Source organism: Ambystoma mexicanum, chromosome 6p, assembly GCF_040938575.1.
Source record: "Ambystoma mexicanum isolate Mex_15411 chromosome 6p, UKY_AmexF1_1, whole genome shotgun sequence".
Taxonomy (NCBI): domain Eukaryota; kingdom Metazoa; phylum Chordata; class Amphibia; order Caudata; family Ambystomatidae; genus Ambystoma; species Ambystoma mexicanum.
Genome location: NC_090935.1, coordinates 1368937172 through 1369081350, shown reverse-complemented (window position 1 = coordinate 1369081350; position 144179 = coordinate 1368937172).

Sequence of the window (144179 nt, the reverse complement as noted above, 5' to 3'; positions counted from 1 at the left end):
CCTAGCCCATTCCCCCACCTCCTCCACCAGCTGTTCAGCCATCCCACTCCCTCCTTTTTGGATGCAGCCAGACTACCACTAGTTTCTTTTTTCCCCTTCCACCACTGCACACATCACAGTCCCCAGAATTGTAGAACACATGCATTAAACAACTCCTTTCATGCATAGCCTGTTCTTGCGGGGGTGAGTTGTCAGATTGCGTTGGGGTACCCGATGGCACCAATGGAGAGGGGTAGATTCAGGCAGCGTGGGCCAGCCCAGGTGCTCACATTCAGAACATGGGGTGCATCTGTGATTATTCTGTAACGGCGGGTGATGCCTGTGCAACACACACGCTAATTTGTCAGATTTCCGCAGCAGGTGTGTTCACTGGATTATCATACCGGTGCATGCTATCAAGCACGACCTGTTCTTTCAGGAGATATGCCCTGCAAGTTCAGAGAGTTGTGGGATTGCCAGCGGTACTAGGTGGCACCAACAAAGTGGGATTGATGTTGGCAGTCTATGCCAGGTACTCAAGTCCAGTTTACAGGATGTGAGATGCCTCTGTACGGCAGGTCACACCTGATACCATAACATGCCTCCACAGATTTCTGCAGCAGGTGTAGTCGCTCATTTGGTTATCTTACCAGTGCATGCAAAGCTGTGAATTGATGCGACTCACAGGTGATGGCTTGAGGGTCCCTCTTTTTGAGGTGAGGGGCGTGCCACTTTTATTTTAGGTGCCTGGGCCTTTTTCTTGCCACAGTCCGGCCCTGCTGCTCCTCAATGCTTTTTGCTGCCAAATGTTAAATCCACATTGATACCTTAATTTCTTCTTCAGTGTTGGGACACTATGATGATAGTGGCCGGATTCTATGCATTGTTTGCATTTGAACGTTGATGTAGATATTGGCTGATGGTATGAGCCATAGGGAATTCGCAGACAATTTAGGGTCAGTGGCAGTAGATCGCCCCTATGCAGATAGTAAATGCCTTAATTGCTTTTATATATGACAGCATCCATCAGCGGATAAGCCCCAGGGCTGTCTCTACTGCAATCAATGGGACTGAGAATGACTCAAGCCCCTACGATGATCAATGCTTGCTGTAAAGCACCCTATCGAGGAAATCCAAAATGAATCCCTTGTATAAAGCTTGAGGGACTTACAGTAGCACAGACTATGTATCTCACATAGTCATATAAAATAATACAAAAAGAGGACACTTAGCAAAAATGACATACGAAATGCAATGTGTAATGTCTAAAATTATACAAAGAGGAAGCGAGTGGTGGAAAATAAACAGAAAAACAATACTTTCTGAGCAGCTACTTGGAAAGGAAAATGAGAGAATTATGCAGTACCTACGTGGCCTGTAGGGCCCCTGGGTTGAGAACCACCTCGATTTTATATTTAGCCCAGACCCGGTTAGTAATTTAATTGTCCGGTTCTGGCCAAACCTCTGCCCGTCCACCTTGAAATAAACGGTCTTGTCATTTGGCTGGATTTTTAAGGAGACAGAGATGTTCACCAGGTTGGGAATTTCTCCCATGGCTGTCGGGGACGGCTCAGTGCGGCAGGAGATGTCAAGGAGAACCGCACGCGGAAGCAGCAGAGGATGTCAGTTGTGCAGCTGAGTGTTCTGAATGAGAGTGCCGTCAGAGCAGTGTCCGGTTCCCAATGGGACAGCGGCCTTCACAGCACAAAAACCTGAGCCAGCATTAACAACAAACAAGCCCTTCCACGTTCACTGCCGGAGAGTCTGCTAATCTAGTACTGATAATTGTGCAAAATGCGCAGGTTCAGTGAGGAAATCAGGTCCTTGGCAGTGAGTGCTGGTAATTCCAGAAGAAAATGATGTTTTGGATACAATTTCTATTTTAAACGGTGGTCTTATTCCATGCGCAGGGATTCCTGGCACTCTCTTGTTATTGGTCTACGCCTGTAATGGTTTACTGCATATTTTCCGAAAATGTGAATCTGTCTTAAGTTTCTGGGCGATCCCTTTACCCTTGCATTCCACCGTTGTATAATTTGTTATTTTGTTTTGGAGGAAACTGTCTTCCCTTGACTTCAGCTTCAAAGGGACGTGCAATGACATTGGGAGCGCAGGACCAGCGACTGGGGAGCCGGCATGGAAAAAGGAGGAGTGAGACACTGGCACCAGGCACTTGCATCCAGTGGCAGCAGGCCCTGCCATGGTCATGGTGTTGTAGTGGAAATGCAAGTTGAGCGTGGTAAAAAGGCGCAAACCTATCAGCTGCGGGAATAGCCCACTAAAAGGGGAGGGGGCTTTAGTGTTGACTGCATAGGGTTATGCTTTAAGCTGGGGAATGACCCTAATAATGATGTTTTAAATGATTAACCCACAGGTAATAAGGCTTGTATTACAGGTGATTATGAGGGAGGTAACATTTGATTTATTTATTGCAAATAGGCCTGGGTGCTTACTCTCGATAGAAAATAAATTCACATTTTATTAATTTGCTTAGCAGTGGTAGAAGCTGACAGCACATTACAAACTACACGTTCCCAGGCTATTGCTGAAATAAATAAACAGCTCTCGATCTATTTGAGGTCAGGAAGCAAAGTTCATGGGTGCAGGGGGAAGGAAGCAAATGCACAACCATTTTGTAATTTAGCATATTAGTTCTGGAAACTTGTCTACTGACAGTTTCAAAATACCCCATGGCGGTTCCAAATCGCCCCTCTGCACATCTCAGCCTGGCACGTGGCTCAAAGAGTTCCTAGGCTGCAACATAAAGTCCATAACTTGTTAACAGTTCTAGGGTCTTGTACTGTCATGATCGATGCACTCTCATGGGAAACTTGTGGAGATATCCGGCGGCAGATGAATAAAGTTCCCCATGTCATCTCAAATGTCTCAATGTTTTGGCACTGTGATGTGGGAACCATGGGTTGGACTGTGACATCACAGCGGGGGTCAAGGGTGGTGTCGTAAGATTTGCGTGACCATATCATTTCTGGATGAAGTATGTCCTGCTATAGGGGAATAACATGGCTTTGCCAATAAGCTTCATTTGGAGGATTGACCTAATGTTGCAGTGTGTGTTGATGCTAATTAGTTTGTACCAATATACAAGTTTTCATCTTGGAGCGTAATTTTAACAGCGCTTTTCATGCAATTCTGTTCCGCATTCTGTTTGAATTTCGCTTCCCCAGCTGTAACTGAGCCCAGCATAAATTGCATTGCTTCTGGCCTGGCATACACTCCTTTTTTAGACTACTTTTGTAATTTTTTTCTGGTGAGTTCCGAGGCAACCTGCTGTACATTTCTGATGCCCCATACGGGGAGATTCAGCTTTCCTGACCAGCTTTGGGGATTGCAGCCATACTCTCGCAGGAGTGCGAGCAGTGATCGAAGTGACGGGGAGCGGATGGGAGCGGTGCTCCTATACTTTTTTTTTTTCTCCATTACCGTTCCTATACTTTTATTTTAAAAAGAAACCGCTCCGGAGCGTTCCTTTTTAAAGTACAAGTATAGGAACGGTCGCAGCACTGCACTGTCTGATGCAGGCTGCAGACAGTAGGCTGATGGCAGAGACTTGGCCCATGCCTGCGCATTGAGGTGCAGTGCTGTTAATTTCTGCACGTGCCCCTCACTATGCGCAAGCGTGGGCGAGTGACCAGCAGTCTCTGTCGGAGTTGGACTGGGCCAGGCCTAGAATTTTGTTACCTGCAGGCTCTGCTGAAAGACAGGTAGTTAAAGGTGGAGGGGGATGCAGATGGAGGTGAGTGCAGTGGGTCGGGAGAGAGGGACGGTTTGTTCAGTGTCGTCCCTCTCTCGACCTCGAGCATATTTTATTTGGTGCAGGCGGGAGGTCAAGGCAGGCCAGGTGCTGGTTCGGGAGAGAAGGACGGTTCAGTGCCATCTCTCTCTCCCGACCCGAGCATATTGTAGTCTGCAGTGCAGGCTGTGGGCGGGAGGTCACGGGCCAGCTAGTCTGACGAGTGGGTCAGGAGAGAAGGACGACTCAGTGCCATCTCTCTCTTCCGACCCGATCATATTGTAGTATGCAGTGCAGGCTGCGGGCGGGAGGTCAGGGCCACTGGGCCAGGTCAGGTGTCCAGGGTTGGGAGAGGACGGTTCAGTGTGTACCTCTCTCCCGACCCGAGCATATTACACGCAGGTTACTAGCACACAGATAAGGGCCCAGCATGCAGTTCTAATCTCGGCTGTGTGGACAGTTTTTTTATTCAATAAAAACACATTTCATTTTCTCCCTTCACCTCCAACCCATTCTATTTTCCAAACGCCCCATACCATGCTGGGGGGAAATATCATGGACTGCGCAGGGGGTATAACCTTGCAGCTTTGGGTGTTTGCAAAAAAGCACGGAAAAAAAACATAAAAGGCACATGGCTTTAAAGAGAATAAAGGCCTGGTTTCTGTTCACTTCACAGCACATTGACACACCCAAACAGGAGCGCTATTTAAGAAATTGCCACGAAAAGGCCAAAGCATAAAGGGTAGAGCTGGAGACCTTATTTAATGTAGGAATATGCATACCCATGGGCCCAAGGAGACACCACATTGAAAACCAAGCTTTACAGATGAAATGCAAATAATGTTAATGCCCGCCAGCGAGGTTATCTGTATGTCTTTAAAACGGTGGGACATTTTTGGAAGTTTCACCAGGATCCAGTCACTGTTTTCGGCCACCCCTCAGCTATTGCCCAGACACACTGTTTATGACTCGGGGTGCCTCCGTGGTGAAGCAGCTTTGAACCCCCATCAAATGATGGGATTAATTGCAGTATAATGAGAGCCCTCCCACCTCCTTCAAGCGGTGGATGCGGTGCGGCCCTGTCCTCATTAGGGGCCCCCAGGGGAGGCAGAAGGCGATGTTCACGTTACTCAGAGTCATAGGAGAGCTTCATTTTAGAAGCTGGATAGGTTTGAAGCCAGTGGGGGGCAGGTTGCTATGTTGCATTTCAGTTTCTCAGCTTCTAGGTCTGACGGTGCTATGCTGCAGGCACTATGAGAGCGTGCAAGACACTGCCTCACCACAGCCAGCTGCCAGTGTCTGTGCCCTGAGGCTTTGCGGACACTGGGCAGTATTAGAAGTATTTGAACTTTGCAGAAATCGAACCTGTGTGTTGAAGGGTATTGTGTAGCACTTGCAGGGATGCCTGTGTGGTGGAGCAGCTTTTAGGAGTTCCTGTTGGTCCCAGAAATGTTATCTGCCCTGGAAATTGGGAACTATTGAGTTCAGAGCATAGCGCCCAGAAGCTGACTGTTTCCAAAGTTCTGCGGCAGTGAGACAGGTGTGCTATCTCACTGGTACTTCTATCTTTTGTTGCAGAATTGGCCCCTAGATGTGGTGAGATTGCGACACAAAAAGTGTACATTGAGTGTGCTGGGCAAGTGCCACCAGTGGCAAAGCTGGAGACAAAAGAACACGCATGAGAATAGACGTGCGTGGGACAGCAGGACACCACGGCTGTCAAGAACAGTTTAGGCTGTGGGTGGGCCTAGAACAGACAAGAGGGAAAACAGGCTCGGACTGTCCTAGGCATCAGGCATGTGGTCAAACCAAAAACACAAAATGTTGGCATGGACAGTTTTTTTTGGTCAAAGTGGGCCACTTTTTGGGCCAATGTGGGCCAGTTTAATGAGTTACTTAACTATGTGGATAGTAGTTTTGACCAGTGTTGCTGAATAAATATTCATTAAAATGCACAATTATCATCCAATTTTATTAAAAAAACTCCCCCTTGGCTACTATTCAAACAGTGTTACAAAAAAAATGAATTCCCATTTGCAACTGTGGGCCACTTTTTCATTGGTGCCCGGGACAATTTTATGGCCCAGTCCGACCCTGGGGGAAAATGAATACAATTGAGAGCGGATGGCTAAAGGTGGAGAGCACATGAACCCAGAGCATTCGCAGACTGAGGGCATCCATTGCTTTTCTTAACTATGCAAGCAGAGCCAGGCGCCTAGAAGCTATCCAGCAACCTGGCACTATAAAAATGCTTCTAAAATCGAACAAACATACAGGAGAATAATTTAACTGCATTGCACTGGGTAATACAAACAACCCCCACCCCGCCCCCTAATTTTTTACAATATAATGGGAGCCAATGTTAATTACACATGTTCAAAGTCCTCTGTAAATGGAAAGTGATTCTTACCTTATTCCGGTCCAATGCAGGTAGAATGAGAATCATTTTTAGGGGGTGGGTGGGGTTTCTGAGATAGTTTGCTCGTGTTGCCCCCGAGGACACTGATCCAAGGCCTCCCAAGTCAGAGCGCCAACACCATCTCCTGGGATGAACGGCCTCACCCTGGCAGGGTGCGGGCGGGAGGTCAGGGTCCAGCAAGACCTCCCATAATGTCTAATAGCTTGATGCTAAAAACTGAAGTTTGCTTTGATGTCCTTTGTTGAATATTCTTAAAACCATACATCCATGAGATTTGTCACAAACCTCTGTCGTGACGTGTTGTCACGACAGAGGTTTGTGACAAATCTCCAAACCTAAGTGATTGTATGACACAACGTATTTTATTGTGAGTGTTTCTTAAATCGCTGAAAATTAAGTGGGTAAATAGATATTTTTCCTTTTGCATCTTATTGTTTCCAATTTTGGATGTGGAAAATAAAAGGTAGACCGATATTATTTTGGCCCAACATGCTGCTATACAAATTTATATGTTGCTTTGCTGTGCAATTTGTGTATTTTGCAAGTAAACTCTATAGAACAGTATTATTGTAGGTCTTGATTGACACCCAAAACTTAAATATTTGTTCAAAGTGAAGTGTGGAAGAAGGTGGCTCTGCCCAAATTACACAGTGGGTTAAAACCCCTATTCACTGTTTAGCGTAAGTGTGTGATCCTGGGCATAAAATGTAATCTCACCCTGACTTCAACTGCAAAAATGTGAGTGCGTAAAAGTGATTACATTCACACCCTTACAATAGGACTTGATTTGACAGGTAGACATAGTCCCACCAGCCAATCAGCGCACTAGAGATTCTAGGGCCTCATTACCCGGACAGCGGTAAGGGTTAACGGTCACTGTTAATGGTACCGGTGACCGTTAACCCTTACCGCCTTACTACGAGGTCCCTTTGTGGGTTGGAGAATTTAACGCCTGCTTTTTGCAGGCGTTAAAAACCAACCCGCAAAGGGACCAGGGAGCTAATTATGGTACCGCAATTTGCGGTGCCGTAATTAGCACCTTCACCATTCCCATTATGCCCTATGGGGCTAAAATGGGAATGGGGAAGGGCAATGGGGGAAGGGGGGATTACCGCCCCACCAACCTTGGAATAGGGCGGTAATTCCCCTTTCCACCAAGACGGTGCCGGTATTTTACCGGCATGGACCAAGGTGCTAATAGCACCTTGGTCCACCGCCGTCCGTGTAATGAGGCCCTAACTGTGGTTGATTCAACATCACATTTTCTCCCCTGTTGCTCCCAGCCACTGAGTCTCTTGGTTCATCCAGAGAACTACCCCATGCTCTGCTTTGTCCTGCTAAGCTATGATATTGAGTCTTTCACTGCACACCGTCTGCCAGTCTCACACTTTCTAGGACCTTCAGGTTCTGCAAGAAGTGGGTTTTTCAGACTTAAAGAAGAGAGTTAACTGATTTTAGCATTGAAGCTGCACTAGATTAGTCTCCTTACAATGAGTAATGATGTTAGATGCCCCTACAAAAGTAAGTTTGCCACTCCTCTACCGTCTCTGAAGTTAGCGCATCTTCCAGTATTTGAAGGGTGCACCCCTATAGCACTCTCACACAACCTGTTCTAAAAGGACAGCAGCCTACAAAACAGAGTACTTGCCGAAATAATGAAAGAACATGTAATTGAAAATGGATGCATGTCGTAATGTGCTGATGTGAGTCTGATGAACGTGTATGCGGAATGCACTGCATGGTCCCCATTGCAGCAGGGCAGCCCATTACTTAAGAGCTACCCCCAACTGGAAGCTATTGGGCACCCTCTTTAATCTTGAACTTCTAGTTACTTTATTGGGGACGTGCGCAGTCAAAAGTAATTTACGTGTAAAACTTAGATATGGGATTTCAGCTGATGCTTATTTCATGTATTTATTTGTTTTTTTGTAATGCACTACATGCTTTGTGTTTCTCCAGAGTGGATTGCTGGGAGAAGAGAAAGTTTCTGGGGTTGATTCTTTGGGAGAAAATGTAGTGGGTGGGGGATGCAATCTTAATAAATAGGTCAAAGGAGAGTAATGTGGCGACTGCAGAGAATGTTATCTAGACAAAGGATAGACTCCCAATATGAACAGCACACACTATTATCCTTCTAAAGTTAACAAACATGTATCAGGAAAATGTGTTGGGAAATGCTCCTGTGCACTTTTGGTGACACTGCATCAAATTTACCCTAGAAATCTGTTTGTAAACTTTGTATTTTTTTACCCAATTATCTCTGAAAATGTGCTGCAAAAAAGCACTGTTTAACCCATTATTTAAAAAAAAATTATCATGGGCAAAACCCTCTGAACTCTTCTCATTTATTTAAGGCTCACTCGCTACACTTGGTTGCTACCACGTATTTTTGGCACATGTTTATTCCCAGTCCCACCCATTTATAAAGTTCAGCAGCCGTCACTGGAAACACCAATTTTTCTACAAAATCCATAGCTCCACTACTATTTTCCCCCCACTTCGACCTCTGAGTGCGAGACAGAGTGCACACCATTCTTTAGAGCACAAGACCGAGGAGGCCTAGCAGATGCCTTGTCCGAACACTCCCTGCTCTCGGAAGGGGTACTGGCCTTTAAAGGAAGATTGCGGGGTAGAGAAGACTTGAAAATCTACAAAAACGGATATGAGAGTGTACCCTGCATGAACGCGCAAGGAGACGGAGGGATTATTTTTATGGTGTATAGGACACACCTTCAAGTGGTGGAGGGTGATTGGCCGTAGTAGTGGTAGATTTTAGGTCTACTCACCCAATAGGGACTGAGTGGGCGGTTGTGTAGTAAGTTGCTGACCTAGTTAGACAAGAGTTGCACATAATGCAGACAATTGGTACAGTTGCGTAATTTTGTTATTTTTTTTTTACAGGAAAAGAGTATTGAAGATTGTGAAGAAAAAGAGAAAAAAGCATATGCCTGTGTGTTTTTTGTCAAAACAGTAGTAGTTAATTGTAGAGAAGTATAGGTCACGTGTTCTAAACTAACATGTAAATATTGAAGGAGCTGTTTAGAACGTGCAAGGGGTGTGGTTGAATGAGTGGAGTAGCAACCAAACTCCAGCCACTCTAACATAGTGCATAATTGTTAGGTGGTGGGCCTGTGGAGAAAGCCATATGGTGTACTAACCAAACTAATGAGACAGGCCTGTGGTGATGGCCATTGTGTGTGAGAGGTGTGAAAAGGCGGGGCCTGAGGAGAAGGGCAGAGTGAATGAAATAGGGTGGACGAGTCAAAAGGTAAGAATAAGAGTGAGTGAGCAAGTGTGAATGAGGATTTGGGAGGAGTGAAGGGGTTTTGAGATATAGAGCAGAGAATAAAATGGGCCAAGAAGAGTACTCCAAAAAGTTAGGAAAAGGGTGCAATAATGACACCATATTTTATGGATACCCCCCTTGATCACATGTGTAACAAGTTGCCCTAATATTGCAATCACATATTTAAATATCATTTTCAGTGGCTAAAGGCCACTGTAGGAAAGTATTATCAGAAATGGCCCGGGGAGGGAACATTTCAGAAGGATATAATAGACAGTGGCCCTCATTCCAACCCAGGCGTTAAGGGTTTAACGGCGCCGTTGGCGCCGTTAACCCTTAATGCCTGATTTCCACCTTAACGCCTGCTTTTAGCAGGCGTTAAGTACCAAGGCGCTAGGCGTCCTTGGCGCTAATTACGGCACCGTAATTTACGGTGCCGTAATTAGCGCCTTCCCCACTCCCATTATGCCCTATGGGGCAAAAATGGGAATGGGGAAGGGTAAATGGGGATTGGGGATTTACTGCCCCACTCACCTTGGAATGGGGCGGTAAATCCGCCATCCACCATGGTGTAAACAGAGTAGGGAACTTACCACCTGGGTTGGAATGAGGGCCAGTATGTATTCATACTTTTCAGCAACATACAAAGTCGCAAATCTTAATAGGAGACAGGATATTCTGGATCTTTGCAAATTGTAGGAAGAAAATAAAGTAGAAAAGAAGAAGGAAGAGGGGGAAGAAAAGAAAGTGAGCGGACCACCCCCTGCTTATGCATTATATCCATTATTAAAACAAGCCACAGGATACACAAACCCGAAGTGAGCTTCCCCAGATAGGGAGAAAACAAAGAAAGATAAAGCAGAGCCGGAACCCCATTTGGGGATTACGGAAGAGAAAGGGAGAAGGACATACTTGATTCAATGTTTAGAGAAGCAGAGAATGTAATGGAGAGAGAGATAGAAAAGAGAAGGAGCAGGGGAAGAGGGAAGACAAGCAGGGATGGACAACAGGACGCATACAATTCAAAATTAATGACTGGGGAGCGAACATGGAAGCAGATGAACCAGATACACGGCAATCGTACCACATCAGACTGGGAGGAGAGTATCTACAGCGACAGCAGGGATGACGAGTTTGACACATACGATCTACTGATTGGAAGTAGAGGGATGAAGAGAAAAGAAGGGGATGAAGAGGAAAGAGAGGAGGACACTGGGGACTAGGGAAATAGGCTTTGAAGCAGGAAAGTAAGGATGGCAGTAGTAAAAAGACCACAACAGGGGACTAGGCAACAAGCACGGACATAGTTGCCCTTCTACAGAAGGCAAAAGGGGAAGTGCATTGCGTACCCTGGCAGACAATGGATACGGACAATCTGGTGTACAGTTTACCTTCATTAATGGCAGGGGCAAGCAAGTGGATATATATGTATTCGAGAAGGAGACAGCAGGGATACCATTGGCCATGGGGGACATTAAGAGCTTATTGGCAGTATTGGTGGGGGAAAGGAGTGACAACATTTGGCAGCAAGCAAGATACGTGGGGTGAAGTTAAGCTCTAACATGCATGACAGGGCAGCTTTTACTAACTTCCGAGCACACATATGGAAGGCTCTGAGAGAGACTTACCTAGGCACATTAGATAATGCATCAATATTAGCATGAAAAATGAAGTTAGATGAGGACCCTGCAGAATACATACGATTGATACAAGAAATGTGGACCCAAGAGAATAAACAAAGTTGGGATGATAAAACACCTCTATTCTATTAGATTCTAGTGAGGTTGCTCCCCACAGACGTACAAGCTTCCCTAGAAAAGGTGGTTGGGATTGAAGCAAAGGGATGGCCTGAGATAAAAGCAACAATTGTACATCATTGCAAAAGGAAACAGGAAAGAGACAAGGAGGCAGTAGACAACGCAGTAAAAGCAGAAAAGAAACTTGCGCAGAAATAATTTGCAAAAATAAGCATGGAAGGTCAGTGCTGACAGGACCAGTGTGCATTCTATCTACCCAGAAAGGGTGGCTTCCAGTAACAACAGCAGTGCCACAAGGGGAATACACACAAGTATCATATAATCTGCAGTGGGGGATGCAGCAGATACTGCAGCTGCCCGGCTTCACACAACAGCCTGGAGACTCACATGCAGGGGGAATGAGCACATACATGGGACAATATCAGATGGGAAGTGGATACTACCCTAGGGGAAGGGGTTTTGGAGGACAGTGCTTTGCCTGTGGGAATTTTGGTCACTTTGCCAGAACATGCCCACTCATTCCACAAACAGGACAGCAGGAAGGTCTGCAGCCACAACAGCAATATACACAGACGTTAATACAACCGCAGCAGGCACAAATGGTGCTGCAGTACTAGATGCAAGCACAGACCATTCAAACACAGGTCATGCCTGTGCAGGGACAAGGACTGACCCTAGGGGGAGCAGAAGCACAGGGTACAGTCAGCGTATTACAGGCACCCGCACAGACATTTGCATAAAGGAAGGTGGCAATATTGGAGCAGAATGAGGTGTCTCATTACACAAGAGTGGCAGTGGTGGGAGGAAATCCATTTACATCCTCAAGCAATACATTTTCCCCATAGGGGTGCCTGCGGAAAGTACAAGTGTGTCCTGTCCTAGCAGTAACTGAAGACCCCGAAGAGGAGCCTGAGGAAGCAGTTCAAATAGGACGCTTGGACTTTTCCTTTTTAATAGACATGGAAGCTACTAGGTACTGTATAAAGGAAGGAGGATTTCCATTATCTAACAAGAAATTGGACACACAAGCATTTTCGGGGACCATCCAAGAGGTTACTCTGAAAAAGGATTTACCATTGACCATAGGGACGATGCACATAGTAGTGCCATTATATTATTTGCGTATTGGGGAGAGATTTGTTAAACAAATTGAACGCCACAATTTCATTCTCAGAGAAAATGAGAGTGTGCACCAAACCTGGGCTGTATCCAGCCAGGGTGGCAGTGTTGATACAAGCATACTACTGTAATAAAAATGTAGCCTCTGCACGGAGAAAAAGGTGCAAAGGTATCAATTGTGAGTAGCATTGTAAAAGGGGAGGGGGCTCTGTTTGTTCGTGAAACAAGTCAGCCCAAAATAAAAGTAACTTACATATAAAAGAAATAGAGGGGAACTGGTAAGTATAACCAAACCAAGAGGTAGGCCAGAACACAGTGAATAGGCCTTATGCCACGCCTTTGCAACAAACATGTTTGAGCTTTTATTAATCTGCAATGAAGCTGCAGTGGCTGGTAACACATCGTAGGTCCCATGATCCCAGGCTTTTATGGTAAGTAGCAAAACAATAGTTGTTATTTTTTCGAGGTCACAGATTAGAACCCATAGGTCCCGCAGACAGACATGGATAGCATAACCATTTTAATAATTCAAAGTGATTTGCAAAAATGATATTTAGTTGGAGTCAGAGGAATCACAGCAGTTTCAAATTGCCCCTTAGTACGTTTCATCTGGGAAGAAGGTCGAAAGAGTTCTTAATATGCAACATTTGTATAGCAGTAAGTCTGTGGTTCAAGGCTCTGACAGTGTCATGGTAGGGAGTACCTCTCACGAGAATTTAAATGAGATGACTGGGACAGATAAATAAAGTTCCGCTGGTCATCTCAAATGTTTCAATGAATTGTCATTATGATTTGGGAAGTGGGGTTTTAGATTGTGACGTCACATATTTTAACTGTGGGTGGTGTGGAAAGGTTTGTGGACCCAATTACAGAACATAATGTATGTTTTTCTATAAGGATATAATGTGCAGGCACCAATCAGCTAGGTGTGGGGAGATTTATTCATGTTGCAAGGTTACTAATGTTAATTACCTCGATTGTTATAAAAGTCTTCGATTTGAGGGTATTTCTTTGACATTGCCTTTTTATGCAGTTCTGTTCAACAATCTGTTAGAACATAGCTGTCCCATCTGCGTCTGGGCCCTGAATAAACCTTTGTTACTTCTTATCTGCGTGCACTTCTTTTTTTACTACTTTTATAATCTTTTATTGGTGAGTTCCAAGGTGACCCCGACACATATTTGGTGGCTCCCGCGAGATATCTCGGCCTTTCGACTGAGGCATGAGAATTCCAGTGATGCTCCCGGAGGAGTGTGGGACAGCATCCGTTGGCCAGTACTAAGAGCTCGAGCAAGAGGAGGTCCGCAGATGCCAAATTCCCAAAGGTCAGCCTGGTCCGGCGCTGCCTTCACTCTGACTGAAGTGCAGGCCTTCAAAGGGAGACTCTGAGGTTCAGAGAAGTGAAGAATCTCCTAGAAGGATATGTGAATGTACTTGTGCATGAAAAGTGCAAGGGGTGGGAGGGACTATTTTTTGGTGTATAGCGACGCACCCTCAGAGGGGTGGAGGGCGATTGACGGTAGTAGTCTTAGATTTTAAGTCTGCCAATCCGATAAGGAGCAGGTGGACAGTGGCACATCTGGTTAGAGCAGAGGGTTGCGTAGTAAGTGGTGGACCTTGTTAGACAAGAGTTGTGCGTAGTGCAGGCAATTGCTATAGTTTGGCCATTTTATTTTCTTTGGGGAAGAAATCTTTGGGGGACATGTACTCACGTGTTTTGGGAATAGCAGCAGTTTATCTTTTAGTGTTGTGGAAAGTGGTTTTAGTATTCCTTTTTTTAAAAAACATTTTTTATTAATTTTTACAACAGGCAATCAACAAAACAAACCCGACAGTGCCTGTCATATAACGGAATCGTACAAAAATGTCGCCCTCATTTGTGCGCCCCTGCAGTTACTGCGACTTTGGGGGCGCAGAAAATGAGGGCGACATTTACTGCACCCAAGCAGTGCAGGGGCTGTGGGGGTGTCCCCCGCTCTGCTTGGGTGCTGTAACAGGGTTCGGGGGTTGCAGGGGTGTCCCCCACTTACCATTTTGGTAAGCGTGGGACACTAAAAAAAAAAAAGAAAAGCACCCTGCGGCGTCAGCTCTAACCCACATTAGTGGGAGGAGCTGATGCCGCAGGGATAGCAGGGTGCAGGTGGCACACACAGAAGTGTGCTGTGTGTGCCGTCGTGAACGGTAAGTTTTGGTAGGAATGGAAAAATCAGGCCGGGGAGCGGGCACAGTGAACTATATAATCACTGCGCGGTGCCTTAACTGGCGTCGGCATTTCGGCCGTTGCAGTTATGGGTGGCGCATGTGATCACATAGATCCCATATAACTTCAAGCATGTGATACAATCTCGTGAAACATCTACTGCCTTCCCCTTACCCTCCCCCTTAACTGGAGCCTACTCCACTTCGCCCCCCTCCATCGTGTCCTCTAGGGGTTCCTCCCCCTCTGTATTCCGAGAGGAATCGTGTTCCCTTAGGCAAGCTTGGGTGGACCCCGACAGTGTGGCCACTAAGTGTCTCCAGGCCATCAGAGCTCCCGCTTCTTCACCCTCCCCCCTTTTGGCCACTTCATTCCATACCACTGTTTCCGCTTCTGCCCTTTTCTGGAGATCATGCCACCAGATCTCTACTTTTGGCCTATTGTTTGTTTTCCAACCCATGGCAATCCTACGCTTGGCAAGTATATAGGCCAAGTCCTTGAGCCTACTCAGGTGTTTCAGTTTGCGCAGTCTAGAAACCCCCCCCAGCATGCATGCCCACATAGATTCCACATCCAGCGTGATCCCCTTCTCGGTTAGGCGGTGGGTCACTTCTCCCCAGAATGTTCTAATTTCCGGGCATGCCCAGAACATGTGTATCATCCCCGCGTTCACTTCCCCACATTTGGGACATGTTTGTATTTCTGCACTCTTGAATCGGGCAATCCTTTGAGGGGCCATGTACGCTCTGTGGGTAACATAACTGGATCTGTTGCAGCCTTGCATTCCTAGACACTTTTTTGTGGTATCTCTGGACCCTCTCCCACAACCCCTCATTCATGGGTTCCCCAGCTTCCTCTTCCCAGTCCCGTCTCAGCTGGGTCACGTCCTTTCCCACCCTGGACATCAGCAGTTCATATATTCGAGAGACCTCCTGCCCCCCCCCCTCTCAGATATCATAGATTGTTTCTACGGCCGTGTCGGTTTGGTCTTCTAGCTCTATTTCGGACCATGGGTCTTTTACCTGCCGTACTAGTCTGGGAGTAGGTAATATGCTGCCCTAAGTGTAGACCCGTTTCTTCAACAAATGTGTTAAATTCCATTACCTTCCCATTATTCCATACATCTCCCAGTGTTGTAATGCCCGCCGTTTCCCAATGCGTATGAATCGTCTTTCTCAATTGCTCGTCCACTCCGGTTAGTGCCACTAGTGGCACCTGCAGAGAGTACGGGTCGTGTTCTCCATGGCCTGGCAAGCCTTACGCCATATCTTCCATCCCAGTTCTAACATCCTTGTGCACCCTTTTAGCTCTGGTTTTGGTAGCCATATCCATTCTTTTAAAAAGAACGTAACACATTCGGACCTCAATAGCCTGGACTCCGCTGTTGCGTCTTCTGTTAACCACTTGGCCACATATTGTAATTGGCTGGCCACCTCAAAGTTGTGTAATTGTATGTCCCCTTTATCATACATGTTCTGCAGTTTTCACAGGGCTATTCCAATCCTAATATTATGCCATATGAACCCTCTACATATGCTTTGAAGTTTGACAAAGCATTGCTTGGGTATCATGTACGGTATATTCCCAAAAAATGTATTAACTTCGGCAAAACTACCATCTTCAACAGTGCCACCCTCCCTAGCATGGCTAGAGGGAGCTTAGCCCAGAATCTCATGCTATTCTCAATGTTTGCCACTGCTTTCTCTGTGTTATGTTTATACTCGGCCTCCACCGTGTAATAGATGTCAATCCCCAGGTATCTAAAGGTTCTGGTCTCCCAGGGTATGTTATACTGGTACATTTTCCCGTGGGATCCCTTTATATCTCCCAAGGGGGAATATGCATGACTTCTTAGGGTTAACCGTGATGCCAGAAAGCAACGCGAATCGCTCCATTACTTCCAAGATATATTGCAGGTTCTCTTCCGGATATCTCAAGTGTAACAGCATGTTGTCGGCATACATTGATATTAAATGTGGCCCCACTTTCGTGTAGATTCCCACCTCCTCGTATTGTTGCCTCAGATATATCGCTAAGGGTTCTAATGCAAGGATAAACAGCATTGGAGACCAAGGGCATCCCTGTCTGGTGCCCCTACTGAGTTGCCACCTCTCTGAAATAATTGCTCCCGGCTTGACTCTGGCTATTGGTGCACTGTACAGTAGTTTCACCCACCTCAGGTACCCTGGCTCTATTCCGTATTCTTTAAGGGCTGCCATTAGCCAAGGCCATTTGACCGAGTCGAAGGCCTTCACCGCATCTAATGAGACAATTGCAACTTCTTACGAGTCCCCTTCCGTTTGGTCTATGACCCGGTGGAGTCTTCTGAGGTTGTCAGATATGCTTCTGTGCGGAACAAAGCCGATCTAGTCACTGTGTATACGTTTACTAATTACCTGTCTCAATCTATTTGCCAACACAGCCGTGAGTATCTTGCTGTCCTGCTTCAGCATGGATAGCAGTCTATACGACCCGCAGTCCATGCTCGGTTTGTAGGGTTTGAGAAGCGGGATAATAGTTTCCTCTCTCAGGGATTTCTGGCAGTATCCCTATTTTCAGTGCTTTGTTCAACATTGACAGTAGCGGGGTGGGAACTTCCATCTTATACACCTTATAGAACTCACTGGGAAGTCCGTCCATTTCTGGGGCCTTACTAGTAGGTAACAGTTTAATTACTGCTTCTAGTTCCTCTAATGTGTTTGGGGCCTCTAGGTTCTCCCTCTCTTCAGTACTCAATTTAGGTAATCCAATAGCTTCTAATGTTTCCATCATCTTGCTCCATTCACCCACTTCAATGTTCCCATACAGTTGTTGATAGAACTCGAGGAACCCCGTGTTCATGCCCTCTTCGGTATCGAGTATTTGTTCGTTCACCCCTTTTATTGCTCTGATCGTTGGTCTAGGTGTCTTATTTTTATATAACCATGCTAGCAACCTCCCAGGCTTGTCCCCACCAGCGTGCTGCCTCTCTACGTACTTTAGGTTACATAATCTCTACCAGTGCCCTACACACTTATGCCGCAGTTGGCTTATAGTTTCGGGATCCTCAAGGGAGTTATCTCCCCTCTGCATTATTGCCTCTAGTTTCGCTTCTGCCTTTGTAACTCCTGCGTTATGCCTCCCTGTAACCCTTTGGATTTGGCTATGGCTGCTCCCCTCACCACCACCTTAAATGCCTCCTATAGAGTGCCGGCTGATTCTACGCTTCCAGTGTTAGTTTCGAAGTATTCTACAATTTCCTCTCTCAGGTCCTCCCTGAACACTGCGTCTTTCATTGCTTCGGCTCTGAGCCGCCACGTTGGGATCCTAGCTCTAGGAGGCGAGTATTGCCAGGTTAAGATTAATGGTGAGTGATCTGAGAGGATCCTCGCTTTGTATTCCGACCGCACTAGCTCCCCTGTCAGCTCCGGAGTAGCAAACATGTAATCTAATTGTGCATACAAGTTTTGTGGGGCTGAATAATAAGAGTAGTGTCTTTCATGTGGATGGTGTAGCCTCCATATATCCTCCAGATGAAGGTCTCCCAACAGAGTCCTCAAAGTTTTGGCTGCAGGGGTAGGTTTGTCTAGCTTGCTGTCTGATCTATCCACCCTGGGGTCCAGCGTACAATTAAAGTCACCCCCCCCCATATCATCGCACCCCCAAGGTATGGACTGACTTTACTATATAAGGCCTTGAAATAGGCCACAGTGTCTTGGTTTGGGGCATATGTGTCAATGACACACAACTCTCTATTTTCTATCAATCCCCGTATAGCCACCATCCTCCCATCTGATTCCGCGGTGGACTGTAACAACTGAAAGGGGACATGTGGTGCTATCCAAGTAATCACTCCTCGGGCGAATGCAGAGTATGTTGCCCCTATAGTAGTCTCCTTCCATTTCCTACTTATCACATCCTGTTTTTCTTTTGTGAGGTGCATTTCTTGTAATAGGGCGATGTCAATCTTCTGCCTTTTTAGATACATCATGATCCTATTCCTCTTCAAGTAGCTATTAAGCCCCCTTTCATTCCAGGTTGCTATCTTAAGGTCTCCCATCCTTCATCCATACTCAGTCCCGCCTCTGTTCTCCTTTGTCTTCTGCCCCATGCACAGTAGCGCATGGATGTAAGCTTGTTCCCTGTCCCCAATTTCCCCACCCTCCCCCCAAACCCTCAAGAAACTACCCCAACCCCCCTCCCTAAACCCAACTGTTGCCCACCTCCCACCCCCCTTCCAACTTCCCCGAACTGTTGCCCAGCTCCATGCCTGGATCTCAGGCTACCCCCCATCTAGCCCTTCTCTCAGAGAAGGGCTAGATACTCGGTACTCCGCCAGGGGATACCTACCTAAAAGTATCCCAACTAAACTACCTCTGGGGGGAATTGGTAGTGTGTCTCCCGATATTACCTCCTGCTATTAGCTGACAGCACGTTGTAGTGTAAGCGCCATGTCCTGTACCAACAGTCCCATATACAATCTGCTATAATCTAGTCCCAGTGTCTACATTTCTGATGTACTTATCACTTTGTATAGTCTTCTGATGTATCCGTGTGGCGTTTGCAAGGCTCTTGCTCACATCTTTGTCTCACTCTCCTTCTGGTTTGCCGCTCCCATTGGACAATTCCTCGAGTCTAGCCATGTCGTCACATCCTCTGGTGAATCAAAAAACAGAGCTTTGACTTTAGGAGCACCTTCATTTTTGCCGGGTATAGCAGCATATATCTATATCCTGCCTCGCGCATCCTCCTCTTCACAGCCACATAATTCAACGCCTCTGTACCATGAGTGTATAGTCTGGGTATGCGGTGACAGTTGCTGATGCTCTGCTTATTGTTCCTCCCTTGCGGAAGTGTTCCAGGACCTTCTCCCTGTCTTTATAGTTCAGAATCTTTGCAATAATCGGCCGCGGTGGTGCTACCGGTGGCGGTTTTCTTGACAGGGCTCTATGTGCCCTTTACACTGCGAACCCTTGGCTTAGTGTTCCGCCCGTTATTTCCTGCAGCAACATATTTTTGATGTAGTTTGTCTGGTCCGTTCCCTCCTCCCCCTCCGGAAGCCTCACAATGCGTACGTTGTTTCTGCGAGCCCGCCCTTCCGCTTCTTCAGCTCTGATTTCGAGGTTTTGCATCTGTTGTTGAAACATGTGGGCGTCCATTGTGTTGGCCTTACATGAGCTTGTGTTGCCTTTCACTTCCTTTTGCAGGGTCCCTGTGCGCTCTGCCAGTGCACGTACATCTTGTCTCAGTAAATTAACATCAATACTCACTGCATCAATTTTAGATTCCAGCGCAGACCTTAGGTCCGAAATGCCTGTGTCCATCCTACTTCCCATTGCTACTTTCAGTTCCGCTATGGCGTCCAGTATCTTTTGGTTGTTGTGCGCCATCTTTCCAGCCTCCTGAGTGCTTTGCCCCTTCCCACTGGCCCCTTCTGTGGCCTGCAGCGATTTAGCATACTCCTCGATGGTAGATTGTTTGCCCCTGCCTTTGGGTAATTTGGACGCCATCTCCCTTATGTGCAGACTCTACCGTGGCTGTTGGGCTATTCTTGATGGATTAAGGCCTCTGGTTGTTTGGATCCCTCAGGCATCCCGTCTAGCAGAGCTCCACTCCCTGTGCGTTTTTCACATGCACTGGCCTTACTTTCCTGCAGATCGCGGTCATGCCAGCTCCATTTCCCTCTGTCTGTCTTTCCTATTCAGTATGTCTCAAGGTCTATTCACCACTCCTCAGTGGATGTGTACTCTTCTATTCATTCTGGCCCTCTTACTCCTCTGGCGTGCGCACTGCAATGTTAGTGTGTTGTGGTGAAATTCCATTTAAGTGCTTCTCTGGGCTCATACACTTGATCATTCAAGGGCAATATGCTCAGAACCCTTCTTTGTTTTGTGTCTGACCCAGGGACACCTACTGCTGATGGTTCCTTGGCTCTTTCTGGGTGCTTCAGGCTGCACTTAGGAGTCCCGCGCTCCAGCTTCTGCAACGTTGTTGCAGTATTGTCCCCACCCGGGTAGTTCCGTTCCGGTGTTCGGAATCCTTTCTGTGCTCGTCAGCACGGCCATGTTCTCTGCCTCAAGGGTATGGCTCCCCTTCCCAGGTCGCTTCCTCCTCACCTTAGGCTTTGTCTGCTGCCCCGTCTGGACTCTCAGTAGCGCCCCCGGAAGGTATTCTCTGCCGGTGCCTCACCAGCCGTCCTATTGTTCGCACCGCGCACACTTCTGGGGCACCGGCTGCTCGTGATCCGTTTTGCCTGGCCTCAGTGTCACTGTACAGTCCTGGGACTGCCACTGCTCCTCCTCTTGTGCCTGGTTCATTTTCAGGCGATCTGCTACTGCTTGTGGCGGCCCGACAGCACGATCACCAGCCCACAAAGTGTGTAATCCCCCGCAACTTCCTACAACCCTTCTTGAGTGCAACTGTAGTCGGGTCGCCCTTTGTTCTCTCGCGCCGGCCATCTTTCGTTTCTTCCTCGCTGGATACAAACTTGCCAGTGCCTCGCCACTAATAATGCCTTTGTTTTAGGATCCCAGCTTTCTACTGTGCATTCACCATCATTTCGCCAATCTGGCATGTCTTTTCAGCAAACAAACGCTTGTCGTGAGTATAGCTTCTACACCGGATCATTACAGATCAGCAGGAGCTCTTTCGGAGACACGTCCTACCCCATGGCTTCCTAGCCACTCCCCCCCTGCACAGACATCCTTACAGAATTATACATATAGGATTGACTGTACATCCATAGATTCATCTCTGTGAGGGATGATCAGTTTCCATGTATATGGTTTTACAGCGAGGGTGGGGGCCCAGCTGTTTCCTTGCTCAATTCACCATACAGTCACTGGTCATTTCCTACATATGTGTTCTTGGCTTACACATTCATCCGGGAGGCTGTGTTGGCTTGCAGGCAGTGTAGGTGTCTTTGATTAATATTACTAATTGCAGCAAGGTCCTCTAGTAGTTGTAGTCCACAGGAAGCAGGGAACCAGCTCTCCCCCGTTTTTCTAATGAGTCAGCCAGAGATCCTTGTTTTGAGTTTACCCCAAACCCTGGCACATTTCCCTTGTGAAATAAACTCTTTTGAACATTATCCTTTGGGTTCTGGGTTTGTCTGCTGATCCCATGGTCATGACAGGGTGTGCTTTCTATAGAAAAGAACTCAGCTACAGTAGGTAATATGTCTGTCTGATGTTTTCCACATGGCAGCAGGAGATCATGGTATGTATGGTAATGTTTATTTATAAAGCGCCTATACACAAGGCAAGTATTTCAAATCGCTCAAGGAGGATGGGAGCCCTTCAAATTCTGAGACAATAATAATTTGCACAGGCAGAGCAAGTGCCTATAATACGTTTAACAGTTTAGAAGAGCAAATAGGCCTGACAGCGATTCTGCAGTTTTACCAAGTGCACATTAAGGGGTGAAGAGAAGGGAGAACAGAAAGACGATCTTCAGGCACGGTGCACTCGGATCATGCAAGTGCACAGACGGTTACAGGGAGGTGGAGGCCCAAGTGTACCCAGTCGGTGGAGACTGGGGTAAGTACAGGGAGAGCCACTCTCATGGGTTATTTCTCAAGTGCAGTGAGGGTGGGGGGAGTGTAGAGCCCTGAGGCAAGTGCGAGAGAGGACTGGCGGGAGTGACCGGGATCTGTGAGACTCTGAGGTGCACCAAGTGGCCAGTCAGCAAGCTGTAAGGAAGAGGAGGGAGAGAGGGAAAGAGCAAAGAGCTAGGTTAGCTAGGAGCGCGAGAGAGAAAAAAGAGGAGAAGAGGATGGTATTGAGGAGTTTCCGGAACTTGGTTTAATGACATCACTGGCATGTTCATAATACAAGTTTACACCTTGATTTGTTGATATCAAAAGAAAACATTGATGGATTTCATGTTTATGGCAAAAAATTTAAGGAAAGCCATTTGTGGGTGTATACAAGGCCCCCATTGCTTGTCCCCACCCTTTGTACCCTATTCTCACCTGTCAGTTTGAGCAACATTTTGCTGATCTCTTCTTCCCAGGATGGCATCATGGGTTGGTGTATAATAAGAGGGCCGAGAGAATATAACAATCGGAAGGCAGCAAAGGCGAGCTTGCCTTCAAGTTCCAGGCTACAGGATATTACCTAAGGCAAGAGAAAGAGTTCGGCATAAGGTCTTGCATGCATCTGTTTCCAATTTCTCTATCGTAACAAATGGCAGAGCGGCATATACTCCGCCATGCTGACATCACGCGCTGCATAGGAATGTAGCACAGCAAGCTAAAGTCTCTAGTGGCATTGGAATTATTTCATGGCATTTATTTCCCAGACATCTCCGGTTCTCTATATGTCCATGTGTAGTAACTTCTCTAATGCTTCTGTTCCTATATAGGAGGTTCATGTCTTAAAACACCAGTCCTTCTTTAATGCAGCAGCATTGCAATCCTGGGGTGTTGCTCCACATGTTAACAGCTTCTGCATACCCCAGGCCCACTCACTGGCCCTACCAATAGTTGTGCACTGCAGAAAATGTATTAAGCATCTGTTAAAGGATAGAGAGATTGATATACAATCAATGTATTGTTTGTCGTGATCAGGCTCTTGTGCTGAATAGATGGGAATAGGCCCATACACCTGGGAATTAGATGACCTGTCGCACTGGACAGCAGTGGCACTTAAATGTTTACTAATAGATGGCACTTAAAATTGTGTATGGTCACTAAGGATAGTTTTGATACTGACTGATGTTTCTAGTAAGAATACAGAAGATAATAGCAATGTTTTTCTTGATAAAGCGCTTCCGTTTTCTGAAACTCATGTCAGCAAGAAATTAAATAGAGATTCTAAGAAGGTGCATCATTGGGCAACAGTGGAAGAGATGTGGTCCCTTCTTGGTGCCACAAGTAGGAGACACAAAGTGTGTTTGCTACGTTCCTGCAGGAATGTCTAGTGACAAAAAAGAAACTCAAGAATAATACACCCAGAGCTTCCTGCTTCTACCCTTGGATGATAACTTCACCCACAACTGACATAAATAAAGGACAACGCGTTGGGCCACAGGAACACCTTAGTAAATACTCAAGAATACCTCAAAGTTTTTATTCCATCCTCTACTTGTCACCAAACCTTTCCACAGAGTATAGATTCAATCATAGAGGGCATCAAACGATTCCCACAGCAACAAATATTCCTCTTCCTTGCCCCTATTTTTCAACGAAACCTTATCATATCTAGATAAAACCCTCAGATCCATCAACCAATCCTCTACGATAGGTTTCTTTCCAGTTTTCCAAATCCTGAGGATCAATCTAATCGCAATCATCACTGCTCTATGAATCCAAAAGTTATGTTTTCTAATTTGAACACTCCTTTCAACATGCGAGAGCAATATTATATTTGCTGCAGATCTAGGTAAACTCATTCCAAAAATGAAATCAATCCTATCTATCACCTCACTCCAAAATGACAGTACTCTCGGGCATTCCCACAATAGATGTAAAAGAGTACCCCTATCAGCCCTACAGCTCCAACACAAGGCATCCAATCTCAATTTTAACTTAATATTTTCACAGGTGTCCAATACAATCTTCCAACAATCTTCTGACGAATTAGTAGCAAGTTCATATCCTTTCCTATATTCACAGCCACTTTCAAAATACCTCTCCAATCAATATCAGAAATGACCCTATCGACATCATTCGACCAAGTCTCTCTCAATCCATCCCATGCTAACAGATGTTTCGCGTTCATGGGCATGAAATTCATGTAAGTTTGTACACCATACTCCTGACCATCCAATAATTTACTAATCTAGGCTTCTCCCCAAGTGAGCCACTCACCATAGCAATTCTCTGTTCAATCATTGGAACCAAACTCAAATATCTAGCTATTTCTCTCTGACCCAAATTAAATCTATCTACTAACTCCTCAAAACACAACACCCAAGTCCCATCCAAAACATCCCCCAATTTCAGAATACCTCTCCAGACCCAACTCTTCCAATTAAGACATCTATTATCATTCTTTATTGCTTCATTATGCCAAACCAAGGCATCTGCGCTGAAATCATAAGTCTGTCCATTCTCACCAAACCAAGAGCCCAAAACCTGTCTAGTAGCCCCAATTGGTTTCAAAACCAGTTTCTTGCTAGACAGCTTTTCCATACAGTAAAGATTATCCAAACGGAATGGTGCACACATCTCTCTCTCTATTCGTAACCAGAACAGCTCCTTAACATTCTCAGCTCTGAAGTAATAGGAACTCTTCTTAAGTAAAAAGGACCAGTAATATTTTATTAGATCTGGGTAGCCAAAACCACCTTCTTCCACTTTCTGCATCAGTATGAATTTTGGAACACAAGGTCTTTTCCCAACTCCCCACCAAAAGATTTGAAAGAGGGTCTCAATCTTCAATAATTGTTATTTATAAATCAACAATGGAATGGATTGAATTATATACTATATTTTGGGCAACAGAACCATCTTAATGGCATTTATTTTAGCCCATAGGGTTACGTTCAATCTTTCCCATTTCCTGATTTTTAAGGTTATCTTAGCTAACACCTGATCCAAATTGCATTGTATAATTTTACTCAAATCTCCAACAACACATATCCCCAAATAAGTGACTCCCCCGGTGACCAGCTACAATTCCATGTTTTTTTTATTCCATTATCACATGTTCTGGACAACGGAAAAATCTCAGTTTTCTCCCAATTAACTTTGTGGCCTGATAATTTACCAACCTCCTCAAACATTTCTCCTTCATGTCGTTTGTTCTCTTCTCTTCTTTCTTTTACTTTCCTTCTCCTTGTGATGTTTTGTATTGTCTCTGTGATGTTTGGTGTGTATTGGGTAGAACACTTGATGGGGTTCATTTGTTTAAGTTTTATATGGTTGATTTTATTATAGGATTTGGTTAAATGAATTGTTCATGACTTTCTTATGTAAGTACTGCAATGTTAATTTGAACCTATGTGGAACTGATGTATTTTATTGTAAACCTAATAAACAAAAGTTTGTAAAAAAAATGTCCCCGGAAAAAAACGAACCTTATTTGAACGAAAATTACTTTAGTTTTTTTCTCCCGCTGACATTTCTGGCAACCCGCTCCCCTCCTACCCTCTTACTTACCTGTTGGCGACACACCTTGTTGTGTGCCGCCGACTCCTCCATCCTTCAGCGATGCCGGTTCCCTACACTTACGTGTATGGGAACAGCGCCGCAGGGTCCTTTTGTTTGTAAGCTTTTTCCTATCGGGAGCCTTCCCCACCACCCCTGTTGCCTTTATAGCGAACAAAGCTTCAGGGGACAACCCTGCAACCCCTGCTGTCCTTGTTTGCTATAATGGTAACGGTATGGTAGAATTGTTCCAAATTGTCATATGTACGAAATGTTGGTACAGCTGAAATTCAAACAATTCTACCATTAATTTTTTTTATCGATCTTTCATACGGATACCCCCACTCCACCCACCTCCCTGACACGCTCAAATGAGGGAAGCAGGAAAAGAGCAAAGTATCAACCCATTAGTCAGAGAATGTCCCTTTTCCCAGGATTGGGGGTTTTAAATAGGATTTTTGAAATGCAAGGAGAGGTTAACTGTGTTGGATCTAGATAATCTGGCTCTTCCTGTGCAATGCCCATTACATGCGGTAGCAGTAAGGAAACACATTGATCATATTCTGATTTTGCTCACCTTTAGAATAACACGCAAATGCTTTCTCCAGCTAACCATTGTTTACAAAAGAAGCTGACAAAGGTTCTATTGTTAACAATATTCTCTTGTGCCCAAGCTTTTACAATGACGATGGTTATAATTCTTTATCTTTTCAATTTCAATAATTCTATTTTACACATTTGCACTTACAAATAACTAAAAATTAATTCTGTAAAATAACTTAGCAACAGGCGTGTGAACAAGACCGCTGATGATGGAAGATATTCTGTCATAAAAAGAAACGTGTGTAAAACTCTCTCCAACTCAACTGTTCTCTTTCCCAAGACTTCACTCACCGCCTTTCTCATCAGGCATATGGCACAGGAGAATAAGGTGTTAGAGACAAAGGTCGGGTGTGGTACCAGTGAGGAAGGGTTGCTACAGAGGGGTACATTATGTAATTGGGGAAGGTCGGCACAGTGGGGAAGGTTTAGCACAGAGGGGATTGTTATGTGGAGGGATGGTTTGGTAGAGTGCGGAAAGTTTGGTTACTGAGGAGGATTTGATAATAGCTAACATTGTGTGTCATAATGTGGAGGGAAAGATTTAGTACCAATGAGAAGCGTGGAGTAGGGAAAGTCCAATAATTAGGATGCATTTTGGTTCAAGGGTGAAGGCTTGTCATTAGGGGTAGTTTCGATGTAAGTGTCGGGAGTTTTGGTACAGAAGAAAACGTTAGGCAGAGAGACAAGAATTCTCATTAAAGCAAATTTGTCATTACAATTTATGGCGGAAATGGGAAAGCCCCCTATGACAAAGTCCCCAGGCTGACCTGGGTGGTGATGGTGGGGTCACCTTGCGGGATGGGGGCTGCCAGAAGCCACATGTTGATGGGTCAGGGTCCATCATAGGAAGAATCCCATGGGTACCTCCACCATGCCACATGCGGTAAGCAGGGGCTCATCACATTGCCACCGTAGATGGCCTTTAAGGGAATCGATTGACTGATGTCTATCAGAACCGGCTGAGCCTGCGCACTGGATCCCGCTTGTTTGGATACTTAAATCCAATCTAAAGTTTCATGGGAAAGAACAGAACATGATCCAGCAGAGAGAACATGAGAACTCCATTAGTCACCTCCCAAGGGCTCTACACGCAGCCAGTTAAGACTGGTTAGTCTAAGGGAGTCCAGTCCAAGGCAGGGCCAGGGTGTGGTAGGAAAAGAGGGAACTACGCAAAGGATGGGGCCAACGAACCCCAATTCCAACATTACAACCGCATGCCACCCCCAGAGTTGGGTCTTCAAACTAATCCCCACCCCAACCACTAAAGGAAACATAGTGTTAAAAATGATGGCAAGGCGCACACTCTAGTTCCCAGTCAAGTTTTCCTGCTGTACCAACAAATTGTCTTCTCCTCCAAACGTGTTCTTGGGAGAGCACAGGGCTGGCAGCTGGAGGAGAGGCCTCAGAGCCTGGGGAGAGCAGAGGGTTGGGGGCTGGAGGCGAGGCATCAGAGCCTGGGGGGGAAACGGGGGTGAGGGCTGGGGGTTAGAGGAGAGGCCGCAGAGCCTGGTGAGAGCAAAGGGTTGGGGGCTGGAGGAGAGGATTCAGAGCCTGGGGCGAAACGGGGGTGAGGGCTGGGGGCTAGAGGAGAGGCCGCAGAGCCTGGGGAGAGGAGAGGGTTGGGGGCTGGAGGAGAGGCCTCAGAGCCTGGGGAGCACAGGGGGCTGAGGGCTGGGGGCTGGAGGAGTGGCCTCAGAGCCTGGGGAGCACAGGGGGCTGAGGGCTGGGGGCTGGAGGAGAGGCTTCAGAGCCTGGGGAGAGCAGGGGGCTGAGGGCTGGAAGAGAACTTTCAGGGCTTGGGGAGAGCAGGGAAGTGGGGGCTGGAGGAGAGCCCCCAGAAGGCTAGATCAGAAGGAGAGAGGATGCTAGAAATAAATGCTGGGGAAGAAAGGATTATGAGTGGAATACGGCTGAGAAGGGAGATGTCAAAGCAGCAGAAAAGCAAAACACCAATGGCGAGGGGGATATAGGGCACTCTAAGACATACAGCAAGGAGCACACCTTGGAGAATTGGAGGGACGAACTTGTGGTGATGCATCCAGAAGGGTATGGAACTCCAGAGAAGACAGACCACAGAAGAAGAGTGTGGTAACCCCTTAACCATAGGACTGAGAACCAGGGAAAGAGACCCAGAGAAGACCAGAGAAGAATGGCGCAGGAACATTTTAAAGTGAGAATAAATTCATGCAAGTTATTGCGTTGAACCATCAGGACAGACACGACTCCAGAATTAGCGAGAAGTGAGTAAACTTTGTATTTGGAGACTTTTTAACTTGCCTGAGTGCAGCTTTCTTTTCAATTTGTCCTGAAGCATCCCCCATAGGCTAGAAAATGAGGGTCCCCACAACTTGGATCTATTTAGAAGCCTTCCTGTTTATTAGTTTGACACTCATGTGTACACAGCCCATAAAAAGCGTGTGTTAATCACATAATTTTGTCAGGCCGTTCACGGGTTAATCAATGTCAAGCACCTGACACTGCCTATGAGCCTGCACGGGACCAAATACACTGTTCCATGAGATGGGGCACACCCAGGAATGTCTATATTCACTGTGAAGCTCTTCCTGCATTAGAAGGTGAGAAACCCCATTTGCATATTGATGTCTAATCTCAGCCACCAAAACAGCCCAGCACCGAAATACTAGGCAACTCCTCTCTGCAAAGGAGAACCAACAACATCCAAAGGCATCTACGTCTACCTTGCTGGGCATCATCCGTGAGGTATGGCTGCTGTGCTTTGTCTCTCTTGGAACACTGCCTGGATTACCCTCCCGCCCCAAATCGTCTCGGGAGGATAGCTCAGGTGCAATGCATTCGCTTTGGAAACGAGTTCAATCCCTGGGTCCGCACTTAGAAATCTCTCGGTATTAAGCACATTATAAATAACCAATTATATTATATATATTATAATCTAGGGTAAAATGTATAACCAGACTAAGAACTTTTTATATTGACTGCTTCCCTTTTGCATGCCACTGTGTTGTATTTCACAACAGAGGAGATCTATTCCCTACATCATGTGTAATGTATGTAATGCCAATCTACCATACATACATGTCCCAATCTTGATGTGACTGCAATGCACAGATGTGAAGACGTAAACCCCATTAAAATTACATTTAACTTTTAAAAACACATTAGCTTAATATAGCTTTCATAATCTCCTTTGAGGAAACGGACTGCTCAATCCAGAAGAAAAGTAGTGTTTGGTCCATACTGGTCGCACGAACGTCGCTGAAAACATTCGACTTGCCCGCCTCTTGTTTATGGATTGTCAAGTCTCTCAGGCCGAGGCAGCCTGGATACAGGACGCTGCTGTAAACTGGTGTACAGACGCAACCAAGAAGCTGTGCCCAAAGAATCTGCAAGAATGGGCAAGCAAACAACAGGAATGGCCACTTCCGTCTACAGCACATTGATGCGCATGCGGTATTGTACGAAGCATTGTAACAAAGTGCTAATGCAACGAAAACGAAACCAAATATTTTGTCCAATGAACATTTGAAATCAGCTTCGGTACTGTTGCCATTTTAGAGTTGTTTTAGTTATAACATCACACCCCTTTTCCAGTACTTTTGTTTAATATATGACAGGGAGTATACTTTATACCAAACTAGCAAGTAACATTGTCTTCACTGCTAGTTTCCATTACACCCAGCTGGCACATGGCTGGTGAATTAGACTATGCCCAGTTAGAACATAACTGCCCATTTGCATTACACCAAAATAGCCTATCATTAGCAGAATATATTACACTCAGTTAACCCATAATTTCTCTTTAGTGACTGGCCTAAGTACCCTAGTATTCCCCACCATTCCTTCCCCAATAGCATGGGAGAGGCTTGCCCGAGGGCACCACCAACAAATGATATCCCTTTCAGGTACAGGTGAAAAGTTAACTCTAGTGTTTAGCCCATGCGAAATGCCGGAGCGTCAGGCTCGGAGCAGCCCAAACGGCAAAGAGAAGGAAAACAGAATGTGAATTACCCAGCAGGAGATTGTGAGACTCGCGCGACGGCAGAGACAACCCATGCCGGTAGGGACTCATGGTCTAGAAGCACTCATGGGGTAAGCAAATCTCCACCTCAAGCTTGACCACACACATGCATGGACACAAATTCCTGGATGATGCCAGCCTCAGAGGCTTAGTGCGCGGATCTGCAGACTGAGGTGGCAGCACCCACAATTCTGTCAAAGGATAACTTAAGAATTCAACAGACCAAGAACTTTTTCTGTGTAATTATCCCACAAACATGAGAACTATCCGGGTGGCGTTCCAAAGGCCCCAATCAAGTCTCTTTAAAAAAGTAGAAGTTTGGCAGATGCGTGCGAGTCTGGAGAGGGCAGAGGTACAACAAAGCAGCTCTGTGGCGGTAGAGAAGTACGGTAATATGGAGAAGAGACAAGGAAGACACTTGTAGACTGAGAGGTGCCGGTGAGGAAAAGCAAATGAAGGAAGAGGTGATAAAATAACAGGTGAGAGAGGAGATGAGATATCAGTATCAAGTGGTGAGATTACAGGTGGGGGAGGAGAAGTGACATCAGTGAAAGATGGTGAATCCACAGGAAGAGGAGGTGGAAGACAATGAGAAGGTGGAGAGAACTCAGGAGGAGGCAGCGAGGGAGCAGGAAGAGAAGTAGAGGAAACCCCAAGAGGAGATGGTGAGGGAGCAGGAGGAAAAGAGAAGAAAACACAGAAGGAGATGGTAAGAGAATAGGAGATGAAAGAAGACCTCAGGAGGAGGCGGCGAGGGAGCAGGAAGAGAAGTAGAGAAAACCCCAAGAGGAGATGGTGAGGGAGCAGGAGGAAAAGAGAAGAAAACACAGAAGGAGATGGTAAGAGAATAGGAGATGAAAGAAGACCTCAGGAGGAGGCGGCGAGGGAGCAGGAAGAGAAGTAGAGAAAACCCCAAGAGGAGATGGTGAGGGAGCAGGAGGAAAAGAGAAGAAAACACAGAAGGAGATGGTTAGAGAAAAAGAGATGAAAGAAGACCTCAGGAGGAGGCGGCGAGGGAGCAGGAAGAGAAGTAGAGAAAACCCCAAGAGGAGATGGTGAGGGAGCAGGAGGAAAAGAGAAGAAAACACAGAAGGAGATGGTAAGAGAATAGGAGATGAAAGAAGACCTCAGGAGGAGGTAGTGAGAGAGCAGGAGGGTTAGAAGAAATGGAGACATTTGGAAGCATTCGTAATAAAACAGGGAATGGAAAAGAGACCTCAGTTGGAGTTGTTGAGAAAGCGGGAAAAGCTAAAAAGATCCCAGGCAGATTTAGTGCAACGGCATGAGGAGGAAGAGAGAGGACTGCCAGGGAAGGTGGTGCATGAGAAGGAGGAGGAGATGAGGGGACTTGGAAGGAGCTTGTGACCAGGGATGGACTGGGAGCCAAAAGCAACACCTGATCTTTTTTTCAAAGTTTTCCCACATTACACCATGCAGGTAAACATAGCAAGCAGGCCCAACCCCTCTAAGGAATGATTGGGGGTTCTCCCCTCAAGGCAACATGGGAAAGGAATGGTCCAAATAGTGAATTGCAAAGCACCTTTGTCCATATTAAAAAGAAGTATAAGATAACAAACACCTAACCTATAACATCTATTGGTTAAGAGCAATTAAAGCCTTATAACAATTCTTTACTCCAAAAGGATAAGGAGATTGGGGTGAGAGGGATGCCCTATGGGGCAAAAATGGGAATGGGGACGGGCAATGAACGTAGGGGGAATTACTGCCCCGCCAACCTTGGAATAGGGCGGTAATTCCCCTTTCCTCCAAGGCGGTGCCGGTAATTTACCGGCATGGACCAAGGTGCTAATTGCACCTTGGTCCACCGCCTACCGTGTAATGAGGCCCAATGTCTTTGAATTGTTTTGTATTATGCGTGGGGAGACCTCCAACCCCACCAGTTCCTCCTACTTTATCCTATCCCCTTACCACACTCCATCTATGTTTTAAAATGTACCCACTTAGCCAACCAAATTTGAAGAAAAAAAATTAGAGGTTTTCACATTAGGTGAAAATGGATTCGGTGAAATTTACGGATACAGTTCAATTCTAGCTGTGCAAATGGTCTATTTTGCTCAAAGCGCAATATACAGGAGGGGCCTCTACAGAAGGCACATTATCCTCAGTGCTAATACTCACATGAAATATGCGAGGGCAGTAAGAACACAGGAAGCCCAGGCATAGCAGCCATTTTTCCTGTAACGTGGTAACATTCTCTTCACTTGTCTGTAAAAAGATGTCATAACAATAATTTCAGCAAATGCCTAATTCCTTTCCCAGCAAATTACCTCCAAAATCAAATCCTTCATGCACACGTTTTGTTGAGTATTTTCAACAATGTTATATCCACAGAATGGAGTCAAATTCAATTCATATCGTTGTGCTCCTTTTTATGATGATATAAGCCAATGTAGGGGTCACTCTGCCTACTAGCACAACAATGCCGACTGTGCATGGAGGACACAGTGAGAGTAGTGATGTATGCATAGCGGCAGCTCTGTAGACTCAATATGAACAGCTGGCCGATTACACTGGCAGTATAACCGTCCATATTGCTTGTTAGGCTAGAGTCATTCAGAGGATGCAAAGTAGATACGATGCCAACTTTGCCACACTTAATATTCAGATCAACGATTCAAACTGGCTATCCCCTAACTCCACCAACCTAGATAGCTGATTGAGATGTTTTCATGAGTATTTTCATGAGTCTCTGCACTTACGAGCTACCTCCCAGCTGCACTTACTAGTTACTTAGCACTATGCCGATTTACCCCCATGACACTTCTTCTATCCTCACCCCCGCCCTGCACTTGCACGATCTGAATAACACAAGGCCTAGTAAGATTGTTGTTTTGTCCTCCTTTTGTCCATCATGGTTGATGCAGGTGGGGTTGGGGCACTGATTTTGTTGGATCTGTCAGTGGCCTTTGATACGGTTGATCACCCCATCTTGTTTACCCACCTGTCCCATATTGGGATTAAGGGGCAGGTCCTCTTGTGGTTTTCTTCCTTTTTGTCTGATCGCATTCAGGTGCTCTCTCTTCCTCCTTTTTTGTCTTGCTCCTTTAATCTCACTTGTGGTGTGTCACAGGGCTCTGCCTTGTCACCCATTCTCTTAAATATATCCATCTGGCCTCTTATCTGTCTCATCCGCTCCCTCGACATCAGGTGCTATTCTTATGCCGACGACACCCAGTTCCTAATCCGTTTGGATTTAGCTCCTACTGAGGTGTCGTTGCGCTTCCATCAGTGCCTGACTGCTGTAGGTGAGTGGATGAGCAGGAATTGGCTGAAGCTGAATGGAGACAAGACAGAGGTGCTGGTGTTTGGTGCCCTCTCTGACCATTCACTTTGGGTGTCCTCGTTCTGGCCCTCTTCTCTTGGCTCTATGCCATTTCCTGTGACAAAGGTTAGGAACCTTGGTGTTATTCTCTCTGCTTCTCTTTTAATGCACGATCAGGTTTCCGCTGTGTGCAAGACAGGTCACTTCCATTTTAACATTTTGAAAAAGGTTCTACCGCTTTTTCCTGCTACTCTCCATCCTCCAGTTGTTGCAGCCATGGTGCTTAGCCATCTGGGCTACTGTAATTCGCTGTATCTTGCACAACCTAAGGGCCTAGTCTAGCGGCTTCAGTGCCTCCAAAATCTGGCAGCTCGTGTTGCCACTGGATCTCCCTATGGAGCTCATATTTTCACGGTGCTATGTGCTTTGCACTGGCTTCCGGTCAATCGAAGAATTGAGTTTAAGACATTGTGCATTGTTCATCGAGCACTCCACGGACTGGGTGCAGAATACCTTCAGTCTAAGTTTGTTCGTTACCATCCTGCTCGTATGCTTCGCTCCTACACAGCAGAGCTGCTGGTAGTTCCTTCTTACCGCCACAAACGCATTGGAGGCCGGGCTTTTTCAACTGCGGCAGCTCAAATGTGGAATAATCTTCCTCCTTCTATCAAGGCTATATCCAATCATTTAGCCTTTAGAAAATCCTTGAAGACCTTGTTATTTAAATTCTATGTGGCTGTGTTGGCTGTTTATCCTCATCTCCACCTCAGTGCCAAGATACCTCTGGTGACAGCACGCTTTAGAAATTCAAATAACATAACGTAACATAACATCCTTCCTTGACTTGTCACGCCTAGAAACACTTGTGTACAGGCGTGTTATAAATGACTTATATCATAGCATATCATATTATATAAGAATTATATGAGGTAACTGCTTTATGAATGACCTCCTTTTGCAAACATGATTCATTGCTAATGTCCCTGATTTGAACCACAAGATGCTTCCTTAGTTTGAAGGGATGTGTTGGGCTGCGGTAAAAAGTAAGGAGGGTTTGAGGGAAATGTGGCATGAGTGCAAGTGGAGGCAACTAGACACCAAGGGAGCATGGGTAACGTGGGCTAGAAGGAAACACATGTCAGCATATGGCAGGGGAAGCACTGGGCATGCATAGCAGCCACTAGAAAAAACAGAAGCCACGTGGCAAACTAGGGGAGGAGGGAAACGGTGCACACCAGTAGAACTAAGAAGAGGAATAGACTCTGGCCGTAATTGGCAGAAAGTAAACACTGAATATGTGTGGCATTCTGTGGGAGTGGAACAAACACGGTGCATACCTTCCATTAAGGGTGAAGGAGCAAACAATGGACATATGTAGCAGAGAAGTAAACACTAAACATATATACCAGTATGTGGAAAAGTGTAAATGCTGTTCATAGGCAGTAGTATGTGGGAGAGGCGTTAACACTGTACTTATGTGTCAGTTATAATTGGCTTTTTATAACGCGCTTAACACCAAAGAGGTTTCTAAGCGCAGATCTGGGATTTAAACCTGTCTTGCTCTGCGTCCGCTTTCTTCCGAGAGTAGTGCATTGCCCCTGAACTATCCTCCCGGCCCTTTTATTGAGACAGAGGTAAACACTGGTATTGATATTGACATTGATGTTTTATTTATATCACGCTTGTACACAAGTCTTTGCGAGTGCGACAAGGAAAGGAAGGGAACAGGGGAGAACAAAACAAACAATCTTACTAGGCCCAGTGGCATTGAGAATGTGCAAGTGCATGGGAGAGGGAGAGGGGAAAAGTGCATGGGAGGGGGAGAAGTGGAAAGTGCGGAGCACAGGAGAAAACAGATAAATAATAATACATAAATAAATAATAAAGGCAACAAACAGTGGTAGTGCAGCCAGCACGTGGCAAGTGCTGGGTGTAAGGCATCAGACAGGGTATGTCAGATAAGTGCCGGGAGAAAAAGGGGGGGGGACTGTATGGGTACAGATACAGACCACAGTGCAAGAGGTGGCCCGGAGGCATTGCGGGAGGGTGGAATGGTGAGCAGGTACCTGGGCCCGGAAGACAGAAGGTAGGCCAGGTGCACGGTGCCGAGAGAGAACGGATCAGCAGGGGACAGTGGGGGCGAAGGCAGAAGCAAAGAGGAAGGTCTTGAGGTGCTTCCGGAACCGGAGATGGTTCTCTTCAAGTTTCAGAGTGGCAGGGGGGCTGTTCCAGTGGGAGGCCTGAGCTGAAGACAGAGATCTACCCCCAGCTCTTTTCTTTGAAAACAACTGACCCTAAGGGAGTTAGAGGTAGAGGAGCGAAGAGCTCGAGAGGGGAGGTATTTGCGGAGAGATAGCTGAAGGTATTTTGGACGCAGGCCCCAGAAAGCTTTGTGAACAATGCAGAGGATTTTGAATTTAATCCTTGCATCAACTGGGAGCCAATGGAGAGATTTCAGAGCTAGAGAGCTATGCTTCCAGGGCTTGAGGCCAAGGACAAGTTTTGCAGTCCTGATCTGGATTAGTTGCAGAGGACGGAGAGTAGAGCCATTTAGATTTAGAAAGAGGCTGTTACAATAGTTCAACCTTGAGAGAACCAGAGCTTGGGAGACAGTGAGCATCTGGGGGAAGGAGGGGAAAGGCAGAGTACCTCTGAGGAGGTGCAGTAGGAAGTTTGACTTTTTAGAGACATCAGAGATGTGGGCAGAGAAGGAAAGTGTGGGGTCAAAGATGGCCCTGAGGTTCTTAGCCTTGCAGGTGGGGATAGGAGGAGGGTCAAGGGAGGCCGACCAGAGAGTGACGGGAAAGGCAGGTGAAGGTGTGCCGATGTGGAGGATCTCCGTCTTGCTGGCATTCAGACAAAGATCGTTGGCGGCACACCAATCTTGAATGGCATTTAGGCAATCAGAGATGAGAGAAGGAGAGAAGGTGGCCGAGGGCAGCCTGAAAATGAGTTGAAAGTCGTCAGCATAGCACTGGAAATTGGAGCAGAAAATGACAATGCAGTGGGCAAGAGTTGCCAGGTATTGGTTGAAAAGCCAGGGCGAGAGGTTAGACCCCTGGGGAACACCACACGTAGAGAGGGAGATAGATGATAGGAAGGACCCAAGTTGGACCTGGGAGGTTCGATCAGAGAGGAAAGAGGTCAGCCAGGCCAGAGCCTGATCGGCGATACCCAGGTTATCACGTAGACAGTTAATACCTACCAGGTGGGGAGGTGGCTAAAGAGCAGGGAAGCAGGGAGATCAGTCATATGAAGGTTGGGGGTATACAGGGCTAGGTGACCAGTAAGGTGGCAAGCGAGATGGAAAAAGATTTAGACAGTTAGATAGAACAGGGGCCAGGACATTGACCACATGAGGCCAGGGGAGTAAGGAGACTAGACATTCAGGTGTGCAAGCATGTGCTTGTCAAGGCAGGAGGAGGACCAACGCATTGCAATTTTAAGTTATGGTGACTGGATGTTCTAGAGATGGGTGATTAGACATGTGGGGTAACTGGTAGACGGAGACCCTGGCACAGAAGCATAAAGGAAAATATTAGAGCATTAAGTACTGCTATGGGAATGGGGACAGCCGATGGAGGAAATCCTTCTTGGACCCTGACCAATGGGATGGAACTATTTTTCAATGGCTACCCATATATACATTCAATGAAATTAGAATAGGTTTTCTTCTATTGTGGGTGTACCATTCCTATGCTTAATACTCACTAAAGAGTTACCCAGATTTAAAAAAGCAATGCTAATCACGAATTTAGATTTTAAAGGAGTTCTCACAGTGGAAGTAGTGGGGACTGCTGGAGACACATTGGTGCACAAGGTACTCTGTTATTATCCATCCTTGGCTATTTTCAATAAATCGATGATAAGCCATGGTACATATCAAATCCCCCACAGGGCCTGCTGTCACCTGCAGAAAGAGAACATGAAACTTTGATAAATGCAGAATAAAATCTATGCATTGTTGGCATTTCTGACCATTGCCAGGCAGAGGCTACACATCAAGGCTTACAATAATGAAAAGGGTTTTAAAATGTAATCAGACCCATGCTTTCTCATATTTTATACCCAAAACAATGTTGACGTGGAAAGGTCAGTCTGTCATCTTCAAACTATGAGTTTTCCTATTATAGACTGCAGCAAACAAGTTTTGTGAACCAAAATCTCATCTAGACTTGAGCCTCGTTACGTGTTTGGTGGTTTACCGCTGGAATACAGCCAAACTGTATTACTGTTTTTGGCCACTTGGTCTGGTGGAATTACCACCGGATTACAAGTGGCGGTGTTAGTCCCCATTTATGGAGTCCATAGTACTCCATGGGGATTTTGGTGGAATTACAGCTAGCGGCAATTCCGTCGGCTGTAATTCTGGCAAAATGGACGCATTTTGGTGGTAAGGTGGTGGAATGACCTCGAGCATTTTGCTGGAGATTTGTCTTCCACCCCACCTGCAAAACCATAGGGTGCAGTAATGCAGTGGTAACTCCATTACCGCCGCATTACCAGTGATTTTAGCTGCACCGCCCAACGTGTAATGAGGCCCAAATTGTCTTACTAACCACTAATGGCAATGATTTTAGAAACATGTTTAGCCCAACATAGGAACTTATAACCTTATTTCAAAACGGTAACACTCTGCTGACTAAAAATAAAATAAACCATAGTTTACCACCATAATGTTGGCTCCCATTAAGAAACTGCTAAAATGGCTTTTAATGATGCCTTGATTAAGGCCATTTTACAAGACACAAAACAGGACTAAGCATCTATTGTCATTTTCAACAATTTCCGATTGCTGTTGGTCATCATTTGGATCCTTTGAATATGTGGTCAATGGTGGTGCAGGTATATGGCTGCCGCCTTGACCACTTGTTTACAGGCTTGGATGGAAAAAGCAATGAGAACCCAAGAACTGTTCCAGGATTTCTGTGCCTTATTTCTGCTCTGACCAAGAAACGACCAAAATCCACTGAATCGGCCCCAAATGCGTATATGGAAAACTCCAGTGGATTCTAAGGCTCCTGTAAAAGGAGCCTGTACTTGCACGTCTCCACCTCCCAAATAACAAACCTGACATACTGCACCAATGGATGTCATGACAAGACATTAACTGATGCCATCTACCACCCAAAAGCCACCCAAAGGCGCACCGGAGGCCAGAACTCTCCTCAAGTGTAACACTGGTGGCACAACTCTAGAAAGCCACAACAACTAGGCAAAACCACACATCTGATGTGTTGGTATGTTTGGTTAAATTCACCAGTGCCACAGTATTCTAAAACTATTAGATGCTTGCAGACTTTGACGGTAGCACCGGCACCATCATAAATGGTGCCGGTGCTACCATCTTCCCCATTCCCATAGGACTCAAAGAGAATGGGGAGTAACTTTTTCCGATCCCTGGCTTCAAAGACTGTAATTCCCCAGTGATTCCCAATCGCCAGAAAAAATACACAACTCCCGTAGCAGCCTGCAGTTTTTACCGGCACGGCTACCGCCGGAGTTGTAATGAGGACCAATACATCTGCCATTATTGTTCACAGAGAGAGACACTTTTCCACAAGTATTGCTGTATTTATATTGACGCCTTACCGCTCTGATCTGTCTTTTCAGAACAATCATAGTTGTATTCAATATGCTGTGCTGAAGTCGTTTTACTTCCTCTCCTGAAAAAAGGTAGCTATTTCTTAAGTCACCTGTTAGATTGTACAACCTTATCTTCTCTTGTCGCAGTGATGCACCGTTGACAGTAACACCCGCATAATTACAAACAGTCATGCATGATTGCACTGTTCACATGTACCGATCAATACCGTTCTATAGTTGAGGACGGGCTTACTGTGCATTGCACACCTGGACTACAATGACTTAGGGTCTTGTTTTATCCTGTTTTGAGCATTCAATTCTTGGGGGTTCAGCCATGGTTCCACATTTTGCTGACGAGGATACTGAAGCAGGTTTAGAAGGAGCATGTGTCCTAACAACAAGTAACACTAAGAGACCATGGGCTGAGTGTTGTAGAAAATCCTGAATGTATACATGATGTACATCGGTGCCTATACTAAGGCGGCAGGGTTCCAGTCACAGTGGCCCTGCCACCCCTAAACATAATCTCCTATAGAATGAATACATTCTTGGGAGGATAGCTCAGGGACAATGTGCTCGCCTTGGAAGCAAGACGACACGGTGCAACACTGGTTAGATCCCCGGGTACGCGCTTAGAAACCTCTGGGTATTAAGCGCGTTATAAATAACCTATCATATCATACCTATCATAAATATCACACCGTCTTGTGCGTACTTACCATGGCAGCGATGGATGATATCTCTTAATATTGTAACTGCGGTGGAGCATTTGTGTTCTGCTTCAGCGCGACCACGATCTTCATGCAGTGGTTGGCTAGAGGGAAATAACAATATGAAGGAGACATCAAAATGGCGTGCCATTGGGGAAATGCCCATCTTTTTACAGCAAGACATTGCAGCACAAATACTCCAGCAATTCAAGCCAACAATACAGCAGTGCAACGTTTGCTTAAATGCCATCTCTATTCCTACCCATGGCTATGAGGTTCTGATGAACCAGGGACTTGTTTTTGTTGATGCTTCATCCGCATCGACCCTGAGGCAGACCTAGAGCAAAGAAAAACATCATTCAGAAATCGAAAAGACAGAATGCACTGACTAGAGTTCTCTGATGCAGGTTTGCATTTGACAGTTAGAATCATCGCCAATATTCACAAAGGTAGATGATCCAAAATGGCCATTCCAGTCACGGAAAATAACAAACCAGGCAACAAGGAAAATTGCCAGCTCACAAGTCTTCAAAACTATAGGTAGTCATTTTGCTGTTTTTAGTGTGCAAGTGGCTACCATTTCAGTACAAAGGCTACACCACTGTGCCACCAAAGTACACAAATATAGCTACCACCACCCTTTGGCACTGATACACTTTCTGGGTAAGTGAAATCCCAGCAAGAGAAAATGGGGAACTTTCATAGTACACACAATAATGTGTTGTAATCCTCAGTGAGACTTTGGAAAACAGTCTTGCTGTTGACAAAATTAAGCCAGGAAGCCAAAGAACAATGAAAAGGCTGAGTGACTACCTCAGTAAGCAAAGAGGAATTCAACAAGGGATTTCTGCCCTAACAGAAGTAAACGCAAATATTCACAACACTCTCAATGGGCAAACTCTAAAGATTTTATAGGAGGAAGACTAGGGGTCGTATGTTGACCGTGCACTAATTAATAACACTAATTAAAGATTACTGAAATACAAATGGTGCGAATTGGGTCTGCAGCTGGCTGTTCATTTATGTAGATTTTCCAGATAAAGATCTTCATTGCTACTATTATTTTAGTTCATGATTTTTTTCTGTATACATACTGATCACTGTACTTTGAGAATTTCTTTGTTCAGCGCACTGATTTCACCTTCAATCGCCAAACTCTAAAGATGGTTTCATTATGAATTTGGGTTGTCTATATTTTGACAAAGAACAAAAAACAATGAATGCACCAAAGTTCGAACATATTTCCCTGAAACCGAAATTTCAATTTGACAGCTTCACTCACACCTGGAATTGCCTGTACATTTGAACAATAAAATGTGAAATGCCTTTTTGTTTGATGCTTCTTTTCAGTATGTATTATTTCAACTGTGTTGGCTTCTGCAGCCCAGCTGTTACACTTGTCCATAGCTTCCTCTTACTCTGCTTACATATAATTAATTGTTTAGCACAGTTTAATTGGAGCGCACACCTTGCTGCCTCCATCTACACACTGACCGTGTGCTCACACTGCAATTTTAACATGGCGAACCCTCATACCGCTATTCGCTTCTGCCAACATCTTTACCCTGGGCTGCAGTATTTTTTTTTTTAACTTATTCTGAAGTTCTAATATCATTTAGAATTTTTTTAATTCTGACTGTTGTTTTTCTTACTTTAATTTTAAGCTTTTCATTTTCAAACTTTAGTTTTGACCTTTAGACCAGATGCGGAAGTCTTCACCACAGAAACATCCCATGACTCAAGCAAGTAACATGAACACGCTCATGTTTAACAGATCTGTAAAAAGAACTAACGTTTCCCTGTGCCGTTGTCAAGTTTCAGCTGACGATCCTTTACCCGGGAGAACAATTTCACCACCACGACGTGGCTTTTGTATTCCACACCTGGTGATTTACTGCTCGTCATTAAGGGCGGGAGTTGGTCAAGGCACTGCCCAGAACAGAGAGGAGAAGAGCAGAGGTAGGTCAATTTAGAGTGACTCTGCTAACATCTGATTAGGTGCAAAGACTTGATAATAAGGTGAACGCTCAGATCCTTGCATTTGTTGAGCTGCTGTGCTGGGAAGGTACAGCGCTTTCCTACACCTGCAAAGTACTGTCACATTGGCCAAAATAAGAAGTTATTTCTATGCCTTTTATGAGTATGTCAACGTCCAAAGTAAACTAATCATAAGTGTAGGCTCCCTTTGTTTGGGGTGCTTCTCGCTCTGCATACTGCAAGGGCTGCATAGTGCAGTGCACACTGTTCATTCAGCGAAGGACCAATGAGGGGTCGAGTCACAAAGAAGTTACTATGAGTAACTCTGAATTTCCCTGGAATTACTCTTAGGGCCTCTGAGGGAAGGGACTTGGCATTGTTGGGTCCTCTGGGCTAAATTCCTAATTGAAATCTGATTCCCAGGCCTCATGATGCCAAGCACGTTCTTGAGGGCGCAGTGACAGCCTCTTGTGAAAGTAAGAGTCCAGAGACAGGTGCAAGGAATATTTTTGCACTAGGAGAGGCCGGAGTTTGAAAAATACAATGGGCCTCATTATAAGTTTGGCGGTAGCCTTGCCTGTAAAACCGGCAGGCTGCTACCAAACTTGCGAAAAACTCTGGCACCCGCGAATGGCCAATTACCGGGTCCTTACGGTCCCATGGGGCTCAAAAGGGAACAGGGAGGTCTGATGCACCCACACCATTCAGAATGGTGCCGGTGCATCCGACATGCTCTGCTCGCGGGTGCCGTTACGGCCGTCAGGTCAGACCTGGCGGCCGTAACGGCACCCGCGAGCAGAACTCGTAGTTTGGCGTTCCTGGAACTACGGTATCAGCAAGCTTATCGGTACCGTGGTTCCCAGACCGGTAAACTTGTAATGACCCCCAATGTTTGCAGTTGTTTAAAACTTTGAGGCAATTGAGAAAGAGGAGGATTTTGTGAAATAAATGGAAATTCTTAGCTCCGAACAGAAAGTTATTTTTGTAGACTGAAGCAAATGGCGGGAACGCACCAACAAAAACCACTGAACAGATAGCCTGATGGTGCGAGAGTACAGTGGAGATTGAGAAAACGTGCCATGGCACTAGGGCGTAAATGACATGTTGGTAATGTATTCAAACATGTGCATATTGCACACATGGACTTTAAACTGACACATGGAGTACTATGGACTCCATATCATTACACACCTGCATCGCCAAACCTTCCCCTTAGGATACAGGACTACAAGCTCACCTGTGTGACGTAAAAAGGCTGTATCGCTGTATCGTACAATCACAAGAGTTTTTCAATCACACTGATTGCATGCTCTTCGAAAATGTTCCAGTGTAATAGATGACTGATTACACATACTGCTTTTCACATTATTCTCTTGGCCTGTACAGAGGGAATTTAATAGGTTTCTTATGAAAGAAAATCTTTCACATGAATTCCCATGCCAAATTTCACATTGTCCCTTTCTCGTTTTATATTATATATGTAGAGGGAATATTGTATTAGTCATATGCTTCTAGCTTTCACAGCCATCCATCCTCTCTTCTTCCTCCCTTTCAATCTGGGTTTCATCCCTGTCATTCTACAGAGAGCGCACTTATGGCGCCTTCAGTGTCTCTTCTCTCTTCACGCTATGCCAAGCAGTCCTCTCTTTTGGTACTCCTTGATCTGTCTGAGGATTTCAATGCCGTTGAACACGCTATTCTGCTCTCTCATCTTGCTCTACAGGGTTTTGTTTTGAACTGGTTTCAATCTTATCTCACTAACCACACCTTCTCTGTCTCCTGGACTGGTCTATCCTCCCATGTCCCCCCTCTTTTCTATGGTGTGCCCCAAGGGTCTGTTCTTGGTCCTCTCTGATTCTTTATCTACCCTTCCCCCATTGGTTCTACTATAACTTACTTTGGTTGTTCTTGCAATCTCTACGTAAACGATTTGCAGATCTTGCTGTCTTTCTCACACTCTATCCACTCTCCTCCCTCTCAACCTGTCTGCTATCTAGCCAATCTTGGATGTCTTCTCACTATCTACATCTTAACCATTCAAAAACAGAAGTTCTTTTCTTGCCTGCTTTCACCATTCCTCCACCTCTTCCTCCATCTTCTTTCTCTGTGTCCCTTCTTTTGCTCCCTATCTCTGCTTCAGCTTGTAATCTTGGAGTCATTTAGACTCCCCCCTCTTGTTTTCATCTGATATTTCTTCTATCTCCCACTCCTTCCGATTTCAACATTTCAATATCTGTAAAGCTTGCCCGGTTTTTAACTTTCCATGTTTCCAAAATACTAATTTTGTCCTTAGTCTTCTCCCACTTATTCTATTGTTCTTGCCTAATACTTGGACTCCGTCTACCGTCTTGTTGCACTCCACTTTTTATTTATTTATTTTTATTTATTTGAATTTATAAAGCGCCATGGGCCCAAGGGCATAATGGCGCTGTTACATGGATACTTGCTTGTGATACAGTTTATATTTACATTAATATGTGCATTAACATTTATCAGCATACAGTCATAGCGTAGGATGTTGGCCCTATCCAGTGATAATTTTGCATAGGTGGTTTAGTATACAGTACATCATGGATACTCAGTTAGTGCAGAGGATACAGATTGCATTTACAGTGGTATATGCATTACAACATTGCCCTGAAACCAGAGTGGTAGAAACATGTCTAGTGGTAGGGTGAAACATCTTTGTATCATTATTGGAAGAGTTGTGTTTTGAGAGCCTTCCGGAAGGAGAAGATTGAGGGTTCTTTTCTGAGAGCAGGTGGTAGGGCGTTCTGGGGGTCTAGTACTGCAAAGCTGGACCCACCAGCTTTTAGTCTTTTGTAGGTTGGGACAGAGAGTTGGTTGCAGTGTTGGGTCCATTTGAACTGTCTCTGTGGATGGCTTCTGACAGGTATGGCGGGGAAGTTTGGGATAAGCATGCGTGCATGATGGAGAGTGATTTGAAAAGGATGCACTCCCTTACGGGGATCTGCATTCTTTGCACTCTTTCTCTTTATGATTCTATTTCCCCTGCTTTGCATTCTCTTCAGTGGCTGACTTTCAAAACCTGACTTCTGTTTTCATTTCTCTGCTTCGTATTCAGATGTCTCTACAGTCTCGCTCCTCTCCATCTCTCCTCCTTGGTCTCTTTCCATTCTCCTCCTCATTCCCTTCACTCCCGGTTTCTTTCTCCTCTGGTTGATCCTCATCCTCTCTGTGTCTCCTCTAATTTCTGCTCTTTCTCCCTTCTCTCCCCCAAGACTGGAATGCCCTCCCTCTTTCTATTCAATCTCTGACTTCATTCATCAGATTTCACAGGGAAATTTAGAAAGACCTTATGTTCTTTTCAAGCTACAAGCTAAACATATACATCGGCAATGACATGATTTCATATTTAATGTTTTGATATCAATACCTTATCTCTGATTCTTTGTTTTCCAGCCAGAAACAAAAGATGACCACAAAGGCCTGATTGAGTGTGGAAGCAGCAGCATTTAGTCCATCCTAGTTTCTTGTCTTTCTGCAATATTTGTGCCTGGTAGTGCTGCACATGATTATCACTAGCACATATGAAAGAAAGAGTGCATACAATTGCTGGTTATGGTAACTATAACTACATTTGTAGAAATATTATTAAGTATATTGGAGACTTAATTCCAGATTTCTCCGAATTACCACAAGAAACAAGTGTTTACTTCACACACAGAACATGCATGCGCTTAGAGGGTTGGCAGAGTAGCTCATGTGCGCTCCACCAAATTCCCAATGAATGTAGACGTTGCTGTGCATGAATCCTGTGGATCCTTATCCCCAGATACACAGAATGAGGCATGCTGGTGACAGCAGAACGCCATCATCTGTGGTATTGATCATTAGCATTAAATAACATGGACTTGCCACTTCGCTCGATTCTATATTTTATGAGTTACAAATAGATTTGGTGCCACACTGGTCATGTGATGTATGAGTACCACTCCTGAATTTGCCAGCAAGAAACATAGGAGTATAGATTGGCCGCTCTCCACCCTGCCCTTTTACATGCACCTTTCTTAATTTAGTTTAAATGAAAGCAACCCATGGGGACACAGGGTGACATTTCCTCCACCCTCCGGACCAGACAACCCCAAACACAATACCAGAATGCTGGCAAATGCACACATGTGGAATTGCACTTTAACGATCTAACCTACATTGCACCTTTAAGGTAAAGATTCCTCGTTAGTGTTTCTTGGATTGTTCTCAATGTAATATACTTCCATCTTGGTTCGTAATAATGTGGCTTGCTTAAACCTCTCATCTCCATGGAATATGAACTTGCACTCCAGTGCTCCTGGCAATAAGCTCTAGCGCATTTTAATATGTGCCCTTCCAAACGTAGTATTCATGAGATTCAGGGATTTCATTGGACAAGAACCTGCCACTTCGATGCGCCTGATTTGCAACTCGTGTTACAACATATACCCTTAACCTTACTATTTCTAGGTGACAGGAGCAGGTGATGCTAGGCATACATTGTACTAGTGGACATGAGGCTGTATCTCCAGGACTCCACTTGGGATTCACATATGATGACCTGGAAGTGATTACAACCAACATTTGTTTATGGGGCCTAAAACCTCCACAAATGCAGCCGAAGATGCTGGTGGGGAGCTGAGCAGTCTTGGAAAGGTGCACAATTGTTAATGTAGTGACATATTTAAACATTAAAATAAAATGATCCCTGTCACCCATCCTGTGGGAAAAAACAAAAAATGTAAACTAAATACTGATCAGAGTTAATTTGTTTCAATAAAACTATTGGAAATGACAAGGTGGAAATATGAAAAGAGGCATGTACCATAGGTCCTTTTAAAATGTCCATTTGTACAAAGCTCTTACCCTGGTAGATTGCACTTTTTGTGGTGTCTTCAGAGGCGAGACGAATTATCGCCATCAATTCTCCCTAGACGATATAGTGGAAGTGCATCTGAGAATCTATAGAGGAAACAGAAAGTCCATCGTCTTTAGCCTGTTTGTCAATGCTGTGACCCAAGTTTGCATAAGGCATGAGATACATAGATTGACCACACACTGGCACTTACCACCATCTTTTGGGGATAGATCTGCGATTGTCAGTAAGACATTATTGTGCGGAAGCATCCCCGGCTGTAAACTGCTTAGAAGAAGCTCAGTTACAAAATCTGAGAATAGTTTCTCAAGAAAGATTATTATTTTTCAAATGTTTTCCTGGTAATGGTAGTCTTCATCCTGTTAAAAGCAAAAGAGAGGAAATAAACATATACCATAATTAGCAAATCTGCCAATGATTTGCAACACTATCGCCGCTAAGTGTTCATAGTGATAAACCTTCTGCCTCCAGGGCCCGAATGCATAAGACAGGACTGATGTCAACAGCACATGACAAGTTTAATGTTACCTCAATTATCACATTTTCACGGGTGTCAAAAGATGTGTATTTCGTATGAAAACATTAATTTTGAATATGTGTACAATTGTGTAAGATAAACCTGTGTGGTATGAATATCAATGCAAGTATGTGATACCCAATCTCTTTAGGTCCCAAGCACTGTCACAATGAGCACATGAACCTAGGCATACCTGTCTTTTAGTGCTGAGACACAGCCTAGGGTGAGTTTTGACATGAGCGACTGATGAACCGGGGTCTGTTTTCACAGCCTCAACCGAGGTGGAGGTAAGAGGCTCATGGTCACGCCTAATATAGGCAATCAAGACAGGTGGCACCCCAGCTAGATGGGACTTCTTAGATAATAACAACCATATTTTCTAAAAAAGCATTTTAATAAAAAGAGGTTAGGTGGGTACAGAATATACCTCATCTGGAAATCAATATTCCCTTCCATTGCAGAATGGCGGTTTACGATTGGCTAAGGTGATTACACTGTCAGGGAGTTAATATGAACTTTACAGCCGCGATTGGGCAACTGGGAGGGCTGACCGCTGAATCGCTCTTCAGTTACTTGAAAACCACAGCCAACAAGGTAAATAACGTGTATGCAACTCTCCTGATAAGGGGAGACTTAAATACCATCCAATATTGCTCATACCAGTTTCCTGAATTTTCTTTAATACATACAAATCATGTCAACTGGTTTGGAGGTAATCTAGTTTATCCACAAAAAAATGCTGGACATGGACAGTTAGCCACACCCAACCTGTCACTAGAATTCTTAGCCTGGTTTCATCCAAACCACAAAGGCCCCTTTTTACAAACGGACTATCAATTATTGGCTGCACATTTTGACACTGTATGTAATCTTGCATTGCAATATGCTGAACAGCATGGCATAGCGCGTGCCCAGCAGCCACAAGGACAGATAGACGCAGGAGGAGTGCAGCTACAGACATAGAGAATTATATTAGGGTCATGCCCTTCCAGAAATGAGGACATACCCAAGCGGGATTCAGAGAAACTAGGACAGCTGCAAGCCTCCTATCCCCAGGTTACACCACAGCAGAGGCATAGGGCACTAGCCATGTTCCTTCCCTCTGGCTACACACCGGCTTTAGCAAGATGTGAAAGCTGGATCTCAATTTAAAGCTGGCTCGATTTACAGCTGATAGGCACTCTGTCTATCACATCTTTAGCATCATTATTGGCAGACATTATGGGAACACAGGGCGCTGCTGCCACCATGAACTTAGGTTTGTCCATAGCATCCAATAATTATCAAATGGTTGAGAGCATTATTCTACCCTTCTTGAAAGGAGAGCCTGCAAGGTTAGACGTTCATGGAAAATCCAGCCAGTGTGTCACTTAGTCTTGGGAATGATTCAATGAGTGCGTGGACTCTGCATTCTGTGAAACTTGCAGGGCTGCAGTGTGTTTTTTCTCAACTTTCACGTCCTTCCCCTCAGTTTTAGAATTCTCCGGCGGCCCGATCCTGAAGCCCTAGATCCGGATTCCATTAATAACCAGGAAGAACAAGAACAGCATTAGCGAGCAAGAACACTTACCTGTGAAGTAACCGGTCTTGAATCCATCCTGCGCTTCGCTTACCTCGCCCATTTCCGGAGTTCGCCGCAAACTGCAAAGGTAAAGAAACAAGGACAGCATTAATAACAATTCTTACCTGGGCAAGCAGGGAGTCCTGGCAGTACCCTGCACTTTTCTTACCTCACCCATCTCTGGGTTTCACCACAACCTGCAAGGGAAAAGGGACAAGATCAGCATTAACAAAGCAGTTACCTGGGCAAGCAGCGCTTTGATCGCTCATCACTCCTGTACATCACCGCAACCTGTACAAAGAGAAGAGAACACAGGTTAGCAATTAACACCAATAAACAGCGCAGCACTCCGCGCATCAATAACTCACCATGGTCTTCGCCATCGGCGCGGCAACTCCGAGATCGCAACCATCCCTGTGAAAACAAAAAGAGACATTGTTAGGGAACAGCATAGTGGAGCAAGACGCTGAGAAGACAGAGAAAACAGAGGGAGAGAAAGAGACAGAATAAAGATGGAAAAGCCATTATAACTCACCTGGAAGACAGCAAGCAGAGTCGTAGTCACAGCCGGTCTGGAACCAAAACAAGGGCACACGGACCAGTGAAGCAACTAGGTCCACGGAACGTCCGCACCAAACACGCGCCCCTGCACAGAGACGCAGGACGGAGAGTTCAACGCACACAAACCTAAGGTGAACAATAACCCCAAGGGAGAGGATTTGGACCAGAGGGAGGTGGGGGTCCACCCATCACAGAACCAGTATCTTAACCCTCCATTCTCCTGTTATAGGTGCTACCCAACGTCTGGCACATAACCAAGCCGAGAGGGGTCCAGGATAGTGCTTAGACCTCCATCCACTATCGTGTGGCGCCCGCGTGGATACCAGGTGAGCGTAACAGAATGCAAAGACTCAATTAAAATATCCACCTGGGCGTGATGGAAATATCAGAGACTGACCAACTAGCCCAGTTACTTGGAGATTTACGGGCCGAGGTGCACTCCGCCCGGCAAGAAACCAACGCCCTTAGGAGGGAGTTGATTGTCACCAAGGACCGCACCGATGAATTAGCCAGACAATTGCTCCAAACACAGGCTGGGCAGGCTCCGTTGCCAGGAAGTATTACGTCGGTTCCAGCCACATCCGTCAATCCAGTGCAGGTGGTCCTCCCTGGGGCAGTTCCTTTGGCCCCACCGGAACATTTTACGGGGGACCCAAGAAAATATGCAATATTCTTGAACCAGTGCCGCCTCCATTTTCTTTGTAGACCCAGAGCCTTTCCTAACGATCAGTCGTGGGTTGCCTTCATTCTGTCATATCTGAGTGGCAGTGCTGCAGATTGGTCCATACCGTTAGTAAGCCAGGATGACCCACTCCTGCGGGATTTCAGGTGGATTCGACAGGAGATGGAGAAGCTGTTTGCCCGACATACCCAGGGCCAAGCTCTGGATAACGAACTTCTGTCCCTCGGCCAAGGCAGCCAAGATTTGTTAACATATATCGCTACTTTTAACAGACTTGTCGTTGAAACTGGGTGACCTGAGGAGAAGCGAACAACGTTATTCCATCGAGGATTACGGGGGGAATTGAAAGACGTCCTAGCTCAGATGGTAAACCCGCCAAAAGACTGTGCAGAGTTCATCAACCTAGTGGTGCAGCTAGACCACAGGCTGCAACATAGAAGGACAGATCGAGCCGGAACGGAGAATCGGACTGTGTATGTACGCTCAAAGGAGAACAGTCCGCGTTCATCAGAAAACACTTCGGAACCCATGCAAATTGGGGGGGGCACAGAGCCCATTAACCAAGGCCGAAAGAGACAAAAGGAGACAACAGCAATTATGCCTGTACTGCGGGAAATCAGGTCACTTCCTCAGAGAATGTCCCATGAAACCCCCTAGGAGAACAGTTGGAGCTACTGAGAAAGAAGGAGGAGAACAAGAGGCGGAAAACTTCCAGGCCTGGCAAGCGTAGAGGTCCATTTGTCGAGCGAAGGAAAAGAGCCACAGACCTCACACCTTGCCTTGCCTGTGATTTTGATCAGTCACCAACAACCGTCTCGGATGCATGCTGTGGAGGCATACATAGACAGCGGAGCCGTTGGTAACTACATAGACCAAGGCCTGGCAACAAGGATGGGGCTTCCCCTCTGTCAGAAAATGACAACTGAGAAGGTCACCACTGTCGACGGCACAGAGATAGCTTCTGGTCCTGCAACTCAACGCACAGCAGAATTGACCCTTATTTGCCAAGACGGACATCGGGAAGCCATTGCCTTCGACCTTATCAAGGCCCCTCAGTTCCTGGTGTTTCTAGGGATGCCGTGGTTGGTGGCTCACAATCCTAACATCGACTGGCCAGCCAAGAAATTAGCCTTCTCCAATGAGTGTGCTCATGCATGCTACCAAGTGGAAATGCCATCGTCTGACCCAAGGACACCGGTCCAAGATAAAGAGGCGTTGGTGCTAGGTGTAACAAGTACACTATCAAGCGAATACCCCAATTTCCAAGACGTTTTCCAAAAAGAACAGGCTAATACCTTACCCCCTCACAGGCCATATGACTGTCAGATCGACCTCGTACCTGGTGCACAAATCCTGTGTAGTCGAATTTATGCACTCACCGAACCTGAAAATCTCCACTTGAAATCCTATCTGGACCAATACCTGGTAAACAGTTTTATCCGCCCGTCCAAATCCCCAGCAGCCTTGCCCCTATTCTTCGTACCCAAGAAGGAGGGGAACTTGAGAACATGCACTGACTACCCCGCACTAAAGCAGGTAACAGTTAAAAACCGTTATCCTCTACCCCTTGTCCCAGAACTGCTGGACCAAGTCAAGGATGCCCAAATGTACACCAAATTGGACCTCAGGGGGCTATACCATTTTGTGCGTGTAAAGAAAGGAGATGAATGGAAGACCACCTTTCGTACTAAGTATGGGCTGTACGAATATCAGGTGATGCCCTTTGGGCTTTGCAATTCTCCCACCGAACCACCGAAGTAACCAGTCTTGAATCCATCCTGCGCTTCGCTTACCTCGCCCATCTCCGGAATTCGCCGCAAACTTCAAAGGTAAAGAAAGAAGGACAGCATTAATAACAATTCTTACCTGGGCAAGCAGCGAGTCCTGGCAGCACCCTGCGTTTCTCTTACCTCGCCCATTTCCAGGTTTCACCACAACCTGCAAGGGAGAAGGAACAAGATCAGCATTAACAAAGCACTTACCTAGGCAAGCAGCGCTTCGATCGCTCATCACTCCGGAACATCACAGCAACCTGTACAAAGAGAAGAGAACACCGTTAAGCACTTAACACCATTAAACAGCGCAGCACTCCGCGCATCCATAACTCACCGTGGTCTTCGCCATCGGCGCAGCAACTCCGAGATCACAACTATCCCTGTGAAAACAAAAAGGGACATTGTTAGGGAACAGCGTAGTGGAGCAAGACGCCGAAAAGGCAGAGAAAACAGAGGGAAAGAGACAGAATAAAGACAGAAAATACATCTCACCTACAACTACAAGTACAACTCACCTGGAAGACAGCAAGCAGAGTCGGAGTTACAGCCGGTCTGGACCGGACATAAGGGCACACGGACCAGTGAAGCAACTAGGTCCACGGAACGCCCGCACCAACCACGCGCCCCGGCGCAGAGTCGCAGGACAGAGATTTCAATGCACAAAAATTTAAGGTGAGCAATAACCCCAAGGGGGGGGTATGGACCAGAAGGAGGTGGGAGTCCACCCATCACAGAACCAGTATCTTAACCCTCCGTTCTCCTGTTATCGGCTCTACCCAGGTCTGGCACATAACCAAGCAGAGAGGGGTCCGGGATAGCGCTTAGACCTCCATCCAGTATCATGTGGCGCCCCCGTGGATATAAGCGAGCGTAACAGCATCAGGGAGTACAGTATTATGGGTGGTTCAAGCAAATTAATGCAATACAAGAAAAGCAGGAACCAGTGTGGGCACATATAGTGCTTGGAATTCCCATAACTCTTCCCTGACATAAGCTATATCCATAGGTAAGCTGTGCCACGGAATGCTTTTGCAGTATCACCTGAGTGAGGTGATACATTCTCTAGGTAATTTCATTAAAGAAGAGAATTGGACAACTGTCATGCAGTCAGCTGCTGTTCTGAGGCGCACACAGAGTGGACATGTCAGGAGATCAGCTACCTGCACCACCTCTGGCCTTAAAGTATCTTGTGTGGTGGGCCGAGCATCAATAACAGGTAAATCTTACACTTGGTCACAAGCAATAATGCAAATCCTGCAGACTGAAAGTGAAGCAGTGCGACTGGGATTTTATGCAATGCATCAGATTCTAATGATCTAGCGTTAGAGCAAGGCTTCTATGCGCTAAGGGATGTCATTACAGATGTAGTGGGGTTGGTCCAGAGTGACCCGTCTATGATAAGAAGCGACCAAGAAGCTACAGTAAGTCTTTCTTTGATAACAGATTTTCTGGACACTCTTAGCAGAGGAGTCCCAGATTGGAATGTTATTTCATGGCCAGAACAAATAAATGCACTTAACCTGTCCAAAGATGTAATACGCCAGGCAATGTCAGGCTCTACGTTCTTGTTGTTTAGTGTAATTACAAAATGTTTTGCAGCATCATCTGGCTGGGTACCAGGATTGACTAATTGGATTTTGCATGGTGTGTTAAATACATCACCTTCAATGTTATGCCAGGAACTGCATTCCTCAGGTAATGTGCACTTTGGTAATGACACTTGGATCAGGGAGGACTATGTAGTGCTTATTCACATGCATGTGTGCCATCTTCAAGTGGTGAAATAACACTGTACTCATTACGTGAATGCAAAGGGTCCACTTGCATGGTCTGCGTGCTTGCAGAGCCAGTGAATTCCTGTGACAGTAACACTAAATGCACACTTCATATTACACCAATTGCATTTTTTCACAGTCAAGTACACATCTTATCTAATGGCTCATATCTGGTGCAATTCAATGAGCTCTGTTGTCATGTTGCAATTGGGGTTCCAACCCTGTGGGTTTATTCTGAATCCACCCAGGCCATCACAATTCTAATCCCTACACTTGCCCAGTCTCAAGTTAAGACCCTTACAGTTTCCAAAATTTAGCTTGCATATAGCACGCCTGCAAAACATGCATCTAAAAGTGTGCAGAAGTGAAGAGTCTTATCTTGAAGCACACTCCGCAGTGGTCAAACAGATTGCATCTCCACTAGCCTCCGAAGATACAATGGAAGAGGCCAAACACTCTTTAATCGACAGCTCACAGTTAACTGGCATGAATACTGTTTTTTCTGTGGTTATAATGGCTGCCGCAAAATCTCTTCGAAAAGGGCTGACCACGCTGGACACATTCATTAAAACACTGACTTATTCGCCAGTTGGTTCATGGTGTGGACTGCTGCTAATACTTGGACTTTCTCTTTTATGCTGCTGCAGACACTGAATTATGAATGTTCATAACATGAAGTGCCTTGAAGCAACCATCATTTTGTCCATGCACAGAGACGTGTGTGGCATCTAGAGATTCTTCCATCAAGTGTTCTACTGTGATTTCCTTGAAACCCCTCCAAAAGCCATGGCTCGCCATGGGAGCATGTCAAGGAAGAGGAAGCCGCTCAAAATGACAAAAATGATGACTACGTCCAGATGTTTCCCGTGAGACCAACACACCAGCAGGTGAATAAATCTGACATGCAAATTGTGTTTCCTTCACCACTTTGCTTTCTAACACACATCAAAAGAAGATTACCAGCAAACCCTGAGTTCAGAAAGCCTGAAATTTTGCAGAATCCACCACTACATGCATCACAATCAGGGTCCACAGAACTGAAAATATACCACATTATACCTCAAGATACAAGTGTGCACACATGGCATACCTACATATTGGAAGACCTCCACTTGCAAATCACTGTGGGTAACAGAGGCACTCACATTTAGGTCTACTTCAAGGAGCACTAATTTAAACTGTGGTCATAAGGTCAAGATCACACGTTCTAAAGCGTATTGGGTCAGAAAGTCAGGAGCCAGTTTATGCTGGTTGTTAATTTCTAATGAGTTCTCAAAGATTCCCTTGTCTTGCCAGTAAGGAGTTTTAATTCACCTAAATACCTCACATTAAATACATGCATGCATTCATGTATTCTGAGCTATTTCGAGTAACAGAATATTGGACATATCCTGAATACCTCACTTTTAAAAACATGTATTAATTTATACTTGTGTTAGCCATAACCGCTAACTGCTATAACGTGTGATGCATTCATTTATTTGATTTTTCTAGCACCTACGATATGTTTCTAGGCGCTCATGTATTCACCAAGCAACTCATTAACTTTTGCATGCAGTAATCATTGCTCACCATTGACGTGTATGCTTTATTTTTTTCCACCAACATAGGCGGCCTGTTTTCCAAATATCGCTCCTAGAAGTTGTTAATGATATTTTCACAGTGCTACAAATCTGAGGGGGGTGACGTGAACTCAGACTAATTTAAGACAGCTTTTCATATCTCATACGGCCTTTAGTCATGAAAGATGTTCTTTACACAGACACAATACTTAAACATAAAATGTAATGATGCATACAAAGTGTGCACAAGTGTTCTTAGGTGCTGCAGATCAGCCAATGACCAGGAAATGGTGCATTTCCTGTGCTGGCAGATTGGCCGACCACAAAGCTGTCAGCTTGCAGCCTGTTTGACTTCACACAATTAGGTGCTATCTGAATAGCAGCCCTTTAACCTCACACGGTTAAAGGGATGGTCTAGTAAAAAATTTTATTTAAAAAATAGATAGGCAACATAAAAAAAAATACTAGCATTCTCCGTTTTAAAACTTCCTATGTAAAATTTTGAGCTATTCAAGCTCAAAATTCGCAAAAGCAAGCACATGGGCGCATCCATTTTGTGAAATGGAGGCCCTCCTGTGCTGGCTTTTGCTTTTGCGGCACTAATGAAGGAAAAGCCAGCCAGCTGTAGTAAACAAAAGCTACCGCTGGGTGGCTTTCCCTTCATTAGTGCTGTAGGCGGAGGACGGGGACCGGAGACCAGAGCAGGAAAGCTGCAGCTGAATCTCAGTAAGTGCTATTTATTTTTTTTAAAAAAATAAGCACTAGCTGCAGTTTTTTTTCTAGGTTTTCCGGGCTGGAGGAGCTTTTGAAGCGACCGCAAACATAAATACAATGTTATTGTGTTGGAAAACGCTGCAGTTTTTCTTTCCAAGTTTCTCAGGCTCCTCTGGCTCGGAGGAGCCTGAGAAACTTGGAAAGAAAAACCGCAGCGTTTTCCAACACAACCGCTTGTGTTTCTGCCTGCTGTGGCTATCACTTTGGGTCTCCGGTGCTCGGAGCACCGGAGACCCAAAGTGAAAGCCACAGCAGGCAGAAACATAACGTGGTTATGTTTACATGCCGCGTAGTGTTTCTATCTACAGCTGATTTCCCATTTGGGGCTCTCGGGCTCCCCGTGGGGAGCCCGAGAGACCCAAATGGGAAATGCTAAATGCTGCGTTGTCTGCCTAAATCTGCTTTCCCATTTGGGGCTCTCGGGCCCCAAATGGGAAAGCAGATTCAGGCAGAAACAAAACGGTTGTTTTCCGCAATGCCGCGTTGTTTCTGCCTGAATCTGCTTTCCCATTTGGGGCTCTCGGGGGGAGCCCGAGAACCCCAAATGGGATAGCAGATTCAGGCAGAAACAACGCGGTTGTGTTGGAAAACGCTGCAGTTTTCCTTTCCGAGTTTCTCAGGCTCCTCCGAGCCGGAGGAGCCTGAGAAACTCGGAAAGAAAAACCGCAGCGTTTTCCAACACAATAACGTTGTATTTATGTTTGCGGTCGCTTCAAAAGCGACCGCAAACATAAATACAATGTTTTTAAAGCTGCGGTTTTATTTCTAGGTTTTCCGGGCTCCTCCAGGCAGCTAGTGCTTTTTAAAAAAAAAAAAAAAATAGCACTTACCGAGATTCAGCTCCAGCTTTCCTGCTCTGGTCTCCAGTCCCCGTCCTCCGCCTACAGCACTAATGAAGGGAAAGCCACCCAGCGGTAGCCTTTGTTTACTACAGCTGGCTGGCTTTTCCTTCATTAGTGCCGCAAAAGCAAAAGCCAGCACAGGAGGGCCTCCATTTCACAAAATGGATGCGCCCATGTGCTTGCTTTTGCGAATTTTGAGCTTGAATAGCTCAAAAGTTTACATAGGAAGTTTTAAAACGGAGAATGCTAGTATTTTTTTTATCTTGCCTATCTATTTTTTAAATAAAATTTTTTACCAGGCCATCCCTTTAAGTGTTATCTGATAAATATGAACAGGAAATTGACAGACGTGAATAGAAGCATCTTTCACATTCGCAAAGTCAAAGCCCATAGGTTACAATGGAAAAAAATGGGTAACAATTAAGAAAGATATCCCTTGATAACAGACAGCCGGCTAAGATAGCCTGCAGAAGCATACAATGCTGTGATGCTGTAGATCTTCACAGATGCCATAGAGTACAGTGAAGGGAGTTACTAACGGGTTCAGAGATCACACTTTGAGATGCAAAAAATAATCTAACGTAGTTTCACATAGGAGTTCTACCTCGAACAAACAAAGTGACACGCTAGCTCTAGCCTGTTCAGTGTTCCAAACAGCGGATATGATGAACCCACACATGCAGGGCCCACATATTACTTGATAGATATATAGTCCAGCACAAGGAGGTAAAGGAGGAGAGAAAGGGAACACGGCAGACTTGCCGGTCCATTTCATGCCGCAAGGGATGGGGAGGAGTGCAGAGCAGCAGCAGCATACAGGCGAGACAGCCAGTCCCAGCTAAGCAGAACTCGTCAACACCAGAAGGAGCTGTTTCATCTGACTCACACTCTACTCCAAACGTGAGTGACAGGTGGAAGCTTGCTGTGTGCATGGTGACTGATGGCATATAGTATAGCTTAATGAGGGATATAGGTTACCCATGCTTTTAAACTAAAACCACCACTTGTTCTATTACTTACTCATTCAAACATGCTCTTTGCCTAAACTGCAATCTTGTTCATAGGTGTGATGTTATGTTATATTATATCTGCTTTTGCTTTAGCTTGTTTAATGAAAATAAGAATCCTCAGGAGATAGGGGATCATATTAAATGCATTAACATGATAACTCCTGTGTCAACTATATAATTCAGAGCAATGCTGCTGAGTGGTATCTCTTTGAGACTAAGAACTTTACAATTCCTGACTATAAATGCTTAATCATGTTGATGAGCACATGAACCTAGGCATACCTGTCTTTTAGCACAAAGACACAACCTTGAGTGAGTTTTGAGATAAGTGACTGATGACCAGGGGTCTGTTTTCACAGCCTCAACCGAGGTGGGGATAAGAGGCTCATGTACACGACAATCATAGGCAATCAAAACAGAGCTGTGCCTCTCTGAGCACAGTGAGAAAGGGGTCCATGCCTGCATTGTGATCACAGTTGTTTGGGCCAGACATTTTGACTGCAGCTGCATAGATTAGGTATTTTAATGACAGTCACCACTGGATTGTAGACGGTGCAGACCAGTTCCTGTACTACACCCCATTAGAAAGTTAGAGGACAGGATGATGGGACATATGGTCTGGAACTCTGCTAGACTGTGGGGGCCTGGGTGATAGGCTATGGGGGGCCTTTGGTCATCTATTCAAATGTGTTTTCTATGTTAATTATACATAGTTGGCTTATTTGTCTTCCACACCCAGAATCTTCTACATGAGAAAAGAGCACACAGTAATGTACTGCCTGTTGATAAACATGGGATTTAATTACTGTGTTTGCTAAGAATATGGGTCTTCCTGGGACTGTGCAATTACACTCATGTGGAGGAACGTCATATAAAGAAATCGGCTACTCTACCAATCCATCTCTGATGGTATATGTTTGGTGATGCAGAGCCCTACTCCTGTCCTTTGCAGGTTCTACACAATAAAGTGTTCACAAAATACAGTCGGGGAAAATGGGGGCTATAAAAGGCCTTTAAAAGGGAAAGTAACTTTAAAGAAAGAATAAGCTTCTTCTAAATGCACACATACAAGAATCAACCATTTTAAATTTTATATTGTCTTTGAGCTGCAACTAATGCCCTTGTCTGTGAGAAAATATTTTGAGAAACTAATAGTACTTAATAAGACATAGGGCCTCATTACGACTCAGGCGGTAAGGGGTTTACGGCGGCGTAAACAGCGCCGACCCTTAACGCCTGATTCCGAGGTCCCTTAGCGCCATGGAGGTTTTAACACCTGCATTTAGCAGGTGTTAAAATCCATGGCGCTAAGGGACCTTGATGTTAATTACGCCACCGTAATTTACGGTGGCGTAATTAACGCCTTCCCCACTCCCATTATGCCCTATAGGGCAAAAATGGGAATGGGGAAGGGTAAATGGGGATTGGGGACTTACCGCCCCGCCAACCTCGGAATGGGGCGGTAAGTCCGCCAACCACCATGGCGTAAACATAGTTTACGCCATGGTGGTAAAGGTACGACCCAGGCGGTAACTTACCGCCTGGGTCGTAATCAGTGACATTTCTGTTTGTTGAAGGGGGTGTGTATAATGCTTGTCTCACAATCTGATGAACAAAAGCTTTTGGACTACCATTAGGTATTATTACCTTTGTCTGACGAGTCAAGTACTTTTAGATTGCACTCGCAACCACATCAAAATCCTGTGCAGCAAATGAGTTGATTCTGCCAGCAATCACTTTGGGATCCTGAAATCTTACTAAATCATCCAACAACTTGTCACATATTGCTGAGTGAAATGTAAGAAACAAATAGGCATGGTCATGTCATTTTTCTTATTACTATACTGATTTTAAACATTCTTCTTTCAAATGAGCACAGCAGCTTCGGCCCATCCTACAACCTATGGTCTAGTTTGAAGGACAGTTTGAAAATGTGGGCACATTTACTCAACATACACATTGCAGAAGCCTCTATAGGAGCAGGTGGATATGTCGTCCCTAACTCCCGCCCCTCACCGCCGTCATATTGGAACAGCAGGCGAAGAGCCCTATGTGGGAGACCAGGGATTATCCCAATACCAAATAAATTGTATGAAAGACGATATGCATTTAAACAATCATATCCAATGTACCCTTGCACTGAAAGCGTTGAAGGATGTCTGCACACACCATTGGACATCACAGAGCTATGAGTAAAATCGGACAAGAGCAGAGTGGCATCATGAAGGAGAGACACAAAGATGCACTGAAACGATATGCAAATACTTACTGAATAAAAGTGTAACTGGAGTAGCAAGAGAAACATGTAATCGAATACAAAGAAATATGCACCAAAGAAATAAGTGAGCAGAGATGAAGTGAATGTTTATATGCCGAAATGCATGGTAGTTGAGACATATAGAAGCTTGCTGCAGAAGAAAACATAACATGGCTAAAACGGCCATGATGAAATAATGGACGTCGGACTTGTTTTGGAATCAATCAAGCTACCTCAGAGACATACCAGGGCTGCAGAGTCAGGAGACACTGGAAGAACAGCTTTGTGTGAGGAATAGAGAGGAGTCTAATGGCTTGAGATCAAGGGTGCCACATCAAGGAATAATTGCAAACCACAAGGGGAGTCAAAAGGATGTGCCATGTACATAACACATATTTCTCTTAAATTAAGCAAAGAAGAAAACATCTGCAAGAGCCAAGTATTGGACAATTAAAGATGCAAAAGCCTATGCAAGATGGAGTGAGCAAATCTATAGAGGCCAAGAGGGATAATGGCACCCAGTTTAATTAAATCAAATAGCAGTAATTGAAAGGTTGAAATGAACAAATTTGTGGTCTCCTCAAATGTGATTCAGAAGTCGAAAACAAGGACTATCTATTCATTAAGCTCCAGACAAAGATAATGGTGTACATACACCCCCTGGAACGTCCCAGCAGAGAACAGGTTGCAATGTCAACTATAAAGAAAAAGGCTTGGATTAGGGCCTGACTGATGAGAAATGATGGACTAATTGGTAAAGTAGGGAGTAGTTTGACGTTACTCTTGGCACCTGGGGTCCATTTTGCTTACGTGCTGCTAACAAGCCGAAAGTCCAAGGTTGGGAAAGCATGTCAATCAATCAGAGGGTCTATGTAGCAACACGCTATACAATTTTGCTTAGGCCAACCTGCTGCTATTATCCTGCTTTAATCTTTTATATGTATTTAGAGATGGTTCAAGGCATGCCTACCAGATAAGGGGCATCCAATAGTATTACTAATACTTATATGATATATAGGTATATATGTTTGCTTAACCAATCCCTCCCTTCAATAGGTTTTACAGTTTGCCACATAGGATGATGTATGTCCTAGATGACGCATATCAAGTTATAAAACCTTTGGATAATCAAATTTGGTTGTGAGGGTTCGTTGTTGTCCAGATTGCCCTACTTTATTTTATGCTAATAATAAAGTAGTACTTTGCCATATTCTTTGAGTCTGTCTGGTTATTTGGTTCTGAGATCACTATTGGTAATTCCCTGTAGCACATAAGATACTTCAAGGTGCCGCCGCTTCTGAGCATAACATTGCAGACAGGTTTTTATGGAAGCACACACACACTGTATGTTACAAATAAAACATAGTGGTGTGCTTGTAAATAGGCCAACATCATATTGCTGTAGATAGAAAAATTCATTAGGAAAAGTTGTTTCATTGTTTTACTTCAGCTAAATGCGACACACATGTTTGCCAGATTGCCCTACTTTATTTTCTGCTAATAATAAAGTAGTACTTTGCCATATTCTTTGAGTCTGTACAGTTATCTGGATCTGTGATCACTATTGGTAATTCCATCTAGCACAAGAGATGCTTCATGGTGCAAGAGCACATTTTGGTAGAGGCGCGAATGGTTCTGGTCCAGTTAACCTGGGCCTAGATCTAGACTCTCGGACAATTGACTGCTTCCACCATTAGCCAGAAGATCGTCGAGCTTACTGCAGAGAGCGGAGAGTGGCACACAAAACACATGTGTGAGAAGAATCGGTTGGCAGGTGCCCCTTTGACGAAATGTCTGTCTGGTCCCCGCAGGTGCGCCACAACTGAAGGGGAACTTTGTCGATTGGGGAAGAGTCGATGCCAAGGGACTCGAGCTGAGCCACAGACGTAAGTAGAGCATTGAAAGTGGCAAATATAGGGGGTGGGACTATATTGTAAATATGTGTACAGAAGTAACAGATTGTTTTCAGATTAGAAAGAAGAGAAATAGATACCTCATTTCCTGGTTACAAGAGGGGCGGTAGGGTACGCACTAAAAAACTCCAAGTAGGGATATTAAGGATTCCTGAGGCAAGGCCAAAAAGAAGAGTGTGTATCAAACTCCAAAATGGGGGAAAAAAGTGAGATAAGATACATGTACTAGAGTTAGTAAAGGAAGGCATATACAGAAAATTAAAAAGTGCACATGTGTATGGGGTTATAAATATGTCAATATAAAACTAGATTAGGAGATATAAAACAATAGTAAAAAATTAAGGTCATTATCAGATGTTTAAATCAAGAGATTGACATCAATCAGGAGGGAAACAAAATCAATGGAAAATATCAAATAAATAAAGAAGAGATTCTTAAAAGAGCAATAATAAACAACAAGATAGCAAAAATGTATAGAAAGTGTAAACAAAGGAATACAAAGAACATCATTGCATAGATTTTTTAAGTGGTTCAAAAATGTTTCTTTTGTAAATGAGGAGCGATTGATGGTGCCTGCTCAAACTAATTAGTGTGGTATATTTGGTAAAATAAATAAAAGAATAATAGATCTGGTAAGTATCAACAGTCGAGATCAACTTGTCATCATGGGGTACACTCCTCTTTTACACCTATATGGGGCACTGCTCAGATATACATCTAAGATAAGGCAGTATCACGCAGAATGGGTCAGAGGCCTGACTAATAAAACACTCATGTCATGGCCTCAAGAGGGTTCATTGTCAAAAACAGTATTGCGACATATGACAACATACTTGCATGCTACATATAAGGGGAAAAGGTTACAGAAAAGGTTGGGCATTTTAGAGTTGAGAAAAATGTGTCGGAGTGAGAAAGTAGATCCACCTGAGAAGGAGTGGATGCTTAATCAGCATAAAGGGGAGGATGTAGAGCACTCAGCTCCTCTTTGCCCTTTGGAGAACAAGAGCGAAGGTACTGAGAAGGAGGGAGTTTATCCTTTAAAGGAATTTAAAGCAGCATCTGGGTATGTTAATCCGACATACAAGCCACAAGCTTATAGCAGAGAAGATGATGTGGAATAGAGCAAAAGTAGAGAACCGAAATATATATCAACACGTTATAAAAATAAACAGCGTGATGAGAGTAAGGACAGACAGGACAGACCTATGGAGATAGAGGAAGAAGCAAAGAGACAGAGGGAAGTAAAAGATAAGGCTAAGGGTGTAACAGAATGAATGGATGGGAGGACAGATGTTACTCAAGCTAGTTGATAAGGGCTTTGATGGAGTTTGAGAGAGAGAGAAGAAAGAGGATAGCGGGAAAGGAATGAAAGAGAACACAAGAGAGCATACAAAGAAGAGAAGGAAAAATAGAGGAAGCGAAAGGGAGAATGAAGAAAGTACAAGTCAAGGAAAGAAAGGAGAGACTTAAAGAGAAGAAATGAGAGGAGATAGAAATACAAAGATTGAAAGTACCTAGGTTATAAAGAAGGCAAGAGGAAGAAGAGTTGAGAGGGGTGAGGAGAAGAAAAGAAGAGATGAAAAGAAGTAGGGGACTAAAGAATGACGAGATCGATCACCTATTTAATAGAAGTATAGTGATGATTGAAGCACGCAAACAAGCTGAGGAAAAGAGAGGGTGACAACAGCCCCGCAGGGAGCTGCAAGGGATACAGAGAATACAAATACAGAGAATACAAATATGTGACGAGCATGAAGCAGGAAATATAGGAAAAGGGGTTGGGGATTTATATAGGAAGATGAGGGATAAAGATGGGTGTATGACCAAAGAAAATGTTGAAGGCTCTAGCAAGGTAAACGGGAAGTAGGTTAGATGACGTATTAACAGATGAACATAGAACATTCTCTTTAAGTAGACTAGATCTAGATGATGTAGAAAGGGAAGAAAGCCATAAAAGCTGGTGCATAATGATGTCAGATGGAGAAAGGGAAGAAAACGAGAAAGCGCAAAGAGAGGGTGTAAGCTTTTTTTTTTTAAGGACTCAAGTGTAGAAAAAGGGGTAACATGGTCAGACTTAGAGGATCCTAAACAAAAAACACCACAACCGACATCATAAACTGAGCAACCACAAGTAGCACAACCATGCAGTACAGGGGATGTATCTCCACCTTATGTAAGCAGATTAAGGTCACTACCAGGACGGTGAAAAACAGACAAAAACTAGCCTCACCAGGAAAACAAGAAGCGTAGGTGGCTATGATTATGGATCAGGGTTTTCACAATTCCTATTATTAGTGAAAGGGGGAGGACAACCACAAAATATTCTGTGGCCACCACAAATGGATAAGGATAATTTGAAATGTAAATTACTTAGTTTAACTTCAGGTGCAGGAAAAATGTATACGTTTGAAAGAATGACATCAGGAATGATGTTAGCAATAGGCGACATAAAAGGCCTGCTAGGAGAGAGGGGTTACAACATTTGGAAGCGAGCAGTGTATGTGGGTGTGACATGATGGAGCACCATTTAATAATTGTTGAGCAGATGTATGGTGGGCTCACAGAGTAAAATATTCCAATACATTAGATATGGGTGTGATTATGATTAGGAAAATAGGGGAGGATGAAGACCCTGTTTCCTTTGTTCGAGATATCCAAGAGCGATGGCGTCCCGAGATGCGAGAACCGTGGGATAAACCAGTGGCAATATTTTACCACATTTTATGCCAGGGACTGCCTGAACCAGTGCAAGAAACAGATAGGGATGGAAGCGAAGCCATGACCAGAAATAGAATTGACTATTGTGCACCGCACCATTGCCGATTGTTAAAGGAGACGAATAAGAAGAAAGCTGAGAGTAGAAATCAGGACGAAGCAAAGTTAGTTCCGAAAAAACTGTCAAAGCTAGCCATAGAAGGAGTGGTATTGATGAGAAGTGAAGGTGTGGCGACACAAGAGATGCGAATCAGCGCAGCAAAGCAATGTAGTTTACCCTATGGATCATAGTGGGTACAATTTTTGACCAAGTGGGAGAGGGAAAAGATCTAGGAGAGGAGGACGAGGTGGATATTAGAACCCTGAGGGAGGAGGAGGATTTAATGGCGGACAGTCATAACAATGTTGCAATTGTGGAAGAATAGGACACATGTGCCAGAACATGTAGAAGTAGAAGCAGGTATGCAGCAAAACTGGCAAGCTCCAAGAGGGGGCATAGGCTATGTACCAAAGTATAGTACAGAACCACAGGAGTATTTTGGCCAAGATCACAAACAGAATCAGACACGAATGCCACAATCACAGCAAACACAGCAAGCTCCATTACAAATGTAATCGCCACAAGGTCAGTCCCAGCAAGTGCCTATGCAAACACAAGAGATACAATCACAGCAGACACAGACACAACAGGCCATGGTAACACAATGGAATACGAACACAGGAGTACCACAAAAACCCATACCTAGTTTAGGGAGTGTGATTGTGGTAGGAAGAAATCCTTTCACAGGTACAGGGGTGAATTTATATCCACAATAGGACAGCCTACAGAGTAACCTGATGTGTTCAGTACTCAGTGGCACCGGACCTCCAAGAGGAACCAACGGTCAAGGTTAACAATAGGAGGCAGTCCTGGTATCCCGTGTTGATGCTCCTGAGTAAGAACAAGAAAAACCAAGATAAGAACTGACATAGAGATTCTTAACCAGCATCAAGAGAAGATGGCTCACCAGGTTCCATGGCTATAGAAAGAAACTGCTATGAAGTGAAACCTTTCAGAAATTGACAAGAGAAAACAAACTTCTACAAAAGTTAGAAAATAGGCTGAAACTGGTCCCTGAAGATGGTTTTTAGGACCAGAATGCATTGGATACCCTAGGAAAGCCTACATCTCTGTAAAACAAATACTTCTGATTTTTATATATGCATCCAAGCCTTTGTATAGGATTTATTATTGCAAATAAGAACAAATTGAATTAATGAAATGTATATATGTAAACTTTAAGTGGCCACTCTACCACTTATCAACAATAGGAGGCAAGACATTTTCGTTTCTTGTAGACACTGGAGCAACTCGTTCCTGTGTCCATGAGGGGAAATACCCAGGCATGGCCATGAATGTGCAGGGATTCTCTGGGGCATTGACCTTAGTTCCTTTTACAGACGAATTACCAATCTCTATAGTAGAACACGACATGTCTATGCTTTTATTATATTCTCAGCAGATGCCAGTTAACATATTAGGGCTTGATTTAATGACAAAACCTAATAGAGAATATTTTTTACGGATTAAGGAATAGTGTGTTGCACTACAGGGATACATTACATGAATGTGAACGAGTTTATATGAGCCTTTACAGGCCAGAGGCATTACATGGAGTCCCTTTAGATCCAGAAGTATTTTTGTACGGAGTGACTGCTTTATTATCGTGGTTTCCCAAGTTGGTAGGTAAAATATTGTTCAGACCAGAAATTCCTATGGATGATGAAGGAGGACAGGTCATCCCTTAGAGTTAGAAGCAGCAGTGGTCAGAGAGGAAAGAGTTGTTGTCCATGGTACAGATGATGAGTAGAGAGGATGGAGAGCAGTTATATCCCTCAGTGAAGGACATAGGTTGACAGACGAGGAGCTTTTCAGAGATGATTACTCTGATGATGAATTACTATTTTTCATAAGTGCCACTTATTGGATTAAAGTACAGAATAGAGAAATACTGCAGAGAATGGCAATGGTAAAAATGAAACCGTCATTTGTTTAGGAAGATTTAGAAAAAGTGCAAATATTTTATGGATTACCAGTCCATATGACGTGGGTCTATTGAAAGGGCTAGTGACAGTTAAAATTAAGTTTAAACCAGGAGCAATTCTTCCAAAGCAATATCCTATGTCCAAAGAAGCAGATGAGGGTATATTTGAAACCATTTCCGCTTTAATGAAGCAGGGAATATTGGTTGCATCCGAGTCCCCATGTAACACTGCTCTGATCCAGTGAAGAAATCAACTCGGGGGGCAGAGGGGTTGTGCAAAATCTCATCTAAGGCCAAATATTTTACGGTTATAGATTTAAAAAATGCGTTCTTTTCAATTTCCCTCCATGATGACTCACAAGATTTGACCTAATTTTCATATAGAAATATTCACCTGAAACATACTTGTATGCCCCAGGGGTACTGTGAGCCCCCGCAATCGTTAACAGGGTACTCCAGATGGATTTGGGTAATGTTCAGCTCAAAAGTGCAATAATTCAGTATATGGATGACATTTTAGTGTGCAGTGAGACAGAAGAAAGATGCAGAGTAGACTCAGTTCGACTCATAAACATACTAGCTGAAAAAGGATATTAAGTGGATGAAGAAAAGCTACAACATTGTCTGGAAGAGGTTCTGTATATAGGACAGCTAAACTTTGAAGAAGGGAGGAAAGCGACACCTGAAAGAGCAGAAGCAATTATGAAGACTTCAGAACCTAAAACAGTGAGTTAGGCCTATACAGCTATTGCAGGCCCTGGGTTTTCGATTACAGCACATATATTCATAACTTTTAAAGGGACTTAAAAAAGCACAGGTGGACAAGAGTAAGACAACATGGATGGATGAAATGAATGAAGGATTTGAGGATTAAAAAAGACAATCAGTACAGCCCCTGTGTTAGGAATTCCAGATTATCATGAAGAATTTGACCTATTTTCCCATTCAAATGGAGAAATCATGACAGCAGCCCCCACACAGAAAACAATATTAGGAAATGGACACAAACCATTGGCTTATTACAGTGAGATTTTAGATCCAGTTATGAAAGGGCATTACCCTTACGAACAAGCTTTAGCTGCTGCTGCATTTGCAATTGAAAAGGTTTCAAGTATTACAATGGGGGTGTTCAGTAACGTTATTTGTTGAGCACACAATTATTTGCTATTTTAGAAAAACCCAAAAGTACACTGAATACACAGAGAGCATCAGCTACAAGGTAATTATTTTGAATCCTGCGATCAAAATTGTTAGTTGCAGAATAGTGAACCCAGCAACATTCATAGTAGAACCAGAAGGGGAGGATGATTATGTGTATGACTGTACAAAGTATACTGAATACTACGATGACATTCCCCGTGTTGGAGAAAATGCTCTCGGGGGGTGGGGAGGGAATTCTCTTTATTGATGGTTCTTTGAAAAGTGACCAAACAATGGGTGAAAGGCATACTGGACCAGCAGTAGTAAAGCTGAACTGAGAGGGTGAATTTGAGGTAGTCACAAGCAGGAGATTGCCCTCGCACTGCTCAATATAGGCTGCAGAATTAGTTGCACTTATCGCCGCACTCCAAAGATACGAGGATGAGAAAGTGATGGTGTACTCTGATTCCACCTACATGACGTCAACTGTAGACACATGCTTCCTCCATGCAGACAGCACTCCAGTGCAACATACAGCCCTATTGGATAAGCACATTGAGGTACTAAGGCTTCCATTGACAATCTCAGACATAAAATGCGCAGCGGAAACTAAATGAACAGACATGACTACTCGCGGTAACAAAGTCATAGATTTAGAAGCCAAAAAGGCATCATATTTTCCAAATATTTCTTATTTCGAAATAAGAAGTGTTAAATAGATGACAGGACGGTGTATGTTGGTAAAGGAGGGTTTTAAGATGCAGTCTATTGTTCAGTTAATTGAGATAAAAGGTCGAGGCTCACAGGAGGAACAAGACTTACAGAGAAAACGGGGGTGTTTTCTATCCCCACTGAGGCGATTTGGAGGCAGGATACCACTGGAAAGCCTGTTATGCCTCTAGCATTATCGAGGGTGGCGCTGAAGCAGTTTCACTACCCTGGGCATATGACCCGAGAGAGTCTTGCTGCTACAATTGCAGGAGATACGTTTTAACCAATTTCTTTAGAACATGTCTCAGTTTATTGTAAATTGTATCATGTGCCAGAAATGTACTGCAGAGCACACATTTGCGAACAGTGAGAGGCGCAATCCCTAGAATCAATGGACTATTTCAGCACCTACATATAGATTATGTAGCTATGCGGCAGACATGCAACGTCTATAGGTATATGCTGGTCGTGGTATGTCCCTGTTCTAGTTAAATTGAAGCAGGTGCATGTACGCACCCCAATGCCTCATGTGCTGACAAGTTTCTCGTGCATGAGGTGTTTCCAAGATGGGGTGTGTGCGAGGTCCTACAGTCTGACAATGGACCACATTTTGTGAATTAACTATTTAGGAGGTCACTCTTATTAGGGATAAAACCAAGTTCTCCTTTGCCTATCACCCACAGGCGAATGGAGTTTTTGAACATTTAAATGGATTACTTAAAGAGAGGATAGCCAAGATTAAACTTACTTTAAAAAGGGGTGGTTGCATTGCCTACCCGTTGCACTACATGTGCTGCGAAATCAGCATGGCTCAGATCAACATTTAACTCCTCATGAGTTGGTAACTTGATGGTGAATGAGAACCTCTCTTGCTCCTCCAGCTAGGATAGAAACTGATGCCCACAGTGTAGCATTAGGTGATGTGATGCATGATTATTTGGCAAGTATGACTGCTAGAGTTTATTTTATTTCTCAGCAGATTAAGAACCGGACGGAGGGGTCAACAAGGAATGAAGAAAGTCAGTCAATTATCCAGACTGTCTATTGAAGCAACCTAGTTTATATCCAGGGGATCAGCTAGAAGAAACCCCATTTCGAGGGACACTACGAGGTGGAAGAAGTCACTCCAACAGCTGTCAAGCTACAAGGAAGACAAGCCTGGCTGTATCTGCATGACATTAAACCATACAAAGGGGAGACTTCGATCCCTCCTGCATCTGCTGACACTGAAGCGGCAACCAAGAGCAAAGAAAAAAGTCTATGGAATAACAAAACACTTTTGAATTCAAAATTGACATTTATTAAATCCAATAAGGAATGAATGGACTGGCAGCTATCCTGGAACCTTTTTTTAGCTAGGAACAAGGAACAATGTGTTGATGTACCAGATCCAAAGAAAAGGAACACACTGCATCTTCTATGCTGCCCATCATAATAACATTGCACAAATTCTTGTATGCTGTTTTCACCGATACATTACAGTCTTACCCAGCTTTGATAAGACGACACGTGGACATTGTGACATTTGTTGGCAATCCTAAAAACAATAATATTATTTTCAGAATCATTGTGGCAATCATTTTACAGTTTTTGATATAAAAGTTACATATTGAATTAAAACAAATGGGGAAGGTTACAAAATATAAGAGATGCACTACCATCAAGAAAATCAATGAGCTTTTCTGGAATAGTAATTGTTATTTCATTCTGCATTGTGATTTGTCTGTTCTTCCTTATTATTATGGCATTTAGATACATCATGATTAAAAATGCAGATACAGTGGGTGACAATGAAACATTTTATTATTATTATTATTATTATTATTATTATTATTATTATTATTATTATTATTATTATTATTTGTTATGATCCCTAACAAAAGCATTATCAGCAGCTTTCCTAATTTTATTAAACATATTGATCAACTTAAAAGAGATGCTGGTGAAGATAATGAAAATATAAATACATATCTAGATAATTTGGCCCAATTAAAGAATAGCATGTGGTACCAGCACATGAAGGAGGTGGGAGAGTACATCAGATGAAAGCTGCTACTTATGTTCTCTCATCCCCTATGACATGAATGCAGCCAGAACATTAATTGCAAGAGAAATGCCTGCACATGAAGTTGAAGTGCCTCAGCCATCTAGCAGCATGCACAACCAGAGGACAATTTGAAGGAAAATGGGCAACCCTACGATGTTGATCAAGAAAAACATTTCCATATCAAGATGCATATGTGAAAACACAAAAGATGGAAACAGGAATAGGCTGGACAAGCAAGATGCTTGTGTATTTATCCCTGGCTGGAGAAAAAGTAAAGATTGTTGAAAGGAAGAGGATGGAATGCTCAAACATAGTGAAAATAGAAGGAGCACCAGGATGCTTGGAGAGACCTCAGTTGTTGGTGTGTGGGCACGTTTCTACCAGTAAATGATGGGAAGAAGGAATGTTATCTTACACTGCAAACCTATTAAAGAAGGGACCATTAAGCACAGTGCAAATAGTAAATGGCATATACCTAAAGTCATGGGCCAAGTATTCTAAACTACTCACATGGGTTGACAATGAAGCAGGACCAGTATCCATAGTACCACTAAATAATGTGACAACATGCTTCAGGTACAGAGGCCCGATGCAAAGAGATCATCAAAGTACCAGGAATGAGTGGATGAACTGCCATGCTGATAGATCGATATTGGGCCTGTGAATGCAGAGCTTATATGCAGCTGCCTGAGAATTGGGGCAGAATATGTTCTATTGTGATCATACATGTTGCTGCATTAGTGATTCCTCAAGGTGACTTTATATGGATGTGTTCCCAAGAGTAGGAAAAGGTCGATCAATCTCCGTTGGCTGAAGAGGGAGAACTATTTCTCATAAAAGTCAATAGAAGCCTACAACGACATTCCAGATGAGCCTAAATTATTCAGCAAGACGGCAATGATATGGACATCTATATTAATGCTAGGACTCCAGACTGCAGCGATTGCCAAGTGGTTACAGAGTACCAGATGGGAGCTGCAGCAAACAATGAATGCAACCATAAAAGGATTTAATGCAATTAAAGAAGAAATGAGGGTAATTAGGCTTTTGATCCTCAAGAACAGGTATGTCTTGGACATTACAGCAATGGAAGGAGGCATGTGCACCAAGGTCAGGCCTTCTTGCTGTACCTTTATACTGTCTCATGATGGAGAAAATGGAACCCTGACAGAAGCAATAACTATGCTTACAACTGTGCATACGAAGATGGAGGATGAAGGATGAAGTTGATGAGACAGCAAGAGATGACTGTTTTTTGTCTTTGTTTTGTCTCTGTTTTTGTTGATTCCAATGTTGATTCCAACATGGCTGGCAAATGCCTTCAAGCTACTTGGAGTAATACTAGTGTTGTTATAGCTAGGATTCTGTCTTATAAGAATCATTTTGGGACAATGCCAGAATACAGCCAAGAAAGCTATTGGGATGAAGATAATGATCAATATAGATGCTGAAAATGGTGAACACATGCAAAATGAGGGCAGCGCCTGTGAGAATATAAAGAAAGGTCACCTGGAACTACCTTAAGGATCACAAGAAATATATAGGACATTGGAGATTCTGTCCACCATCTGGGGACTGCTGCCATATGACCTGGAGTGTCGATGAACATATAAAGAATGCAGGTCATCTGAGCGGGGGTGACAAAGATGTGGATCCCAAAAAAAACACAGTATAAAGAGAAGATGAACAAGGCTGAAGAGGTGAAGGTGGACTCGACCAGAGGGTGGAATGTAGAGGAGCGGATGGATACATCATCCCTAGCTCCCGCCCCCTCACCACCATCATACTGGAACAGCAGGAGAAGAGCCCTATTTAGGACACCAGGTATCATCCCAATACCACATTGAGTATATGAAAGACGATATGCACTCAGATAACCGTATCGAATGCACCCTCACACTGAGAGGGTTGAAGGATGTCTGCACACAACATTGAACATCATAGAGCTATAAGTAACATCAGACAAGAGAAGAGTGATGTCATGAAGGAAAGACACGGAGACCCACTGAAATGATATGCAAATACTTAAAGAATAAAAGTGTAACTGGAGTAACAAGAGAAACATGTAATAAAATACAAAGAAATCATATGCACCAAAGAAATAAGTGAGTAGAGATGAAGTGAATCTATATTCGCAGAAACACAAGGTATTTGAGACAGATAGAAGTTTGCTGCAGAAGAAAACAAAACATGGCTAAAATGACCATGATGAAAAGATGGACGTTGGACTTGTGTTGAAATCAATAAAGTTACCTCAGAAACAGACCAGGGCTGCAGAGTCAGGAGATGCTTGAAGAACAGCTTCATGTGAGGAATAAAGATGAGTCTATTCGCCTAGGATCAAGGATGCCACATCAAGGAATAATTGCAAAGCACAAGGTGAGTCAAAAGGATAAGCCATGTACGTAAGACATATTTCTCTTAGATTAAGCAAAAGAGGAAAACATCTGCAAGAGCCAAGTATTGGACAATAAAAGATGTGAAAAGCCTATGCAAGTTGGAGTGAGCAATTCTCTAGAGGCCAAGAGGGGTAATGACACCCAACTTAATTTAATCAAATATCAGTAAATAAAAGGTTGAAATGGACAGATGTGTGGTCTCCTCACACATGATTCAGAAGTCAAAAACAAGGGCTATTCATTAATCTCCAGACGGAGATAATGGTGTATCAACACTCCCTTGAACATCCTAGAATAGTGAACAGGCTACAAAAACAACTATAAAGAAGAATCCTTGGTTAGGGCCTGACCGATGAGAGATGATGGACTAATTGAGAAAGTGGGGAGTAGTCTGATGTTACTCTCGGTGCCTGCAGTCCATTTTGCTTACGTGCAGCTAATGAGCCGAAAGTCCAAGGTTGGGAAAGCATGCCAACCAATCAGAGGGTCTATGTAGCAACATGCTATACAATGTTGCATAGGCCAACCCGCTACTATTATTCTGCTATAATCTGTATTATACATATTTAGAGGTGGTTCAAGGCGTGCCTACCAGATAAGGGGTATTCAATAGTACTACTTATACTTATATGAGATATAGTCATATATGTTCCCTTAACCAATCCTTCCCTTCAATAATTTTTATAGTTTGCCTTGCCACGCAGGATGACATCATAGATCACACATATCAAGGTATAACATCTTTATATGAACAAATTTGGTTGGGAGTGTGTGGACTGCAGTTTGTTTTTCGCCCGATTGCTCTACTTTATTTTATGCTAATAATAAGGTAGTACTTTGCAATATTCTTTGAGTTTGTCTGGTTATTTCGGTCTGACATCACTATTGCTAATTCCATCTAGCACACAAGACGCATGAAGGTGCTAGAGCACAAGCCACTGTGAGAAGAATGTATTGCAACAAAGGAATCAGCCATATTTAACAAAAGGCTTCATGCTTAGGCAAACACCCATGTACTTTTAACCTAAACCCACATTAGTTTGCATCAGCTTAAAGAAATATAGAAGAAGGTGTTCAGAGTGACAAAATATAGGAGTGCCACCAGTTTGCATTAGCTAACACATTACATCAGAACTCCAAATGTAGTCAGCATTTCTCTCAGAGAGAACCTCCTCCCCTCACTTCTGAGCATACAATATCGGACAGGGTTTTATGGAAGCACACACACACACAGAAGCACGCTATATGTTACAAATAAAACGTAGTCTTGTGCTTGTAAATAGACCAACATCATATTGCTGTAGACAGAAAAATCCATTAGAAAAAGTGTTTTCATTATTTTACTCCAGCTAAATGCAACACACATAGGCCAGGATTCAGCCAGCTTTTCCCAAAGAACGAAACCCTTCTCTCAGAGCAGAATATTAGACAGTTAATTCCAAACATTGCAACAATTGCACAGCCAGGGGTTGACTGCCGCGCACTTATAAATTGGTACAAGGTCAGTGGAAGCTTCCCCTGGAAATTAGCTTTCAGCAGCGAGCGATATAAATGCAACTTAGAAAGTTACAAAATCCGGTGTGCATTCATTAGCCAAAGATGACGCAGGCAATGCCGAGTTCTCCCAAGCTGCATCCGCATAAATTATGACATTTTGTGGGCAGAGAAATTGAAACACAACATATGAAAGTAAATAGCACAATGCAAAGCAAGGTGATCACAGAGTAAGGGCAGAAATAGTGCCACCTACAGGATGAATTTCAATTATAAAGTCTTTTGTGTCCCAGTGTCGATATCTATTAGACAGTTTAAAATAGAAATCACAGTTAATACAGCTGTTTATATATTCACATCAAGCTAATGCAGAAGCAGTAGCGATTTGTTAAAGACAATCAGAAAACACCTGACTACCTCTGCCTTACATTACAATTACTTGAGACACATTACCAGCAGGTAATATTGAATGCAGCTTCTATTCAATCAATGTACATTTCTGTACATGCATAGAAGTACTATAGCAAAAAAGCAAATGCTTGGGGACAACATAGCCTAAAGCCACACACACTGAGCAAATGAACTCATGCAGAATGAAGTTATCTTACACCGAGGGAGTTTGCAAAGTGCACTGCTATCAGTTCATAAGATAGGAACAGGGTGTTGGTGCCACACGCCACAAGGTTCCCTGAGAAAAGCAAGTCGAGTGTTACATTTTGTCATATGTAACCAAGCTGTTTTGTCTAAATTTTACATTTCGCTTCCACTCAACGGGGAACAGCCAATGAGAGGAAGGCTGTATTGCTACATGTGTCCACTGCTTGTGTCCAAGGAACACATGAGAAATGCAGTGACATCACCATTCAATGAGCTAACCAGCCTGCAACATGTGCTTAGAATAAACCAATGAACTTTAATGTATGCACAGTGCCATGCTTACAAGCCAATCCTAGAAGGGAGGACAATTACAAATGTATTGCTTTTGCTTTTGAGAATATGATATAAGTATGTACTCACTCTATTAGAATTGGAAAGTCTGTTAGATCATTTCTCTGCCATGGCAGTCTATTGCAATACATTGTTGGCTCCTGTACCTGGTGCATCCAATTTTTGCCTATCCTTGTATTATTTTATTGGCATCTGAAGGGACATGCCATAAAAGTTCTACTTTATCATATTCAATGGATACATTTCTTTACTACTGCCAGTGACCTCTCTTTAAACACCTTTGTTCCCATTCTAACCCGCAGATATTTTAATCCAGTGATAGAACCGCAAATGTGCCTTTCAGCCTAAGTGCTCTCCTTAGAATATTTTCGAATGCCCCCACAGCACCTGATCAAAAGTCTAAAACCCTACTAAATGCCCAGAAAACAGGAGCAGGTGAAACATCTTTCCCCTCACAAGCCCAGCATTTATCGGCCTGATCAAGCCATGCCGATGCATTCACTCGGGTGACCAAAATATTTGGAATCTGTGCTGGGAATAGATTTGGTTTGATCCATAGATCAGCACATGTTACTGTGGGGAGACTCTCAACATCTTTCTGATCTCAATCCCTTCCCACATCAGTGCTCCACTGTATTTAACAGTTGATTTTTATTTATTGGGATGATAACACTTATTTTTTTATTTTTTTTTAAATAGAAACTTGACCAAAACCTTTTAGTAGAGTGAAAGTAGATGGGCATTTTGCAAATGATTAAAATATTAACTAAGCATGTCATAAGGATACAGGACATTTTTTAGGTGTCATTTCTTCAGGGGAGCCTGGTAAATAAGGAAGAAATTCAATGGTCGAGTTAATAAAATGTGCCGGGGCTCAGTTTAGGTTGATTTGGTTGAAATCTATTTGGTCGTTGGAGAACTGGTCAATTTTATTTTGGCAGGTTCATTTTGCCAAATATATGTGCGGGGGAGACACCCCGCTGATCCCCCCTTGACCCTTCTACAATATCTAATATCCCTAAACCCACCCACCATATATATAGGTAGCAAAATGCATTAAATAAATTGCAATCAATTCTCCTGCGACCAAATCTCCAGCAGAGTAATCTGCCAATCCCGGGGCTCTAGGTACAGCAGGAATAACAATAGGCACACACGACACACAGAGCCCAGCTAGTGGACAATTCCTCTGATCTAGATTCTTTATGATTGGTGATTTTATTCATTGATAGGCACTTAAATGAGTTATATTCTGCCTCAAAGTGCATTGCACACATTGCTGCCTGAAGAACGACTGACCTGATCCAGTGAAATGCTTTTCCAGCATTAGAAAATGTTGGTTCTGTGTCTGTTAGTCGCACTCCAAAGGTCACTCCCATAAGGCAGCTGTTTTCACGCCACTCCTTATTTCAGAGTGGCCTCTCCAGGGGGACTGAAAAACAGACATCCTGTCTCTCTCATCAGGGGGCTCTCCCACAAACTGCACGTTTCAAATGCACCTGCACCCTGTCCGACCCGCTCACCTCTGCCTGAATCCCAGTGTCTTTCCCCCTTTGACTTTTCAATAACTACCCAGTATCATAGCTTTCCTTTTTTATTGGCTGCCTGCCCTCTGGGTCCACCACCCGTTGCCACCTACTTACATGTCAATGCCTCTCCATCCTCTTCCCATGTGTGCATGTCAACGCCGCTCCAGCCTTTTCCCATGTGTGCGGTCTTCTGTGGGCTGTGTTTCCTGTGCAGCCTCTTCTGTGGGAGGCACAGGAAATTTTGTCCAGAGACCTGAGATGAAAATATCAAGGCCAGCTGGGATCTAAAGTATGAAGTGGTGTGGGTACTAGTGTCAACCTTATTTGTATGTTTTGTTGTGAAGGAGCTGTCGAAAGTGAGGTCCCTCATGGCTGAGAAAGCCCGGCAGAGAAGATTTTAAATAATTACATTTTACAGTCACCATTGTGGGATGTGATAGGTTTATAAGATGTGACATACCTTTTGTTTTTGAGAACTCACAATAGTGTCACGACAGCAAGGTCTGAGTGCTATCCCCTTAGCCCTAATCTCTATGTACTTAATTCCACAACCTCCTCATCATCATAGGACCAGGCTCTGTGGGAAGCAACATCCGGTGCAGGGAAGGCTTTGGGAAATGTGTCAACATTAGCACAAGCAGTTAGTGGGAATGGCGCCCAGCAAGGTGAATTTAAGATGTGAGCAATGACCTAGGGATGGTGGACCCTAGCACTCGGGCCAAGTGCATTTGGGTTTCATAACAAATGCTCATAGTGTGGATGTGACAGTGCAACCCAGACCCTGACACAACTTTTTTGGGACAAATAGGGAGACTCTGGTCTTGCACAGAGCAGGAAAAGTGACAACGTTCACATGAAGACTTGCCTTAACCTCCTGCCTCTCACTTTCATCCTATGTGGCCACAGCATGGTCCTACAACCCAAACAGAGTGTCTTACCACTGTAGAGTCACCAAGGAGTAGGGGATCATGTGAACCCTTAAAGGCACAGTCTACAGGCCTACGCCATCATAAACCAACCACTGAGACCATTACAGCACAAGGGCCAATAGTTTAGGAAAGTTGGGGACAAGAACAGACATAGCAAAGGTGGCAGAGACAAGTGTGCTTCATAGTGCCTGCACAGCCAAGGCCAGAAACAGTGCTGAAGCACACCCATATAAGCCCCCTCAAGGTGCATCACCACACACCCACACACACACGCACACAAGACTTCTCATCCACATCCGGGCATTCAGCTATTCTCCACATACATACCCTCCACATTCCCACAACCCACACAATCTCATCATCACCGCTCACGCTGCCTCACTCAACTGAACCTCATGAAAGTACACTCTGCAGTATCACCTAACACATATTGCACATCTATCTTTATTACACAAACCTGTTTCCACAATACCTCTACGCACATCCTCAACTTATTAGTACCAACAGGGTCTTGCAAGGCTTCATTTTGTAGATTTCCCTCCACAGTTCTGCTCAGCTTAATTATCCAATCCCAAACCCTCTCACATCTGGGTCTAACAAAATCTTGTTCAAGCTCTTCTGTATCAACATTTTGCACCCCATCTGCTCCTACAGTCTGATTGGACTACATTTTCATTCTTTTATGAGCCCATTATTATCATTCATGGATCCTTTGGGACCTAATGTGTTGTCCTGTGTTAGTCCATAGGTGTTCCCCCACTACTGGTCTGGCTGTGAATTCTGCTGTGGTCCTATGGGCACTAATGTTGCGCCCGCTCTTCCTGATATTGATGGCCACTATTTTTCACCCTTCCTAAAGGAGCGAAGATCACACCCACACATTTAGACTAGACCCACCTTGACAACAACAACTTTCACTAAGGTTATAGTGGGTATTTTGAAAATAGGAGCAACAGCACAATTTCACGTTGGCAAAGAGGTGTTCAATAATATTAACAAGGATGTTGATGTTTTTGTCTGGGCAGGGCCCACTATATCAAGGTTTTTACAGTTTAAACAGTATTTAGGAGCACTTGTTGCTGTTTGTGATATTATTAGTAGTTCTGTTATAATGCAAATAATAATATTCATAATAATGAACAGAGGGTGCCAGGGATTTCAATTAATATAGCCCACTTGCCTAGAGATGCAGCATGCCCTTCAAGCAGGCAATTGCTTTGCTAGAAATGTTCCCAATGGACTGAAAATAGGGAAACATTCTTTGAGAATATTGCATGATCACTTTCATACCCAATGTTTTATTCATACACTGAAACATGCAACATATTAGAACATCAATGAACCCTAGTGCGGGTCGGCATTACATTAATAGAAATTAACGGGAACACATCAAGCACAAATGACTAACAAGACTCCTGTGCTTGAGGACGTACCACTTCAGACAATCCAGGGTGAACCTGAGCTGCTGCTGCTTCTGGTATCTGAGACTCTCACAGCTGAGTCTGTGGTGGCCGAGCGTGGCGTTGCAGTGGTGGTCTCAGAGTCTGAGAGACAAGTAAAGAAGATTGTATTACTGTGAAAAGGACTTAAAAGAAAAGGAACATACACTACCAGTGTAGAGAAGACTAGCCAGCCTTGTCTAAGTGCATGATCATAGCAGAAGCCATCGGGCACTGGTTCCCAGAAAAACTGATAATTTCCTTGTCCAGTTAAGCTTTCAGAGACATCATTGTGGTGGCACTTCACATTTAATACTTTGTCGAGCTCAAAATTGAGAGGATCACAGCGTCAGAGAATACCACACAGTCTCAGGAGGTTTTAGACCTTTGAGCCATTTGCCTTGCTTTTACTTTCTTTCTCCACCTCTGCCCCATGAATGTTAAATATTACATGCAGGGGCTGATCGGTATCAGCACGTTAATGATAATTTTGCTGGACACTTGCATGTAATTTGCATATTTTTGTATAAATGAGACTGCATGTGTCCGATGAACGCCAAGAATGGGGATTTATTCCGCCTTGCAACCTGCAGTAATCCTGTAGTAATTCCACGGTACCAAGTTGCTGTAACTGTAATTGATTTTGGTGGAAATTTCACAGATTTACTGCTGAATTTCCATCAAACTCGTAATGATCTGTCATGTTTTTCAAAGTTCTAGGGAGGTAGATTGCCAAGGCCAAGGACAACAAAGTTCATTATATGTGTTTTGCTTATGTATAATAACTTTTCCAAAGAGGAGAGTGTAGTGATGTTTGTTTGTTTATTTATTTGTATGGCACACCCAACCCGGAGGTAACAGGGCGCCTTTCGATAGTAGGTTACAGGTATACTTTTAAGCTTAGTTAAAGTGGAGTGGATGTAAATATAAAAACAGTTACAGTGATTTATACAAAATATACAATAGAAATACAAAATGTACAATGAATTATACAAGATAATGTGCAAGGATATATACAAAGTGTCAGGTATCGTGGAGAAAAAGATGGTCAGGTAGGGGTTGCTAGGTATTGTAAGGGGACGGAAATTCTTAGCTATCCAGATGCGTCATTAGCAACTAGCCATTTTATAGTATTACGCCTGAACATGAAGAAGGGTTGGTTGGCATTCCATGCTTGTGCAGTCATAACAGGGAAGCTGCTTCCTCCTCCTTTTTTTGTTTAAATCTAGGCACAACCAAACAAGATGAGTTGATTGTTCTTGAAGGTCGTAATGTAGATTTTTGGTGATTCTAACTGGGAGGTAGATGGGGGCTGCTAGATTCATACATTTATGCATCAGAGATAAACTTTTTTGCAAGATTTTGTCCTTCGTGGATAGCCATTTGTTCTGTCTACTCAAATGTGAAATGTGTTCTCTCCTAGGTATGCCATGAACAGCTCTGAGAGCGTTATTTAGCAATATTTTTATTTTGTTGGTGATGTATTTGCTTGCCCCTAAGTACAAAGCATTACAATAATCTAGCTTGGAGAGGATAAGAGCTCTAGCTAAGATTGTGCAGCTTTCTTTGGACAAGAAAGGTTTGCAGGCTCTGATCAGTTTACAAGTGTATGCTGAGGAGGAAGCCAATGCGTTAACTTGATTGTTAAAAGTGAAGGCAGAGTCAAGGTAAAAACCTAAAGTTTTTACTTCAGTGACCACTTTGATGGTGTTACCGTCAATGTTGAAGGCGGTATAATTCGAACTCAATTTGTTAAGGTTGGCTGTGGTTCCGAATATTAAGAGCTTGGTCTTATCATGTGTAGAGGAAGATAAAGAAGCAGAGGTTCCATGATTTAATCCTGCATTGCAAAATAATTTAAAGGTACAGGCATAAGGTGCAGAGCATCAGTGGAAGAATTGTCCTCCAAGAAGTCTGAGACATACACTTCTCATAAGATATCACAATAGATAAGATAAATCAAGCCTGCAGGTGAGAAAAGCTTTGTGAGAAATCAATTAACAGGAAACATGGGAGTGTAGAAGCATGCCTTGTTTAAAAGAAAAAAAATGTTTAAAACAAAAGGATATCAAATGAATATGGAAGCATAATGCATAGCAGTATATCGTCCGAGTGAGGGAACAAGCAGAGAGCATATATGCAAAGGCTTGGATGAATGCAATAGTCCATGAAACAAAAATAGGACAGTGTTCATGATCAGAAGCAGAAACATTAGATCACCAGGTGTCAATTAAGTGTCAGTTTATCGCACAAGATAATTTGGGAACTAGGTCCTCTTAGTGAAATCCTGATAGAGTGGGTGAGGGGGTTCAATAAGTGTAGTGCATCATCAAGCAAAAATGTGTCAGTGTCATTGAGAACAAATGAATTGAAGAAAATCTGATAGGCAAGTATCGCTTAAGTGTTATTCATGTCAAAAGCCAATTAGGGTACTAGATCCCCTTGAATGTTGATACAGGAGGCCGAATAATTTAGTATGATGCATTTAGGAGGGAAATAATCAAAATCTGATTCCCTTTTTTTAGATGTTGAAATTCTTTATATCTCTATTTGAGGAGGGAGTTCCAAATCCTGATATCAAGGACTGAAATTGACGCCCTCCTCATTCTCCCCATGCTGAAGGCTGGAGTTACCAAAGCGGTATCCAGAGGTTCCTGCATTGACTGGGAATCCTGATTTGCTTCTCAATGGGGGAAGGTCCCAGCCCATGGGCAGCATTGAATCTAAAACTCAGCAACTTAAGGCAACTCTGCATTCCCGGGAACCAATGCTGAGAGATCATGGAGACCGCTGGCCCACTTGATCATCTACCTTGCCCCTCTGGCCCACTTGATCCCCTCCTTCTCTCCTCACTTCCTGTGTTACGCTGACACACAGCTCTCCTTCCAGCTTTCTTCCACTACCTCCTCTTCTTCCTCTCTCATTCCTGACTGACTGCTAGTCAGGCATGGTGCACGGCTAATGATTTCTGTCTTAATGCCAGTAACACTGAGCTCCTTTCATTGGGACTCCTGCTTCCCTCCCACTGTCTGGCCACCCTCCTTGGGTACCCTCACCTCGCCATCTTGTGGGGCAAAAAACCTAAATGTCATCTTTGACTCCTCGCTCTCCTTCTCCCCCTATATCACGGACCTTGCCAAGAAGGCCCATTTTCAACTTCACCTCTTCAGAAGCATTCTACCCTTCTTTGCCTTCCCCCAGAATCTGAATGTCTCCAGAGCCCCGGTTCTCTCTAGGCTGGACTATTGAAACAGCCTCTTTCTCAATCTGCCTGTGTTCTCTCTTTGCTCCCTTCAACTAAGCCAGAATAGGACTACAAGACTTTTCCTTGGCCTACAGCCCAGGCACTGCATCCCTACAGCCCTAAAATCTCTCCACTGGCTCCCGGTGGCTGCAAGGATCAAATTCAAGATCCTCTGCATCATCCACAAGGCTTTCTGGGGCCTTGGGACCCGCTACATCCAACTCTCTCTCCCCAAATACCTCCCTGCTAGAGCCCTCTGGGCCTCTAGCTCCAACTCTCTGCAGATCAAGCGTTTTTCCAAGCAGAGAGTGGGGGGTCGATCCCTCTCTTCGGAAGGTGCTTCCCTGTGGAATGGCTTCCCCGAGTAATATCTTAAATATTAAATAAAGAATGTAATTACAGAACTAGTGAAATTGCTAACTTCTCTGAATGTTGCGTGGCTACAGCCAAACAAAGCTCTTGTGTACCGCCGCCATCCTACATCCTTCACTTCCTGATGCTCCCTGCACTGATTCCTTCTTCGCCAGCTATGCAGCCTGGGCACATTCAATGCCCTCTTTGACCATGGGGGATCTTTCTGCCCATTTTTGCTACCCCTTTGGCCAGCCACAATGCTCTACTTATGCACCACATGGGAGACACCCTCTTCATCTCCAGTTTTTATTTTCTCAAGCCATTACATAGACGACATCCCGTTGTCCCTTGTTTATTTCCTTTCTGTTCCATGCACAGTATACGCCACATGCATCCATTTGCATTTGCTGACAGCAGCAGTGGCTGCCTCTCCCAACACTATCCACAGTAACATTGTCAGCAATAAGGGTATTGCATAGATTTGACCAGCTGCCTCTCTAAATACCTTTCTTGAGGCATACTATATATTTCTAGACCTCATTTGCTGTTCTTTAGGAGCACTTTTATCACTAACCTGGTTCTTAAGGCACTGCATTTGCAGAACTGTGTGCACTCCTTTTGTGCTTACTGCACCCTAAATTGGCGACATTTGAATTTCTAATTTATCTCGTTTTGTACTAAAATGTGGCTTGACCTCAGGATATGTTATGACCTCATCACCCTCAGTCTTACTAGCTTACATTTGTGGTCTGCTTGACTGCAATTCATTGGATCCCCTTGCTCATTGTGGCGTGGTGTCATTTGTGGTCTCACTTTCACTGGGCATCATTTGCTGTTCTGAGTGACCTTATTTTATTTTTACCCACCTGCAGCATTCTCAATGTTATAATTTGTGGCCCTGTCAGTATTATTCTTTCCTCTCTTTTCTCTTGTACGCTGTATTACATGATTTTTTTTGCACTTCCACCCTCCTGCACTCCTTATGACTACACCTTGTTTGTGGTGATTTGAATTCAGGAACTGGAACTCACCAGAGACAATACAGGATGAATCTCTCAATACAGGACAAAAGTAGAAGCCAGCGGGACCTGGCTGTCAGAAATGCTGACAATAACTGTGTCCTGTTGAAATTTCCGATGATGCACGATGGTGGTGTCACACATTCAGTACTTTGTCAAGCTCAAATTTGAGGGGGGAAGAGTGTCAGATAATACCGCACAGTCTATGAAGGTTTTAACTCATACACAACACCAGCCATTTACCCTCCAGGGATCAGGCAGATCTCTATAGTGGGAGTCTCTAATGGGTACTGTGGCTAAAGGTCGAGTCAGTGATTAAAACACAACACTTACGGGATTCTAGAACCTGGCTGTTTCAGGAATGGTAGCTTGAAGGCTGAGCTCCTGTGCCCTGAGCTTATCTCCTATTACTATTAATACAATGGCAGATCTTACTGCTACTGAATCATTCCAGCCAGCTAAAAGACAAAAAAGAGGTGATACTGATAATCCAGAAGGTGAAAGAAGAGAGGACAAGCTTCATGAGCTTTTAACCAATGTGACATCTGACATTGCAGATATCAGGGCAACATTGTTTTCTTCAGAGGAAAAATATACTGAGCTATCCACCAAAGTTGACTCAGTGGAAAGTCACCTGAACACAGTTGATGAGGAGTCACAGAGAATGGCTGAACAAATAAGGGAATTAGGTGGCCCTGACCTACTACGCATTACTGTTTGCTCTGCATTGTGGTATACTAGGGTGATTTTTCTCCCCTCGCAGGATTCTCAAACTTAGGTGGCCCTGACCTACTACGCATTACTGTTTGCTCTGTATCGTGTTAAACTAGGGTGCTTTTTCTCCCCTCGCAGGATTCTCAAACTTAGGTGGCCTTGACCTACTACGCATTACTGTTTGCTCTGCATTGTGTTATACTAGGGTGCTTTTTCTCCCCTCGCAGGATTCTCAAACTTAGGTGGCCCTGACCTACTACGCATTACTGTTTGCTCTGTATCGTGTTAAACTAGTGCCCTCCACTCAATTCTTGTCTACATACTCGTGTCGTCCGCCTCCCCTCCTACTCCATGGTGCTCTCTATTTCGCCTATCTACTCTAATTGCTTCTCTATTGACTATCCTGCTCTCCTCACCAAATCCGGTAGGAAAAAGTTTAAAAAGGACATCCTGGTCTCCAACCCAGGCCTCCCTATTGCTGACACCTACACGAGCGCCTGCTCCAAGGAAACTCTCACTGACATTCTCTTTTTCGTGCCTTCACCTGACCTATGGACCCTTCACATGCTCTCTGTGCTCTCTCCTTTCTCCTCCTCTCCCATCAATGGTGGCACCCGCTGGGATGTCCTCCTGGCCCCTTTCCACTCCTCTAAGGCCATCATTAATGTCTATGCTAACGGGACCGTCTTGGTCCAAGGCCCTCAGGCCAACCTTCACCTCTTTGATAGACGCCTCCCACGCCTCATCAACTTCCTCTCCTCTCCCACTGTCCCCCTTCCTCTGTCCTCGGCTACCTTGCCTCTCCCCTCCCTCCCTGCCCCTTCTCTTGCTCCCTCTTCAACTCCCTCTCTAACACCTCCGCAGGACATACCTCTGATCTGCACCCCTCCCCGGAAGTTTTTCAAAGGTGGCAACCTTCTCCACATTGCCACTCTAAATGCTCGCTCTGCCATCAAGCACTCCTCTGATATCTGTCGCCTTCTTGAGGAACTGGACCTGGACGTCCTCGGTCTCACTGAGACATGGTTCACAGCCAGCTCTGCCACCAGCTTCGACACACTCCTACCTGACGGTTACAAGATCCTCTCCGTGCCCAGGCCCAACCGTTCAGGGGGTGGTGTTGCCCTTATCTTCCCTGAGTGGATTCCTGCCACTGTCACTCCTACGCAGACCTACTCCTCTTTTGAATGCCTTGTCTGCCGACTCTCTCTCTCTCCTAGCCATTCCCTTACCGTGGCTACTATCTATCGGCCACCTGGTCAAATTTCCTCCTTCCTCTCTGAATGGGCTGACCTCTCCTCCTCACTCCTGTCCTCAACCACCCAACTCCTCTTTCTCGGTGACTTCAACATCCACCTCGATGCCTCCTGTCCCCCCACTGGTCTCTTTCGCGAACTCTGTAACTCTCTCTCACTCTCTATTCTCCCGTCTGGGCCTACTCACTCTGCAGGGCACACTCTTGACGCTCTGATCTCTTCTGACCTTCCCCTCTCCCCTCCTCTCTCCACTCCTCTCTCTTGGAGTGATCACTTTCTCCTATCCTCCCACCTCTCCCTCCCTACCCCACAGGCAAAGCCACCCTCTTCACTGCCACCCACCTTCTCGGTCATCCGACCCATGAAGCGCGTGTCAGTTGAGGCTTTTGCTGCTACCTTCTCGCCCCCTCCTCCCCCCTTGGCTGACTCCCACCCTGACACAGCCCTCTCCATGCTCTATTCCTCTATATCTGATACTCTCGATATCCTTGCCCCTGTCATGAGAATCCGCCTGAAGCCCAAAGCCAAATGTAACTCCTGGTATGACTCGGATCTCGTCACCCTAAAACGCAAGTGTAGGGTGGCAGAGAGGAAATGGCGTGCTTCATGTTCATCCTCTGACAAACTGGCCTGCCGCCTGCTCCAAAGGCAATACCGGCTCTCCGTTCTCACCAAGAAGAGAGCCCTTATCCAAGCCCGCATCTCTGAGGCATCAAACAACTCGGCCGAACTCTTTAAAATCTGCAAGGAGCTGGCCAACCCTGCTGCAGTCTCTACCTCTCCTGTCCCCTCCCAGGCCCTCTGCACTGCACTGGCCTCGCACTTCATCTCAAAAACTCAGGACATCCTGTCCTCGCTCTCCTCCTCTCTCCTCCCTCCCTCTCTTCCCAGCTCTCCCTCTTGCTCTCTTGCAGCCACCCCTCCACCCTCCTTCTCTGCTTTTCCACCTTTTTCTGCTGATGAGGTCTCCAGACAAGTCCGATCTATGAAAGCCTCGTCTAAACAGGTTCACCCCTGTTCCTCCAAAACCATCAAGGACCACATCGACTCCCTGGCTCCTGTCCTGGCTGACTTCTGCAACCACTCATTCGCCTCTGGAGTCTTCCCATCCCCCCTCAAGCACTCCCTTGTGCACCCCCTCCTCAAGAAACCCTCTGCCGACCCCTCCTGCCCGGCCAATTATCGCCCAATCTCCATTACTCCCTTCCTGGGTAAGCTCCTGGAGAAACTGGCCATCTCCCAGCTTAACCTCCATGCTGACTCTGTTGGTAATCTGCATGACCATCAATCTGGCTTCAGAGCTGCCAGAAGCACGGAAACTGCTCTCCTGAACATCCGTGAGGACCTGCTCCTGAACCTCGATACCAACACTCCCTGTGTTCTCATTCTGCTCGATCTCTCCTCTGCCTTTGACACTGTCAACCATGCCATCCTGCTCAACTGTCTCCGTGATAACCTGGGTATCACTGGTCAGGCTCTGGCCTGGCTGACTTCTTTCCTCTCCGATCGACCCTCCCAGGTCCAAATGGGCTCCTTCCTCTCTGACATCTTTTTCTCCACCTGTGGTGTCCCCCAGGGATCCAACCTCTCTCCCTGGCTTTTCAACCAGTATCTGGCACTCCTTGCCCACCGCATCGCCGCTCTCTGCCCCTACTTCCAGTGCTATGCAGACGATACCCAGCTCATCTTCAGGCTACCCTCAGCCTCCTCCTCTCCTTCCCTCATCTCCGACTGTCTGTCTGCTATCCATGAATGGTGCGCCGCCAATGACCTCTGCCTCAACGCCAGTAAGACTGAGATTCTACTCATCGGCACACCCACTCCCTCCTTCCCTGCAGCTCTCTGGCCGGCCTCCCTTGGCCCCCTTCCTGCCCCTACCTGCAAGGCTAAAAACCTCGGGGTCATCTTCGACTCCACACTCTCCTTCTCTCCTCATATATCTGACGTTTCTAAGAAGTCACACTACCAGCTGCACCTCCTCAGAGGTATTCTTCCCTTCCTCTCCTTCCCCCAGAAGCTCACTGTCTCTCGAGCCCTGGTTCTCTCAAGGCTGGACTACTGTAACAGCCTCTATCTTAATCTGCCTGCCTCCACTCTCCGCCCTCTGCAACTTATCCAGAACAGAACTGCGAGACTTGTCCTTGGCCTCAAGCCCAGGGACCGTATCTCTCCAGGACTGAAATCTCTTCACTGGCTCCCAGTGGCCGAGAGGATCAAGTTCAAAACCCTCTGCATTGTCCACAAGGCCTTCTGGGGCCTGGGACCAAAATACCTCCAACTCTCTCTTCCTAAATATCTTCCTTCACGAGCCCTTCGCTCATCCGTCTCCAACTCCCTCATGGTCAGCCGTTTCTCGAAGCAACGAGCTGGGGGTAGATCTCTCTCCGCAGCAGGGGCCTCCCTCTGGAACAGCCTTCCTGCCTCCCTGAAACTTGAGGAGAACCATCTCCGGTTCCGGAAGCACCTCAAAACCTTCCTCTTCGCTTCTGCCTTCTCTCTCCCTCTCCCCTGCTAATCCTGCTTAACTCCCCACTGAACTCAGCTCAAACCTGCATCTGGGCCACTCTCAGCAACCTCGGTCCAGGGCCCAGCCACTCTCCACCTGCACTGCCTCCCCGGCTCCCCCTGCACTGTGGGACTGTCACTGTATCCCTACAGCCCCTTTCCCAGCACTTGCTCTGCACTTACCTCGCACTTGCCACCAGCTGGCCCTTTCTATTTATTATTTATTATTATTTTATTTTATTTTATTTTTTTTTACGCTACTTACCTTGTACTGCACTTCCCCCCCCACCTCCTCCCCCCTGCACTTCCTCCTTTTCCCCTTACCTCTGCACTTGCGCGATCTGAATGACACCTGGCCTAGTAGGATCGTTTGTCTGTTTTCCCCTTGTTTCCCTCCCTCCCTGCCTCGTCGCGCCTTGAAACACTTGTGTATAGGCGCGTTACAAATACCATATCATATCATATCATATCATATCAATTGCAAATCCAAATGAGAAATGATCCCTTAAAGTCTCTGAACAGGAACATTTTTCAAGGAGAAATAATATTCGATTTGCAGGATTTCCAGAAAATGTTGAGAAGAGTTTCCCTATGCATTTCCTGGAGAAAAGCCTTATCAAATTACTAAAACTGGACCCTAACATGCCTTTTGAAATAGAGAGAGCCCATAGATCCCTGGGAGAGAGACCACAACATTTTATTGGGAAGTTCCTGAGGTTTCCTGTAAAAGAACTGATTCTCAGAAGAGCTCAGGAATTGGTTGACCTCTCTTGGGCAGGTCACACAATTATCATTTTTGGAGACTTGAGCAAAGATGTGCTTGACAAAAGAAGTGCTTTTAATATGGCAAAAGAAAAGGCAAGGAGCAAGAACCTAAAATATTATATGGTTTACCCTGCAATCTTCACAGTGGTGCTTGATGGTCAAACTCACTCCTTTACTGAACACTGTGGAGCAGAGGCATTCTTATCAGACCTGGACCAAGATCCAATGGAAGAATCAGTAACTACACACAGAAATGTAGCTTTAGGAAAAAAGAAAAGATAACTAACTTGACTGAAATGTGGTCTATCTGTATGGCTATGTTAGATTACATTTGCATGCGACAAATGGTGGTGTTAATACATTTATTGGCTATTTTCAACTTTCTTTTTAGCTCTGTGGCTATATTTAATTATAACAACAACGAAAGATGAAACCATTGAAAATGGCTCCCAAAATGTTTTTGTTTAATGTGAGCACAAACAACATAGAATAAAGGACCCTAAGAAGTTGCGAGGCGTGAGCATGCAAATGCTGAAAGTAACTGGTTGTGGTGATCCTTGTGAAGCTGTATCAACACAAATGAGTGGGTAGGGGTGGAATATCCCAGAGTTATGGTAATGGAAGCCGCAGATGACCTGGACACCGCGCAACCTAGCCTAACAAGGTGCCCTCATAACATCCCCCACAAACTGTTCGTACAGGCTTGGGGGAGCTCACTAAATCATACGACTCTGTTTGATTAAATAGCCGAGTAACTAAATGAGCGCATGGGGGCGGAACATCCCACAGAGTTATGGCAATGGAAGCGGCAGATGACCTGGACACCGGGCAGCCTAGTCTAACAAGGTACTGTGCCCTTCTAACATTCCCCGCAACACGTTCGTACAGGTCATGGGGGAGCTCATTGAATAATACAGCTCTGTTCGATTTAATAGCCGAGTAACTTAATGAGAAACACCATTTGCCCAGCACAGTTTTTGTTTTCTGTGATCAATTTCAGATCAGATTTTGTACAAGAACCCACTCATATGGAAAGCGGTCATGTGTTCTAGACCTCAGGTACACTTTTTCGCATTTCGTTTTTCAATAAAATTGTGATTAGGAGGTCTAAAGAAACAGAACCAAACCAATCCATATTTCCCCAATGCTTCACACATTGAAGATAGTGGTCGCTTGGCCTCTTACTACAGATTTTAGTGCTCCTTATTTTTCAGGAACTCAATAACTCTAAGGACTCGTGAATGAAGTAAGGAGGGGTTCCCATTCCATTCAACAGATGGGAACAGACCTAAGGGTTACATGGACAAAATGGTGTACCCTCATTCTCTATTATTAGGGCTCTCATGAATGCCAGCTAGAAATGAGTCATCAATATAACAAACCTCCCCATGTCCCTTATCATGTGATTTGGCAGACAAATCAAATAATCTCACCTGTGAGTCTGTATACCAGTGTCCTGCTGTAACTGTCAGGACTAGCGTGCCGAGATCCGCAGGAACTGATGCTGATCCCACAGACCCTCACAAGGAGTTCCCTGCTCAACTCTATTGTATACAGCTGAGTCGAGAACCCCAAGGAAGGGAAAGGGATAGTGGATAAAATAACAAACGAGAAACTGCAGACTCTCAACCTTCTGGACGGTCCTCGGAATCTGTAGTAAAAACAAATGCACCTGATTAAATATACACAGAGTGGCTCCTAGACTTCTTGGGAATACTACTACAATGTCAAATCTATTACCTGCTTCACCTCTGCCAGTTGCTTAGAGGCATGATATAGTCTTATGGATTATTTTAAAAAATGACTGACCCATGAGTTCTCAGAATAATTTGTTCTAGAAATAATGAGTTCAATAGTTTGACTCCTCCGGCAGCAATTTTCTAATGAACAGACTCAGTACTATACATAGTGGACAAACTTCCAGACTCAAGTAATAGTGGGTAAAGCATTGCCATATCCATTCACAAGCAACTGGTAATTAAGAGTTAAGCCGATTGTCTTTATCATCCTGCACCAGTTGACTGGAATTAATGTCTTCTGCTTTACTTGTCTTGGCTATCTGAATATAGTTTCGTCCACCTCATTTGCAAAAATGCAACCTAGCTTATATTCTTAACAAGAAACTGCAGAATATAGCAGCATGCACTTCATCCCGTGTCTCCTTTAAGAGCTGTAGTCCTCTTTCTACTGCTATGCTGCTCCTCTGAATGCTTTTTCTCATATTCACATCAGCATTGTGATTTTTAAATGCGCAGAGCACTTCAGAGAGTTAGCCTTTTTGCCGTTGCAGTTTCAAGGTACTTATGCGCTTAAAAAGTAATTAGTTCTGAGTTACACGTGCATATTAGTATCCTGCGCTTCTTGCTGTAAGTACACGCACATAACCCGTTTTCCGCACAATTCAAACTTCAAGCTGATACGCGCGTAATGAAGTACCCGCTCTCCGCACTTTAATGATTAGTATATTTTAATATGACCCTCCTTCTCGCACAGACCTTTACAGGCCGATTCATGTAATTCCTCACAAAAGTTTCGCACGCGGCTGGCGCACAGCGTGCCCGTGCGAATGTCTGCGCCAGCCGCTTGCGATAAAATCAATTTCCGCGCACAGCGTATTCATGGATTCTCGCCTCCAAAAGCAGACGTGGCGCAGAGTGGCGCAGCGACCCTGCAGCAGCGCCAGTTACACCCCCAAGAACGCCCTCGTGCAAGGAAAAGCCATCAAGATCGCAAAACCATTGCAAAGGGCTGCGCCAACCCTGTACCAGTTTACCGGACTGGCAAACAGCAAACGCAAAGCGGGGAACACGTATAACGGTTGTCGGGAACACGCGTGCGCGAGAAGTTTCACACGCGATCTGGCCTGGGGGAGCGTGTGCGTGTATTTCAGGGGTGCATGAGAAGTATTACATGCGAATGGCCTGGGTGCGTGTATTTCAGGGGTGCGCGAGAAGTTCCACACGCGAATGGCCTGGGCGCGTGTATTTCAGGGGTGCGCAAGAAGTTCCACACGCGAATGGCCTGGGAGTGTGTATTTCAGGGGTGCGCGAGAAGTCCTACACGCGATCGTGAAGTTCCACACGCGATCTGGCCTGGGGGAGTGTGTGCGTGTATTTCAGGGGTGCGCGAGAAGTCTCACACGCGATCGGGCCTGGGGGAGCGTGTGCGTGTATTTCAGGGGTGCGCGAGAAGTTCTACACATGAATGGCCGGGGTGCGTGTATTTCAGGGGTGCGCGAGAAGTTCCACACGCGATTTGCCTGGGCGCGTGTATTTCAGGGGTGCGCGAGAAGTTCCACACGCGATTGGCCTGGGCGCGTGTATTTCAGGGGTGCGCGAGAAGTTCCACATGCGATTGGCCTGGGCGCGTGTATTTCAGAGGTGCGCGAGAAGTTCCACACGTGATTGCCCTGGGCGCGTGTATTCCAGAGGTGCGTGAGAAGTTCCACACGCGATTGGCCTGGGCGCATGTATTTCAGAGGTGCGCGAGAAGTTCCACACGCGATTGGCCTGGGCGCGTGTATCTCAGGGGTGCGCGAGAAGTTCCACACGCGATTTGCCTGGGCGCGTGTATCTCAGGGGTGCGCGAGAAGTTCCACACGCGATTGGCCTGGGCGCGTGTATCTCAGGGGTGCGCGAGAAGTTCCACACGCGATTGGCCTGGGGGAGCGTGTGCATGTATTACAGAGGTGCGCGAGAAGTTTCACACGCGATCTGGCCTGGGGGAGCGTGTGCGTGTATATCAGAGGTGAGTGAGAAGTTTCACACGCGATTGGCCTGGGCGCGTGTATTTCAGGGGTGTGCGAGAAGTTCCACATGCGATTCGCCTGGGCGCGTGTATTTCAGGGGTGCGCGAGAAGTTCCACACGCGATTGGCCTCGGCGAGTGTATTTCAGAGGTGCGCGAGAAGTTCCACACGCGATTGCCCTGGGCGCGTGTATTTCAGAGGTGCGCGAGAAGTTCCAAACGCGATTGCCCTGGGCGCGTGTATTTCAGGGGTGCGCGGGAAGTTTCACACGCGATTGGGCTGCGTGCGGGTATTTCAGGGGTGCGCGGGAAGTTTCACACGCGATTGGGCGGCGTGCGGGTATTTCAGGGGTGCCCGCAAAGTTTTACACGCGATCTGGCCTGGGGGAGCGTGTATTTCAGGGGTGCGCGTGAAGTTCCACACGCGATCTGGCCTGGGGGAGCGTGTGCGTGTATTCCAGGGGTGCGCGGAAAGTTTTACACGCGATTTCAGCAGGGTACGTGTATTTCAGGGGTGCCGGGGAGTCCTACATGTGATTTGGCAGTGTGGGTCCTCCCAGGTGTTCCCTGTACACCCTCCACGGCCCCTGCAGGCAGCCCACACCACAGGGGACTACCCTGCATCCCTGGTCATGTCCCGCAGGCAGCCCACCCAACATGGGCATGCCCCCCAGCAAAGGCACATGTCTCCTTGCACTAATGATCACCAACTCATGTCCCCTTGCACCCCCACCCCCAGAATTGCGGGGCACCTGCCAGCAGGCCCCCACTCATGTCCCACTCATGTCCCCTTGCACCCCCACCCCCAGCATTGCAGGGCACCTGCCAGCAGGCCCCCACTCATGTCCCACTCATGTCCCTTGCACCCCCACCCCCCCAGCATTGCGGGGCACCTGCCAGCAGGCCCCCACTCATGTCCCACTCATGTCCCCACCACCCCCACCCCCCAGCAGTGCAGGGGCACCCTCCACCAGGCCCCCACCCATGTCTCCCACCACCCCCACCCCCCAGCAGTGCAGGGGCACCCTCCACCAGGCCCCCACCCATGTCTCCCACCACCCCCACCACCCAGCACTGTGGGGCACCTGCCAGCAGGCCCCCACCCATGTCCAACTCATGTTCCCCACCAACCCCACCCCTCAGCAGTGCAGGGGCACCCTCCACCAGGCCCCCACCCATGTCTCCCACCACCCCCACCCCCCAGCAGTGCAGGGGCACCCTCCACCAGGCCCCCACCCATGTCTCCCACCACCTCCACCCCCCAGCAGTGCAGGGGCACCCTCCACCAGGCCCCCACCCATGTCTCCCACCACCCCCACCCCCCAGCAGTGCAGGGGCACCCTCCACCAGGCCCCCACCCATGTCTCCCACCACCCCCACCCCCCAGCACTGTGGGGCACCTGCCAGCAGGCCCCAACTCATGTTCCCCAGCCAACATGTCATCACAATCTAGATCCCTGGTCCCTATGGTCAGCCTCCAAATGCAAAACACCCACCCGAGTATTGCATCCACCCACTCAGAAATGGCAATTACATGACAGAACACCAATTGCAAGTTTCGAAACAAACACATGTCCCTCACATACACCCAATGGGTGTCAGTGAATCTCAAAACCCATATCATAATATGCATGAAACCAATGAGATGATACTACACATTGAAGTTCGATAAAAAAATATGTATTAAAGGAAACATAAATAGATTCAAAAATAAAGAAACAGAAATGGGAATGTACAAAAATGAAAAGAAGCATGTCCGTGAAAAAAAGCAAAACCAAAAATCATAATCCAAAGTAATGGTGTCCAAAGTCACTGTCCACAAAAGCAAATCCAATGGGAAATAATAATTGAAAGCCATTGCTCCATGGGTAAATTGTGAAAGAAAAATTAAATCCAACAGTGAACTATGTACAGACGAACAAGCCAGGGTCCATTATCCCAACAAAAGAAATGAAACCTATCTAACAACACTAACTAATAAAATAAACTATATACAAAAATGTGGCCAATGTCCAAAAGGTCCAAAATAAATAAAAAAACAAAGGAAACCTAACACTACCTACATAACTATGTACAAGGGCAGCGGGCTAGTCTGACGGCTCACTTTTGGATGTCCCAGCCCAGGGCATCATCGAACTCCTGCTCAATGTCCCGGAGGCGGTCCTTCTCCATGGCCCCGAGGGTCCGCAGGGCCATCGACGTGTCCACCTCCAACCCCCTGCGGATTGCCTCGAGGCACTCGGCCCGCCTCAGGGCCCCCCGCATGGAGTTCTCCGCCCTGACCATTGTGAGCCGTGCCTCTTCCGCCCGCTGCCGCTCCGCATCTATGGCGTGGCCCAACCGCTGCCACACGGAAGACACTCTCTGTCCTGGGTCCTCCTGCCCTCCGGCCGATGCCTGCCCCTCCGCTGTTGAAGGCCCCGAGCCTTCATGGCTCCCACCACGTTGCTGCTGCTGCTGTGCCTCTGCCCGTGCCCTGCCTCCTGCTGCCTGCACATCCTCCGCCGCTGGGGTGCAGTCGTTGATGTGGCCACCCCTGCTGGACGTCCGACTCCCGACTGTGGCAGGGATGCCTCCTCCACCAGCCTGGCCGCACCGTCAGAGGCAGCTCCACAGGGCACCCAGGTGACTGATGGGTGGGAAGATGGCACGGAGGATGACTGGTGCATAGGGGGTTCAGTTGAGGAGGGGGTCGTAGCAAGCCCCATCAAACGGAGGAATCCGGCCTGGGTGACCTGTCCCAGCAGGCTGACGTGGTCAACGAGCCATTCGAGATGACGTGCAGTCTCCTCATGAAAAGACTGCAGGTCACCTCGCATGGCCCGTTGACGCAACGCCACACCAGTCAGGACAGGCTCAACCCGGACCCGGATAGCCACGTCCGCAGGCAGAGGAAGGCCAGTTGTCGTTTGCTCATCCCCTGCCTGAAAACGGGTCTGGACGTAGGCATCCCTGCTGGTGCAAGATGATGCAGGGACAGGATCAGGGACAGGATTGCACACAGGCACCTCCGCGGCGGCCTGTGCTGCCTCCTGTCCCTGGTCCTGCACTGCACCACTAGCACCAGTGGGATCCCCACCTCCAGACCCCGTCTCTGTTGCTTGCACGGCCTCCTCCTCCACCAAACCCCCCACCAACCTGGATGACTCCGTGCCATCTTCCCCCGTTGGGCCCTGTGGGGTCCCAGCTGCCCCTTCTGCTGCCGAGGAGTCCAACTCCAACCTCCGCCTCTTGGACCTCCCCCCGGCAGCTGCGGCCTGGGACGCGGCACCGGACTCCTCACTCCCCGACAAGATGACAACATGGGAGGGGAGCCGGGCCTTGCGTCTCCGGCTGGCGGTGGGATCCCCGCCGCTGTGCTCCACAGCACCTTCTCCGCCCTCTTCATCAGTTGACGCTGCAGACAGGGAGAAATAAAACACAAGCATCAGGGCACTGTACAATGGACACATACACACATGACAGTTGTACATGAGTGGCATTGGCAAACCTCAGACATGCCATCACAATCCCCACCACACATGTCATTTCAACTCGCACACATGAGCCATACCACAGCCATATCGCAACTGCCAGCACCATCCATACCCATACAACAGCATGAGCAGGCAAAGCTGAGCCAGACATCACATGCAACACAGGAAGTGCACCACACATGTACACACACCACCACACTTGCATGCATGTGTACACCTCTGCCAAGTGTCGCAGTGTTCAGATGGGCATCCATGTCACATCTGCCAATCAGGCTTCCACATCCCTCTGTCACATGAATCCATGTTGCATCACTGTTGCACCCTTGTCAAATACACACAAATGCACATGTACACAGTGCTAATACATGCAGCTGAAAACAACATACATGCGTGACATCACGGACATGTCTACTTACATACACATTCATCCAAACATGTGTGCCCACACAACTGCATTTGGCATGCAAGCCTACACACACAAGCACCATCCATGTCTCACACATTACAGCCCTCGCATGTGTTAGCCCCACGGCCCTGTACACCCCCACCCATACTCGACCCCATACAAACAGATGTGCAACCTGCACACTACTGAAACATCACCACACGCACAGCTCACAATCAGGATGCATGTACACTTACCGCTCGACTCCAGGTGGGTCTGCCTCTCAAGGACCTGGACGTGGAGCGCTGGGGATATGCGTTCCAGGACCCTCATCTGATCTTCTTACAAGTGGCCCCGGCATCCCCTTGGCATCCGCTGCCTTGAAGAGGCGCCGGGCCTTGTTCAGGGTCCTGGACCTGAAGTCCTCCCAGCGCTTCTTGACATGTTGGAAGTCGCGGACTGCCACCCCCTCCGCGTTGATGGCAGTCACGATGTCAGTCCAGATCCGAGTCCGTCCTTCCTTGTCGGCGCGGGAACTTCCGAAGAGGGCATCATACTGCCCCAGGACTTGCTCCACCAGGACACCAACTTCGGTGGCACTGAAGATGGTGCCCCTCTGCCTCTCTGGCCGGGGGTTGTCAGTGGTCCCAGATGGTGTTTGCCCCGACATGACAACCCCAGAGGCAGGAGTGGGTGGGCAACTGGGTCCTGGGGCTGGGCTGTGGAGCGATGGAATCCCAGTCGGGAGTCTTCGGTTCCAGTAGGGGTGGTCACAGCAACAGCACCCCTGGTTGATGTGCAGGCAGCAAATGGCAGGGCACGTGGGCAGCAGGCAGTCAGGCAGCAGCAGATGGCAGGTGGGAGCGTGCTCGGGGCTCTGGGGGGCAGTAGTTCGGCCTTCTGGGCAGGAGCGTGGTCTTCCGTGTGCTTACGCGTGGCCAGCTTGACACGGAGTGATTTGGCACGTGAAAATTCTGCACGTCAGCGTGTAATTCGAGGAAAGGCCCTTAGTCCGTAAGCGCGTCAGCACGCATACGCGATTCCATTGGACCAAAGGCCCTTAGCGCGCATGCGCGTCTGTGACGTATCGCGCACAGGCGTTGCTTTTCGTGGGGTGCGGTGCGTGTGTTTTGCAGGCGTTGGGGTTCACACGCTATCACTTCACAGTGGGTGGGTGTTGGCTACGCGTTCTTCTACACGCAAGGCAGATGGGTGAGTGGTACCCTGCTCCCCCACGCCTGATCGCGTGTGAAACCACCCGCAAGCCCCAGAAATACACGTACCCCGCTCCCCCAGGCCTGATTGCTTGTAAAACCACCCGCGAGCCCCTGAAATACACGTGCCCAGGCCAATCGCGTGTGGAACTTCTCGCGCACCTCTGTAATACACGCACACGCTCCCCCAGGCCCGATCGCGTGTGAAACTTCTCACGCACCTCTGAGATACACGCACACGCTCCCCCAGGCCCGATCGCGTGTGGGCCTTCTCGCGCGTGTAGAACTTTGGCGCCCATTTTTTTCCTGTGCAGGGACGCTACCACCTGCTTTCGTGTGGCGGACATGTATGGGCCTGTGCGCGTCTTTGGCCGTGCACTGTTTTTCCCTATTCGATTCCATGAATACGTGTTGTAGGCGAGCGTGTCGGCGTTCTGCGCACTTGCCTCCTGTACTTCCCCCGTGATGCCCACATTTTCACGAGTTGTTCCCCATTCTGCGTGTGACGCCCCGTGTTACGCCTACTTTTGTTATGTGTGCCGCGCTATGTGCGAATTCGCTGTGGCCTTATCGCACGGCGTTCGATGACCTGTGCGCCAGCGTGCGCCGCGCACTTTTTCAGCGCACATCCCACATTTTGCACATGCACGGACTTCCATGAATAGATGTGCGATGTTTTCTGTGCGATAATCGCACTTGCACTGCGATTTTCGCTATTTCACTGCGAATCGCACGTTTTCGCACGCGTGCGCCGTTTTTTCGGCGCACATTAATTCCATGAATCGGCCTGTAACTCTCTAGCGCTACGTGTGTTGAGGATTACGTTGGCTTCCTCTTCTGTATAAAGACTGAGGCAATTAACAACTGAAAAGTCTCATGGTGCGCAAACTAACATTGTTTACATTACTGTATCTTTTCAGACTGTTCTTGGCACAGCACGCTTTTCCCCTTTTCCTTCACTCCAACTTATTTACATGACTATATTCAATTTAACAGTTCTACTTGCAGAAGCATTCTTCTCTGTTAGTTTTTTCGAGAAATAAATACTCTTCTTTCTTACTTTAAAACTTCAAATGTACAGTTACTTAGTTTTTGATGCTTTCTCTGACTTTTGAGGTTTAAATTGAAACGCTTCCAGCTGTGGTCTTCAAGGAAGCGACTCTCACAGCTACGGATTACTTCTTACTTCTGAGATGGTTTTTCTGGACTCTGGATAAGGCCTAAATTAAGGAAACTATAAACACACAACCTGTCTGAATTTCTAGGGATGAAAGGCAGTTATAGAACCCTGTGCACCAGCCAAGTACACTAGCCATTGTTCTCCCAACCAATCAGATAGCCCCAGCCTTCCACCATTTTAGCTTGGGAAGCCTGAAATGTTTAGTCTTAAGAAAGCACCCTCCAATTCTATGAAGCACTACAGGCCTACTACAGCTACCAGCCCCCCTACCCCTTCCAGTCCTGACAGTAACAGACTGATTGTGGAAGAAGCAACATTAATTTTCGTCCTCTGCTGCCAATCACTAAAGTTGCTTGGACAATGAGTGATACTTTTGGAATGCACTGTTACACTATTCTTTATATCTCTGTGTAGCACACCTGCCATGTCCACAGTTTTCAGGAACTCCGGGGATCTGCAAGAGAGGTGTTTGTGGGGGGCAATGTGGGAGCGAGGCATGGATTCAACTTGATGCATACAGATTTGAAAGATAGAGCTCCCTGTGGCATACATTTAAGATTCCTTTGAAGTCCGTGTAATAACGTTTCTTGGGAATTCCGAATTACTAGTACACATTATATAAGTGGTTATCTAGGGGATCTGCCAAGTGGGGTCTTAAAGAATTTCATTGGTCTATCGATGTGGATTATTGTGGGAGCCTTTGCGTAGGGATGCGTGATGTACATTGCATTGTACAATTTATCCTTCAGTGCTGGAGTTTTATGATGGATATGTCGATGGTTAGGGTGATGATAGACATCTTGACATTGTTATTATTACAATGCCTTACCAAACAGACCACCCAGCAACAACTACATGCAATTTTCTTCCCATTTTACATCCACGCACTTCACCCGCTTTTATGCCTTGTTATGCCATATTATGTGATGTTAGGCCAAAGTGAAGCTACATAAGGTTACACTATGTCAGAGCACAAATCCAGAGTCCATAGATTTTATCTGTTCATCCAGTTCCCCCTTCCACATCTCCCCGTCAATCCACTTCTATCCCTAGACTCACTGTCACCCAACTTATGTGCTAGAACCATTTGATACATATACACATAGCCAGTTGAGTGATTCCCTTTGCACGTGAATTACCTAATTCACCTAGCGCTCCATTAAACTGATATGTGGTCCCATAAGTCTGGGTTATACAAACTACTTGGAAGAGAGAGTAGGAGACTAATGTAGTTTTTAAAAAAACTTTTTTTAAAAGTTTTACATCAGCGTCATTAAGTCGGGGCTGTATATGCTTTCCCCCCTAAGCGGGCAGGTTCTGAGAGCCACCTGTTGTCATGATTCGCCGTTTTCAGCCCCTTCCTGACTACGTGGTCCATAAGGCATTGCTACACTCCCTTTAAGGCACACTCAACATGGCCGACGTTAGTGCGCGAGTACCGCGCTAGCGTTTCCAGGAGTTTGCCAGTCCCTTGAAAAAGGACACGCCCCCGCTGCGCTTCGCGTCTCAACGCTAGACTTCTGAACTTCGGCAAGTGTGCTCGTACTTTCTAGTGCTCTTACCCTCTGTCCAGGATCTTAGAGCTTCTCTTTTCTAGTCTCCATCAGCGCTCCCCCTTATCGAGGGCCTTCACCCGTAGCGCTCGCTTCTTCCATTGTTTCTCCTGGTTCCATCCTGGTCTACTTCCTTCCGGAACCTTAGTTACTTGTGCTCCCTCCTGGAATTGAACGCAGACTCCCTCGGTCAGAATAATCTACACGCTGGGGACAGAAGATACACGCCCGTGTCTTTACAAGTCCCGAGCTGTCCGGATAAAGGAAAAGAACCTGTCCAAGACTTCGAAAGACAAACAGGTATATGATATGATATGATATGATATGGTATTTGTAACGCGCCTATACACAGGTGTTTCAAGGCGCGACGAGGCAGGGAGGGGAGGAACAAGGGGAGACATAACAAAACGATCCTACTAGGCCAGGTGTCATTCAGATTGCGCAAGTGCAGGGGTGGGGGAGGGGGAAAAAGTGCAAGGGGAAGGGGAGGGGGGGAAGTGCAGTTAGGTAAGTGGCGTAAAGTAATAAATAAGAAAAAAAAAAAAAAAAAAAAGGGCCAGCTGGTGGCAAGTGCAAGGTAAGTGCAGAACAAGTGCTGGGGAAGGGGGGGGGGAGCTGTAGGGATACAGAGACAGTCCCGCAGTGCGGAGGGGTTACAGGGGATCAGTGGCAGGGCCCAGGACCGAAGGCCGTTTAGAGTGGTCCAGTTGCAGGATCAGTGCAGTTTAGTGAAGAATTAATTAGCTGTTCAGCAGGGGAGAGGGAGAGAGAAAGCAGAAGCAAAGAGGAAGGTTTTGAGGTGCTTCCGGAACCGGAGGTGGTTCTCCTCAAGTTTCAGGGAGGCAGGAAGGCTGTTCCAGAGGGAGGCCCCTGCCGCGGAGAGAGATCTACCCCCAGCTCGTTGCTTCGAGAAACGGCTGACCATGAGGGAGTTGGAGGCGGATGAGCGAAGGGCTCGGGGAGGAAGATATTTGGGAAGAGAGAGTTGAAGGTATTTAGGACCCAGGCCCCAGAAGGCCTTGTGGACAATGCAGAGGGTTTGAACTTTATCCTCGCAGCCACTGGGAGCCAGTGGTGAGATTTCAGGCAACGTGTGACAGTTTGAGACGCAGAGGATTGAACATTGATTCTACAATGGAGTCTGCCGTACAAGACCTCATGAGAGGTATGCAAGAGCTGACAACTGAAGTACAGAACTTAAAGGCGGAAAATGCCGCCTTGAAACAACTCGTTCTCTCCAGAGACTCTGCCTTCCAAGAAAGCACCAGTAGGGGTATTGTGGACAAATACAACGGAACCACCAAAACATTGCATTCCTTTCTCAACTCGTGTTTGGTTAATTTTACCTTCAAACCCTACTACTTCTCAACACCCAGAGCCAAGGTTGGCTTCATAATTTCGCATCTTTCAGGAAACGCATTGGCCTGGGCAACCCCTCTAGTAAATGCAGGGGACCCACTTCTGGACAACTATGAAGGATTTGTGGATGCCTTTAAAACTATGTTTGATCAACCTGAGCAAGTTTACAGTGCTCAAGAAAGGCTATTGGAGTTTCAACAAGGTTCTCAGGATATGTTGTCATACGTCACCCGTTTCAAACAATTGGCCAAGGAGGGTGATTGTGCTCCGGAAGCCTGTTTTACACTGTTTCGCCGTGGGTTGAACGACGAAATCAAGGACGAACTTGCCCCGGTAGCCCGTCCAAGCTCGTTCCAGGCCTTATTGGACTTGTCATTGCAAATTGATTTCCGCATCCAGGAAAGAAAATCTGAAAAAAAAACCATGTTCCTTGCCAACAAAGGTCCCATTGGAATATCCCAGTCGTAAGGAGACGACTCCCAGTCCTCAGCCAGATCCTGAACCGATGCAACCTGGCTCCTTACGGGGGCCCATTTCTCCACACGAAAGAACCCGTAGGATTGAGACAGGGCTGTGTATGTATTGTGCATCGGACAAACACCTAGTAAGAAATTGCCCAATAGCTCCTCCCAGGCGTTCGGGAAACGGCAGCTCCCGATCTTGAACAGAGCACAGCTTCGGGAGAAAGATTCGTGCTCCAAGTCTTCTCCAAGTAAACCCTGTAAAAACACAAGCAATCTGATGATTCTTCAAGTGTTTCTATCAGTGACCAAGGATGAAACATATTCTGTCCTGGCTTTGGTGGACCGCGGAGCAATGGGGATATTCCTCGCTCATGATTGGGCCCTGAAACATCATATCCCTCGGGAAACCAAGGACATCATCCAGGCAGTGGAAGGTATCGATGGAAGTTCGTTATCTTCAGGACCCATAACCCAACAAACCACAGAACTGTTACTGTCCACAAACAACCACCAAGAGATGTTACACTTCGACCTAATAAAGGCTGCTCACTATCCGAAGGTACTAGGCATGCCCTGGCTTTAAAGACACAATCCGTACATTAACTGGACCGCGGGATCCTTGTTCCTGGGATCAGAGTATTGTCTCTCGCGTTGTCTGACTCAAGAGGTTCAACCTTGTGTCCAGGAACCCCAGGAGACTAAGAACCCACCCATTAGTGTGTCTACTGTCACCCAGATACCTGAGTTTACCAACGATTCTCTGAGGTATTTTCTTCAGAAATTGTGCAAGCAATACCTCCTCACAGACCCGAAGACTGTGCCAGCGAAACAGATGACTCCGCAGTCATACCATTCGGAAGGATGTTCATACTTTCTGAACCTGAAAAGAGAGCCCTACGTGAATACTTGGACACTAATCTATCCAACGGAACCATTCGCCCATCGAAATCCCCAGCAGGAGCATCCTTATTCTTTGTGCCTAAGAAGGATACTAGGGAACTTCGACCCTGTTTGGACTACAGGGGGCTCAACTAATGTACCCGCAAGGACCGTTATCCGCTACCACTCATTTCAGATATCCTAGAAGCGGTCCGAGGAGCTGTGATCTTTACCAAACTTGACCTTCGAGGAGCCTACCATTTGATCCGCATAAGAGAAGGTGATGAATGGAAAACTGCCTTCAGGACACCCTTCGGGCATTTCGAGTACTTGGTAATGCCTTTCGGGTTATCTAATGCACCAGCAGTGTTTCAACGGTTCATGGATAGAGTGTTCTCCGACATGCTGTTCCTCTTTGTCATCATTTATTTGGACGATATCTTAATATACTCCAGGAACCCAAAAATACATCAAGAACATGTTTCTATGGTCCTACAACGTTTACGAGAGAATAATCTACTCGCTAATCCGGAGAAATGCATCTTCCATGTTCCAACGGTTCGTTACCTGGGGTTCATCCTAGGTCCTCAAGGAATTGAAATGGATCCTGCCAAGGTCGACTCAATCCTATCTTGGCCCAGTCCCACATCTATAAAACAGATGCAGTCCTTTCTGGGTCTTGCCAATTTCTACCGGAAATTCATTACTACCTTTTCTGCTATTGTACAACCCATAGTCGCCTTACGAAAGAAAGACGTTCCTTTTAACTGGACTAAAGACCAAGAATCGGCCTTCCATTAGTTAAAACAAAGATTTACCCGAGGACCCATCCTGGCACAACCTGACATTGACAAACCCTTCCTGGTAGAAACAGATGCCTCGTTTTACGCCATAGGAGCTGTTCTAAAACAAGAATCGGAAGACAAAAAAGAACATCCCATCGCCTATCTATGCCGAACTCTAAATCCCAGTGAAACCCACTATTCTGTTTTGGAGAAGGAGTTACTAGCCATCCGACAGGCCTTTACAGAATGGCGCCATCTGCTCTTGGGGGCCACATTTCCGATCCAAGTCAGGACTGATCACAGGAATCTACAAATTCTTCAGTCCTTAGAGTGTAGAAACAGTTGTCAGGCTCGCTGGGCCTTTTTTTCCCTCAATATCAGTTCCAGATAAAACATGTTCCTGGAGTGACCAACATTATCGCTGACGCATTGTCCAGACGACCGGACTATGAACCAGAGGAAACTTGTGCCCTTCCTAAGATGTTTCCCGATTCCGTCTTTGTTGCCCAGGGGAATTCATTAATGGATAATATTCATTCTGCGACACCTTCATCTGATCTCTGGAAGGAATTTCTTCAGACAAATAGATGGGAACTCTCAGTGAAAGATGGATACCTGTTCAAAGAAAAGAGTTTAGCGATACCTACACAAGAACTGAGGTTAAAGATCATAAAACTCTGCCCTGATACCTTCCACTCGGGGCATCGAGGTATATCAGCAACTCTCAGGCTCATTCAGAGGAACTTTTGGTGGCCCAGAATGGCCGAAGATGTAAGAAATTACATCCGAGTTTGCCCAACCTGCTGCCAGAATAAGCATGCCAATAAGAAACCAGCAGGACTCCTATATCAGCCGGAATTACCTGACCGCCCATGGGCGACTATTGCTACTTACTTTATCGTGAAACTGCCTCCTTCCAAAGGTTTTACGACCATAATGGTGACCATCGACCTGTTTTCCCATATGGCCCATTTTACTCCCTTGGAAAAGCTACCTTCAGCACAAGAAATGGCAGGAATTTTCATAAACCACATCTTTAGACTTCATGGCCTTCCTTCCAAAATTATTTCGGATCGGGGTCCCCAGTACATCTCCCAGTTCTGGAAACATCTGTGCAAAGTGTTAGGCATCCAACGAGCCTCGCGTCGGGATATCATCCCCAGACCAATGGAATTACAGAACGAGTCAACCAAACACTCGAACAATATCTACGATGTTTTGCCTCCCAGGTCCAGGATGATTGGTCTGTCTTGATTCCCGTGGCTGAGTGTAACGCTCACCTGATTCCCGTAGAGGCGCCGGTCTTGACTGGGCGTATACCGTATCTTCAAAGGTGATGTGTAACACACGGCTGGCTCTTTGGGCTGGACCTCTGTGCACTCTATGTCTGGCTCGAAGGGTAAGATGTCTGCAGATAGAAAATGTGGGATTAATGAACTGGGTTATTGAATGTCTCTCTCTTCTTCCCTTTCTCTTCTCCTGTAGAACCCCAAAGGTTAATGCTCTCACCTTAGGTAAGTGAACGCTGTGCTCTCCATCTGCCTCGAGGCAGGGTGCTGTAACCAGTTTCTTCACTGGATAAGGGGAGCAGGCCTCTTGACTTCAGAGGACTGCTGTCCGTCGTTTACTGCACGAACGGTAAGTTTCGAGTAATTCTAATGTCTTTAAAGTCTTTAGTAATGATGTCTCTTGTTTTGCAGGGTTCCGGCGATGGCGGATGGAGGGCTGAAGTGAGTTGAAGATGGAGCCCGTGTGATGAATAGAAGCGCCTGGAAGCACGTAAGTAAGCGCTTGTTGCCTGCTTCACGATGCGCTCTAACTGTCTTTTTATTTTGCAGGTACAAGTTCGGGGCGGCTGCAGGGTGCCGGAATACCCACTGGGTTAGATGTGGAAAGGAGTAATGGCACGTGAGTATTAAAGTTCCCCAATGTCTTTAAACGCACCTTGTTTTGTCTTTCAGATGCGGGATGCAGCGCCGAAGGCCTCCGGAGCGTGCGAAGAGTTGGTAAGCTTTTGTCTTTCAGATGCCGGAATGCAGTGTGAAGACCTCCGGAGCGCACGAAGAGTAGGTAAGCCTTTGTCTTTCAGATGCCGGAATGCAGCGCGAGGCGTTGGTGACAGCCGATGGACCAGGTAAGTGAAGAGCTGTCACTGAAGACCGTAATGCTAACCTGTTCTTTCTTGTCTTTATAGGTGTTGCTGAAGACTGGATTCAGAATGGTAAGCCTTTTTCCTTAGGCCCAGGATCAGATGCAGAAGACACGATGAGCGTTCTGCTGCTGAGGATGCAGAATAACGCAAAGCAAGATTTATCCATCGGGTGTGGTTTAAATAGCCTCCTGTAGTGCTTAGGTGTCTCCTTCCACAGCCACGCCTAGGTAAGAAAAGAGTTCCTGCTTTCCAGAAGAGTTCCAGTGTTCTGAATCTAGGGAGTGGCTCCTGCCCCACCCAACAGGAAAAGTAGTTCCAAACAGAAGAGGATCAGAGACTCAACTGGCAGGCAAGTAAGCAGCATGGTCTGCTGCAGGTAAGTCCACCCAAGCATTATGAGCCCGGCGCTTCCAGCGCTGGGACTGGGCATATTTATGAGCCTGGTGCCACTGGCGCCAGGACTGGGTCCAAAAGGTCCCAATTGGGACTGGTTGGCACTCGGAACCTGGGTTATGGATCTGCTTCCAAGGGAGTTGGGAAAACCCTGACCTTTTGGAAGCAGAGATCATGACAGTACCCCCCCTCAAGGCCCCTCCCAAACCGGGCTTCTCCGGGGGTTTTGGCTTGTCAGGAAATGTTCGGTGAAATCTTTTGATTAGGCGAGGAGCGTGGACATATTCACCAGGTTCCCAGGATCTCTCTTGGGGGCCATAGCCTTTCCAGTCAATTAGGTAGAATAGTTTAGATTTGGAGATCTTGGAGTCCAGAATGCTTTTGACTTCAAACTCGAGTTCTCCATCAACTGGGATAGGTTTTGGAGATTTGGTTAGTCGGGTTTGAGGTTGCACGGGTTTTAATAGAGAGACGTGGAAGACCGGATGTATCTTCATGTGCGGGGGCAAGTCCAACTTGACCGCTACTGGGTTTACTATGGTAGTGATGGAATAGGGACGAAGGTATCTTGGGTTGAATGTGCGTGGCCCTTTTAGAGGTAGATATTTGGTGGATAACCAGACTTGATCCCCTACTTGATATTGAGGGGCTTCCTTCCGATGTTGATCTGCTCCTTTCTTGTATTGTTCTTTAGCCCTTTGAAGGTGAGAAACAGCTTCCTTAAAGGCTTGGGTGATTGTAGAATGCAGGTAGTCTACTGCTGGTGTTTCAAGATCTTGGAGGGGATCCAACTCCGAGGTTCGAGGGTGACTGCCGTACAAAAGAAAAAACGGGGTTTTCCCAGTTCCCGAATGGACAGAGTTATTGTAGGCATATTCGGCTATCCAAAGGATGTCTTTCCAAGTTTTTTCAGTTTGTTGCAGCATGCAGCGTAAATACTGTTCCAGAGTTTGATTGGTCCTCTCGGTTTGTCCGTCGGTCTGAGGGTGGTGACTGGTCGATAGTCTCACATCAATTTGAGCCGACCGACAGCAACTTCGCCAAAAATGAGAAATAAATTGACTACCTCGATCCGAAATTAGAACCGAAGGAAAACCGTGCAGTCGGACGATGTTTTCGAGAAATTCTCGGGCCAGAGTTGCTGCTGTTGGCAAGCCTTTGAGCGGAATGAAATGCGCCATCTTGGAGAATAAGTCCACGATTACTAGAATCGTATTGTATCCGGAGCATGGAGGTAGATCGGTGATGAAGTCCATAGAAAGCGTATGCCAAGGGCGAGGTGGGATGTCAATAGGGCGTAAGAGGCCTGCTGGTCTTTCCTTTTGACTCTTGTTTTGGGCGCATACTCCACAGGACATTATAAAGTCTCTGATATCTTTTTTCCAAGACGGCCACCAGAAGTAGCGCTTGATCTTTTCTGAGGTCTTGGCCATACCGGGATGTCTTTCCATTAAAGAATCGTGATAACAAGAGATTACTTTTTTCTGTAAATCTGTGCTGGGTAGGTATAATCGTTCTTGGAAATACAATAAGTTGTCCTTTACTGCAAAGTCCTTTCCCTGCAGATGCCAATTCTGTATGTCTGCTGGAGTTACAAGTTGCCTGGCTTTATCCTTAACTTCCTCTATGGATTCTGTGGCGATTACACCCAGAATTCTTTGTTCGGGAATGATTGGTACAGGTTTAGGGTTGATCAAGTGTTCTTCCACTCCCATCCGAAAAAGGGCATCAGCTTTACCGTTTTTTGTACCAGGTCGATAGGTAATTATGAAGTCAAACTCGGCAAAGAATAATGCCCAACGGAGTTGTCTAGAGGATTGGGCTTTTGCGGTTTTCAAATATTGCAGGTTTCGGTGATCCGTAATCACAGTAACGGTGTGTCGGGCCCCCAGCAGATAATGCCGCCAAGCCTTAAAGGCAGACTTGATAGCCAGAAGTTCCTTGTCAGTAATCGTGTAATTGATTTCAGGAGGCGAGAATTTGCGGGACCAAAATGCCACGGGATGCAACTGATTGGTTACCGGGTCCTTTTGTGATAGAACTGCCCCCATGGCAAGGCTTGAAGCATCAGTTTCCACGATGTAGGGGAGTTCGGGGAGAGGGTGTTTTAAGATTGGTGCAGAGATAAATTTAGTCTTCAAATCCTGGAAAGCTTGTTCCGCCTCGGTAGACCATTCAAAACGTTTGTTTTTCTTTAACAAGGCAGTGATGGGCTGGACTATTCGAGAGAATTCGGGGATAAATCTGCGGTAAAAGTTAGCGAAGCCTAACATGCTTTGCACACCTTTTACGGAGGATGGTGATGGCCATTTGAGAACTGCATCGACCTTCTTTGAATCCATACGCACTCCGCCAGGTGATAATATGAATCCCAAGAATTCAACTTCAGTCACGTTGAAAACACATTTTTCCAACTTAGCGAAAAGTTTGTGTTGACGCAATCTTTCGAGGACCATTTTCACGTGTTTCCGATGTTCAGATTCCGATGAAGAATAAACGAGGATGTTGTCAATGTAAACAAAAACACACACATCTATGAGCTCTCTGAGGACATCGTTCATAAAATATTGAAAGGCGGCCGGGGCATTACAAAGTCCGAAGGGCATGACCTGATATTCAAATAGCCCATACTTGGTGCGGAAGGCCGTCTTCCATTCATCGCCCTCTTTTACTCGTACCAAGTGGTAAGCTCCTCTAAGATCCAGCTTTGTATATATGCATGCTTTTCTGACTTGGTCCAGGAGTTCAGGGATCAAAGGTAACGGATATCTATTCTTAACGGTGATCTGGTTCAGGGAGCGATAATCTATACACGTTCTAAGGTCTCCTTCCTTTTTTGGAACGAAGAACAAAGCTGAAGAAGCAGGGGACTTGGAAGGACGAATAAACCCATTTGCCAGGTATTGATCCAGGTAATTGTCGAAGGTGAAGGTTCTCAGGATCGGTGAGGGCATAAATTCTACTACAAGGAGGAGTAGATCCAGGTATCAGGTCGATCTGGCAGTCATAAGACCTATGAGGAGGTAGAGAGTTAGCCTGATCCTTCCGGAAAACATCTTGGTATTCTAGGTATTCGGGAGGTAACTGGGGAGTCTCTGAAGAAATTGCTGCCAGTGCAACACCAGGTGGAGGGTGACAAGTAGAGACACATTCTGGAAACTGGACCGTTCTTGCTCGCCAATCGATCAGAGGATTGTGTTTCTCTAACCAAGGTATTTCTAGAATAATCTGAAACTGAGGGGCCTTGATCACATCGAACACGATCTTCTCATGGTGTCCATCTTGACTTACTAGCGTCACTTCTTGAGTGGTATGCGTTACTGGCCCGGAGGCTATCTCCGTACCATCCACCGTAGTAATCACGTCCTTTACAGCCTTGGGACAAAGAGTTAGATTCATCCTCAAAACCATTTCATGATCCACATAATTGCCGATGGCACCGCTGTCGACGTAAGCTTCAATTGCATGTAATCGATCCGGATTATCAGGGCTAATGAGGACCATAGGTATCACAAAATGCGAGGTCACGGAACTGGTTTTCACGCTCGGCAAGAGGACCTCTATTCTTGTCGGGCGAGGTCGTTTCCCTGCTCAGAGTTTGTAACTTTGGTAACTGCAGCTCCTACTGCCTTCTTGGCAGGTTTCACCGGACAGTCTCGAAGAAAGTGCCCTGAGTTTCCGCAATAGAGGCATAATTGCAACTGTTTTCTCCTTTCCCGTTCCTTTTGTGTTAGAGGAGCTTTCAGACCCCCTATTTGCATGGGTTCCCCGGAGTCTACTCCTTTGGAAGGAGTTGGCGGTTTGGAAAATACTCGAGCATCAAACTTGGAACGATCGGCCTTCCTGTTCTGCAGTCTGTGATCTATTTGAACGACTAAGTCTATATAGTCAGAACAATCTTGTGGGGGATTCACTACTTGGGCTAACACATCTTTGAGCTCTCCGCGTAGACCTCTATAAAACAGCGTAATCCTTTTGTCCTCAGGCCAGTGAGTTTCCACTATCAGTCTGTTGAAAGACGCAATATAAGCCAAAAGGTCTTGATTACCTTGTCGCAACGAAAGAAGCTCATTGTCCAAGGCCTGCCCCTGTGAATGTCTTGCGAACAGTTTTTCCATACTGAGCTGAAAAGCTTGAAAATCATGGAGGACCGGATCATCTTGATTTACTAGAGGGATCGACCAGTCTGCCGCATTGCCACTAAGGTACGAAAGCACGAAAGCTACTTTAGCTTGATCAGTTGGAAAGGCTGCTGGCCGGCATAAGAAATGCAACCGGCACTGATTGATAAATACTGCAAACCTCTTTGGGTCACCAGAAAATCGTTCGGGCGGAGCCAGAGGTACATTCCCAGGTAGGTTGATCTGCACTGGATTCATAGAGGATGTAGAAGGAAGATTTCCCCCAGATGCGGGTAACGGGGTCTGTCCGGCTTGTGACTGTAGCAATTGTCTAGCGAGATCATCTGTTCGCTCCTTGGAAATAATCAGTTCCCTTCTTAGAGCGTTCGTTTCCTGACGGGCTGCATGCACTTCTGCCCTTAGTTCCCCAAGTAACTGGGCTAGCTGGTCGGTATCCGAGGTTTCCATAGCGCCTGGACGGGGGTTTTGTGGTAGGCTTTGCGTTCTGTAACGCTCACCTGATTCCCGTAGAGGCGCCGGTCTTGACTGGGCGTATACCGTATCTTCAAAGGTGATGTGTAACACACGGCTGGCTCTTTGGGCTGGACCTCTGTGCACTGTATGTCTGGCTCGAAGGGTAAGATGTCTGCAGATAGAAAATGTGGGATTAATGAACTGGGTTATTGAATGTCTCTCTCTTCTTCCCTTTCTCTTCTCCTGTAGAACCCCAAAGGTTAACGCTCTCACCTTAGGTAAGTGAACGCCGTGCTCTCCATCTGCCTCGAGGCAGGGTGCTGTAACCAGTTTCTTCACTGGATAAGGGGAGCAGGCCTCTTGACTTCAGAGGACTGCTGTCCGTCGTTTACTGCACGAACGGTAAGTTTCGAGTAATTCTAATGTCTTTAAAGTCTTTAGTAATGATGTCTCTTGTTTTGCAGGGTTCCGGCGATGGCGGATGGAGGGCTGAAGTGAGTTGAAGATGGAGCCCGTGTGATGAATAGAAGCGCCTGGAAGCACGTAAGTAAGCGCTTGTTGCCTGCTTCACGATGCGCTCTAACTGTCTTTTTATTTTGCAGGTACAAGTTCGGGGCGGCTGCAGGGTGCCGGAATACCCACTGGGTTAGATGTGGAAAGGAGTAATGGCACGTGAGTATTAAAGTTCCCCAATGTCTTTAAACGCACCTTGTTTTGTCTTTCAGATGCAGGATGCAGCGCCGAAGGCCTCCGGAGCGTGCGAAGAGTTGGTAAGCTTTTGTCTTTCAGATGCCGGAATGCAGTGTGAAGACCTCCGGAGCGCACGAAGAGTAGGTAAGCCTTTGTCTTTCAGATGCCGGAATGCAGCGCGAGGCGTTGGTGACAGCCGATGGACCAGGTAAGTGAAGAGCTGTCACTGAAGACCGTAATGCTAACCTGTTCTTTCTTGTCTTTATAGGTGTTGCTGAAGACTGGATTCAGAATGGTAAGCCTTTTTCCTTAGGCCCAGGATCAGATGCAGAAGACACGATGAGCGTTCTGCTGCTGAGGATGCAGAATAACGCAAAGCAAGATTCATCCATCGGGTGTGGTTTAAATAGCCTCCTGTAGTGCTTAGGTGTCTCCTTCCACAGCCACGCCTAGGTAAGAAAAGAGTTCCTGCTTTCCAGAAGAGTTCCAGTGTTCTGAATCTAGGGAGTGGCTCCTGCCCCACCCAACAGGAAAAGTAGTTCCAAACAGAAGAGGATCAGAGACTCAACTGGCAGGCAAGTAAGTAGCATGGTCTGCTGCAGGTAAGTCCACCCAAGCATTATGAGCCCGGCGCTTCCAGCGCTGGGACTGGGCATATTTATGAGCCTGGTGCCACTGGCGCCAGGACTGGGTCCAAAAGGTCCCATTTGGGACTGGTTGGCACTCAGAACCTGGGTTATGGATCTGCTTCCAAGGGAGTTGGGAAAACCCTGACCTTTTGGAAGCAGAGATCATGACACTGAGTTCACTTACAATAACTCCGATCATACAGCCATTAAGACCAGTCCGTTCTTCTGCTCCCAGGGATTTCAGTTCTACCTACTGTGCAACCTCAACCCACTCCTGTTCCATCGGTTGATTCCTGGATGGATCATTTGGTTACAGTACACAAGGATGTGAAAAGTCATTTGGAAAAGGCCAGGGAAAATGTAAAACGATATGCTGACTCCAGGAGAAGACCAGGACCTAAGTATGCTATTGGAGATAAGGTCTGGCTGTCCTCCAGGCTCTTACCTAGACATCTGAGACCCAACAAGTTAGCTCCACGTTTCTATGGACCCTTTACGATAAGAGAAATAATCAACCCCGTGGCCTTCAGGCTTCAATTGCCCCAATCCTGGAAAAGGATTCACCCAGTTTTTCATAGGTCCCTGCTGAAACCTTATTTGCATGACACCAGGACCTCTCCTCGACCTACCCCTGTGATCAACAATGACCAGGTCGAATTTGAAGTTGTCCGGATTTGTGACTCCAGATACAGAAGGGGTCGCCTCCAATATTTGGTGGAATGGAAAGGATATCCACCTAGTGCGCGAACATGGGAACCAGTGTCCAACATGAATGCCCCTCGTTTGCTACAACAGTTTCATTTAACCCATCCGGGCAAACCAGGAGAATCGCAGTTTAAGAGAGGGCATGCTGTCATGATTCGCCGTTTTAGCCCCTTCGTGACTACGTGGTCCATAAGGCATTGCTACACTCCCTCTAAGTCACACTCAACATGGCCGACGTTAGTGCGCAAGTACCGCACTAGTGTTTCCAGGAGTTGGCCAGTCCCTTGAAAAAGGACACACTTCTGCGGCGCTTCGCGTCTCAACGCTAGACTTCCGAACTTTGGCAAGTGTGCTCGTACTTTCCTGTGCTCTTACCCTCTGTCCAGGATCTTAGAGCTTCTCTTTCCTAGTCTCCATCAGCGCTCCCCCTTATCGAGGGCCTTCGCCCGTAGCGCTCGCTTCTTCCATTGTTTCTCCTGGTTCCATCCTGGTCTACTTCCTTCTGGGAACCTTAGTTACTTGTGCTACCTCCTGGAATTGAACGCAGACTCCCTTGGTCAGAATAATCTACACGCTGGCGACTGAGGATACATGCCCGTGTCTTTACAAGTCCAGAGCTGTCCGGAAAAAGGAAAAGAACCAGTGCAAGACTTTGAAAGACAAACAGGTGAGATTTCAGGCAAAGTGTGACACCTGTGTACAATTAAAATGGATGAATTAGATAACAACTTCATTCTACTAATTAAAATGAGAGACAAATAAGATAGTTGGATAGAAGTAGAACATAGAGTGTGGTTATAGATAATTAATGCAATAGGAGAAGAGAGTTCAATGTAATACTTTTGAAATGGGCACCGATTATGGGGAGTCTATGGTTCAGAATAAAATGGCCCTCATTCCGAGTAGAGCGGTAAGGGATACCGGGCACCGGTAAGGAGAGCGGTGGCGGTAATCCCTTACCGCCCTACTACGAGGTCCCTTAGCGGGTCCCTTCCTTAAGGCCTGGTTTGACCAGGTGTTAAGGATGGGACCCATTAAGGGACCTGGGCGCAAATAACGGGTTTGGCATACGCCGGCCTGTTATTTGCGCCCTCCCCATTCCCATTGAGCCCCTATGGGGAATGGTTTGGTAAATGGGGAGTTACCGGTCCCTCCAAGGTCGGAACGGACTGGTAAGTCCCCATTGAACCAAACCGGAGTCGGTACCGCAAATAGCGCCATGACTACCACCATACTCGGAATGAGGGCCAATATGTATAGTTTGAACTGGACTGATATATGGCTGACATGATGTTCCTCTTTTTGGTTTATTTTTGTTCTGTGTTGTCTATCTATGTTAGTTACGTTGTTTGTATGTAAAGGAGAGGATGCATGCTTTCTAAAGGGTCGGGAAGATTGTAATAGTCACAAAGACTCCTATTGTTACTTGCAAAAGAGAATTAGTTGTACAATACGACTAGACATAGTTACTGATAAACTTGTGAAGTTTTAAAGCTACAGTGGGAGGTAAACTGACTCATAGGACTTCTTACTCGAGGAAGACTGGATTAGAAGAGGTACATATGTTAGAAAAAGGGCTTGCCAGTTACAACGAAAATATGCACAAACTAAAAGAATAGGAGACCGCTTGAAGATGGTCAGATCGCAGGAGGATTTGAAGAATAAAACTAATATGTTGGCACAAAGGGGCCGTTTTTTGTGAGACAAAAATACTGGGAATATGGTGACAAAAGTGGTAGACTACTAGCTAGTAGGTTGAAGGGAATGATGGAGACATCAGGGGCCTGATTACAGAAATGTTGCACCAGTATTAGCACTAGGGCAAAGTTTGCCCTATTTTTCAAAACACTGGGATACATTAAAAAAACATTGCACCTCAACAAGTGAAAGTTGGCATATTAAAAATGTTTCCCACTCCCAAGTCACAGCCAAATTAAATAAACTCCATATGCAGATATTGGGGAGCAGGCCCAACCCGCAAGAGTCATATAATAGCCTGATAGTACATAGAAATAGGTGAATAACATTGGGTCTGCCCCTCCCCCGCGACTCCATCTTGTATTAGGCCCACGACAGACACACTGAGGGCTGCAACGCTCTCATCCAGAGTTCACACAGAGGTACCGAGGCATCCACAAGCTCCGCACAAGCCTTGTTCCCATGGAGGTCCATTATTTCCCTGTCCTCTCATTGTTGCAAATATCTAGTATCGTTTCTAAGAATGCGCCCTGTGAAGATCGTGAGACAGTACCAGACCCCAGCGCAGTGTCTATACATCTCCACTAAACTGCCATTGCTCTCCTAACCCCCACCCCATCAGGCCGGAGCCCACCACACCTCCTCACCTCAACCCCCTAACTCTTCTCATCCGACCCTCTCACCCTTACCATTTCAGATTACCGACCACAGATCTAAAGCCTGCACGACTGTATATCTTTCTAATAGCAACATGCGTCTCTTCGTATCATGAGGCACCAGGGACGATAGACCGTAGATCAAAACCCCCGCGGAGAAGCTTGGGTGCGGGAACTGCAGTATTAACAAAGCCGTGAATGCAGGGGTCAGCATACCTATATATATTATTCTCCTTTCTTGTGGGCACCCCATTCATATGATGTTCAGGTGCATGCCATGGCTAATGAATAATTGGTTCCTGTTGTTTAGCTTAGATTAGATAGAATGTTTCTAACATGCAGCCTGACATTCACCGCGAGGAGGAACCCAGCTGACCCACGTGCACCAAGATCGACTGGGAAAAGACAGCCAACTAGAGCTTGGCATCCCCTATGGAGCAGGCCTTGCTATATGTCTGCACCAACCAGCTGTGTAAATTGTTACTGTATATGTCTACGTCACTGATGATGTGTTTGGCCTTTTTAGTGTGCTGCCTGTGTAATTTTTGGCAGAGCGCTCTCAGGCAGCACGGTTCTTTCCTGGCATTTATATTATATAAAACTTTGTTAGCCTTGCAAAGCTATCTCCTTGCTTTATTCCCTAGCGGGGTGTTTTTGTTTTTAGAGTGCATGCCAGAGGTCTAAACATTCAAAAGCACCAGGGCTAAAATTGCCCTAGTGCTAAAAGGATACATTTTTGATGCATTTTTGCATTTTGGCAAAGTTTGCCCTAGTGCTAATTTCATTTCGTATTAGCACTAGGGCACACTTTTTGCCGTGATGCTTTTAATAAGCCAAACTGCACTTGTCGAGGTGCAATGTTTTTTTATGTGTCCCAGTATTTAAAAAAATAGGGCAAACTTTGCCCTAGTGCTAATATCGTGAAAACCTTGCATTTGCACCTGTGCAAAGTTTCTGTAATCCGGCCCCAGATATACAAGGCATTGGGAATGAGCAAGGTTGTACAGTAGTTAAAAACACAGATATTTGCCAGTGTTTCTGCTCTTTCTATAAATCTATATATACAGAGGACACCTTCCCGTTAGTTCCTGATTTAGAGATCTCTTTTAGCACTTTAGATATCCCCAGTTTGAAAGTTGAGGATAATGTTGCATTGGAAGCCAAGATTGAGATGGAAGAGTTTTACAGACAATTGAAAAGCTCAACATTGGCAAATCGTAGAGAGTAGTCAGCCTATCTGTGAAGCAGGCCATTAAGGAAAAAAGGAATTACCTTAGTTAAACTCTTAGCCCTGTCCCAGTCTGACCCCTATTCAGTCTGTGCACCCTAGTCCAAAGTCTGGGCTACACTCCTTCCCTTGCCCTTAACAGCACCGCCTCTGCAAGCACCTGTCCCAGGGCCTGGTTTCAGAGGAAATCTTTGAAGATACTTAGTCAGCAGAAGTGGGGCATGAACATCCTCAGCCGATTCCCAGGATCTCTCCTATGGACCAAACCCCTTTCAGTCAATCAGATATTGTAATCTATCTCTAATCTTGCGGGAATCTGGAATGTTTCTGACCGCAAATTCCTCTTCCTCAGATCCGCTAATGATTGAAGTTGGTCAACTTGATAAATGTGTTGCATCATCTACTGTTTTTATCAAACTCACATGAAAAGAGTTGTGAATTTTCAACTCTTTAGGTAACTTAAGCTTTACTGCAACAGGATTTAAAACCTTCTCAATTTCAAAAGGCCGGATGAATCTTGAACTGAATTTATTTCTCCCTTTCAATTTCAAATTTTTGGTGGAAAGCCAGACCTGATCTCCGACTTGATACTACGGGCTTGCCCACCTTTGTTGATCTGCAAACCTCTTCATGCTACCTTTACTACCCTGCAAAGCAAGTCTAGCCCATTCTAGGTTATTTCTCATGACTTGTAGTCTTTCTCCCACATCCGGACAGGACACCTCTAATGAAGGTTCAGCTTTTAGAAACCGAGGATGATAGCCCAGATTGCAAAAGTAAGGTGACATATTAATGGAATCCTTTGTAAAATTTTGTAGCAAAAATACGCAAGTCAAGCTAGATCGGCCCAACTGTTATCAGACTGAAGGGAACACCTCAAAATCTTTTCCAGCTCTTGATTTTACCCTTTCAGTGAGGCCAATATGTCTGAGGGTGATAAGCCGAAGATAGACTAACTTCCATACCCAATTCTTTACAAAATGCCACCCAGAATATTGACACAAACTGTGATCCCCTCTCAGAAATGACCTGAGTCAGTAAGCCATATAATCTCATCACATCTTGTAAACATTATTTAGCTAAATTTGCTGCTTTGATACACCCTTCATGGGAATAAAACATGCAGCCTTTGACAAATGGTCTACCCCACCAAAATGGAGGTACATCCCTGATCTCTGGGCAGCTCAACAATGAAATCTAAGGAGATAGTATGCCACGGTCGTGGTGGAACAGGTAAAGCATTCAGAAATCCCACCGGTTTGCTGTGTTGCCCCTTTGATTGCGCACAAATCTCACGCGTCTTCACATAATTTAGCACATCAGTTCTCATACTCTGCCACCAAAAATGCCTCCAAATCAATTCCAGGGTTTTACAATAGCCAGGATGCCAAAATAACGTTGAATCGTGACATTCCTTTAAAGCCGCTTCTCAAATTTCTTCACACAGGAAATAGATAAGAGCATCCACTTTAGGCAAGCCATTCAGGATACTTCGCACGGGATCACCTCGAACCCAGTCTTGTGATAGTTCCTCATTCATATATTGCTTCACCATGTCCTCAAAGTCTAACTTGTCAGTTGTTACCGCTACAGCAAAGCATTCAGGAGCAATCAAGGGAGCCGTCTTGTCTTCCTCACTCTTCGAACTACCGGGGATCTGCCGTGAAAGTGCGTCCGCTTTCCCATTTTGTCTTCCTGGTATGAAGGTGATGATAAAGTCTAATTCAGCAAAGAACAGGGACCAACGTAGTTGCCGTGGAGTCAGGTCTTAGCCGATTTCAGGGAGAGCACATTTGGGTGATCCATGAGAACGGTGTGGCGGGCGCCTAACAGGTAATGGCTCCATTCCTGGAAGGCCACCTTTATGGCCAGCAACTCATGATCAGTAATCATATAATTGATCTCCATGTGGCCAATATTCTTGAGAAATATGCTACCATATGGAGTTGTCCTGTCAGCTTATGCCTCTGTAAAAGCCCCACTCCAACTGCCACATTTGATGCATAGCCCTCCACGTAAAAGTGTTGAGCAGGATCCGGGTGAAGTAAAATGGGCCCAGTAGTGAAGTTCACCAATGAATCTTGAAAAGCCTGTTCTGCTTCAGTTGACCATAAAAACCTCACCCCCATCCTGAGTAACCTAGTGATCGGGGAGGCTTTGAGAGAAAAATCCTTGATAAATCACCAGTAAAAGTTAGTGAATCCTAAAAAGTTGTGTACCTCTTTCACAGAGTTTGGAGACGGCCAATCCCTGACTGCCTGCACCTTTCGAGAACCCATTTCCAACCCCTGTGGTGAGATCACACATCCCAGAAACTCCACCACATCAGTGCTTGGCGAACAGAACATGTTCTTTCAACTCCTGCAAAAACTTTTTCACGTGTTCCTGATGTTGGGCCTCATCCAAAGAGTAAATCAAGAAGTCATAGATGTGGGGGGCAAATCTGACCCTCACGGCCCCCACATAACTCTCAACACGAATGCAGAGAAACAATAGATGTGCCTCACTTTATTTGCTATTTTTTAAAATAAGTTTTATTAAATGTATAAATACATTATTGAGAATACAATATTTAAATGACATGCAGTTATAAGAGTTGTCAAATATTTACCATCAATTTTGCATGTTTGAATATCAATTTAATGATGCATATATAATTGAATAAGCTAGTAAGAGATGGACAAACCGGGTGGACTAACAAGACAAGAGATAAGAGGAGATAGGGGAAGGGAGAGGAATTATGAGGAAGATATACAATCTTATTGTAACTTGCAAGTTATTTTAGATAGAGTGATTTAGATATTGAATGAAAATGTTCAATTTCTTATCAAATCTATGCAAACATGACATAGAAACAGCGTGACATTTTTCTAAGTGATGAACAGATCAAATGCAATTCCACCAAGCAGTACATGAGGGTTTGGTACAGTCTTTCCAATTGGAGGTGATAATATGGAATGCGATACTAATAAACTGGTTGAATAGACGTGGAGAATCTATCACTTGTAAGTAAGGATTCACAATAGTACTAATCATGAGGTTACAGAGTGATAGCGGTTCTTGGAAAAGATTTGTTTTTTGAAGACTGGACCAGATTTCATGTCAAAACTTATGTACATATTTACAATCATAAATTAGATGAGCAAATTTTGCATTGGGTGAATAGCAAGACCAATAATTAGTGGATGAATTGCTAGAGATTTTTGCATTTCTTGAAGGGGCAAGATAAGCACGGTGTAGAATGAAGTACAGTGTTTGAGTCAATTTGGCTGCAACTGAGAAGGGGTAATATGATTTCCAAATGTCTGACCATGAATCTGGGGTAGGGTGAAAGCTTCATAGTAGACAATGGCCCTCATTACGACCCTGGCGGAAAGTGACTGACCGGACCGCCACAGCGTAAATAGCGTTTCCGCCATTGCACGAAGGAGCAAAGTGCGGCCCATTCCGACCCATCGGGCACGAGCACCACGGCATGGCGGAAGTGCAAAGTCCGCGATGGCGGAAAAGACCCCAAAACGGCCCACACCGCCGCCGTACGGCGCCCTAGGTGCAATACCGCCACCCATCACAGCGGACACCGCAGTGTGCGCCTACCGGAAAGTACGGTGACCGGAAATATACGGAAACGGAAGTTAAAACATGGGCCCGGAACGGGAAACATCCCGCGTACACCTATAAAACCACTAAAACCACACAACCACTAAAAACACTACCCTGAGACACACCCCAACCCGTCATCCACCCTAGCGAAACCAAGAAAAATGGGAAAAGTAGCGAAGAAAGCGTGCGACCGCAAGCGGCAGGTCCACTTCTCCCGTGAGGAACTCACCGTGCTAACAGAGACCCTCCAGGAGAATGCTGCCGTCGTCTTCTGCACACAAATGACCAGGACGGCACTTGCAAACAAGAAGGCCATATGGGCTCTGGTGGCACAGCGGGTAAGTGCGGTGGGGACCGCACCCCGCACCCCACAGCAATGCCGAAAGCGATGGGACGACCTGCGGATACGCGTCCGCAGCATACTCTCTGCCAACCGCAACATTGCCACAGCCACCGGGGGAGGTCCTGAATCACCCATCAAGTTGACCCCCTGGGAAGAAATCTGTGCCTCCACCATCGGAATGGAGAGCATAGAGGGAGTCGGAGGGATGGAGAAAGGAGTGCAGACATCCGAAGATTCAGGTAGGTGGGCCAGATAAAACAATGCCAAATCCACAAAGTCCAACCATGTGAAGTACCATGTGTCCACATAGTGCAACAGAAACACATGTCCAGGAGAACGTCCACACACATCGGCCTGATAGCGCACGTTAAAACCCACAATAAGTACATAAATAATTAAAAACCCCTAAAACACGCACTACACGTGCAGCAGGCACACCCTAACTGCAGGCTGCCAAACAACTGCACCCTCACTCCACACACAAATGAAAGCACCTCCAAGGCCCCGACCCAAATCACCCTCAGGTACCACCCCAATGCATGTGATACAATGCCATTCCAATTCCCACAGACTCATCAATAACCCTCGCCCTCCTTTACTCCACCACAGGGTCCGATCCAAACGACGAGCTTCAGGACACCCCTACCAGCACACCTGCAAAGAGGGCCAAGACCAACGGCCAAAGACCCTCCACCTCAGATGCACGCATCAAGACACGGCAGCAGCACAAATCAGGTGGCAGCACAGAGGAGGGAACATCAACAGGCACCCCAGCAGCCAGCATGCCCACACCACCACCACCACAGGTCCCCCCAACGGATGCCACAGAAGGCACTGCCTCTGGTGGCAGCAGCACCATAGGTGACACCCCATTGATGGCAGCATGCTCCGACACAGAAGACGGGGATGTCGAAGACAGATCCATCCATGACCTGTCCCAATCCCCCTGTCTGTCCCATCCCGTACAACATGAGGATACCACGCAGGGGCACCCACAAGACGACGACTGGCCATCCCCCACAAGCCCTGTGGCAAGGCAACATGAGGTCAACAGCCCCTCTGTGACACCCCCGCAAATGGCCATGGCCCAGCAGAGGCAACAGTCCCTCGACCAGTTAATCGTGCAACAGCAGCAACTGGCCACGCTCCTCAAGGACCATGCCGATGAATGTGGGGGCACTAAGGCAGACATAGAAACATCAACTGAGACACTTAGGGCAGAAATGGAGAGAGGTACAGAGACACTAAGGGCACAAATGGAGAGTAGCACCGAGAGCCTGGGAGTCCAAATGGAGAGAAGCACCGAGAGCCTGAGGGGGGAACTGCATGCGACGTCCAAGGACGTATGTGCCGAACTTGCCGCAGTGCGCCGTGTGCTCACTGAGCTCTCGCAAACCCTTAGGGACATGCATGGACGTGAGCAGGCAGAGACATCATCCGTTGCAAGTTCCGTCCAGGGCAGCCCCCAACGTAGATCTGGGAGGAACCTGCGCTCCACAGGCAGGGGTGCCCCTGATACCCGCAGAGGGGGCTTGCAATAGCGACTGCCCACTGACAACGAGCATCTGTGGACACTGGTGTTCGGGGGGGAGGTAGGAGGGTGGAGGGGGTGTGTTGGGCTCACTTGGGTGGCGGGTCGATAGGGTGTACAACATGATATCACATATGCCATAAACAGTGCACGATCAACCAATGAGATGTGTGGACATTGACCTTTGTGTACTAGGCCATCATAGGCGTACAGTCCATATTGTGCATGTCCCAGACACACACAGTGCCACGAGTCCCGTGTCCATGTATCAGCCACCAGGCGTGAGTGCTAGAAGCATACATCAATGAGATGCTGACGAATGTCACGGGCCTCCGGTGCCTCGCAGACTCCTTGAGGTGCTGCCACATCCCCGCCCTCATCATGACCATCATCAGGTGCTTGCAGTTCTGCGTCAGGGGGCATGGGCACATTTCTACGTACGCACATGTTGTGGAGCATGACACATGCCATGACCATCTTTGCAACCTTCTCATGGCGGTACAGGAGTGCCCCGCCAGACCTGCTGAGGCAGCGGAAACGACCCTTCAGTAGGCCGAATGCCTGTTCTATGACTACACGGGTACGTGAGTGGGCATGGTTGTAGTCCTCCTCATGCTGGTCCCGTGGGTTCTGGACTGGTGTGAGGAGCCATCTCTTCAGTGGATATCCAGCATCACCTGTATGTGGACGAGAAACGTATGATGTGGAATGCCATTGCTACGTACGCACACCCCCCCCCCTTCCTGCCAGGTCATTGCCGAATCACATACCCCACATTATCATGCATGTAATGAGACTCACCGAGTAGCCAGGATCTGTTCCCTGCGTGTCGCTCCATGTAGCGTGGTATTGTAGAGTTCCTCAAGACCATAGAATCATGGGTTGATCCAGGGAATCGGGCACAACAATGTGTAATGATCCTGTTGGAGTCACACACCATTTGTACATTCAGAGAATGAAATTGTTTTCGGTTGCGGTACTGGGCCTCCATGGCATGTGGGACGACCAATTCCACATGGGTGCAGTCGATGGCACCAATGCAACCCGGTATGCCGGCAAGTGCATGGAATCCCACTTTTGTGTTGGTAATTTCCTGCTCCGAGCGTGGTAGGGAGATGTAGTCGTCTGCGTGCTGCAGGAGGGCATCGAGCACTTGCAATAGTGTCCGTGAGAACAGTGGCTGAGAAATGCCATGCAACTGTCCGACTGTGTGCTGGTAGGTGCCTGTGGCCAGGAAGTGGAGTACAGACACCACCTTCAGTAGGGGTGGGATGGCGGTTGGGCTATCTATCATGCTGACAAGGTCAGCCTGTGTCATGTCCACAATGGCGGTTATGGTGTCCCGGTCCAAACGGTAGAGGGTGTGGATCTGCTCATCAGTGAGGTTGAACGGATGTGCTCGGAGGCGTGGGATTGCGGGCTGCCTGCGTGGTGGTAGTGGCTGTGCTGGCGGCCCTTGCTGGCCCTGCGTTGCCCTCCTCCTCCTCCTGCGTCTCCTCCGTGCGGCCGGTTGTAGTTGGTGTTCGTCTTCTTCCTGGAGTTGGAGTACTTGCAGTGCTATCAGGTCCCCCAGGGCCAACATCGCGAGTCCTGCCGGTAGCATTTCGGTGTGGTTGTGGGAGGAGACTGGCTGTGCAATTTATGTGTTTTCAGGCTGTATGGCCTCCACCTGTGGTGATTCATTCCACCTGTGCAAACTGCTCTCCCCTTTGGCCGAGCACGTCCCGCACACAACGCTGCAATTCGGGGAATGGCATCTTGCTATTGCAATCATGTATTTGTACCCGATGGCCGTGTAACATTGGTTGATATGTTCATTCTGCTATGGTCCCATTGTTTCACATACTATCTGTGCAGTCGCGAACAGACTTGTGAAGGGTCAGTGGTACGTAGTACTCGAGTAACGGTGGGCCCTCATGCATCACTGTACCGAGTTGCAACGACGGGCGGGGCGTCCCATTTGTGGGTGAAGGCAGTTGCCATTTTCACACACAGCCGCACTAGATGGATTAATTAGTGATTTCAAACGGCCACAGATGCCTCTTCGACGTGATGTTGCAAATGAGGAATTCGGAGGGCGGCGCTTTCGGTTTTCAGCTAGCGGCGGGGAAATGCCCACAGGTCTGACTGCAAATATAATGTACTATTGTTCAATGTCCTTGGGACAGGGGCCATGGCGAGGATGCAATGATTGATATGAATGGTTTGGGATGCGCAATAGCGACGTGGGCGATGAGGCCGGATGTTCCCAAATACATGTTACTTCACAACACTGGCATTACGGGCTGGGGCACTGTGGATTTTGCAGGCTGCATAACGCACAGACTCAATGGATATTTCTAATGTTATGTGAGTAAATATTCAGGCGTTTTAATCCCGGGATGAGGGAATGATGAATGGATGCATGGGCAGGTGATTTGATACAGAGTTTGCCATGTACAGGGCTTCTTGGAATCTATACGCCTCCCCTACGCTATGTGATGTAGGGCTGCCATAGTGGGACCATCGTCTATCTGGCCTTGTTGAGCCCTCCCTGTCTCGACGCGCCCTCAGACACTTGTGTCCATGCACGTTACCAATCCCATCTGATGGATTCTGTTTTGACAGATGCATGCACAGGTACACTCGTTTGTGATGGTGTTTACACCTCGATATAGATAGTTATGAGTCGCAAGTGGTTTTTGGGTGGTGATGAACCTTTGGAGTGGGCTAGCATGCATATGGCTGTGGATTTAGTGTGATCATTGAAGTGAGTTGTTCGAATGTAGTTCTGATGGCCATTCTGTTCTTTTTCTTTTCTTTTGGTTGACAGGTATCTCCTCCCCTTTTGCCACTGCCATCTGTATGCCACTCCTGCAGATGGGTTTTACTCCCGACACCTGCTGCTTCGTGTTAATCAGTGGAGCAGCATTACGATCTTATGGGACGATCGCCAATGGGCCACATGCCCTTACGCAGTACTGGTGGCTCGGAGCAACATTTCGGCCTTTCAGCTGGACTAGTGCCTCCCCATTGGGACGGCCCTGCGGTTGTGTGCGCTTCCATGTTGCCTTTTCGTACGTGAATGTGGCTCTGTGTACCATGATGGAACAGGGCGTCACACAAGTAGTGGCTGGTCATTTCTTGCGGATGCAGCCCACAATGGTGAAATGTGTTTTGGAGTTCATGGCCTGATGGCTGTATGGGCTTGGTGATTTTGTTGTGCATTAAATTTCTATTCTGATTTGGCCCGTGTAGCGTTCTTCTTTGCAAGTGATGTGGCATATTCCTATTTGGGGAGCGATGTATTGTGAGGAGATCTGCATTGGGTTCCAGCTTCGGAGTTTAGTTGCGTGGTACTGTACTGGACGCGTTTGCCTACGAAGCCCGTGAGGTCAGGGATGGGGGCTGCCAATATGACTGTTTGAATGTTGTCATGCTCGGGGGCGGGGGATTGGGTTTTGTGTAACAGATGCCGGTCAGCCAGGTGGACTGGTGGAATGATGTGATTTTCGGAATATTGCTGGTCACAGGTGCCTGTGTTTGCGTGCGTTTCTTGGTGGGGGACTGTGGTCATGTCCATTGGGATGGCTTCTGTATTCGTGCCATCTGTGCCCTGCAGCTCCCATTGGCCCCTCTTGTGTTTCATTTGTTCGTTGGCATGCATGGGTGACTTGTACATTTCAATGGTTGCATTGTGACTTCATTGCACCTACGGGGAGTTGTACTTTGTGGGCAGGGAGCGGTGTACAGGCACTCAGTGGGGCCGTTTACGGTTGATTCGCGATGCCGTACTTCTCACCATGGCGGAATGGTTCATTCCGCCATGCTTGATGGCGTTAGGTACATGTCCGCTAGGGTCGGAATTAGCGAACCCTTGCGCCATGGTGGTGTTTACGGTTTGGCATGGCGCGCGCGCGCGTGCTTGGTGCAGTTAGCGTTGGCGTTCACTACGGTGTCGCTAATGGCTTCGTACTTTGCGGTGACGGGTCATAGTCGCACCGAGCGCTATTCGATGGCGGTATTGCATTTCCGCCATCGTTTTCCGAATTCCGCCAGGGTCGTAATGAGGGCCAATGTATGGAGAAGAGCAGGATACCCTGGAGTGACTGCACAGAACACAGCACATGATGGTGCGCCATTCAATAACTGCAGAGCGGCCATATGGCAAGCTCTAAGGGTGCAATACCCAGACACTTCAGACATAAGCACAATTATGGCACACAAAATGAGTGAGGATGAAGACCCACTTCAATATATTCAAGAAATTCAAGAGAAATGGTGTCTCGAGACGAGAGAGCCCTGGGACAAAACAGTGGGGTTATGCTACCACATGTCATGTCAGGGGTTACCTGAGCAAGTACAAAAACAGCTTAAGAAGCTAGTGGGGATGGAGGCTAAGCCGTGGTCAGTATTCAGCTAACTATAGTGCACTATTTTGGCAATCAGAAAAGCAGCCAAACAGAGCTAACCCTTGGCGACTCCTCAATTAGTTCACACTTGGGGTGGTTGTCAAGCAGAGATGTTTCCCAAAGGAGTGTGGCTGCCACACTGGTAATTTGGTAAGAAAAGGCAAAATATTGGCAATAGTTCTCAATGCGCCAACCTTTGTAGTCAAAAAATGAGAACAAATACTAGTTATTTGCTGGTGAGTCAAATGATGAGACAATTAGTTGACAACAACTTGGATCATTAAAGAGCTAATGCTTTATTAATTGTTTTTATTAACCAATTTTGCAATTCGTGTTGCTTCACACTTGTATCTGCATAGATTTTCCAAATACGTATCACTTCACAGTTGTGGAAAAGTACAATTATAGATTCTCTCTTAATAATTTTGTTGTGTTGGTGTAGCTTAACACCTTTTAATAGATCACTCAGTTTATGTAACTAATCTCCCACTTCAATATATTCAAGAAATTCAAAAGAAATAGTGTCTCGAGACGAGAGAGCCCTGCGACAAAACAGTGGGATTATGTTACCACATATTATGTTAGGGGTTACCTGAGCAAGTACAAAAACATCTTAAGAAGCTAGTGCGGATGGAGGCTAAGCCGTGGTCAGTATTCAGCCAACTATAGTGCACTATTGCAGGCTAATACGAGAGAATGCCAGAAAGAAGTGTGAGGAGAGGAAACAAGATGAAGCGGAGTTAGTGCAGAAGAAATAATCTAAGTATACAATGGAAGGGGTGATGTTTACGAGCTGAGAAGGAGTAGTTGCTCAGCAGGCGCAGAACCGACCACAGATGACAGGAGGGGGTTTGCAGGACGAGGGGATATGAATCAGTGGCTGAGAGGACGAGGAGGGATACCTCTGGGAAGAGGGTTTGGACACCCAATGCAGCAGAATGCTTGAGGGTTTCATGGGGGACAGCAAAGACCAATGGGAGGTCCCGCACAATGCTGTGTGTGCAGACAGATTGGTCACATATCGTGAGTGTGCAGATACAGGGGTGGGATGCAGTAGCAGCCCACATTCCAGACAGAGCAGACTGACTATTATGCCCAAGATCGCATGTAAGTGCAGATGTACACTCCACAGCATACGCATACCCAAGACACGCAAGCCCAGCAGTACCAACCCAGGACACATGCATTACAGATGCAGGGACACATGCAGCAATCACAACCAGCACAGCAGGCACCAGTTCAACAGCACATCATACCATGACACTTGCAGGCTCCACGATGTCAGCTCCTGTGCGAAAGCTCTGAGGGGCGACTTTTGTTGGGGGCAATCCATTAACAGGGTTGGGGATGTCATTATATTCACACACTTTCTGTTCTGTTAACTGCAAATGCTTTTTATGACAACTCTCAACTGTTTTTATGCTAATTGTCACTTTAATCTGTTTGTAACAAACAACCATACTGTAAATTGCAAATGTACATTGACCTGTAATTAAGATATGTCTGTAACAAGCGCCACGATGCCCCCGGGCTGATGCGCGCTCTACAAATCCGAATCAATAAATAAATAAATAAATAGGACAGCCCACAGACAGACCTGATGTGTTCACTCCTATCTGTTACAACCAATCTGGTTGAGGAACCACGTATAGGGGTGACTGTATGTGATAAGACTTTCTTTTCTTGTGGATATGGGGGCGACTAGGTCCTATATGAGGGAGGGGAGATGCTCAATATCAGGCATTGCCATGAATGCGCAGGTATTTCCTGGGGCCACAGATTCGGTTTCTTTTACTGATGAATTACCACTTTCCATGGGAGAACATGACCTGACCATGCCACTGTTATATTCCCGACAGACACCAGTGAATATAATGGGTAGAGACATGATAAGCCAACGTAACATGACCATTTCATTCACAGACCAAGGGATAGTGTACTTAATGCCAGGGATCCATTACATGAATGTGAGGGAACTCGTCCAGACTTATTGTGGTCTGACTGTACAGAGGGGGGTTGCCAGTAGACATTGAACTGATTTCATATGGGCTAGAAGTGTTAATCACATGTTATGCATGCCCAATTAATTCCTATTCAGACCAGAGGTTCCTTTAGATGAGAAAAATGGAAAAGTGATACCAATAGCACTCACGGCAGTTATAGTGAGAGATGAGAGAATAGTACTGCACGGGACTGACGATACAGTACAATCATGGAGATCTGTAATAGCAGTGGGGGAAGGATACAGGTTGACTGACGTGACAGATGAGCTATTCCAAGACGATCGATCGGATAATGAGGTGGTGTTTGACATAAGCATTACAAATTGCGTGGAAATACATTACCAGGAAGTACCGCAGGGAATGGCTGTGCTGTAAAAACCGCCACCACCATTTCCTGAGTTAGACTTAGGGCGGGTTCCCAGTGTTTGATGGACCAATAGTCCCTATGTCGTGGGACTGTTAAAAGGGATAGGAGCAGTCAAGACAAAGCATAAACCGGGGGCTATTTTACAAAGGGCAAGACAGTATCCTCTATCAAGGGAGGCTGACAAGGGTATTTATGAGACGATGCATTAGTGAAGCAAGGTATTCTGGTACCCTCAGAATCGCAGTGCAACACCGCAGTTTATCCAGTGAAAAAGGCGACAGGGTGATCATGATATGATATGATAGGTTATTTATAACGTGCTTAATACCGAGAGGTTTCTAAGCGTGGACCCGGAGGATCGAACCTGTGTTGCTCAATGTCGTCTTGCTTCCAAGGCGAGCACATTGCCCCTGAGCTATCCTCCCGAGATCATGGCATTTTATTCAGGATTTGTGCCAGTTGAGCCAAATTGTTGAAGCAGAATTCCGGTACTCCAAACCCACCGACAATCTTGTGCAGCATCTAAAGTGAAGCTACGCACTTCATGGTAATAGACTTCAAGAACACCTTCTATTCTATACTACTTCATGAAGAGTTACAGGACTTAACGTCCTTCCTAAATAGAAACCAGAAGGGGAAACACACAAGACTCCCACAAGGTACTGCGACTCACCTTCCATCTTTAATAGGGTACTTCAGATGGATCTCAGCAACATATGGATGGCGAGCACAGTCATACAATACGTGAATGCCATTTTAATTTGTAGCAAATCGGAGGAACAGTGTGAAAATGACTTGGTATATTTGCTGGGAGTATTGGCAGAAAAGGGTTATAAGGTGCACAAGGCAAAATTATAATATTGCCAAAGGGAAGTGCTGTACATAGGGCAGTTGATAGCACAAAAAGGGTGAAAATTGACTGCAGAAACAGCTGAGGTGATCAGTAGAATGCTGATGCCAAAGGCAGTGAGGGAATGCAGCAGTAATTGGGCCTTTGCAATTATTGCAGAGCCTGGGTGTTTGACTACAGCATATAGACAAGGCCTTTGTTGGGTGGGCGCAGGGAGGCACAGAGAGGAAATAGTAAGTTGGTATGGACACAGGAAATGACTGATGTCTTCGAGGAGCTGAAGAAAGCAATATGCAAAGCTCCAGTACTAGGGACCCCAGACTACCACGACAAATTGTATTTGTTGTCACACTCCAATGGAGTAGTGATGACTGCAGTGCTCATGCAGAAGACTACCCTAGGGTAGATATTAGCTTATTATGGCAGACGTTTAGACCCAGTAATGAGTGGACATTACCCTTGTGAGCAAGCTCTGGCTGCAGCTGCATTCGCAGCAGAAAGGTCAGCGAGTATCACCATGGGGTGCAGCACCACACCTTACGTGGAGCACAACCTTTTTGCAATTCTTGAAAGACCCAAGAGTACATTGACCACACAGCGAGCTTCTGAATACGAGGTGATTGTCTCAAATCCAGCGATCAAGGTAGTGAAGTGCAGGACTGTAAATCCGGGAACATTTTTAGCTGAGCCATTAGAAGAGGTAGGTTATGTACATGACTGTACTACATACATGGAACAGTATGACGACTTTCCCAAGGTGGGGAAAGCCACTTCAGGGGTATAAGGAAGGCATGGTATAAAGAATAGACAAACGCCAGTGATCACAGTTGATGGGGGTTTATTAACTGTATAGGTAGGTTGGAAAAACACCTAATCTAAACCTAAATCTAAGATGGGAGCAAGCTATGATCATAAAATAATAATAAGGCAGTCATAGTGCCGTTGTGTCAAATAAAAGGGCTACACTAAGAAAAACCTATTGCCAATCTTTACACTAAATACAAAAGAGTTGGGATGGGGTTCACAAGAAAGAATGAAGTGTTCAAAAATGATAAGTCAGGATGTGTTAGCTGAGGGTCTCCCTTTCCCATGTTTTGAGCATGGGACAAGGCAGGAGTCTTGAGCACGACACACCCTCAAGCTTTCCCAGCCTGAGACAACATTTATGGTTCGCGTATCAGGAACTTCGGTGGTTAAGTTTCTTTTCTACCAAAAGTGTCTTGTCCCCCAAGGACCTGATGGGTTTCAAAAATAACAAACAAAAGAAGTTCTGTTCCAAATGTATGTTGGGTGATGGTTTCACCCTTGGGTCTTCCTCTTCCAGGCACAGACCCTCAAACAGTTCTTATCAATATCACAATCTTCGGAGGTTGTTTCTCCTGCTTCCGAGGATCTGACAGGTTCAAATAACAAACAAAAAGTTATTTCGGATTGCACTTGAGGTGATGATTCTTCATCTCTGGGTCCCCCTCTTCCGGGTGTAGACCCCTCTTGAATATCAGCCTCCCTCCCGTCAGGTTCAACTATGGCTTTTCACAAATCAATTTCTCTTTTAGCACTCACAAATCTTAATGTCTTTTTAAACAGTTCACTGTGGACATCCTTCTCCTGGGTTCACTTTTGTCAACACAATGGGCCTCATTACACGGTAGGCGGAGGACCAAGGTGCTATTAGCACCTTGGTCCATGCCGGTAAAATACTGGCAGCGCCTTGGTGGAAAGGGGAATTACCGCCCTATTCCAAGGTTGGCGGGTGGTAATTCCCCCTTCCCCCATTGCCCTTCCCCATTCCCATTTTTGCCCCATAGGGCTCTATGGGAATGGGGAAGGCGCTAATTACGATGCCGCAAATTGCGGTACCGTAATTAGCACCTTCTGTCCCTTTGCGGGTTGGTTTTTAACGCCTGCAAAAAGCAGGCGTTAAAGTCTCCAACCCGCAAAGGGACCTCGTAGTAAGGCGGTAAGGGTTAACGGTCACCGATACCATTAACAGTGACCGTTAACCCTTACCGCCGTCCGTGTAATGAGGCCCAATGTTTCTTGGGACTTTAGACTTTGCCCCTCTTTATTGGCATCCCTCCTCTGGGTTCACTCTTGCCATTTTACAATTCCTTTTACTTTCTTCTGATGCAGGATTTACTTCCCTCGTGTTTTCAATGGTGTGTTGTATATACATAAAGCTATATCCCACCCTATTATCTCAGCGGAAAAAAACTAATTCGGGGTGATCACTCAATTATTGCTTTACAGGTGACCTTAAAGTTGCATCAATCATCTAATAGAATTGTTTATAAACGTCTTGGAGTAATTGAGCTGGTTCGAGAGAGAAAACATTTTCAATAACATGTGCTTTTTAATTCATATAAATCAAAATAGAGAACATTAATACAAAAATACTCAGTGCTCAACATAGATGTCCGTAATGTATTCCATAGTGAACATATAATAGTCAAAAGCAAAAACATTTATCTTCATGATTCCTCACAAAAAACATTCCACAAGCTGTCAAACAAAATTAAAATTTCAAAATGTGACATTCAGAGTGAGTTTTTGAAAGGGAAAAATTTGAATTCAGTTCCCTGATTTGACCCCCTATAGTAGATATCTTGAAAAAAGCTCCCTATTTCGTTTCCTTGTGATTTTTCAGCTTTGGAAGACGAAGCAGGGGTTAGTGAGGGTTCTAAGAATTGTTCTGGGGCTTTGCTTTAGCCACGTATCTGGGTCTTATCTGGTAAAAGAATTCTTTGCCTACGTGGGGCTTGGTTTTCAACTAAACTTTCCACGTTTCGGCAGTCAATCTACTTTATTGTTCGTCCGCCTTCATCAGGGCGTCTTATTTGAAGACCCTGTATGCATATGAAAAAGAAAAGGAAAAAGGAAGGTTTTAAGATTCCCTCTCTCAATGTAAGTCAGTATGTGTCTGACTTAATGCAGTGAGAATGAAAACCTCTGATGTATCGGTAGTAGCTTTTACCTGCCGATAGCTTGATCCCAAGTCTTGGGTCGTGTCTGGTCTGGCGTCCTAGGCCGTCCCTCAACCTAGTGTGCGGCTGCCGTTACACTTTTGTATTCCCAAAAGTTCTCAAAAGGGTGATCCAGAGTCACTTGTTCCAATTCTCGTGATTCTTGTCCCTATAGTAGTGAGACAAAAGAGACAGAAAGGGCTCGGATTAGAGATTGCCAAGGGGTTTGGTCATGGGAGTTATGAAAAGTGGTGGCGCCATTTTGGAAAATTGTGGGGCCCTGGTGAGTTACCTGGCAGTAGGTCCCAACTTCTAGAATTGTGGAGAGGCCTGGGGAGGTGGCTGGAAAAACATCCCAGGCAGTGCAGAATATTGTCTCCTACTTAGAACTGGTCCAGTGGCGAACTTCTGCAGCTCTGCAAGAAAACCCATGTACCACTGTGGATTAACTGCAGCTGCTGGTGTAGAGCATACACGAGATAAGCAAAAAAGCAGGTCAGAGCTGTACCTGCACGTGAATAGCTGTGTGGTCGCGTTGCCCCTGGGCTGCCGTGGTCGTTCCTAGTATGGTTCTCTGCGGTCTGGGGGCCTGTGAAATATACGAACCTCATTACTATCCAGTTGCTAAAGGTGCATTTTGTGCGTGTGTCAAGCTGCGCACCTTTTATCTAAAGAATGCAAAATGCTACTTAGAAAGTTAGCCGTGTATAGACACAAGTGTTCTTGTCGGCAGATGACTCAATATGTGTCCCGTTAGTAAAGGGCGGTGTGATTCTGCTTACCTTATTCAGCCCTGCGAGGTGCCGCCAGAATGCAGATGCACTCGTGTGTGTCTCTGTGTTTAATTGTTACAGCGTCTTCTCCGGGTCGAGTGACTCGTTGCTATGGAGTTGCCAGCTAGGGCGCTGCGACCTGATTGGAGCACGTGGCCCCGGAAGTTTCGTAACGGGAAGGTCTACCCGCCCTATTGTTTATTGTTGACATAGCGACAAAGCTGCTGCCGTTTGTGCATTAACTTTGAGTGAGCGTCTTATGGAGTCAATAGCAGTGTGTAGCTGCGGGTTTTCCCGTGAGCAATAGAACACTGTTTAGTTTGCTATGCGGACATATCTATTCCCAGCCAAATCGAATGTATATGGCCGTAAGTCAAAAAATAATAATAAGTAATTGGTGCAGTGTACTGACCCTTGTTTGAATTGAAGAGACTATGCAGTTTAAAAATGGGGGGTGCCGCCTGTGTGTCGTGCATACAGAAATATATATATTTTTTTTCTGTTTGACCACCAATGCATTTATTCTTTTTTTCAAAATTCTTTATTTTAATTCTAGCAATTAGAACAGGACTGAACAATAAATCACAAAGTATCATAACACAGCATAAAGGATATAAACATGTAGGAATAGAAAAAGAAAGAAAAAATAAAATAAAAAAAAACTTAAATATACAATTTAACGATGAACTAGTACCTACTCAAAAAAGCTCCCCAGACCTTTGTATATAAACTCAATTTTCCCATTTTTCTGTATATACATTTCTCAATATTCACTAAGCAGTTCATTTCTGTAATCCAATCCTCAAATATTGGCGAGACACACGATTTCCAGCTCCTCAAAATCATTTTTTTGCAAATAGAAGCACCTCTGAACAAAAATGTCTTTTCTGATAGTGAAAGGTCGTCAAGTAAATCATGGCAGCCTAGCACCATAGTCTTAAAATCCAAGTCAACATTTTGGTTCAGAACCCCGAGACAAATAATACAAACCTCATGCCAAAAACCACGAACCCTCACACAGTCCCACAGCAAATGTTCCATACTGCCTTTCTCACTCCAGCAACACCAACAAACATCAGAATCAGACAAACCTCTATTTTTAAGCCTTTCCGGGCTCCAAAAAACTCTATTGAGAATTTTAATTTGTCTCGAACGTTCAGTCAAACTTATCGAACAAAGCTTCACATTCGCACACATCACAAGCCACAGGTCAGAAGTGATTTCACAACCCACTCTTCTGCTCCATTCATTAAATAATTCAGTATTCTCCTTATAATTCGATACAATTCAATGATAAACCCTACTCGCAAGTGACTGAACGCCAGTAGTGAAGTTCAACATTCGCATCCCCGTCACAATGCACTTCCCCAATACATCTCTTCAATTTCCTGAAGTCCGAGATAGAAACATTTTCAACAGTAAAAGTAGCACTTAACTCAGCAAAGTCAATACATTTTCCATCTTTAAAAATATCACTAATCCATTGAATTCCGCCAAGAAAACACTCCGGCCAAAACAACAACTTGCCATTGTCCGTTATAGCTTTATTCAACCACAGAGATGCATCAGGCGATTTCAGAGCAACCGAGCCACACATATCATAGATATTCTTCCAAACGTCTCTTAGAAACTCCGTCAAGGGGCATCTACTACCATGTTTGCTAACAGTCGTGAATATCGCTCTTGGGGCGAGTGGGCCCATCACACTTGCCTCTGCCATCGCCCACACACTATGAGAATCCTTTAAAAAAGGAAGAAAAAATTGGCACGAGAAGGCCAAATGATATGCCTTAAAATTTGGGACACCTAGTCCCCCCTTCTCAACCGGAAGCTGGAGTTTCCAAAGCTTCAGTCTTGGCGGTTTCTCATCCCAAAGAACGGACTGGAGAGTGGTATCAATCAACTTCCAAAAAGATTGACCAATTTTCAGGAGAAGCATACTCAGAATATAATTAATTTTTGGTGCAGCATTCATCTTTAGCGCATTTACCGTACCCCACAGAGATAGATGCAATACCGACCACCTTTGGACGTTCAATTTCAGTTCCTTACAAACCATACCCATGTTCTCTTCAACCATATCACTGACATCCGGAGTCAACCAAACCCCCAAGTACTTCAGTTTTTTTCTCACACCATTGAAATCCAAACCCCACCACCAAAGACTTATCACAATGTGCAGTCACCGGCATTACCTCCGATTTAGACCAGTTAATCTTATATCCAGCCACTTCATGAAACCAATTAAGTGTGTTCATCAACGAATGCAAAGACAAATCCAAGTTCCACAAAACTAATAAAAGATCATCTGCGTAGAACCAAATCTTCTGTTCAACACCGTGAAAGGAAACACCTTGCAAATTCAAATCACATCTCAATGCAATAGCCAGCGGTTCAGTGGCTAGGACAAACAACAATGGGGACAATGGACAACCTTGCCTAGTGCCCCTATGTAAATCAAAAGATTCCGACAATAAGCCATTAGTTTTAACATCGGCTGTGAGGCGAGCATATAAAAGGGCCACCCACGCAATGTATTCTTCTCCCATGTTCATATTTCGTAAAACCATAAACAAATATTGCCAGTTAATTCGATCAAATACTTTCTCAGCATCTAGGGAGAAAATCGCCACGTCTTCATCTAAATCCTGTGCAATTGACATGGTCAATAACAAATTCCTGATATTACTGGAAGTCCTACGGCCTTTAACAAACCCAGATTGGTCAGTGTGAATAAGCTTCGGCATGAGTTGTTCAATACGTAAAGCAAGTAATTTAGCCAAAATCTTATTGTCAGTGTTTATCAAACTGATTGGTCGATAATTTGACGGCAAGTTACCATCCTTGCCCTTCTTTAAAAAGACCGAAATAGTAGCATGGTTTGTAGACGAGGGGAGAAGTCCAGCTTCCTTGGATTCAGTATACATATCCTTCAAAAGACCCAACACCCTCTCTGGCAGAATTTTATAGAACCCAACCGGTAAACCATGAGGTCCCGGAGTCTTCCCAGAAATTAATTTACCAATTGCAAACCTGATTTCATCAATTGTGACCTGTCTGTTCAACTCTTCCTTCTCATCACAATTAACCTTTGGAACATCCAACCTGCGCATAAAATGTTCACCTTGACCAGTAACATCAGATTCATTTCTATATAAATCAGCATAAAAGGTCTTAAAGACTGCATTAATCTCACACGGATTAAAAGTGGTCACACCATTCCCATCCTGAACTGAAGTAATGGCACCCTCAGAGTGATGTTGTCTCAATCTGTAAACTAGCCACTTATCGCACTTTTCGCCTCGTTCGAAATAAGTACACTTGATCCTATTCAAATCGCTATTAGCTTTCATACTCAAAATGTCATCCAGTTCCTTCTTCAGCTTCCTTAACTCATTCCTCTTACCATCATCATTACACACCAATTCTCTCGTCACCTCAATAATACGAGCATCAATATCCGCAGTCAACCTATCCATTTTCTTCTTTTTGCTGCTAGACAAACTTAGAGCAAGACCTCGCATTGTACATTAAAAGGCCTCCCAGATAGTAATTTTACTAAATTCTTCCGAAGTATTTTCCAACACAAAAAATTCAGCTTCAGTCCGAAGCTTCTCCAATAGGACATCATAATATAAAATGGATGTATTCATTTTCCATTGAAACGATCTACAGCACTCAAAGTTCAGAGCTACCCTCATAAAGACAGGAGCATGATCAGTAACAGCAATCGAGCCAATACTGCTGTCCAACAAATTCGCGGTCATCCCACCCGCCGTGAGTAGCATATCAATTCTCGAATAACTAGAATGCGAGCCAGAATAAAAGGTAAACTCCCTGACATCAGGGTGTTGCAGCCTCCAGCAATCTTTCAAATCAAAATCCTCAATAAGAGTCCTAAATGAACGATAATGAACATCTTTCCTCTGAATCATCCACTGAGTTGAACGATCAATAGAAGGATCATAAACCAAATTAAAATCGCCTCCAATCAAAATATTGGGACAATCCAGATCAAGCAAAAATTGTGACACATCCCTATAGAAGGAACCATCATCCATAGATGGAGCATAAACACTGCAAAACACATTCTTAGTCCCCTGAATATCCATCAAAAGAGCAACCATCCTGCCTGCTTTATCACTGCAAGATTTCAAAATCTTAATCGGCAAACCTTTTTGAACAAGAATTGCAACACCCCTGCTTCTACTGGAATAGCATGAGGTGAAGGCACTGCCAACCCACCTCTTCTGTAAAACACTTACATCCTCTTTCAATAGGTGAGTTTCCTGCAAAAAACAAACATCACATTTCATATCCTCAATACAATTAAGAATCTTCTGCCGTTTCACCGGATTATTCATACCATTAATATTCCATGAGGTGATCGAAAGACGCCATTCCCTGCTAGCAGACATAGTGAAAGGTCCGAAATGAAACCAAAAAGGAAGCACTAGTTCAAAAAACAAAACAAACAAAGAAAATCCTAACCCCCTAAAAAAGAAATATGACGCCAACGTTACAAGCGCTCAAGAAAAAAACCCCAATACCTCTGACACCCCTCCCGAATAAGATTACAATTGCCCATACATGAACACAAGCATCACTGCTGAAAACCAAAAACCAAATTGCAATCCCTAAATCCATATACATACCTCAACAAGAAAAAACAACCACAAAGCAATTAGCCAAACCATCTGTAAATAAATAAATAAACAATAAATGTCCCCTCATCCCAGCAGTCAAAACAAGCTGATACACGTAGCCCACAACAAATGGCACATCCAGATCACGGCAGCAAGGGCACAGTACCCCAATAGTGCCAATAAAATCTCCCCAGACATAGCAGATAGTGCACCGCCGCAAACAGTCAACACGTGGTGTGCAGTATGATACAATGAAGAGCTGCATATTCCCCATATCATAACATGAGCCGACAGCCAAAAAAACACTTACCACACCACATGCCAGGAATACATAGAGATGCGAGAGTACTTAACTCAAGAATAAGTAATTATCAATCGGAACCCTCCAATGTAGCAATGAAAAACTATCCAGGTCAAATGGCAACCACAATCAAGTACTAAATGCAGTATACTAGTGAACTAACACACTAAATAACATACTTATTAAGATCCCCATCATTACCTAAGCCCAATGATGGAAACGGTATATAGCAATTAGCCCTGGCCACTTTGTGCTAGTATCCAGAAGGATAGATTATTGTATATATAAAATAAGCAATATCACGTGTTTTTGAAAATAAAACCATAGCAAACATTAACTAACACTGCAACCACCATCATAAAAGAATTGCACCCGCTACCCCCCTCAAACTGATACAAACAAAGGCAACCATTGCAGGAACTAGAAGCGGGGGCACACTGCAAGGGCACTGCAAGGAGGTGGCAATGGCAGAGGGGGACAATACATCAAAGTATTAATTTCCATGTCCGCTCCAGTACTGGGCCAACATTTGATGCTCTGGTCCAAGTGTAATATATCAAAACGGAACTCATGAAACGAGATCCCAGTCATGTTAACATCACATTGTCATGTTATCCACCAAAACGATGATTGTCACTAAAATCACCCTAACAAGTCATGTGTCACTTACAATGCACTTGTGCTGGCAAGGGCCTCTTTTAAGTCTAATCGAGCACCTTCAGTCTTTGCAGCCCTTCGCCTCTCGTCTCCTCAACAGCCGAAAATGGGCCAGAGAGAACAGTGCAGAACATGGTCATGAAAACGAAGGTGGGGAAGTTATCCAGGGAGCCACTCAGCCTGCCAGTGAAAAGGTGAGGAGGAGTACACCAATGGTGAACGGGTTCAGAAAGTGGTCAGTGGGAGATATTGTCCGTAAAAAGATGAACAAGCTGTCAACACAATCACAACCCAGAAGAGACAGGATACAGGAGTACTGACACATGTGGAAAATCTAGGCAGCATGAAGCAGGTGCTTGCAGAAACATATCAGCCAGAAGCAACCAATGTGGAAAAAAGAAAAAAAAAACACACCCCCACAGCAGCGTTATTTCAGGTGCTCCAACAATCCATGCTCAGTATGAAAGAAAATGTAATGTCTCCACTCAACACGTTGGGCAGTCAGATACCGTGATCGACCGTAATGTGGTGGCAGCACTGGGGTCCAAATATAGTACAATGGAAAAGTGTCTGGGAGCCAATAAACGGTGACAAAGGTAGATGATAACGTGGAAATGTAAGCCCCACGGCTGGAATGGAAATGGCATTTGCTAAAAGAACAATGCCCTGCAACCCCGATGCAGGTGGCCCCTCCCAAGCATGCTGGAAGGAGTTCACGCCTCGGGAGTTGGGCATTTCGTGGCACCAGACCCCAGCACAAAGGATTTCACTGGAGGAAGGGGAGGGGACTGTATATGTATGCGCACGCTCCCCAAAGAGGGCCTTTGTACACTCGAGCATCCTTTTTCCTTCAGCAAGCCCTGAGAGAACAAAGGTCAGCCAGCGTAACAGCTGGAGACCGCAGGCATTCAAACGCTGCTCTCCTGCCCCTGCAAGCCCTGCACACTGGAGCAGACAGCCGCCACGCTCCCATGAACGGCCCCTGTCCTCATAAGCAGCTGATTCCTCTCTGCTGCCACACACAGTCTCAGTCAGAGAGCAGGCCACGCAAAGAAAGGAGAGGGGTGGAGAAACGTCTATCCACAATACACCTCACCGTGTCCACACCATGTTCTGCCATTCGAGCGACGCCTACACTCCCCAGCAGCTCCACAATAAAACGTTCCCATTTTCCGGTGAGCACACGAATCCTGAGACAGACATCCGGGCACGTGACTGATCAGCTGGTCAGATGAACGATGGTTCTTTCTTCAAGTAAACAAGCTTCCTCCAGCAATTCCGAGCCAAGATTCCATGAAAGACAAAACGTTTAACTGCAGCATATAACAGGTGCCATTTTACTGTTAAAAAATACAACTCCAAAAACACTGAAAACGGAGTGTATTCGCCAAATAACACAATTAATCAGCAATATTACGTGTCTTTTGAAAATCCTCCAACCAGGAAAACGCCTCCTTAGGGTCAGATGTAGTTTTATCACCCTCTGGCAGCATCAATGTTAGTAAATTAAACTTATTCAAGTAGACCCTCACTTGAAGCTCCCTTGCCAAGTCTTTCACACCTTTAAAGGCTCTCCTAGCCTCCACAAGTTCCTTAGGATAGTCAGGATAGGTATACACGGATTTACCTTTGAAGGAAGCAGCTCCTCTATTCCTAGATGCAGTCAAAAAGGATTCCCTTTTCCTGGAGTGAGTGAAGGATACCAATATGTGCCTAGGTCTGGAACCAGGGGCTTGACCGACTCGGTATGCATGATCAATGTCATTTTCACTGATGTTATCCACTCCATAACACTCTTTAGCAATCTGCATAACCAGTGGTATCAATTCCTCAGCCTTGGGATCAGCATGTTCCATAACTCCAACCAGTCTGATATTCCTTTCCCTAAATTTCAAATCCATTTCCAGGCGTTTGCTTTTCTCACACTGTAAATCCGTTTTCAGATTTTTATAGGCTCTGTAACTCCCTGCCATCTCAGAACCCATAGTAGAAGATTTTTTCTCCAATTCAGATACTCTTGTATCCAGATGTGCAACTGTTAGATTCATCTCAGCCATGGTTGTCTTCACTTCAGCCATGTCCAGAGCAACTTGTCTCATGAATTTGAACAAATCCTGAATGCTGGGATTCTCCTCATCCATATCTGAAAGCTGCTTTTGTTTTTTAAATGAAGGATTTTCAGGTTCCTGAATTTTCTTCTTAGAATTCATATTAGTATGAAATAGCTTCAGGGAGGGACCAGGAGCTGCAGGTTCAAGCTGCTTCCACCTTGGCCAACATTCCGGAATCCTGCATACAGAAATATATACTTGTCATATGGGTTGTGAACTGCCCTATTGTACACAGTGGGCATATGTGTGCAACTCAGTTGATTGGTACTGGCTAGTATCAATCTGTAATGCAGCACGGGGTAAAGAAGGAAAGAAAAAAGAAAGAAAACCAGCAAAACAGGGTCATGTTGTGCTACCCCGTGCAGGGGGTCTCAAACCAGATGCTGCCTTTGAGCCGTGTATCTGGAGAACGCACTCCCTTGTCAAGGTGTTGCCTGACAGTTTTGTGTGGATATATATCATTCCTGTATCTACACGTCACCTCTCAGTTCAGTTCGCATATGTGTGCAACTAAATTAATTGGCGCTGGCTAGTGCCAATCTTTATGAAGAACGGCATGAGGACAGAAAGAAAGAAAGACAGGAAGGCAGGGTCGTGATGTGCTTGCCCCGTGCGGGGGGTCTCAAAACAGATGCTGCCTGTGAGCCGTGCATCTGGAGTGTGCACTCCTTTGTCAATGTGTTACATGCCAGTCTCGTGCGGGTATCTATCGTGTCTGTGTCTATAAGCCACCTCTCCTTTTCTAGAGACTAGAGTACGTGCACTAGACTGTATGTTAGAGAGGAGGACTTTTTAGTGCATTACTGGCTGAAAAATGTCATTTAATTCCTGATGGTAAGAGTCTAATCGGTGAATCCACCTGGATTCATTGTGTAATAAACTGTGGCCCTCATTACGACCCTGGCGGAAAGTGACTGACCGGACCGCCACAGCGTAAATAGCGTTTCCGCCATTGCACGAAGGAGCAAAGTGCGGCCCATTCCGACCCATCGGGCACGAGCACCACGGCATGGCGGAAGTGCAAAGTCCGCGATGGCGGAAAAGACCCCAAAACGGCCCACACCGCCGCCGTACGGCGCCCTAGGTGCAATACCGCCACCCATCACAGCGGACACCGCAGTGTGCGCCTACCGGAAAGTACGGTGACCGGAAATATACGGAAACGGAAGTTAAAACATGGGCCCGGAACGGGAAACATCCCGCGTACACCTATAAAACCACTAAAACCACACAACCACTAAAAACACTACCCTGAGACACACCCCAACCCGTCATCCACCCTAGCGAAACCAAGAAAAATGGGAAAAGTAGCGAAGAAAGCGTGCGACCGCAAGCGGCAGGTCCACTTCTCCCGTGAGGAACTCACCGTGCTAACAGAGACCCTCCAGGAGAATGCTGCCGTCGTCTTCTGCACACAAATGACCAGGACGGCACTTGCAAACAAGAAGGCCATATGGGCTCTGGTGGCACAGCGGGTAAGTGCGGTGGGGACCGCACCCCGCACCCCACAGCAATGCCGAAAGCGATGGGACGACCTGCGGATACGCGTCCGCAGCATACTCTCTGCCAACCGCAACATTGCCACAGCCACCGGGGGAGGTCCTGAATCACCCATCAAGTTGACCCCCTGGGAAGAAATCTGTGCCTCCACCATCGGAATGGAGAGCATAGAGGGAGTCGGAGGGATGGAGAAAGGAGTGCAGACATCCGAAGATTCAGGTAGGTGGGCCAGATAAAACAATGCCAAATCCACAAAGTCCAACCATGTGAAGTACCATGTGTCCACATAGTGCAACAGAAACACATGTCCAGGAGAACGTCCACACACATCGGCCTGATAGCGCACGTTAAAACCCACAATAAATACATAAATAATTAAAAACCCCTAAAACACGCACTACACGTGCAGCAGGCACACCCTAACTGCAGGCTGCCAAACAACTGCACCCTCACTCCACACACAAATGAAAGCACCTCCAAGGCCCCGACCCAAATCACCCTCAGGTACCACCCCAATGCATGTGATACAATGCCATTCCAATTCCCACAGACCCATCAATAACCCTCGCCCTCCTTTACTCCACCACAGGGTCCGATCCAAACGACGAGCTTCAGGACACCCCTACCAGCACACCTGCAAAGAGGGCCAAGACCAACGGCCAAAGACCCTCCACCTCAGCTGCACGCAACAAGACACGGCAGCAGCACAAATCAGGTGGCAGCACAGAGGAGGGAACATCAACAGGCACCCCAGCAGCCAGCATGCCCACACCACCACCACCACAGGTCCCCCCAACGGATGCCACAGAAGGCACTGCCTCTGGTGGCAGCAGCACCATAGGTGACACCCCATTGATGGCAGCATGCTCCGACACAGAAGACGGGGATGTCGAAGACAGATCCATCCATGACCTGTCCCAATCCTCCTGTCTGTCCCATCCCGTACAACATGAGGATACCACGCAGGGGCACCCACAAGACGACGACTGGCCATCCCCCACAAGCCCTGTGGCAAGGCAACATGAGGTCAACAGCCCCTCTGTGACACCCCCGCAAATGGCCATGGCCCAGCAGAGGCAACAGTCCCTCGACCAGTTAATCGTGCAACAGCAGCAACTGGCCACGCTCCTCAAGGACCATGCCGATGAATGTGGGGGCACTAAGGCAGACATAGAAACATCAACTGAGACACTTAGGGCAGAAATGGAGAGAGGTACAGAGACACTAAGGGCACAAATGGAGAGTAGCACCGAGAGCCTGGGAGTCCAAATGGAGAGAAGCACCGAG